This window comes from Sceloporus undulatus, unplaced genomic scaffold (genome assembly GCF_019175285.1).
Source record: "Sceloporus undulatus isolate JIND9_A2432 ecotype Alabama unplaced genomic scaffold, SceUnd_v1.1 scaffold_16, whole genome shotgun sequence".
Taxonomy (NCBI): Eukaryota; Metazoa; Chordata; class Lepidosauria; order Squamata; family Phrynosomatidae; genus Sceloporus; species Sceloporus undulatus.
The window spans coordinates 238,946-383,124 of record NW_024802938.1 but is presented as its reverse complement, the minus strand read 5'-3'; the positions used below and the strand labels follow the sequence as shown (position 1 = coordinate 383,124).

The following is a 144,179-nucleotide window of genomic DNA, read 5'->3' as shown; positions in this document are numbered from 1 at the left end:
ACCAAAGTAACAATTTTCTCTATTTGTGAACATCTGTGAGACGTTCAGAAACTGAAAGACCTTTTGATGCATCTCACAGATGTCTTCCCACATACAATATTGCCAGCTCTATTAAAACAAATTGCTTCTTTGCAATAGCCTGTTCTGTATTCAACAATTCATACAATTTATTAGCTGTGCTAAGGATAGTTGAGATCTCAGAAAGGAGTTTGAAAGTGTTCAACAGCAGAGTGACCATTGGCTCATAGAAAATGCTCATGTTAATGCAGAAGAAATAGATCAGCATAGTTGCTGTATTTCTAACAATAGATTCGTTTCACATGTAGTTCATACAAACAATGAGATTTTGTATTTCTAAAACAAATTTTTCTGTGTGATACACTGAATCTTCTGGATGCTTGTAGAAGTATTCATCCCCTTTGATTTTTCCACATTTTGTTATGTTACAATCTGGAATTCAAACTGATTTAACTGATATTGTTATCACATATACAATATATCCAGCTCTGTAAAGGTACAAAATATTTTTATTGTGGCACAAAAGTTAAATTATAAAAGCAAATTTGCACTTGTTAGTTGCAGAAGTCTTCAACCCCCAGAATCAATACTTGGTAGAAGCACCTTTGGCAGCAATTATAGCCATAAGTCTTCTTGTGTAAGTCTCTTATCAGATTTGCACATCTGGATCCTGCTGTTTTTGCCAGTTCTTGGCATAGTTGCTTCAACTCTATATGTCAGGTTGGATGGGGACCATTGCTCAACAGCCATGTTCAAGTCTTGCCACAGATTCACAAATGATTTGAGATCTAGGCTTTGACTGGGCCATTCTAAGACATTGATTATTTTGTTTTTAAATCACTCCAGCATTATTGTGGTTTTGTGTTTATGGCCACTGTCTTGCTGAACAATGTCTTGCCATAGTTTCAGATCTGAAACAGGTTTTCTCCTCCAATTGCCTTGTAAATTTGTCCCATTCATCTCGATTTGAATCCTGAACAGTTTCCTAGTCCCTGCCAAAGAAAAGCATCCCCACAACATAATAGTACTACGCCCATGCTTCAATATGGGGATGGTGTTCTCGGGGAGATGAACACTGTTGGCTTTGTGCCACACACTGTGCTTTCTGGCAATCCCTAAAAATTCAGTTTTGGATTTACCAGACTGTAAAACGTTTTCACACATTTGCTGTGTCTCCCACATGCCTTTTGTATACTCTGATATGGCTTTGTTTCAGCAATGGCTTTCTTCTGACCACTTTTCCATAAAGCCTAGCTTTGTAGAGCATCTGGGTGATAGTTGTCAAATGGACGGATTCTCTCATCTCATTGTGGATCTTTTAGATATATATACACGCACACACACACACACTAGGTATTTGGCCACCCTAGGTGAGAAATATTTTGGCACCCCCTGTCACCCTTCATAATTATTTTCACTCCTTGATTTCCGCTGTTTCGTTTGTTAAAGCTAAACATGACATAAAACCTAGGTTCCAATCTCTCGTCGTAGTATTGAGAATTAGTAAAAAATCCAATTAAAAACTGTACCATGGACACAGGAAGGTGCACATTTATGTTTTAGCCATTGTACAAAGAAACCGTCATATGGTAGCTTGCTTTTACGACACTTGCTGTAATGAATTTTCATTTTAATATTGTTTAATTATGCAAAAAATTATACAAAAAAAGTCGCTGCGCTGCCCCTAAATTTTGCTGCCCTAGGCGGCTGCCTAGTTCGCCTATATGGATGAGCCGGCCCTGTGTGTGTGTGTGTGTGTGTGTGTGTACACACACTCTTCCCCCCTCCGCCCCAGCAACCTCTGGGGTATTTGAGAAAGAGAAAACTTTAGGCATGGGAACTGAATACAGGTGGATTACATTCAATTGTTTGGTTTACAACTGAGCTTTTTTTTAATGTTTCACAGCACTGTATGTGAGTGTGAATCCTTAAGCAGTCAGTAGGTGCCAGTGCTTTTGTTTACTCAACTTTTGTGTCACAGTAAAAATATCCTTCAGTTTCTCAGGGTTGATTATCTTGTGCACATCAAGTGCTAACAAATCCAGTTAAATCCATTTCAGTCCCAAGTGTAACACAACAAAACATGGAAAAAGGGGGATGAGAGGTGACTATGTAAGGCACTGTATAACCAGTGACTATTTGCTCATGTTGAATACATTTCGCTCATGGATTCACTTCTTGGTCATGCAAGCAAACCTGAAGACATTTACACAGTTCCTTGAATCTGACACTATGTTCCCACATTTAACATTCATCACAATTCAGGCTGTTTCTTCCCTTGTTGTAGAGTCATTTTACAATCCAAAGTGAAAGGGAGGATGTTCCGGCTATAGGCTAACTGTAACCGATGGGCTCACTAATATAACCAGAATGTTTTTTTGGACAACAGTCCAAAAAATCTAAATGTTCCGGGCTATGCCATGTATCCTACCAGAGGGTTTCTCCAAAACTGATAAATGCCTCTTTCTGCAGTCATATCTCTTCTTCAGGGTGATTTTGATAGATACCTCTCACTTCAAAGCCGTTTTTTTAAAAAAATGCCCCAACTTTCCTCTCTCCCAGTTAAATACCAACAATGTGCCCTGTCCCTTGAATTTAGGGATGACTGTGGTAGTAGTTGATCTCTCTCTTTCTTTGGGTGGGAGAATCCTGAGGGTAGAAATCACAAATAGCACTTATGGACCAGATTTAAGTGCAAGCCAGAGATAGGAGTTGGGGTAAAAGTCATTTGCAGTGGTGGCCCAGTTAGAAAGACAGTATCATCTTCTACCCGCTCAGTCCTGGCTTCCAATTACCTTCCGGGCACAATACAAGGTGATTGTTATTACCTTTATAGCCTTACATGGCTTGGGCCCGAGTTACTTACGGGAACGCATCTCCCTATACAATCCGCCCCGCACTCTTAGAACAAATGGGAAGAAATTGTTAGAGGTACCAGCATCTAAATATGCTTCTACTTCCCAAAAAGCATTTAGTATAGCTGTCTCCCGACTTTGGAATGGACTCCCAGAGGAGATCCGCCTTGTTACATCCCTGGAAACTTTCAGGAAGGAGGTTAAGACAGAGCTTTTTCAACGTGCATACCCACCTGACCTTCTATGAATTACAGACTGTTTGTGTATGGAATGAGAGCATCTGACCCCAATCATTGCTGATTTTATGTTTTTAACTGTGGTTTTAACGTGTGGTGATAATATTGTAATGTTTTAATTGTATTTTTTAAACTCTGCTGTGATCCCACCTCGATCAAATTGGAGAGGCGGGAAGATATAAATAAACTCTATTATTATTATTATTATTATTATTATTATTGTGTTTTGTCATATCCCTGTAACTCTCAATCTGTTCTTCCCCTTCTTGTTTATAATCTTAGTGTTTCTGCATCGTGTGTATATGTGTGTGTGTTTAAATCCCGCAGACCTACCAAACAAAGAGAAATGTCTATAACAAAAGTGTCAGTTCATTGTCACATACAGCTCAGGTTTTTCCATCGTTGAAATGAGGCATTCATAGCTGTGTAGCAAGAGGCTTGTTTTGTGACAGTTCTACTATGTGTTGCTCCTTCCCTCTGTCATTTGAGGTGATGTTTCATGAGTTAAAATGTCACCTAAGAAATATTACAAAATCCATCAGGATACATTCTAAGCATTTAAAGATGCATAATACCTTACCTCAAGGTATTTTTGTCATATGCAAAGGGATTAATTCAATATTCAAATAGACTTTCTTCTTGTTTATCTCTAGGTCACAGAAGGTTTTTTTTAAAACCCTCTCTATTCCTGTATTATACAGTAAACAAAATATTTCTATAATGGATGACAAACATACTATTCTCTCCTCCCTCGCATCCTATGCCATTTGAGAGAGCTGAGAACAAAGTGTTTGGCAGAAGGAAAAGAGGAAAGCAAAGAAACACAGCCCTTGTGTTTAATGTGTGTTTGAAAACAACATGAAGTTCCTAAGTGAAATGTTGATGTCTGAGACTTGGAATTCTATATCTAATTTGAATTGCATGTAGGAATCTCTGTTTTCTTTGAGTATAATCCTCTCCACACTTAGCAGGAGGGAAGTGTCTCTGAGATTAAGTGGGATTTTGCCAAAAAAAAAAAAAAAAAACCACCAACAAAAACACAATCTGCAAATAGGGTTCTCAGATCTCAGGCCCTGGTCCTGGGACCTGGCTGCCCTTCCCCAGGTCTCTGAGTGAGGGGACCTTTGGACCTTAGAGATCTCAGAGTGAGAACACTGCCCTGAAAAGAATCATACCTAGATATATACAGTGGGCCCTTGGTATCTGCTGAAATTTGGTTCCAGGCCCTCCAAAATCTATGGATACTCAAGTCCCATTAAATACAGGGGCATAGTAAAATGATGTCCCCTTATATAAAATGGCAAAATCAAGGTTTGCTTTTTGGGAATGAATGAATGAATATGAATATGAGTGTGTGTGTGTGTGTGTATATATATATATATATTCATTCATATTCAAGCCATGAGTGGTTGAATCCATGTTTAAAGAATCCCCTTATGTACATGGTGATATACATTTGGCCCGCCTCGTAGGTGGGCTTGCCTTCTGCAACTTTGAGCTTATGTGGAAGGCAAGCCCCGGCAGAAGTAATGGGGTGTGCACCTGTGCTGCTTTCCCCGTGCCACATTGCAAACATGCACCCCATTATTTTCTATGGGACTTAAGCATACACTCTTTTCCCCATACGCGGGGGTGGGGGTGGTCCGGAACGGATCCGCCACATATGAGGAAGGTGGACTGTACATGTAGCATCACCATAAAGGGAGAAGCTACAACCAAGCCCTCATGAACCTACTTAAAACCACCTTCAGCTTGGCTGGTGGTGAGGCATGATGGAAATAGTAGTTCATCAGAACATGGAGGGTTGTAGGCTCCCCGCCCCTGCTGTAAATGGAGATGCATGCAGTTTTCACTTAAGAGCTTCTAAGTGTTGCTTCTAACTAGAGCTCAGAAAAGTTACTTTTAGGGGCTACAGCTTCCTAGCCAACATGGCCACTGACTGTTTTGGCTGGGAGCCTCAGATAGGTGCAGTCCATAAAAGCACTTTTCGTGAGCTCTGATTTTAGGGTGTTTGTAAAACAAACACACAAACACACAGTAGATAAGATCACATAAAATTATCAGGGAAAGAACATTTTAGATCAAATACCTCATAGAGAATCATGATGAACCAAAGCACACCATCCCTGTCCAGATCAATGGGATTTTGTTGTTGTTAAATGCCCTTGAGTCAACCCTAAATTATGGGAACCCTGTAGATGAGACATCTCCAAGGCCCCCTGTCTTCCTACAGATTCAGCCCCATGATCATCTTGATTGAGATCAGCCGGCTGACAAGTGGTCTTCCCCTCTTTCTACTACCCTCAATCTTTCCTAGCATTATTATATTTTCTAGTGATTTGTGCCTTCTTATGATGTGGCCAAAGTACAACAGCCTCAGTTTCATCATTTTAGCTTCCAAGGAAATTTCAGACTTGATCTGTTTAAGGACCCATTTGTTTATTTTTTTGGCTATCCATGGAATCATCAGCACTCTTCTCCAGCACCACATCTCAAATTAGTATTTTCTTCCTGTCTGCTTTCTTCGCTATCCAGTTCTCACATACATACATGGTGATGGGGAATACCATGGCTTGGGTGATTTTAACTATAGTGTTCAATTGTATGTCTTTGCTGCAAGATCTTGTCTAGTTCTTTCATAGCTGCTCTTCCCTTTCCTAATTTTCTCAGGATATCTTGACTGCATTCTCCATTCTTTGTGGATAGTAGCAGTTCAAGTGGGATATCATGTGTTCCTGATGATTTATTCTTCCCAGTTTCTCTTACTGCAGCTTCTACCTTGCTTTATAGGATTTGGGCTTCTCTTCATATGGTTCCTCATTTCATTTCAGCATCTCTTTTATATAGCTCTTCTGTGTATTGCTTCTAATGTCTTTTTGTGTCTTTTTGATCATATAGTATGTTCTTCTGATCATAGATCATCCCCACTCTTGGTATGAACTTCCCTTAGAGTTCCCAGAACTTGTGAATGAGATCTCTTGTTCATCCTTTTTGTTATTGTCTTCTATTTCTCTGCATTGATTATTATAGCAGTTCTCCTTATTCTTGTGTACTGGTTGTGGGACAGTTGTGTTCATAGTTCTGATTTTATTCCTCTCTCCCTTTACTTTTGCTTCTTGTCTTTCTTTTCCTTCTCTTTTTTTCTGACCATTGATTAGTGTTTTCCTGCAGTCTTCCTTGATTATGTCCCTGGCTTCTGGCCATAGTTCTTCTGGTTCCTGGTCAATTATGTTTAATAACACAAATGTATTTCTTACATTTTCTGTAAATTCTGTTGAGATATTATTGGATCATATTCTGGTATGATGACTCATTTTGTGTCATCATAGTTGGCAGGACTATTAGTGTATATATATATATATGTGTGTGTGTATATATACATCTTACTGAATTAAAAATCTATGCAGTTGTACTCACTACCAGAAATCAGTGCAAAATAGAGGAGAAGCATGATAAGTTGCTTTCAGGTTACATATCACAGTGGTAAGTTTCTGTATAGTCAGCCCTCCATATCCACAGATTTTTGATCCATGGATTCAAGCAACTGTGGCTTGAAAATATTCAAATAATATCTAAATTCCAATAAGCAAGCCTTGATTTTGCCACTTTATATAAGGGACAGCATTTTACTATGGAGTTTATCACACTGGGTCTAATTTTAGTATTAAAGAGACATTAAAGCAAAGTTAAGCCATCCTGCACATGAAGGGGAAATGACATGCAATTTCGCAAATGAGGATCACACACATTTGCATTCCGCGCATAATAACGTGAAAATAGGGGGAAAACCCAAAGTTGCATTTCATATTCAGCGATGTTTACAGTGGAGATAAAGTAGAAATAAAGGCCACTTGGACGTACTGCACATGTCCACAAATGGAGGGGGAGAAGTCACCTAGCCGGAAATCATGTTGCCTCAGAGCTTCTTCCTCCTTTGTGACAGCTAGGACGTGGGAGCTTTGGACTGCCCCTGAGGTCCAGTGCCTCTTGGGGCTTTTGAGAAGGAGCAGGCACCTAGAGATCATTATGGGGTCCTCCTCCCATCCCAACAAGGCAATCTATGCCAGGAATGTGAGTTGGCTGGAGACATATAAAGGTGCCTTTATCTATCTCCTTTATCTATCCACCTTTATACAAATACAGTGCGCCCACGTTATATGCGGGCGCCCTTTATGCGGACTTGAGCATACACGCTCAAGTGTCAGGGAGCGCGCGGGGCGCAAGGGGTGGCGCGACCCATTCAAATGAATGGGGCAAGTGCCCGTGGTGCCCCGCACGCTCCCGCGCCGCCGCACATGAGCCCCATTCAAATGAATGGGGCTTGAGCATAGGCGGAATTCACCCTACGCGGGGGGGGGGGGGGTCTGGAACAGAACAGATCCCCTGCGTAAGGCAAGGGCCCGCTGTACAAAGGTGCCTTTATCTATCTTCCTATTACACATGCACACACATGACAGATTGTGCGTGTGTGTGTATGTGTGTATACATAGACACACACACCCGCACACACGGAAAAATACTAAATGTATACATATAGCGCTGTTCCAGTAATTATATGGTTTCAGAAACCAAAATATGTTGCCACACATTCTGCCAGCCAGCATCAAGTCCCACTGAATGCTATCTCCCTGAGGAATGTGGAATGCTGTGCCTAACCTCCCTTTCAAAAAGCAAAATACAATAGGCCCTCCCCTTATGTGGGGAACTGTTTTGGATCCCTCTGCGTAGGGGGAAATCAGCGTATGCTAAAGCTCCATAGGAAGTAATGGGGCTTGCGTCTGTGGGACATGGCGGCACGCACCCCATTAGTTCTTCCAGGGCATGCGCCGGGCTCTTCCAGTGCGGCTTTCAGCGTATGCTGAAAGCTGCATATGGCGCTCCCACGTAAACCATGGGCGCACTGTAACCATATATCAAAACCGGATGCGATCTCAGGGTGGGGGAGGCAGCAGCTCTTTCTTCAAGGCACCACCACCAGCAATCCCACCCCATAGAACCATGGGAAAACTGGGAAAACCAGGAAAATGAGGGCTATCATGAAGATAATGTGAATTTGGCTATCATACCATCCCAATTTTGCAAATATAAAGAATTCAAAAATGCATTTTTGCTAAAGTTCCGAAGTTTAAAAAATATGGATTAACCCTACTTTATGTTTGGTTTAATTGCGGTCTTTGTACGATGTTGTCTGAAATTGTACCGCATAATTACGCATTTTTTCAGGATATTTTTGGGATAACCTCTTGATCTTTTTCGTGTGATAAACTCTGGTGTCATTGTATTTAACGGGACTTGAGCATCCACAAATTATGGTATCCATGGAGGTTCCTGGAACCAAACTCCAGCGGATACCAAGGGCTCACTACAATTCTGTTTCTTTTATAAAGGTTGATTACAAGGTGAGGCCAATGTGACATCTGAACATTTTTGTAAGCTGTAAGAGTGTATATTCACATTCTGAAACTCTCCAGATCTGTAAGGTGTTCAATAGCACTGTATTTTTCCCATTGATACCAATAAGAGTTAAGAATGCTCAGCACCTGTTCGGCATGAGCTCATCAGAGCAAAAATGTACCAGGCACCAGATGGTGGAGGCTTTGAAAGGCCAGGTTCACAAAGGCGGCAAGCTAGCGTTGATATTTAAATTTTAATTAACTTGTTTGTTTTTAGCAGTGCATAAAATGAAAGTGCATATTACATTCTACTAAAAGATGTGCCTTATACTAAAAGCATAGTGCTTTTTAAATTATGTTTTTACACTGTCGGAAAACTATCATCTAGGTAGTAGTCACAGGCAAAATGGGTAATATCTACAAATTTTAGGTGTAAGAAGAAAATTGCTGTGCTGAAGGTCTTTAACAAAACCATTCTCTTCCGATTTTAGGAGGTGAACTAAAGAAACATCCTTCATAAAGAGAAAGGAAGTAAAGAAGGGGTTGGAAACATAAATATATACAGATATAATTTTACTTTTTCTACTTTGGTCCAAGGTATTGGCATTCGAGAAGTTATATTAACCAATGGATGCCCTGGAGGTGAAACAAAGTGTATTGTTCGTGTAGAAGAGTGCAGAGGACCAGCAGATTGTGGATGTAAGTAATGATCTGATTATAACAAAGTGCTTTATAGTTAGCTTCGGTAGGTAAGCTACTAACAATTTATGACTATTTTCCAGATTGGCATGTGTTGATGCTGAGATATGTTAAAAGTGGCATGCTCCTATACTATTTAAGTTTATAGGTACTTTCAAGCAGTTTTAACTATTGGTACAGTAGCATGCAATTAATAATCCTTCCAATTTAAATGATAATTTCTACAGTCTTAGGCTGTTATTAGAATACTCCCTGTTATTATAAATAACAATAATATCAATTCAATAATAGTTGTTGTTTTGGGACAGCCACAAAATGACTGTTAAACCTGTCTTCTGCAGGGGGCAAGCCAATTTCTGAAAGCCTTGCTAGTGTGAAGATACCTTGTATTTTTGTACCTCCAGAAAATCGATTTCAGTATGTTTGGAAAATGTTGATTCCAGACCAGGTGAATCATTTTGTTCAATTTTGTGCAGTATTTTACACTAAATAATGTATTATATAAAAAGTAGACCTTAAAACTTGTGCTGACCCTAAGAAAAATTCTAAAAATCTATATTAGGTTGACAGAATGCACAAAGATATGTTCAAGATCTCAATATCTTCTGATCTGAACTCAGATAGCATATTTTTAAATTAATAGATCTTAAAAGTATATACACGTTTTGTGTCCCTTTGGTTGATCTAATAAAATTATTATCCTCATATGAATTTGTGATACTTATAATGAATCCACATAAATATCTAGTTTCCCACAATTTGTAGCTTTCTTAATCTCTTTGACTTTTTGCAAAAATTTGCAAAATTCCTAGAATTCATTCATCTCCCCAAAGAGCTTAGAGCCTAAATTAGAGAAGAAGCAGCTACCTGAAAAACAAAAATAATTGTGGGTATAGAAATAAAATAAAAAGGTGTAAGAATCAAATAAATCATTCTTTCTTCATTGATCTTACTTATAAAACACACACACACATTCACTTTCAGCTGTCTCCCAGTATAGCAGATGGTTCCACATCCAGCCCCATCTTTTACCAAACTTATTTCTCCCTGCTTTAGGCAAAAAGAACTCTCCTTCCTCCTTTCATCTTATTCTAGGTTTAGCTACTCCCAGCATATTTCTGAAGGTGAACATGGAAAGAGAAGGAATGACAAACTAAAAAAGTAGGAGTGATGGTGGGCAATACATTGAGAAGCAGAGTGCTTTGTTTCTTCACTACACCCAATGTTTTGTGGAATAAAAAATTCTTCTGGGTGAGTCACAGCAGAGAAGAAAATCCCCTGGGGGCTTAATTTTATATTCCAAAACATGATGGGTGTAATAAATAGTTTAGGCATTTTAAGAACTCTTTCTTTTTTGAGATAGGAGAGTGGTTTCCCTCTTGACCATCAAGTGTGCTCCATTATTAGTTGTTTTTTAAACTATAAAATAGTGACTATTTTCTCACTAATTCCTATGTCAACGTATCACTTCATTTCTACTTTTGCAAATTAACTTTAAAATAATAATTTTGTAAGTTTGCTTTCTTTTAAATTCACAGAAAGCATATTCTGAACAAGGGAATCATGAAGGTTTTATGGTTCACCCTGCAGTTACTGTTCCCTAATGCAAGAGTGAAGAAAGTGAAAGTTGCATGCATACCGGAGCCCCAGTTTGCAGCCCACCCCCCATGTGCCTCGATAACCCCCAAATCTTGATTTTTTTTTTAAACAGCACATCCTAACTTGCCCCAGGCTAAAAGAAAAAGGCCAAAAACTGACTGATATGTTGCCTGGAATTGAGGGGATGTCATGGTGTGATGGTGCTACCTTCAGATATGGGGCACACACCTATACTACAGGCCAGGATATAAAGGACAAATTAGACAGCTGGTAATTTCAAAAGATTCACAATTTAAAATATCAGGGACTCTTGAGGAAGAAAAGGATACTGAGAGAGAAAGAGCTCCTACCTACCAGAGTTATCACAAGATTTTGGTATACTTTCCTCATGAGATAATCCAATTTTGTCTTTTTTTGTCACCTCTGAATTGATAGCAATCACTCATTCTTCCTAATGATTCAGCTATTCTGGAGGTACACAGAGACACTCACCCTGTTGCATTCGAGTGTGATACCATAGAAAATGAAGAATTGATTGCATCAGTAAAATATACAGTGTATACCACAACTGGTAAGTTCATGGAAGTTCATAATTTTTAAATATATATTTTGTTTCTAAAATTAATCTTTATGGGAAAAACTACTATCTCTGAATTTGCCAACTATAGATGGAATAACAAATGAGAAAAATGGATTTCTGTTAAAATAATTGCAGCACTGCCACTTGATGGGGGATGCCGTGGCTTAGTGGTTAAGACTCCAATTTGATGATTGGAAGGTTAGCAGTTCGAGGCACATGTGCTGCATGATGGGGTGAGCTCCTGTCACTAGTCCCAGCTTCTGCCAACCTAGCAATTGGAAAGCATGCAAATGCAAGTAGATAAATAGGTACCACTTTGGTGGGAAGGTAACAGTGTTTGGTGCAGTCGTGCTGACCACATGACCACTAGAGCAGTCCTAGGACCATGCTGGCTCTTCGGCTTAGTAACAGAGATGAGCACTGCCCCCTGTAGTTGGTTATGACTAGACATTCATGTTAAGGAACTACCTTTACCTTTAACTAACCATGGGAGAAAACAGTTTTGAAAAACCATATTTTTATACTGGCAGCGCACAACCTGTTTAAAAATATCATTATTTTCTATTAATTTATTACTATACTGCATTTAATCTGCATTTCCTTTTTTCTGTATTTCCTCCCCTTACTGATTTCAAAAGACAGGAAGATCAGGCAGTTTAACAGAAGCAGCTGGTGACACCTTGTTCAGTTCTCCCCAGGCCCTTTGTAATGATCTCTTAGTGCTGCAGATGAAAAATTTTGCTGATGTACTATTTGCAGCTGTCATCTTGAATTTTGCCACTCAGAGTCAATATCAATTGCAAGGCTTCAAAGGAAGCCTGAAATCAACATGAAAAGAAAACATCTTTCCTCCTGCTTTCTCCTGTGACAATGCCCTTCTCTATTCTGCTACAGTTGAGAGTTACTTACATTTTGAGTTGAGTAGTAGTGGCTGTGGAAGAATTCTCTTGCGATTAAAACTATGTTAACATGGGGCGGAGGAGCTGTCTGTCATCTACAGGAAAGACCTGAATATAGAGATTAGAGATGGTCCTTGAGTAAGGCATGTCTTGAGAACCTATTCATAACTAGGGCGGTAGGATGAGAAAGAAGGCATGGCACCTGTCACTTCTAATAAGTATTTTAAAGAGGAAATTTTTGTAGGTTCCTTCTTTTATTTCATCTTCCTTTCAACTACAAAAGATGAAGGAGGCTCAGCTTCTTTTGTTTCTAATAATCTTTCTTAAAACTGAAATGTATAAACTGGAAAACAGCCTTGAGAGCAGTGAACAAGACCATTCTCTGTGATAACTCCACTTGGATTTTTGTGCACGTGCCTCACAATTTGTAATTAGGAATGTCTGCTGGTTCAGACACTCTGCACAGCACACAGATTCACAACTGGCCAATAGTGCTGATTCTGAACACCCTATCCCTAGTTTCCAAAGAAGGAAAACAGTTTGCAGAGGATTTCCTCCCCCCCTCCCCCTTAATGCTTCCTCTGTGTCACAGTAACAACAACTGAATGAGTTGACACAGTTGGAAAATTGACAGAATTGGAGAGGGTTGGGAAATATTTCTTCTTAAGTATATTTTTCCTTCCTGAGCCTGCAGATATTAATAGATATTTTCTCCAATGCCATTTGATTTCAGAGAGGATTGATGTGGATCTCGTTGTTTTCTAAGTTACCTTGCTGAGAAGGCATTAGGCATGGAATATCAATAGCTGTTCACTGAAAAGTTGCCATGAATACACAGGTTCATATTTATAGAAATTAGGGGTGAGAAATAAGGAAGACCTAGGCTACTTTGTACTGTTGCCCTGAGTACGCTCATGTTCTTAATTCTGAGTTAGTCACAGGAAACGGCAGAAAATATTTGGCTTGGTCAGCTTCAAAGTACGTTTAATCTATTCTTTATGGATAAAACAAAAAAAAAATCAGCCACCAGTCAAGTGAGCTGTGTCAGTTAGTTTCTTATGATCTTTGTATAGTTTTTCTTGCACTTCTCAGCTCTGTGCATTTACACTAATGTATCTCCTAGAGAAGTTGCATCATTGCAACCATTGTGTGTCTGTCTTATGGCACTTCTGCGGTGTTTCAGTTGGCATACTTTCCTTCTAAGAACTTGATTACCTGCCAAAACAACAAGCATTAAGGCTAAGTAGCTAAAAACTGATAATTATGGTCTATTTTTAGCCTTTACTTAATTGGCATCTAGTATGGTGTAGTGGTTTGAGCATTGGACTAGGACTCTGGAGACCAGGGTTCAAATCCTGTCTCAAGCATGTAAATCCACTGGGTGATCTCTCAGCCTCAGTGGAAGGCAGTGGCTAATCCCCTCTGAACAAATGTTGCCATGCCCATTATATGTTTGCCTTAGGGTCACCATAAATAGGAAATGACTTGAAGGCATACAACAACAATAATAATTGGTGATGAAATGGTCAAAGTAGCCTCTTCTTTAGGATCTATTTTGCTGTTAAACATTATTCCTACCATTAGTACCCCTAACATTATTTATTTTGGGGTTTTATATTCCGTCTTTTCCTCAACATGAGATACACAATGGGACTCAGTTCACACATGCAGACTGTAAGTAGAATCTCCTCTTGATAGTATGAAAGCAGCAAGTATTCAAGAGGTGACCAGCTTGCAATTAAAACTATGTGTGGATCTTAAAAAATGAATTGTAAGAGGAATAGAATAATATCATTCTCAGGTAGTGGTTATGATAAGATTTTGCACCTGGTGGGACCTTCCCTATATAAACTATGATATTGTTGTCTTCCTTGCAATGTGCAGTTTAGCTATTTTCATTTATCAATTTAGGCCAGCAGGGAGATGAGTGGATATAAATATCAAAGGCAGGGAAACAATCTACACAAACAATTTCCCTCATTTCCCCAGTGAATGAAACTGGTATCAGCTGAAAGCTAGCAGTATGGAACATTTTCCCCATTTTACAAAAGGATAACCATGTTATTTTGTGGCAACAAAAATAACAACAAAAACAAAAACCTTCATCCTATAATAAATTTCCTAGTCTTTAAGGTGACACAAGACTCTTTGTTCATTTTACCGAACTTTGCCACTAATTTATCTACTGTTGACCTCTTACATTTAACCACCAATTATGTTGGTGTTGGGAGGGTTCCAATAAAATTCTAGACTAGAGGGTGAATGTGAAAAAGTAGATTTCAGGCTTGTGGGACTAAATTTGTTTCTCACTGAACGCTGAAGAACCAGAAACTGAAGCCTGGTTCAAATGATACGTTTGTTGTTGTTAACAGCCTTCGAGTCGACTTTGGCTCATGGTGACCCTGTGAATGAGATATCTCCAAGCCTCCCTTCCTGGACTGCTCTGCTCAGGTTTTGCAGGTTCAGGGCCATGGCCTTCTTGATGGAGTCTATCCTTCTGGTATGCAGTCTTTCAATATGACAGGCTCACCTTAGGTCATCTTGACTTCCAGGGAGAACTCAGGCTTGATCTGTTCTAGGGCTCATTTGTTTGTCTTTTTGCTATACAGGGTATATTTCAAATGAGTTGATTTTCATTCTATTGGCTTACTTAACCATCATTGATTGATCCAAGGTGTGGGAAATCTTTATTTCAATTTCCTTCTCATCTAGGTTGAATTTATGTATATCCTCCATGGTCATTACTTTTGTTTTCTTAATGTTCAATAGTATGCCTGCCTTTTCACTTGCTTTTTTAACTTTCCTCAGCAGTCATTCCAAGTCTTTGTTGTTTTTTGCTAGTATTGCTGGCCCTCTGTTTGCACAGGGGATCCATTCCAGACCCCCCTGCGAAAACAGAGGCTCGCATGTATTCAAGCCATAGGCTTGAATAAGGTGTGCGCCTGTGTGTGTTGTCCAGGTGCGTGCGCACCATTAGAAATAACAGAGGTCACCCCTCCATGCATAATCGAAGTTGTGGATCTCAGATCCACGAGTTAGAAGGGGTGACTGTAGTATGGTGTTGTCTGCATACATAAATTATTGATGTCCCTTCCTTTAATCTTCATTCTCCCTTCCTCCAAGTATAAACATGCTCTATGTATGATATTTCCTGCATATGAATTGAACAAATAGGGTGATAGAATGCTGCCTTGACTGACTCCTCTTGCCATTTGGGAACCATTCTGTTTCTCTGTATTCTGTTCTAACTTTAGCCTCCTGTCCTGAGTACAGGTTATTCATCAGGATGATCAAATGTAGTGGTACCCTCATTTCTTTAAGAGCAGTCCATAGTTTTTTCACAGTCTATGCAGTCAACAGCTTTTCTGTAGTTTATAAAGTAAAAGCTGATTGTCTTCTGGTGTACTCTATTAGCCATCGTATGATTGCAATATGGTCCCTAGTGCCTCTTTCTTTTCTGAGCCCAGCTTGGACCTCTGGAATTTCTAAGTCCATATATGGTAGGAGTCTTTGCTGTAGAATTTTAAGCATGACTTTGCTTGCACAGAAAATTAATGCAATGCTTCCATAGTTACAGCAATCCTTTGTGATACATACTTTGAATTAAAACACTATGAATGAATAATCTGTTTTGAGTAGTGGAACTGAACAGAGGATAGACTGTTTCCACACACTCCAAACCAACAACAACAAAATAGAGCCTACACTTCTATTACCCATTCCATCCCAGATATTTTTATTTCACTATATTTTGGGGTTGGGGAAAGTCATTTTGTTATTTCTGTTGCTAAACAATTAGAAGTCAGAAGTCCTTGCTGATTTGCTGAGAATCAACTGGTGCTCTGCTGGTAGATGTTAAGCTACTTGCTGCTTGCCATTTTTCTCATTATTAACTCCTCCTTTTACTTACTATAAATCAAACCCTCACCCTTCACTTCAAGTTTTTATTGGGGCTTGACACACTACCCCAAAGGGGTGGCAGGACACCACTCCTTTCCTTATCAAATTGGGGCTGCAGCAACCTCACGCTGAGGCCCTTGAAAGAGCGGCATAGCCGTGACAGCACAACTACATGGTGCTCCTTCAGCACTGTATCATATGGATGTAGCACCGGAGGAGCATCATGACACAGCACACCATGTGGAGCGGTGTTCAGAGCCATGGCGCCCTAGGGGCGGAGTCAGGGCGTGTGTCATCTGGACGCGATGCCCCAACTCTGCCCCCATGCCGGCCTTTCAGGCCGTTCTGTACAGGGCCATTGTCTCCACAAAGAATAACTCATTGATAGCTGAATTCTCCTTAATACCTGAACTCTACCCATGCTCTTTCTGCAGCACCATCAGACTATTTCATTCTCCAACTTGTTTTAGTTCTTAACTGGCTTTTGACAAAACCAATGATATAACACAGTTTATTCATGTTTTCTGATACTACTTCTGCAGGGGAGGGAATGTATTTTAAGTGAAGAGGATGATTATTCTCTTGCCATGTGAAGAGAGAGCCAGACAAGATCTAGTGTGTGCTCCTTGTTCTGTCACCCATGTGAGCAAGTGTGTTGGCAACAACAGGGGAGAGGAGGTGGAGCAGCAGTTGGTCAATTTTCAGAAATGGTACCAGCACCCACATGAACATGATACAGTTGGCTGCGCTGAGGCAATTTTGATGCGTTGTTTTCATTAGTTCACCTCATTTCCTATGAAGGCAGAGGGAGTTGCATGCCCTGTAAAGTCCGTGTGACACATCAGCCACATTTGTCATTGTGTGAAAGCAGTATACAGAATGCCAGTAACACTGGTGGTGTCTTGCAGAACACAGAATATTCAACAGTGCTGCTTTTGCTTTCGCTGTGGAATTAAACTGTTACTCACCTTGTGTTCCCGAAAGGCAACAGTCTTAGGACATCTTACCTTTTTCCTGAGTCAAAAGAAGGCATGGGGACTTTTTGTCAGGCCCCAGGACTGTCTGCTCACCTTCTGTAGGAAAAGAAACCTCCCACAGAGTCAAAGTTTCTTCCTATTTAGGCTTTGTTTCTCTTCAAGGTTTTCTGTTGAAGATCCTCTTTTCTGTGGAGGGTGTGAAGAGGGTGTACAGCCTCATTGCCTTCTCCTGGTGCAAGAAAGGAGGAAACTGCTATGCAAAATTTGGTGTCCCTGCAAATAGGAGGAAGTACTCTTCCACTGTCACAGAGATATAAATTGGGAGCACAATTGGCTCCAGAACTCCTTTGCAAAAGTTAGTTATTGTTCCAGCTATTTAGCCAAACTGAGAAAGGAAAGGAAAGGAATGTCATGCAATATCTTGCTCTTCTCTTTGTCTTAAACAAATAGGTTATGTTACATGAATATCCTAAAGGCACCAGCTCCCATCTGATTTTGGAAGCTAAGCAGGGTCAGCTCTGGTTAGGACTTTGATGGGAGCCCACCAAGGGGTACCAGGTGCAGTAGACTATATTTCAGAGGAAGGAACCAGCAAAATCATCTCTGAATGTACCTTGCCTAAGAAAACTCTCAGAAATTCATGGTGTCATCATAAGTCAACCAGTGACTTGAAGGCACATACACAAACACCACTGTGTGTTGTACTCACAGATAAGGGCCAAGATTGTACATCAGCATGTAGCTCTGCACACACAGGTCTCTGTCCTCCAGGTGCCAGCAGCTGTCAAGCGCCAGGAGGGCCCATACTGCTGTAGCTTAGCTGTTGGAAAAAGAGGAGAGAAGTGATTCAGATGAAGTAGCTGGTCACAGCTTAATGTGTGTTGGGAGTGGGTAGGTACCTTTTCCTTCCTCTGGGATGGCAGAGCACCTGGATTTTCATGATCTGAATCATCTCCCCTCCCCTCCCCAACAGCAGTAGGGACCTGATAATGGAGGGGAGGCACTGGGAGGGTTTTGGATAGAGCACAAGAGCGAGTGAATAACACTATGCACTCCATTCAAAATGTGGCTTACCTACGCATAAGCTGCATTCATTGTTGTTTTTTGTTGTTAACTACCTTTGAGTCAAAGGCTTTGCTATAGTCTATAAAGCACCCACTGATTTTCTTTTGGAATTCTTTGGTGGTATTATCCATCGTATGTTCGCAATGTGGTCCTTAGTGCCTCTATCTTTCCTTAACGCCACTTGCACCTCTGGAATTTCTCTGATATATGATTGGAGTCTATGTTGCAGAATTTTGATCTTGCATGGAAATTTTACATACATGGAAAATTAATACTATGTGTCCTATAGTTACTACAATCTTTTGTGTCTCCTTTTCGGTGAATGGGGATGTATATTGATCGCTTCCAGTCTGTTGGCCATTGTTTTATTTTCTATATTTGTTGGCATATTTTAGTTCACTCTTGAGTTGATTCTGTCTGAGTGGATTGTGGAAATTGGAATATCATCAGTTCCTGGTGATTTATTCTTCTCAGTTTCTCTTATTGCATCTTCTGCCTTGCTTTATAGGGTTTGGGCTTCCTCTTCATATGGTTCCTCATTCCATGTGTCATTCATTTTATCATATCTTTTATATAGCTCTCCTGAATATAGCTGCACTTTCTTCTTTCTGCACTATATCTTCATTATATGGCTGCACTTGCGTACACATAAATAAATAACAGGAAGCTGGCCAAAATCTGTTAGATCGAAATACTGCTTTCTTTGAAATGCATTTTGTTTGTATATTCACCATGTTTTTATGAAAGTTTAAATTGTAAGTAATTATGGGAATATTACTTAGAAGCAAGGTAAAAATCCAGCCTCTTCCCAATTCGTATACAGTCGGCCCTCCATATCTATGGATTCTTTATCCAAGGAGTTAACCATCTATGACTTGAATATATTCCAAATAGTAATCCTTGATTTTGCTATTTTATATAAGAGATACTATTTTACTATGCCATTGTATATAATGGGAGTTCTGCATCCATGGATTTTGGTATCCACAGGGGGTCATGGAACCCAACCCCAGCAGATACCAAGGGCCCACAATGTCTGCTGTGATCAGAAAAGCTAGGCAACCTTATGACTGACCTGTTTGACACAAAAGCAGAATGAGCTGGCTGAAGGATGACTTGTACCATCTCTTCTTAGAGAGTGTGATGCATTTTCATGCTGTTCACAGAAGAAGGGACTTCTTCCTTCATATCTAGCCCAGAAATGCAGCAGGCTGCCTGTGGAATGGATCACTCTGCTCTTCCTCTCTTGGTCTGTTATACTTCCCCATTGGCTGTGGCAGAGGCAGCGATCCATTCCTTCTCAGTCAGTTTGGATTCTCTGGAGGAAACCCCTTCCTCCATGGCCATTGTGGAATTATGAACTTCATCACATGAGGCTTGAAAAATGGAATTAGAGCAGGGAAGTCTGTAGCCATACCTTATCAAACAGTGCAGTGTCTATCCAGCAGCTGGTCTGCAGTCCATCCGTTGCTGCAGTACTCCTTTTCAATCATGGGCAAAATCCATCGATACCTCCCACTCACTCTGCTTTTCCACTGTTGACATGTGATAAGTTCATTCTGAAGCAGTTCTGATATGCTGGCAGTCATGTGGTGCCAGTGGCCAAGATTATACTCCTCTCCTCCTTGCTATTCCCAGGCAGGTGGATTTTCTCCTTCCTCTGCCCAATTTCTTTTCTTTATTTATTTTTTGTTACTTAATGCAGTGGTACTCAGACTTTTTACCCTCGGCTCCTCCCTTTACATCTTCATACAGATGTCATGTCCCTGCCTTGAAACAGTATAAGAATAAAAATATTTTGTTTATTTAGTGTGCATATTTTCATTTGTACATTCATGTATATTCATATTATAATAATCTACATGGAAATAACATCATTCAAATTTGAACAGTTTTATGTAAACAATGCAATATTCAACTCAACTAATGTGTAAATTTACACATAAAAAAATTGGGAGGAGGAAGAAAAGGAAGAGAAGGTAAGGTTAGAGCCTCCAAGTTTCATGCCCCCAGGGGTCCTGCCCCACTCTTTCAGTACTACCAACTCAATAGACTGCCATCAATTGTACAATTGTGATAAAAAATAAAAATAAATACAGACTGAAAGGCATGCTGGCAAGGGCATAGGGCAGGGAGGTGGGGTTATGGAAATCAGTGTGGAGGAGACAGAAGCAGCACCATGGCAATTTGGAAGAGCTGTGTGAGAATGAATGTTCCCAAACCGGTATGTTTGCATTTCCAAGACTAACATGATTGTGACACTTTATGAGTCTGGTATGATAAAGTTCTATTTTCAAATCCACCAACCTCTGTAGTAAAGGTCAGACTTTTCTTTCTTTGTTTTCTCACTTGCCAAAGCGACTAGTAAAAAATGATGATGAGGATGATGATGATGATGTTGGCTAGTAATTTGTGTGGATTTAAAAGAAAGCAGCAGGAACAGTAACATGCAAAACAAAGTAACATGCACATAAAAAACTAGTGTGAGAAGAAGGCCAGGGCACAGTCCTTCTTTTAGTCTGATATGCTGCCTTTCCACAAGACCAGGGATTGTTGCATAAGAAAGCATTAGCTTTGCAATTCCATACCTGCAACCTGAAATGGTTAAAGTCCCAGGAAGACTTTACTATATGATATTTCTGAACATGTCTTACTCTTGTGCTTTTTTCCATAGTGAGGTGACTAAACAGTGACATGTATGTCCAATCAGTCGTGTTTTCTGAAATTCTTTCCCAGTATTTCTGGCATCTTTAGTGATGATTAATATAGCAATAGCAGCTTCATTTATATACCACTTCATACCATGCTCAGCAGTTTCTGAGTGGTTTACAACTGTAAGCTAATTGCCCCCATCAAGCTGGGTACTCATTTTAGCGACTTTGGAAGGATGAAAGGCTGAGTTGACCCTGAGCCCCTAGATGGGATTGAACTCATAATCTTGTGAGTTTGTGAGTGAGTGGCTGCAGTACTGGCATTTAACCACTATGCCCCAAGAAAAGGGGACCTTCAAAGTATTTTAGAAAGTAATCTAGTAATTCAATCTCTTGGTAAACTCATATTGATAAACTGTCATCATGTTATAGTATCACCAGCCTAAAATAACATCTTAAAAACTGCCTTAAATAAAGAGTGCCCAATCATGGGGAGGTGTGAAGTCTGAAAGCTTCCTTCATTATCTGTTTTGTGTGCCAAGTTGTTGACATGGATACAACATTTTCCAAGGATCACTTTTCTTCATGTTCACCCATACTACAGTCTCTCCTTAGTTTAGTCAAAATACCTTTAAATTCTACTCCTATTTAAGCTCTGTGTAGTATTCCAAACAATCCTCATGATGTTCAACATTTTGTTTACATAACCTACCTTAACCTTACACTCATTAAAATGCTTTTATATAACATTTTAAAGGGTTATTGCAGTTTACTAAGTCAATTTCTGACAGAAGTACTGCTGTAAGTGATTGTGCCTGTTTACTTGTTTAGCATCCCCATATGTCAGGTTTTTCTGCTGCTGCACCCTTAATCCTTCCTGCAGTCTTTTCCAATTGTAGTTACGGATCTGTACATAGTGTCCTCAGAACAGTTTTACTTAAGGTGACTGTGACTAACTGATCCTGTAACTGCTCTGTCTGTTAAAAGACACTCCTTTATGCAGCTCAGAATAGCTTCGTTGAGTATTATAGAAACCTAAACAACTTTAATCAAATTTTCTTATGACATTTCAAACTTTTTATTCAGAAACAAATACCGCACATACAACTACTTTTTGCATTTTTCACAGGTATTTGTTTGTTCTTTATTTGTTCTTTAAAGGCAGTGAAGAATTACCTTCTCTCTTTTTTTAAAAAAAAGTGTATTTTTTTCAATCTTCTTGATTATCTTATTTAATAGAACATTTCCATTTCAAAAAATAATAACAGTTTTTCTTCACTGTAGAACTGGAGACACGGCGGTCCAAAAAGCAAAGCACAGATATAGTATTGGTGTTCGTCCTCATCACTGGAGTCATTGTCTGTGTTGGCGTGATCTTTGCAATAATCTTCATAATTCTTAACTGGTATGTATCTGAGCCAAAAAGGTATTAGGTTTTGCTATTGGTTAACAACTGTCACATTTATCCCACCCTTCCAACATAGGGGAAGGAGTACCTGTAGTATGTTCAGGTATGAATATGAACACAAATATGCAGATATGCCTAAATATGCCTAAAGACACAACACCTTCTAACCTTGTATGTCAAGCAGGGTCAGGTCTGATTAATATTTGGATGGGAGACTGCCAAGGAGTACCAAGTGTTTAGGCTAAATTTCAAGGGAAGGAATTGGCACTTCTGAGTATTCCTTGCCTAAGAAAACCCTAAAAAAATCATGGGGTTATCATAAGTTTGATAGGCAACTTGATGGTAACACACACACACACACAAAATCTAGGTTGTATGTAAACTGTAGTCTGAAATCTGTGTGAGTTAGGCATGATTTGTATGATTTCTACAAAGTGGGAAATGCAAAATGTGCTGTTATTCAGAGATAAACCTTCATCTTATAAAATACTAGTGTTGCTATGTGCAATATAGAAATATTGGGAATTGAACCTGGGAATTTCTTCATTTAAAGTTTGTACTTATTATTGAACAGTAGGAGCCAGGGTGGCATAATGGTCTGAGCTCTGGACTGTGACTCTGGAGACCAGATGTTGATTCGCCACTTGGCCATGACATCCACTGGGTGACCTTGGGCAAGTCATATGCTCTCAGCCTAAGAGTGTTACTTAAATTACAGAAGGTCCCAACAGGGTGCCCACAGATTGTATTCAATGAGGAAATTGATTTAGTGAGAAGACTTTGGTATCATAAAACTGGACATCTCAGCCTTTCTATAGTGGTTCCAAACCCAGAGAACTCTAGACTTGGTTTTCCAGATTAATTTAGGCACGGTACAGACCTCCCAAAAAGGGAGGCCTGACGGCGCCTGTTTTTCCTCCGCAGGGAAGTCGCAGCTGCCAAACTGTGTGGCTTCCCTGCAGAAAAAAAGGAACCCGTGAAAAGCGAGCTCTTTTTACCCTGCGGTGGCAGTGTAATGAGTGCGGTAAGCTCTGCGTGGTGCCGTGCGGACACCTGCACAGCGTTTACAAAACATTGTTACGCCCTCATCACGTGTGATGGTTGCGTGTAGGCGCTCCGCCCCCAGGCAACCCTAGCACGTGATGAGGGCATCACAAAGGCCCTTATGTACCGGGCCTTAGTTTATTTAAAAAGGAGAATCCACTCTCACAAGCACACTCACAAGAACTAACGATAATAGTAGGTAATAGTGAGCTGCAGGGTGGCTAAGAAGTAATATTGTACCGATCCAAAGTGTAGCTCAGATTGCAGAGTTACCAGAATGAGGATGGTTCAGTAGCTGCCTGCAATAGGTGGAGTGGCTGGCTACTGAGACGTTCAGCTGAAACTGAACAGAGGTTCTGTCCAGCTTCAAACTAGACCAATTTGCTGTTATCTGGACACATGCATTTACATCAAGAAACATGTCCTGAGGGCACTGTTTCAGGAGTTGAAAGACTTAAGTGACTTGCCTAGGGCAGAATGGGGTGCAATATGCAAGAACATCCAGACAGTCAACATGAATGTTCTCTGACAAAAGAGTTTCATTCTCAGAAGGAAACTCCCTTTGTCTGTTGTATGCAGATAGTTCTCAAGTCCAGCTCACCACCATTACTCTCCTTAGTGAAGGATGTATCCTGATTTCGATTTGGGATGATGTCGGCTGAGTGCCTTGGGTTTCTCCCATGCTGAGCCATCTGGATGTCCTAATGTGGTATGGCTGGTTTCTTGCACTGGGAAGCTCCCTGGTGGCTAGCTCCTGGCAGTCTCCCTTTTTGATATTGATTTGATATCAGAGGTCAAATAGGGGTGATAGAGGGCTGAATCCTGGGGTAACAAGGGGAAGGGAAATCTCTGAACAAATCTTGCCAAGAAAACCCTATAGTACATTCACCTTAGGGTTGCCATAAGTCAGAAGTGACATGAAGACACATAACAACAACATTAACAATGCAGGTATACTGGAGCATTGAAGCAACTAGTTAAAATAACTAGTTGCCTGAAAGTAATTCCCTTTCTGAAATAACTAGGGCATAACTACAGTACATGAGAAGTTACAGAGAAATAACTTCACCTGTTTTGCAGTGTAACTGAAACTTTTAATTGGTTTCATGGGTGTGGTCATATTAAATGCTGGATGAGAAATATCCTATGGTTCAAGCCTTGGTTTGTGCCATGTTTGGTGTGGCTGCCTTCTGTTTTTTTTGTAGATGTTGAGATGATGACAACAGAAGATGGGAGGAGAGTCTGTTTCAGACCATAGGCAGGCAATTTATCGCATTGAGATATTTAATTTAAAAAGGAAAGAAATTGAACATTTTAGAGAGGTGGCAAAATAGTGTTACTTTAAAAAATTGTAGCAGTAGTAGCAGTAATTAACTGCTTTGGGGGATGTTACAACTATAACTTTAATTAGCTATGTTTAGAAAGTATTTTTCCAAGCTCAGATATACATGCATACACTGGCTAGTGTGGCCATGCTTCTTTGTCAGTGAGGAAATGGGATGGGGCTTCATATAATGCCAGATGGTTTCACATGAGATGAACAATCAAAATGGCAAAATAAAGAAGAGATAAATTTAGGGAGATATGGGAAAAGCATTGCAAAGCTATGAGCTTTAAAGGAGGACAAGGGAAATGATGAGGCATCAGTTTTAGGCCCAGAAAGCTGCATGGCAGAGCACACTCAAAATGAAAGGAGCTGAAGGCAAATTAGCTTTTTAGAAAGTACAAGAAATAGTATACTCAGTCAGTAGAGGAAACAGAATTAGGCAAACTGTTCTGATGTTAGCACAGTGGTCCCTTGCCTTATGCAGGGGATCCGTTCCAGACCCCACTGTGTAAGGCAAGTTCCGCCTATGCTCGAGTCCCATTGAGGATAATGGGGCGCAGGCACGCGCACCATTCATTGAATGGCATGGGGCTTTCAGCATAAGCTGGAAGCCGCATAAAAGGCACCCGCGTATGACACGGGCACACTGTACTCATAACCTGATGTTTGAAAAATGACCAAAAAGTGTTACTTTAAAATGAAAGCAATATATAGTCAGCCCTCCTTATATACGTATTTTTTATCCACGGATTCAAGCATCCACGGCTTGAAAATATTCAAAAACAGTATGAGTTCCTGATAGCAAACTTTGATTTTCTATTTTATATAAGGGACACCATTTTGCTCTGCCATTATATTTAATGGGACTCGAGCATCCACGGATTTTGTTATCCACAGGGGATCATGGAACCAAACCCCAGCGGATGACAAGGTCCCATTGTAGTTACTGTATTATGCTGCAGCCATGGGAAAACCCAGTCCTTAATGCTGAACCCCCCCTCCCCCGAATCTAACTTGAGTTCTCCAGGTGACCATGCACTCTGCCCCATGGTGCTTGATAGTTTCCAAGCTTTTGTACGGTCTTTCCCCCACTTTAAACAGTTGAAATGCATCTCCTAAGGCTCAGTTAGCAGCAGGAAGAGCTCAATTTGCTGGTATTTTGAGATACCACCCTTTTATTTTTGTCCCTGCCCACTACTGGAATGCTATCTTCATCTAGTTCTGGGACAGACTTCTCTCTCACACCTCATAGACACAATGCTGCCAGTCTGTATGGACCACACTAAACCAGATGAACCATTAGCAGATGCTGCATATGGCTCTGGGATGATGAATTTACACTGGGTTTTATGGGAGCTACTCCCTGTTATATGTGCACTCTCCACAGTGCTAGATCCAGCATGGTGTTGGGCCATTACTCTGGAGATCAGTTTTCAAATCCCCAGTCACACTCACTCAACCCCAGAAAACCCTGTGATCAGGTTGCCTTAAGGTTGCCATAAGTCGGAAATGTTTTGAAGGCACACAACAACAGCATCTACAGTGCAGGACTCTATTAGGTTCAGCACCATGGCTTTGCTCCTGTCAAATCCAGTATTGATTAACTGCCCACTGACAGTTGAGCCACTGACTGCTTCTGACATGGTGTGACACAGAAAAATGTACCTTCATACATGGGTATATCTGTTGTATAAAAATTGCTTGAGAATGGGATTGCAGCTCACTGTATACACATTGTCCCACTTTTAAATTCTGCTTTAAGATGAATCAAGATGATTCAATGGCTAGAGTAATTGGAGTCAACCCTTAAGTAAAGGCTTACATAAGAGTAAACCCTTAAATAAATCCCAGTGATTTGATGGGTTTGTGTGTGTTGTATACCTTCAACTCATTTCTAAATTATGGTGACTTTAAGGCAAACCTGTCATGGGGGTTTCTTGGCAAGATTTGTTCAGAGGTGGTTTGCCATTGCCTTCCTCTGAGGCTGAGAGCATGTGACTTGCTGAGCTGGGAACCGAACCCTAGTCTCTAAAGTCACAGTCCAACACTCAAACCACTCCTTGAAACAAGCCATTGATCTCCGAAGATGCCAGCCACAGCTGCTGGCAAAACGTCCGGAATAAACTCTTCTAGAACATGGCCCCATAGCCCAAAAAATCTACAAAAAACGAAGCCACTGATCTCATCCAAAATTGTTTTGACCCAGAAACAGACCTTCTCGGAGTTTTCTGGCTCTGAGAAGAAAAAATAATGAAACAGAACTAAAATGTATGTATATATGTGTGGAAGTGACACTATGTTCATATCTCTTTGAAAGTATTTTTTGTCTTAACCCCATTTAAAATTATCCAAATGTGCTTAAATTTGCTTCTTGGTTTGGTTGTCACTTGTTTTATAGGGCTGCTGTAAAACTCTTCTGGCAAACAAAAGTATGGAGAACCAGAGATGAACCAAGCTCAAGTTCAATGAGAACCTCATCAGGGCAGATCCCCACCACAGAAACATCTCAGATTTCACAACTAGAAAATTCACCACATGAACAGGGTTCCTACCATGAATGGAATGCACCACAAGGAGGAGGAGGAGGAGGAGCGGAAGGAGGAGACAAGGGAAATTATTAGAAGAGAAGCTATTTTTAGAGAGAAAGAGAGAGATTATATTAAAGTATGAACAGAATATTAGGAGAACCAGTTCTGAGAAGTGCTTTTTGCTGTCCTGATGAAACTTGCTTGGAAACATTGAGACAGTGTTGGGAAACTGCATCAGCCCGATTCTCACGATTGATTTCTGCTGTTAAGATGAATGTGGTTCAGCAGAGACTTCTGCCTCTTGGTGTTCTTCAAAACCAGAAGTAAGATGGTCAAATGAGGTGTTACCAGACTCGCACAATAAATTCATTGGCACATTCTAAATGCTTACGTTGGCACATCGTTCTGTGATATATTTCCTTTGTGTGAGATTTGATGTAGAGGTGCTGATAGAAGACATCCTAAGCAGTTCCATGTTGGTGCATTTTAAACAGTCCACAATCCAGGACAGGCCTTTGTATGCCAAATACTACAATCTTGTGCCCACTTACCCACTGGAAGTAAATCCCAATAAATGCAATGATAATTACTTAGTGCGTACATGTAATGAAATTTTATGCTTTGGCTCATTAAAATAAAATTGTGTATATAGGCTGGTTTTGTTTTTCACACATAAACCCTGTCACCATTTAAAAAGAACTTCCTTATGACTTTGCAAATGTCAGCATATAAATAAGTTAATGTTTTAGAGAAGAAACTTGTTCTTCACACAGTGCCCCTTGTTGATGGACTAGGTGGAGATGGGGGCACTATGTGAAGAACAAAAAAGTTTCTTCCTTCTCTAAAATGTTAACTTATTTATATGCTGACATTTGCAAAGTCATAAGGAAGTTCTTTTTAAATGGTGACAGGGTTTACTGTATATACTCATGTATAAGTCTAGAAAAATTGACCCAAAAAACCTGAGTCAGCTTATCCATGGGTCAATGTAAGTAATGTGCCTTAACTCTTATTTAAAAGAAGAAACCATCCCCTGGTGAAAATCAAGAGTATAATCTGTCCTGGAAGCACTGGCTCCCTCTACTCTCTCATCTATCCAGCCTTAAGACTGAGCACAAAGAGTTATGTCTGCTGGAATTTTGTAAATGCTTTGACATTGTTTTGCTTTGCTTCATCCTTTAGATCTTTAGACTTACCCTCGACTTATCCACGGGTCATATCAAAATCCATAATTTTGCCCCCAAAACTTACTCTCGACTTATACATGAGGTTGAGTTATAGTCGCGTATATACGGTATGTGTGGAAAGCAAAACCAGCCTATATACACAATTTCCTATAATTCCCTTTTCTGAAAGGACATTATGCTGCAGATCAGTTTGAGACTCACTTTGAATTTATGGCTTCAAAAATGGTTTAAATGTGCATAATAAATTAAATCCTGAGTAAAAAGAAAACATGGTGGTCAGAAAGAAGCTACTAAACTTTAGAGAGACTCAAGTGTATTTGGCACAAAACTACACTAAAAACTGGAAACTGCACTAAAAACTGGAAATTTTACAGCTTGTGACACATGTACAAACTGTAGATAGAATTACTTCTCAGTAACCAGAATGCTCATTAATCAATATTTTTGTTAAAGTAAAAGAAAGAACTGATCAGCATACTGATAGAAATAAACCTCAGTTTTCCTGAGTTTAGATATGGATGCAGAAGTCTTAATGAACTCATTATTTGTGTCTTTGGATTCCCCTCTCTTTTTAAAAGAGCTTATCATCAGTCTTCATAATCTAGTTTTGTTCTTTTTCTTTGAAAGAAAGAAAAACAAACACTAAATATTCTTGCACATAAAACTGTATATTGTTTTTAAAAATGGCAGTTGCATTCATAATCAATAAAAATAAAATGTTTGTGTCACTGAAATCAGCAAGGATTTTATTATCTCCTTTAGTTAGTGAATTACAACATCTTAAAATCTAAAGGGGAAATATGGATAGCGAAAGAACACAGAAAATTATGGTTGCCTGCCTGTCCACTTGTTAAATTAGCTTGTAAACATTTTTCTCTAATCCAGCCAAAGAGTCCTATTTCACTTGATGTTTAATGCCAATGCACTATTAATTGCACAAAGTAAAGCTCAAGGACAGTATATGCTATAAAAATTAAAGTGTCAAGAACACAAATATAAGTCCAGATATTAATTGGGTTGCACCTTTTGTATTTACACAGACTGGCAAAAATCCAGAAAGTCACAATAACATTTTTTTAAAAAGGAAAAACCAGACACTAAAGTGCTTAGTAACGAATACTGCCCCCCCCCCAAGAAGGCTTATATGCCAGCACCTCCAAAGACTTTTAACAGTATTGGAAGAATATAACTGGTCTTAAGTCATATTAAAGAACCTCAAACAATTCAGAAGCACACAATGCCCCTCAGGTTTTTCCTGGCAAATTATAAATCTGTGTATACAGAAGATTATAAACTACCTGACAGAAAAGCATATAGAAGGTGCATGAATATATATACCTAATTCAAGATAAAAGAATGATCCATCTCTACTGTAGGAAACAGTGTGGTATGAATTATAATAACGTTCCGGGGCATTTTGGGTTTGTTCGTTTTTTGTACTCTGGTTCCTCTCATAACTCCACGATGCTAGCTTTAAAGTTGTAGCCAAAGAGGACTTTGTTGCTCCACCCATTATATTTTTAATGAAGCTTTTAAAGTAAATTTGTGATTTGGCAACACAGAAATAAAGTGTTTTTAGAGTACAAAAAAATATTTTTTTTTTAAAAAAAGGGTGAGCAAAATTAGTGATGCTGGTTCACCTGTGGAAATGTACAGGTTGACTCTCCCTTATCCAAAATGCTTGGGAGCGGAAGTGTTTTGGATTTGGGATTTTTTCAGATTTTGGAATATTTTGTATATATGTAATGCATAATATATATATAAGTCTTGCAGATGGGACCCATGTCCAAGCATGAAATTCATTTGTGTTTCATATACACCTTATACTTGTAGCCTGAAGGTAATTTTATGCACAATACTTTTAATAATTTTGTGCATGAAACAATGCTTTTGTACATTAAACCATCAGAAAGCAAAGGGCTCACTATCTCAGCCATCCATGTAGAAAATTTTGAATTTTTCAGTACTTCAGATTTTAGAATTCCGGAGAAGGGAGATTCAACCTGCTATGCTTCCAGACTTCACCCACCTTATCTTGCCCAGCATTGCTACCCAAGAATTTGACTCAGATGGAAGATGTTGAAGATGGAAGATTAGCTCCATCTTGGTTTGGACTTTGACCAAGACACTTGTAATGGGCTGTCTTGCAGACCAACAACATCTGGAGGCCTACAGATAACCCATCACTGGCCTACCTAGTATGTGTGCCTGCCAGCTCCCAAATGCCATTACTGCTGCTCCTCTTGTTACAAAGATATTCTGCTTAGCTGTTTTGGGATTAACTTCAGAGGAGGCTGCTTTTCCAAACAGCCATATCATCCAGCTCAATCTACAAGGAAGAGGAACAATCAGTGATGGTTGTAGCTTCTGCTTGTTCTGCTTGCCATGCCTCTCTCCAGTGCTTGGTAAATGTTCTTTTGCTTTTGATCTAGAAGCAATAGTATCAAAATGAAAAGGCTAATTTGGGGAAACTTTCTCCTCTTCTTGGCAACCTGAAACTTTTGAAAATAGGACTAAGGTACAGTTTAGCTGACAGTAGACAGGACTCTCAGCAAAGTCACTGAGCTCAGCATCCAGTTCATCTACCTCTTAAGATCAGCCCTCATCTCACACCCTGTAATGGATGCTTTGGTAGACCACAGTTCTGACCAGCCAATTTTAAAAACTCACATCTTGTTGAAGGATTATTCTTTGCTTCATACTACATTTTGCTGGACCTACTTCTGATGAGGACATCCTTCATTTTAGTTCCTGGTGGCTTTCTCAGCTTGCTCTTGCCAGTGCTCTAGTCCTGCAAAAGTCAAGAGTCTGGGCTATATTAACAGTTTTCAGAAGGCTTCTTTCATGTGCCATATCAGGATTTTATCACACCAGCCTGCTGTCCCACTACATTCATGCTTGTTTAAGGATGGAAGTATATCAGTTTGGTATTATTACTTATCCCACTTTCCCCCATGATATCACTTTGGTGATCCATGCTCACATGATTTGTTTTCCACCCTGCTAAATGCTGCCTTCCAGAAGAAAGTTGGGGAATGAGTGATGGTGGCTGCCAACCACTTCCTGAAGCTGGCTGCTGTGTGAATGTGAACACAGTAGCTGGCTTTGGGAAGCTGTTGGTGGCTGTGAGAGGTGGGAGGGCAAGGGAAGAGGAGCAGAATCACACCCACTTGCACAATATGACTGCCTGAGGAGTGGAACTGCCATGAAAGGGACCTATTGCATGAAAACAGTAACGGAAAAGCAGTGAGACAAAGAGCCTATTGATGGATTTTGCCTGTCAATGAAAAGGTGTACATCAGTAACAAATGGAATGCAAGGCACAAGCAGGACAGACATGATGTTGTGTGGTAAGTACTGGAGAAAGACACTTTTATTCTGTTTAAATCCCACCTTTCTAGCCTCATGTGATAAAAGTCCTCAGACAGTAAACACAGTCCACGTTCCCTTAAAATGGAGTCTTCTATAATCTCAAACTCACACTCTTGCTTTTCACCTTCAGCTCTGTTCTAAAGTTACAAATTCCTGACATTTTAAATGGGTGCTGCCAAAATTAGCATCTCATAACAATTAGGGGTTTTGTTTTTGTGAGATGCCAGTTTACAAAACCTGATCTGGTCTCACTTGGTAGACTTTGCCTACTCTTTTTTTAAAAATCATCTCCATACTGCGATTACAGAGACTTCCCAAGAGACTAAGTGCATTCTGCTCTCATAAGGGCCTGAGGCTTCATACTGGAAATATGCAAAATCTGTTCTTAGTGCCAAGTGCTTTGTAACTTCAAATGGAGAAGCCAAATTGCATCTGTTTTATTGCTTTTGTTCACACTTGACTGAACGACCATGGGAGAGGTGCATTTTTATATATGAATACTTCATGTGATATCCAAAATGCAGACAACATGACTATAGCACTGTGACTCACTTTCTCCTAATGCTATTTAACCATATTTGTCTGGTGGAGAAGCCTGTGAAACATCAAAAACTAGCATCAGGTATTTTGTGTCTTTTGATAATAAAGGTAACACTACAGGATGGGTGGGGGGGAAGGGTTGTTGCTTTTGTTGTTGTTAGTTCACGGTAGTCACTGAAAGTATTTAGGACTTCTCCGGTGCTCAGGTATTACTTTTGTGAAGACATACTGTGTAAACAAAGGTTTTATTCATAGAGCAAATATTAAAATATATCCAAATCCATTTCAGGGATGAGAGAAACCATCATGTCCCTCCAGGCTGCACTCCCAGAACCCCTCACTTACCATTGGTTATGCTGCCGAAGGCTGATGGGCCACAAGTAGCCCAATCCTGGTCTATTTTACTGGCCAGTCTCAACTCCCCAGAGACTAGTTTAGAATCATAGAATCACAGAATCATAGGTGTTCATCACACAGAGATTTTTGGAGCTTTTTGCAGCTCAGTTCCAATGTGACTGCGGGTCCAACAATGCAAATTCACTCTAAAACGTGATGTGTTATCTCACGTGATTGCTTTCTATGGGGGGTTCTTAGGAAGTGCTTCCGCATTCAATCTGCACTGACTCCTCATTTTGGTGAATTCAGAAAAAAGCGAATTCACCAAAATCTGCTTCTAAGCTCACTTTGATTTCACTTCGAATTGGTCTGGTGTGGAAGATCACTCCGATGTCGCCTCCCTTGGCCCTCTGCATCCTGCTCCTTCATCCCCCTTCTCCTCCTTCACTCCATCTTGTCCTCTCTGCCACCCTGCCACTCATCCCATCATCCCCTGCCTGCTCCTGCTTCCCCATCTCGTCCTCTCTGCCACCCTGCCACCCATCCCATCATCCCCTGCCTGTTCCTGCATCCATCTCGTCCTCTCTGCCACCCTGCTACTCATCCCATCATCCCCTGCCTGCTCCTGCATCCCCATCTCGTCCTCTCTACCACCCTGCCACCCATCCCATCATCCCCTGCCTGCTCCTGCATCCATCTTGTCCTCTCTGCCACCCTGCCACCCATCCCATCATCCCCTGACTGCCCCTTCATCCCGATCCTGGCCCCAGTGACCACCTGTGACCTATCCCATCATCCCCAGCCTGCTCCTTCATCCTGATCCTGGCCTCAGTGACCCTCTGCGACCTATCCCATCATACCCAGCCTGCTCCTTCATCCTGATCCTGGCCCCAGTGACCGCCTGTGACCTACCCCATCATTCCCTGCCTGCTCCTTCATCCCAATCCTGACCCCAGTGACCCCCTGTGATCTATCCCATCATCCCCTGCCTGCTCCTTCATCTTGATTTTGGCCTCAGTGACCCTCTGCGACCTATCCCATCATCCCCAGCCTGCTCCTTCATCCTGATCCTGGCCCCAGTGACCGCCTGCGACCTATCCCATCATCCCCTGCCTGCTCCTTCATCTCAATCCTGCCCCAGTGACCCCCTGTGACCAATCCCATCATCCCCTGACTGCTCCTTCATCCCAACGCTTCACCATTTTAGTCGCCCTCCTTTGGACACGTTCCAGTTTCTCAACATCCTTTTTGAATTGTGGTGCTCAAAACTGGACACAGTATTCCAGGTGGGGGCTGACCAGAGCAGAATAGAGTGGCACTATTACTTCCCTTGATCTAGACCAGGGGTAGGCAACCTTTTTGAGCCGGGGGCCAGGTTGCTGTCCCTCAGACAACTGGGGGGCCGAAGCCAAAAAATAAATAATTAAATATTTTTTAAAAAATGTATTAAATAAATAAACCAGGACAAATGTAGGACAAAATTTTCAAATGGAGGACACTTTTAAAAAAATGGAGGACACGCAAAAAATTGCTGATTTTTAAATTTTTTAAAATTATAAATGCATGTTTCGGAGGCTTCTATAGACAATTGCCCCCCTTGCCTGCTGCTTGCCCCCCCTTGCCCGCCTTCTCCTGATAGGCCAAAGGCCCCATGCCCTCACGCGAGAGGCCAAAGGCTCCGGCGGCAATCGGCGGCAGGACCGGGCTGGGGCCGGTCCCAAGGCCTTGCCGGGCCACATCCGGCCCGCGGGCCGCAGGTTGCCTACCCTGATCTAGACACTATACTTTTATTGATGCAGCCTAAAATCACATTGGCCTTTTTAGCTGCCGCATCGCACTGTTGACTCATGTTCAATTTGTGGTCTACTTGGACTCCCAGATCCCTTTCACATGTAGTCTCGTTCAGCCAGGTGTCACCCATCCTATATCTGTTAATTTTATTTTTCCACCCTAAGTGCAGTACCTTACATTTCTCCGTGTTGAATTTCATTTTGTTAGCCTTGGCCCAGCTTTCTAGTCTATTAAGGTCATTTTGAATGTTGATCCTGTCCTCTGGAGTATTAGCTATTCCTCCTAATTTGGTGTCATCTGCAAATTTGATAAGTATGCTCCCAATTCTGTCATCCAAGTCATTCATAAAGATGTTGAATAGCACCGGGCCCAGGACAGAGCCCTGTGGGACCCCACTGGTCACTTCTCTCCAGGATGAAAGGGAGCCATTGTTGAGCACCCTTTGGGTTTGTCCGGTCAACCAATTACAAATCCATGTAACAGTTCCTTTGTCTAGCCCACATTTTACAAGCTTGTTTGCAAGAATGTTATGGGAAACCTTGTCAAAGGCCTTACTGAAATCAAGATATACTATATCCACAGCATTCCTTTCATCTACCAAACTGGTAATTTTATCAGAGAAAGAGATTAGATTTGTCTGGCATGACTTGTTTCTCTGAAACCCATGTTGACTTTTTGTGATTATGGCATTGCCTTCTAGATGTTCACAGACTCTCTGTTTAATGATCTTCCTTGATGTTTAATCTGCCGCTTCACAAATAAATCAAACTCCTGTATAAAGTTTTTCCAGTCACAATAAGCTTCCGGAATAAAGTTCAAAGGTCTAGGACTTTGTGCTATCAATTGCTCCATTTCAAAAAAGAATGATAAGTCTGGTAGCACTTAAAGATCAACATCTTGTAGAATGCAGAGATCAAATGTAGTAAGGCAATGCTTTCAAGGACACCTGGACATACTGAAATGATTGTAAATGTTAACCCACTGAAATAAATGGAACTTAAATTAGTCCTGATCAAATTTCCATTGATTTTTGTGGGTCAATAAAAATGTAGTATGTATGTATTTTTTAAATATGACCTATATAAGAATCTAGTTCATTGGAGGGCAGTGGGAAAGATACACAGTGGACTCAAATGGATACAACAAGAATGAACTGTGACCATTCAATAAATAGTAATTCACAACAGCAGTAGATGGTTACAACTCCATTGGATCAAGATTGTTGGGTATGGAGACTGGAGTTATTGAAGGAACCACAGTGTTGTATCTAATTTAGCAGCAATATCATGACCTGTCTCGTATGTGTTGCTAATATTTCAAATATTTTCACCATTTACTTCACCAGTCTACAAATTTTCCTTTTTAACTTGTTATAAATATACAATAATCTCATAGAGGTAAAGTTCAGTCCATTCTGGGCAGCAATCCATTACTGGAGTTAGGGTCCTACTCAAAGGGTTGCAGGACACTGTGTACTGCTCTCATCTGAGTAATACCCAGCTTCACACCTAGAATGGAAAGAAACAATGTGTTCAAATAAGATATCATTTTGTTTAGTCTCACAGACACACCAGGAGATGTCAATCAGCCACTACCAAAAACTATCTTAATCGATGTTTAGGCCAGCCCTATCAAGAAAGCTAGACAAATATAGTCTGGAATCCTGTTGGCGTCTGCATACCTAAGTTAACCTACAGAAATAGTTTTGGTGTGATGTGGAACAGCCACATTTGAGGTTGCAGAAGTGAAGTTCCCCAGACAGTGACACTGTGCATGGATACAAGTTGCAAATGGAGTCCTGTTGCAGCACTGATCCACTCCTTATCCCACTCCTATTATGAATGGTAAGATTATGGGATGAGATTATCTGTTCTGCCTGTGGTCTACTGCTACCAGATAGTGCGGGGAGGAAAACAATGGTGTGCATGCCCGTGGTGTGTGTGTGCCACACCACCAAATGCACGCGCCCCATTATTTCCTATAGGGCTCGAGCAGAGGCCGATTTTCCCTTATGTGGGGGGATCTGTTCAGCGTAAGGAGAGGGCGTAAGGATACTAGCATCATCCTTCTGAATATGAACTGTGCCCTCAGCCAGGATTTCTGCAATGTAGTGTGGGTCTTTTATCTTTCTCTGTTCTGGATGAGCTTTTAGTAATTCATAGCTCATCTGTATGTAATCTACTTTCTTTCTCAGGAAATTGAGGGTATATTAAAATATTTTAAAGATCATAATGTATGACCCAGTTTCACTTAATGTGCAATCTAACTGTGTAAATGATGGAAATAATTTCTTTTCTTTTGACAGTTTTATGCATTTGTAGCTCAAAAATGAAACTTTGATGATGAATCCCAAAGATTTTCCCTATATTTTATTACTTCATTTAGTCAAACACATTTAACAAAATACCAAGCAGTAAGTAGGGATTCTTCTTCCCACTCTAAGCTGCCCTGTGGTGCCTTGTGCCATAGATTTCTTACCATTGTAAAAAGGAAAAGTGCCATTTAAAAAATCATGTGCTCATTAAAATGAGTAAAAAATGATAACTGAAAACACATTTAGTCCTCTCATGATCAGTAGTGGTAGTTTCTTCAGAGTGTTTAAAATTCAAGAAGTAATAATCTGGTTTATAAATGAAAGGTTGGTTACAGCATTTTGCAACCGTACAATTAATTAGTTTGGGAATATCAGAAAGTCAGAATCGAGTTCTGCTTCCAACATACTTAAAAAACACACACCATAAGTTCATTAGGTGAGTTGTTAACTGTTAACTGGAGCTTTGAAAGCTTGCACAATGTATTTTGTGCTTTTTTAATTGGTCCAATAAAGGTATCGCTGTTTTGTGGATTTTGGATTTTGTTGTTTTTAACTGAGAACTCTGAGACAATCATTGCATTTCTTTTTGTATTGTACTGGGTTATATATGCATCTACTCAGAAAGAGTTCCATGTGACTTACTTCCAGGCAAATGTATATTGTAGAGGTGGATTTCATGTTGCCTCATGGATGCTGTTGGACTGAAACACTCATCAGCCCTAGGCAGCAGTGCAGCCAATGATAAGATATGCTGGGAGCTACAGTCAACAATATTGGGAGGGTAACATGATTCCCACTCGCAATACATAGGATTTTATCTTATGATTAAACAGTACAATTCCATGGATGCTTACTCGGATGTAATAATAAAACATGTAGAGTTAACACTGGCATTTAAAATATTGTACTACTATATTCAAATAGCTATAGGAGGATATTTCTGTGGTGTTTACTATAATTACTTCTGCAGAAGCTATCAGAAAGAAATGTGAATTCTACCACTGATTGTGTTCCTATTGCTCAGAGTTAAAGTTTTCTACCAAGAAGGAATGGTGTTTTATATGGGTGTACTTGGATGGGAGACCACCAATGAATACCAGGTGCCATAAGCTATATTTCAGAAAAAGGAACTAGTAAAACAAACTAGTATTCCTTGCCTAAGAAAACTCTATGAAATTCCTAGGCTCACCATAAGTTGACAGACAACTTAAAGGCACATATACACATGCTTTAAGGACAAATGCAATATTTAGACATAGCCATATTAGCCATCCAAACATGGATAACACACTTCAAGTTGGCTGCTTGCACCTTGTCATAATAACATAGGAAATGCCACACAAAGAAGACACGATAAAACTTTCACATGCCAATTGATAAGTATAGATTAGGGATGCAAATTTTGATATTCTTCATCCTTGTATGCAAGAATGGTTCCCATTTTTTCCTTCTCACTTCAGAAGGAAGCATAAATTTCTGCACAGTTCTTGAGAGTATTAGCATTCTGCAAAGCCTTTCAGGAGATTATTTCAGGCAGAAATGCACTTAGGTTTTTTGTGCAGAACTCATGTTTTCTATATGGGAAACGATATTTTCACCTCAAAACATATTTTCCTGTGCATAGTGTTTTGGGGGCAAAACTGCACATGTATTCATGCACAATCACAATGTCCTGGAAGACATTTCAAAGTGGAAAGAAACTCTGTCTCTTTCCATATTGTTTTCAGTGGGAATGCCTGAGTGTTGAGAAACCTATTCTTTCAGGAATCAAATGAGAACACATATTCTTTTGGTCCTCTGTATCAATACAGATTTGAAAGAAACTGATGTAATTTAAATAATAATGAAATACATCTTTTGTAGATGGGGAAATTTCTGAGCAGGGGACATGCAGACCCACTTTGTCTGTTCTCTTGGTGCCAGCTTTCTAAGGTCATTGTCAAGGTTACTGTTCCCACTGCCTGTATTTCTTTATCTTTAACCTGGACTTGGACAGGACAGCCCTTCAAACAGAGGACTGTCTACTTTATAGCAGGCCATGAGACCACTTCTTATGTTCTCTCTCTGTGTGTATTAAAGCTTCATACCTTTGGCATAAAAACCCACCCTTACTTATTAAGCATTGAACACTTAGGGCCCATTCCCACTGGGGGAATAACCTGCATCTATGTCAGGTCTGCCACAGGGAAAATCCCGATTCCAAAAGGCCCCTCGTCCCCATTATGGAAAGGAGCCCTGTTTGGAATTAAGGGTTTTTTGGCATACTTGTCGTTCCCATTGGGGAAGACAAGCAGAGTCACCCATTTCCTTCCCCCTTTCCCCCTTCCTACATTATGATGCAGCAATCCAAGGGTGGCAGAGGCTCCAGAGGGACCCCATGGGTCTCCCTCTCCACTGCCACCCTTGGATCACTGCCTCCTCCTCCTCCTTCCCTCCCTTCCTCCCCTGGACTCCCTGCCTACCTGGGTGCTGGTGTCTGTGGCTCAGCAGTGGTGGTGGTGGTGGCAGCCCTTCCCTCCGGTCCTCCTCCTCCTCCTCCTCCATGGTGCTCCCTGCTGCCTGGTCTCCTTTTCCTTCTCTGTCCTGGCAGACTTACATTAGAAGGAGGCGAGGGGTGGAAGGAGAGAGGTAGCAGGCTTGGAGGATGCCGGATGGGGGACGTGCGCATGTGTGTGCGTGCCTCCGTACTTCCGGCCTGCCTCCAGGCCCCCACAAAGTAGGGGAGAGGCTGGGCATGTGGAGGCATGCATACACGCACTCCCTCCATCTGCCATCCTCCGTCCTCCAGGCCTGCTGCTTCTCTCTTTCCATCCCTGGTGGCAGTGGAGAGGGAGACCCATGGGATCCCTTAGGAGCCTCTGCCACCCTTGGATCACTGGATCTTAATGTAGGAAGGGGGAGTGGGAGAAGGAAAGCCGGTGACAGAGAGATGGCAGGGGCCATTGTAGCTTCCCCTACCATTTCCCTGTCACCGTTGGCGGATGCAAATCCTCCAGGGGTTTCCACTAGGATGAATCGATTTATCTTACAATAAAACGATTCATCCCCAAAAACACCACTTTGGAAGTGGTGTCAGGAAATCTCGGGGTATTGGGGTTTGACCCCCGCTTTCCCTTTTGAAATCGATCTGATGAGGATCAGGATCGATTTCAAATGGGAACTAGGGTCATATACCTCGCATCCTGCTGCGATTTTTTTCATAGTGGGAATGGGCCCTTAGTAAAATTAACAACAAGCATAAGACCACATAAAGTGAAATTTGGAACATCTAGATTTAGGTGGCTTCACAGCAGTGATGAATATCAAAGGGTTTTTTGTGAGACCTCAAGGAAGGAAATAGATATCTTCCCCTCGGTCCCCAGAGAAAGAAGTAGAAATGACTAAATGATTTTCTCATAGTGACATATCAGAAAGCATGAAGTTAACAGTTGGTCAGTTTTCATTATTCCACCACTTCTTGCCTTTATTTCTAAAACAAGAAATTACAAGCATGCTCCTTTTTGCCACCTCTATCCTGTACTTTGGGCCACCAAAGCACCATTAAATTGTTCCAAATTCTCATTACCTTTTTTTCTTATTTCCAAGTTCTGGTTATTTTCTGCTTTCAGACTTCCATGTAGACATCTCAGCATCAGTCTCTCTCTTTGGATTTATACTGTTCAAAAACCAATTTCCCCTCAGTGTGAGAACCTGCAATTCCCACAAATACACTACTATCAATTTGTGATTGTTTTTAAGAGAACTTGGAAAGCTAGGGCAGAAGGAGCTCAAAGATTTTCACTCTTTTCTCCTATATCCTTTTCTCATCTTGATGTTTCTTGCCCCACAAATCATCCCATCAGTGTTTGCTCCTTTGTACCCTCTGTTGTTTGCTTTGAATCTTCTTTTGAGAGCTCATGTAGTAAAATTGCTTCAAGGAGTGAAAAAGATGAGCCAGGAAAGATTTAGTTCAAATGTTATTTCTGCTACAAACACACTAAGAACCATAAGACAATCTGCAACTTTTTGACATCAGAAGGAACAAAGAAGCTAGAAAAACAATGTGCAAGCTCATTATTTAAAAGAATCATCATTCTTCATTCTATTTAAGGCCTGAAGAAACAATCAGATTTTTACTTGGTATTAAAAAAACATAAAGAGCACTCAGTGAACCTACAGGAGGAAAGAATTCCTAAAGTTCACCAACTAGAAAAACTCCATTTTCCACCATGCCCTTGCCCAATATGGGCTGCTGATCTTACCATGGTCAGAAGCAAATGGCAGCCATGCAGTGTAGTAATAAGAATTCTGCTATTGTGTGGTTTTCCATGTTGATAACTGGCTACCTCAATTAGAACTTCAAATGTTATGTTGGCATCATCAAAATAAATTGCTTGGAAGATTACAAGATTATAAATTGCTTGTGGTGTCAGCAGCAGGTACATCTATATGAAAAGGCAACAATAGTTACAGTCCCATGCTGTATTTTGCACTAACTGTGGTGTTTGAACAGTCTCCTAAGGCTAGAATTATATCTGTGGCAGTAAACTGAATAAGATGTTACAGTATGTGGAAAGTGAAAGTGTCACAGCTGGCTGAAGGTTGCTTTGTGCCAGCAAAACCATTTGCACCTCGAAAGTTACACCTGCATCTGTTAATAGTAGCACTCTCCCATCCAGAGGAGAGTTTGGAAAATGTTACTTTTTGAATTACAGCTTCCAGAATCCCTAGAGAATGCAACCCACTGGGAGGGTGCAGATTTGTAACCCCAAAAGTACCTTTTCCAAACACTGGTTCATACTGTAGCCTTCCAGAGGAAGATCAACCTAGTTTATTTTTTATTTATTTGAGGTACAGTGGGATCACAGTATCTGCAGATTTGCCATCCATGGATCCAAGCATCCGTGCAAAACAAGCCCGCGTTGTTCCCAATGGTGGTGTGTGCATATGTTCATGTCCCATGATGGCACGTGCATGCAGCCATGCAGCCATTAAGTCCTATTGTCCCCAATGACAGCATGGCCACATGCATGTGCCATCATGGGACAATAAGAGCTGTCCCCAATGGCAGTGCAGCTATGTGCCTGCCATTGGGGACAACACAGGCTTGAGCATCTGCAGCTTTTGGTATCCACGATGTGTGTGTTTGTATGTGTCCAAAACAGATCTCCCCTTGATACCGATGGCCGACAGTATTTCTATTTTGCCTCCCAGCCCACAAGGGCTCCTGAGGTGAGGAACAAATATAAGCAATTAAAACAGTACAAAGATTAAATTTTTAATACACATTAAAGTGCTCTTTAAAAACTTCTTAAAAATACCCTACAACCTTCCTAAAATACAATTTTAAAATGATTAAAACCACAGTTTTAGATATTAAAGTCCACATGGAGCAGCAGCATCATTTAGAATAGATGGAGCCAAACTTCCTTTAGCATGGAATCCTATAATGGGTCCAAAACAGGCTGAACATTAACAGTTACCCATCCCTTCCCACCATCCTCTTGGATCTTTTCTTTCATTTTTTGTATTCTTCATCTCACTTAGAATGTACTTCTGTCTCATTCTTCAAACAAATGAGATGAAGGTCATCCCAATTGATTTAAAATGTGTGCTTATTATTGAAGACCAAATTCTATAACTATAACACTGCAGAAATAATGCAGTTTGACAACACTTTTATTGCCATGGCTCAATGTTCTGGAATCCTAGGATTTGTAGTTTTGTTGTGGCACCAGAGCTTTCTGACAGGGAGGATGAAATATTTCATAAAACAACAAATCCCAGAATTCTCTAGCATTAAGCCACAGCAGTTAATGTGGTGTCAAACTGCATTATTTCTGCAGTGCAGATGCAGTTTATGACTGTGAGGCACATGATTTCATTAAAATCAACATAATGTATCTATTTCTGGTCCTTCCTTACCATAAATATGAGAAAAAGTGTGGGTCAGGGAAATACAGACTTGAAGTATTCAGATTTGGACTATAATGTGCTGAGTCTTCCCCATCCTTGCAGTGTTGCTTATCTAACTGTTTTGATTTGGCCAGGACTGATAAAAACCCCTTTCAGCTGCTTTCAAAATGTCCCAGATTTTTCTCCTTCTCCCATTTCTCATCATTGCCCTCAGCTCACTTCAGTGGTTGCAAACTGAGTTCTAAGTGCAAAAGTGGCTTGCACTTAATTTTGTATTCTGCTACTGAGCTTGGCCATGTGCATGGATGACTAAAACACTCTTTAGCAGGTCATAAATAGTACCCCGCTTTTTATAATAAAACAATCAAAGCAGCTAATGTAGTTAAAACATCCTACATACAATACTTAATATAACAATATCCTCCCCTAAAAAAGGAATTAAATGCATTATAATTAAAATTAATTTAAAATAAGCTATTAATAACAACATAAATAATTAGCAGCATAAACAACGGGCAGAGTGGTAGTGTGATACATGATGTGAGGGAGTAATCAATGCTATGGCTCAGTGCTTTTATTCAGGAAAGGCCTCCCGGAAGAGATCCGTCTTGACTGCTTTTTTGAAGCTGTCTAAGCTAGTGATTTGACGGTTCTCGTCCGGCAGGCTGTTCCACAGTCTGGGAGTGGTTGCAGAAAAGGTCCTTTGGGAGGCTGCAGTTAGTCTGGTTTTATTGGCTGCAATAAATTCCTCCCAGAGGACCTGAGAGTGCAGGGTGGATTGTATGGACATAAGCAATCCCTTAAATAGGTTGGACCCAAGCCATGTAGGTGATGACCAACATTTTGTACTGCGCCTGGAAACCAATAGGCAGCCAGTGGAGTGATTTCAATACTGGTGTTATATGGTCACTCCTAGATTTACCAGTGATCAGCCTGGCTGCCATATTATGTAGTTCAACTGTAGCAATTGGCTCTGGTCTTCCAACATCTCACTGCCGTTCTCCATCCACTCCTTAAGAAGTTGCCTCACTCTGCATAATGGAAGGGCAGGGCTGTTTCTTCTGTGCTTCAGGATTCATTATCACAAAGGGCTTTCCTACAAGGACTTTAACAACCATGTTTTTACTGCAGAATATAATCCCAAGAAGCACTTCAGAAACATCTTTTTGTGGCTCTGAAACTCAATTTTTGTGCAAAGACTAGATCAGCCATCCTTCTATGCAGTGACTGAATGAGTCATAGGTTAATCCAGTGCCCTGTACAATATCAAATGTATAGATAATGCTAAATAAACATTAATCAGTAGAAGTAGCAGTAGCAGTAATTCTCAATTATTTGAAGAGTTTCTTATAAGAAATTGAATTTATATTTACTTTGCCTCCTGGGACATTGAGTGATTCCTAAATATAGAAAATCACACTTGTTACCTGAACCTGAACCAAAAAGAAGGCATGGATAGAATTAAAATAGTCTTTTATCAATGAAGCAGTTTATTCTCTTTACTATTTATATGCATGTAATTCAAAAGAGCAATTAAAATTCTAATACAATTTTCCTGTGAAGTAAAAATGTTTCATTGAAAACGGGGCTGAATGCAAGATTAGTTACTCCTAGCAAACAGAAAATAACCAGATTTTGTTTCCAACTATATTTGTATAAAAAGGCATCAGACAATATCAACCGTAAAACATTTGACACTCAGAAAGAAGGAAGGATAATAATTTTGTGTTGGTTGACCTGTAAATTTCCAGTTGTAAAAATCCCCCTAAAATGTCTTTTCCCCAGAGGAATAGGCTGTAAATTTGAGTTTATTGTTAACTGCATACTTAAAGCAGTTTAACACAACTTTAACTGCCATGGCTTCATCCTATGGAATCCTGGGGCTTGTAGTCTGGTGAGGTATTTAGAATTCTCTGCCACGGAGCTTTTGTGCGTTTCCCTGAACTCCAGCAGAGAAGGCTTCATCAAATTACAAATCCCAGGATTCAACTGAATAGAACCACCATAGTTAAAATCCTATCAAACCACTGTACCTTTTCAGTGAAGATACACTCCAGGGTTTCTTTGCTTAAAATAGTAGGGTTTTGTGTGTGTGTGTGTGTTTCTGCATTAATAACTTGCTTGGCTTTGTCCTTTTGCCCACACACTGTCGCTTATCGCTTGGGCAAATAAGCCGACTTACCTCTTCCAGCTTCAATTCTGGATCCAGGATGCCCCTGGATGTCATCATATCTAAATCGCTACCGATCTAGATGGGATGCCATCGCCTGGAAGCATCCCAGGTTGAAGCCCACTCAGCCAGCACTTTTTCAAAAATGGGGAGCTTCCAACTAAAAAAATTGGCTAGTTGAGTGAGACTTCGACCTGGGAGGCATCTGGATGGTGACATCCCAGCTAGATCAGTGGTGATTTAGCTATGATAACATCCAAGGGCATCCCAGATCCAGAACTGAAGCCAGAAGAGTAAGCAGCCTTATTTGCCCAAGCAATAAGCTTTAATGTCCCAGTTGTCATCTGTGAAATGGTGGAGAGTATGCACTTTCAACTTTCATATCAGAGGTTTATGTTTTGGGTGGATTCAGTGATTTATATTCAGTAATCCATTACTCTTGGAGCTTGCAGAAGTTGCAGTTTACCCTTTGTGGGTGATTTGTTTACACAGTTTATAATAGAGGGTTGCAGAAGTTTGATGGGTCACTGAGGACTGGCAAAAGGAAGGGAAAAAATGAGCCAGGCTCCATATACATGCTACATTTTGTCCTTCCCTGTGGTAAATGAAAAGGCTGTTTTGCAACTGTTTGGTGTTCTGCTCAAACAGCTCATTTGTGTTATTTCAAACCTGTTCTCTGATTGGATATAATAACAAAGAAATCGATTCTTTCCACCATTATCGCCATTGTCTCCCTTGTGAATTAAAGTACATATTGCAGGTGGGATGGAAAGCCTACCTGTTGGACTGTAGCACAGACCATTAGGGTGCAAAACGCCTACTATCCTGCAGGCAGAGTACTTAAATCTCCAGTAAAATCCAATGTGATTAGTCTATTTGGAGCCAAACAAAGTAAGGAGGCCTATTTGGAAGACAATCACTCTAGGACAGGGGTGGGAACTGATTTAAGGGACAACACCCCTCACACTGATTTTCCCATGGGCTAGATCCACATCCCTGATGCAGCTGGTTGGTTGAAATGGGAAAATTTTTAAGCCAATGCATTGATTGGGGAGCTGGCTTTGCTTCTAACTTGTCTTCCTTATTCATAGAAACAGGAAAGGAGAGAAGTTGAACACACTTAGCTTGTGCTTCAAAATCTGACTGAATCTAAAGTTTGAACTCTCGGAGCCAGCTGGCACTCTCAAATACCATTTGTGTCCATTTCACTCTTGCATTGCCCTTCCATACCACCAGCTTTTTCAGTTGGGTAGGTTTGGAATCACTGATTGGAGCTAACTCAGCAATTTAACACCAAGACTCCTCAGCAGTCCAGATTCAGATCTTCCATCAACTGGATTAAGTCCACAAGCTGGAAATTCCCCCACTCTTGACTGCCAACAGAAACTGTTACCCAGCAGAAAATATAGCAAAACATGGGAACCACTTCCAGTTCTTCCAGACTATACCTGCTCTCCCCACTGTCACCACCATATCCTCCAACATTTCACTAATGAAAAATGGGACACGTGTGGCCAAGCAACTTCAAAGTGTGGTCAAGATGGCAACAGTTGCTAATACTGAAGAACATACAAGCTAGGAGAGAGTGCAGCATTTGGCTTTTGCCTGAGCCTACTGGGTACAACAAGAGAGGAAGCTCCTCTCCCCATACTGAGTTAGTTGAGTGCAAAAATGACTTTTGCACTTTGAACTCAGTTTGCAGCAACAGAAGTGAGCTGAGCACAAAGCGGGAAAGTGGGAGAAGGAGACAGAAAGGGGGACATTTTGAAAGCAGCTGAAAAGATGGGATCACAGAGGTTTATCAAGGATATTGCAAGGAAAGGAAAGACTCAGGACATTATAGTCAAAATCTGAATACTTTAGGCCCGTATTTCCCTGAACTATACTTTCTCTCATATTTATGGTAAAGAAGCAAGGACCAGAAATATACCCCTGACTCATGTTAAACAAATATAATTCCTGTAGAGTAGTTCTATCACATTTTGTTGATGATTTTTATGGAAACTTGCAGTCCATTGTATCTTAGTAAAGCTTGAAATAAGCCTTTTGCTCTACCAACATTATATGGGAGTTCATGCTTTAATAGGAAGACAGCAGCCTCATGCAGTTCCAGAATTCTGTATAAATGCAGTGTCTGCAGGGTTGTTATGAAACAAGTTTAAAATTGGAAAGAGAAAATTCCCTTGTGATAATTCAGTGACACAACAGGCCTAGATTGCAGAAGCCATATGCTTAAAATTAGGAACCTAAGTGCCATGTTACACACCTAAATAAGTTCGGTGATTTCCAGAAGTGCTGAGTTGCCAGTAACTTCTCCAGGCTTCAGAGACGTTTGTCACTTAAACTCATATCATAGGCAGAAGGAGTTTTTCATCCCTGCTCATTTGTTTTTAACCTTGACCCCAATCTAGACTTCTTGTCAGGTTAACAGCTTTTAGCATTAAATATTTCCCTAATATAGAGGTAGACTCTTTTCCAAGTGTACCACAATTCCTCTTGGAATTTAATTAAAATATTAATGCTGATACATGCATGTGTAGATATCATAATCCTATCTTATTGCTTGTTGTTTCTAACCTTAATGTTTTTCCCCTCAGTGCCTCTTTTGAAGTATATTGTTCTGAGGACTTTATCACATGAGCCCTGTTCTCACCATGACCACATAAATAAATGAAAATGCATACACACCGGTTTTGTGAGCAGCCATTACACACATCTTCATAATTGTATGACTGGAGCTCCTGCCACCATCATATTCCCTTCTGTACTTCCCCTTAATCCTGCCTCTTGTTTTGTTTTGTTTTATTTTCTACTTTTTAAATTCAATTCCACAGTTCTGGTGATGCGATTTAAGTTTAAAAAGGAAGAAGAAGAGAAATAATTTTAAAAAGTGGATTGAGCTGCTTGGGAATAGCAAGGGGGAGTGTGGACAGGGGAGAGGAGGAAACTGTCACACAGAGTGATTGCCAGTTTTGCAGCTACCGTGGCAATGCTGTTTCACACTTGAGCTTTGGGACTGCTGCACAATCAGGAGCTATTGATGGGATTCTCCCATCAATAAAAAAGGATGCCCTAACCGCACAGCAGCAATGTGTTAGATGTGACGTCGTGTGAAAAGTATTGCCAAAGATGCTATTTATGACTATAATCACAATTTAAATGTCCTGTAATAATCTCCTGAATCTTATTGATTACTAGAAAACACATAATTTGGAAATGATTTGAAGATACACAGCAGCAGTGGAGTCAACACATAGGTCAATCCCACTAATGCAAGGGTACACAATTGTCCCCATGTTACCAGCAGAAGCTACTCTTGTTGTCTTTTGTCCTTGCTGCTACAGCTTCTTCCACTTCCACACTCTCCCTTCACTGCCTCTACATGGCCAGCTCATGACAGTAAAAAGAATCACTGGCTGACCTGCTTTCTTTCTCTAGATAGAATGGGATGTTAGTTAAGTAGCTGAAGTCACCACCTCTGCTGCTATTTGCCTCACACTCTGCCTCAAGAAAAATAGTAGATAGACAAAAGAGGCAAAGGCTCTGTCTGCCTGGGTCAAAGGGCCTCTTTACCCCCTGTTCTTGCATCATCTTGCTTGGAGAATAGATGTCTGGTGTGAGCAGTCCAAATAACGTTGTTCTGTGAACTAGGGTATCACAGCTTTACAACGGGATAAAAATAGATACATGTTGCTCTGTATCTTCTGGGAAGATCCAGAGCCCTCCATTCCCACACCACTGTGGCTGCTTGTACATATGGCCCACTGAATTGCCCACCACATCCGCCATGCTGTGGGTTGCTTGCTTCTGAGGTCAGAAAGAGGAACCTAGCCATGTGATCAATACTGAGCACCTTGTTCTGACCTCAGAAGCAAGTGACTGGTAACAGCAGCAAACATGCTGGGTGGCTCAGTGGGACATCCATGCAGTCAGCTGCTACAGCATGGAAATGAAGAGCAGGCAATTGGGCCGATCCAGGCAGCTATGGGGCCAGGATAAACTGGGCTGCCCTCTGGAGTGTCCTGGCCTGTGCAGACAGGACCCAAGCAGTCAAATAAGCATCACAGCTGCCCTTCATTCCTCATATTGACAAATAGGTCTGCAGACAAGAGCAGAGGAGAGAGAGCAGAGCTGACAAGAATGGTGAAGAAGAGCTGCTACCACTGACCAGGAACAGCTTCAGGGAATTCCAGCAGATGATGGACCCCTTAATGCAGTGATGGTGAACCTATGGCATGCGTGCCAGAGGTGGCACTCAGAGCCCTCTCTGTGGGCACATGTGCTGTCGCCACCCCAGCACAGAGTTTGCCAGAGTTTGTTACTGGAAAGCCAGAGGGACACCGCACTTTGCAATAAATAAGTGGGTTTGGGGTTGCAATTTGAGCACTCAGCCTCTAAAAGGTTCACCATCACTGCCCTAATGGATCGTGAGCCTCATTAAATGCTTGATACTTGATGCTTTTGTTGTTGGGCTTGCTAAGTGAAGTGAGTGTTGAGAGCCCAGATTCAAAACCTTGTATGGTCAGATAAATCTGAACAAAGCCTGAAGCAGTTATCCTTTTGGGCTGCAACTTCCAGAACCTCCAAGTACTGGAGCATTCTAGAAACTGTAGTATAAAAAAATATTTTTTTCTAAGGTGTGGTTTGGAGTGTTTCTCAGTATCAAAGAGTACATCCATACTGCAGAAATAAAACAGCTTGACACTACTTTAACTGCCATGACTCTATCCTACAGACTCTTGAGATTTGTAGTTTGGTGAGGCAACACAGCTGACAGAACAGGCTAAGTAACTTGCCAAACTACAAATCCCATGGTTCCACAGGATGGAGCCATGGCACTTAAAGTGGTGTCAAACTGCTTTATTTTTGCATTGTGGAAGATCAGTGAGACTCAATCATTCCTTGCTTTACCGACTGTGGTGAGAACTCTGGAAAAGATCAAAACAGTGATCTTCTCCATATCCGCAGCTAGGGTAAAAATTCTCACATTTTAGATCAATAACTTTAAAAATTAGTCTGTCTGAGTTTGAAAGACTTTAAATCACCCCTAAGCAAAACACATGAAAAGAGCATAAAGCTGACACGTTTCCCTTATGGAGGTCTAGCAACAGCTGCCATACACAATTGTTACTCTGTCAGAAGTCCAAATTCCACATTAGGACATGATCATGTGCATGTAACCCTCTTCCAAACATCATGGCATTTGGTATATTGCTCTGCATATGCAAAACCATGTACTCATGGAATAATTGCACCAATTAATTCTTCTATGAGAGAGGCATAATTACCCATCAATTGACAGGCAGAAGACTGAGATACACAATGTTAGGGAATTTCTTTGAAAACAACACAGCTGCCAGCTGTTAGAATCAAATTCTCACCATCCACTGGGCTCTCTGCTTCATGCTACTAAGTGTGTTTCTGTCTGTGTATGCATGCTTGCACACGAGCAATCAGCACCAGGCAGTTGACACTGTCTATGGCTCTTAGACATCCCTGATATATAGGACTGTTGCACAACAGTGGTTAAAAATAAATTGGATAAAAAATAATTGTCAGAGAAAACATGTCAAATGGCTCTAGCTGCCATGCAAGAGCTTCTTATATCTTAAGGGGCAGTATCTGGTCTCTAGTATCATGTTGTTACTTACTCTTTACTTTCTAAGACCCAGGCACTGTGTGTGTATGGGAAATAACTTCCAAATGTTGGTAGAAAAAAAGATTGAAGCTTTCAAGGAAGGAAGTCTAAATTTCTAAAATTCTAAAAGAAAAAGTTTCAGAATTCAGAATTCAGAGAGAACAAAGTGCCACTCTCCAGATGTTGCTGGACTTTACTCCCTTGTTCTAACATGACAGTCCCTTACTCATGTGCAGCCCCATTTATTGAGAGTTATTGTTTTGAAAGCATTTCTTTTCTAATAACCTATGTAAATAGTTATATTTCATTTGGATTTTAAGCAGTAGCGTGGTTGCTGCAACAAAGAAGTTGTTATTTGAATGAAGGAGCATCCTTGTTTTTTCTCATATGGGACAATGCTCAAACTATGCATTTCCTACTATATAATAGCAGGAAATATCTAATTTGTGTCACTCAGTGGAGATGTTACATTTACAAGCAGAAGCAAAAGCAATAACCAGTCGTTTGTGCCTGGCTAGTTCACAGATTTCAGATATTGAATGTTTTTGTGCCCCCTCCCCCTTTTCTGTTCATGGGAACATCCCATGTTAAAAGTGTTGCCAGTTCATATTAGTATTGCTGCTCTATTTTGGACTCAGTAGAGAAGCCCCAGGAATACAATCAACAGATATCAATATCAAGTGAGGGAAAGAGGATCATTAACACTAAAACAAAATGGTTCTAATGCTTAACTAGTATATTATTGCTAAAGCACTTTAGTACTTGGACTATAACTTGTGCATAACAATTTAACAAAAGCTATGGGAAAATTGGCGAAAATCAATTTTTAAGATGTTGAGTGAAGACTGGATGTGATCAATAGAAAGAAGAAGAGGAAGGAGGGGGGAAGGACAGAGGGAAGGAAACCTCATATACTTCAAGATGCAGGTAGAATCAGGACAAAAAGATTTGGGACCTCTCAGTACTTTGAAGCAGTCTGGCTGAGACATATCCTGAGTTAGACCTGTACATCAGATCTTGATAAAAGTGTTTCTGTGGATTATACCCTCTAGAATCTTCTAGTCAGCACACTAGTAGCAACTCTCGCTATTGAGTGTAAGCAAAAAAAACACAACAACAAAAACACCCAAAACAAACAAAAAAAGCAATTTATCCAAACTCTGATATATATGTATTGCATTGAATATGAATGTGAACGTGTAAACCTCCTCATTCATTCCTATAGAGCAGGCATTTCAAGCAAAAGAAAGCATTCTGTATGTCTTTAAATGAGCCCATCAATTTAAGGATCTTCAAATCACTACTTACAAGTTGAAGCTGATTTTACCTTCAGTAAATAGCAGTATCATTTAATTGGGATAAATGGTAATTTTCAGTAAATTCCCATATTATTAAAGCAAATGTATTTTATTTCAAATATTAATCCTGGCTACAACTAAAGCAAGTAATTTACTAAAACCTTTAATTAATGTTATTTAGAGTGGATTGGAAAGTGCAAAGGAGCTGTGGGACAATCATCTCCAGAAGTGAGAGTGGAAAACATATGACTGTATCTTGATCACTAAATATAAATGCTCTAATCTCATCACCATGGCCCATGTGTATTTGATGATAGTGTAGGCCCGAACAGACAGGCCAAAATAAATTGCTTCCGGTCACTTTAGAGCAGCCTTTCTCAAATAGTGGGGTGGGCCCCCCAGGGGGGGCGCGAGGCTCCGTAAAGGGGGGCACGAGGCTCTGTTATGCCGAGGTGTACTTATAACAATTTTATGACACAATGATACTATTTACAGTCCGCGGGGGCGCGAAATGTTTCTTCTTCCTAAGGGGGGCATGACAGAAAATAATTGAGAAGCACTGCTTTAGAGGTTGTTGTTTAAATGACACATGCATTTTAAGAAGCTGCACTGGACGGTGCCTTTGGCACCGCTTCTGGCCTCTTCGGATGTTTGCAGCATTTAAACCAGCCATACCTCTAAGTGACCTGACAGCTTATTTGGCCTGTCTGTTCAGGCCCTTAGTCTCCATCAATTCAGAAACAGACCATTGTCAACCTTTGGTATTTATGAATTATCCCACATGTTGCTCTGTCCAGTGCTGAGACTGGCTGCAGCTGCAGGTGGCAATTAAACATGACTTGGTCTTGGGTGTCATCTGCATGGACCAGATAAAATGGCCTTCCCCTTCTAGTCAGAGAAGGGATATATATATATATATATATTATATAATATGGTATTATACTTACATTGACCCATGGACAAGTTTATACCGTTTGTTGGTTGTTTTTTTTTTTTTAACTATAATTTCTCGACTTATATATGAGTATATCCAATCCATTGCCTTGGTCCCAGGCCTCAGAGGGAGAGAAGAACCACTGGACCTCATCCCCTTTCCTCCATCATTCCCTTCTCCTTTTGTTCCGTGTCTTTTAGTTGTAAGCCTGAGGGCAGGGAACTGTCTGATTAAAAATAATAATTGTAAGCCGCCCTGAGAGCCATTAGGGCTGAGGGCGGGATATAAATACCTAAATAAATAAATAAATATATCCAGCATTCTTTTCCCATTTTTCTTAAACCAAACAGCACATGTCCACTAGGACTGTACACCACTTGAAATTATTAAGCAGAAACCAGTGTGGAGTGCTCCAGGAAGCTTCACAGATAGTCATGCTACTAAAATAATAATAATAATAATAATAATAATAATAATAATAATAATAAATAACAACCAAAAAACAACAATAATAACAACAATAATAAACCAGGGAATCCTAGTAGCCTTAAGCCTTTTTCTGACCCTGGTTATGGGGAAAGAATTCAACTAAGGGTGACCAAGACTTACAGAAAAGATAGGTGGCATAAGGGGGAGGTGCACAAAGTTTGGGTGTAGCTAGATGAGTCTCTTACAGGCACCTTGGCTGTGGCTCTGTGTTATAGATAGAGGAAGTCTTAAGTAAAATGATGGCAATACAAGAAGGGAGAGGGGAGGCACTGCAGAGATCAGAGGCGGGGGAGGTGGTGGTGAACCTTTTAAGACCAAGTGCCCAAACTGCCATCCAAAACCCACTTATTTATTGCAAAGTGCCACGTCCCTCTGGATTTCTAATGACAAATCTAGTGAAGTCTGTGTTGGGACGATGGTGCGTGTGCCCACAGAGAGGCTCTGAGTACCATCTCTGGCATGTGTGCCATAGGTTCGCCATCACTGGGGGCAGGGTATGTGTGTGAACATGTGGTGTGAGTGTGCACATAAAAACTGCCTGCCTTCTCAAAAATGCACAGTAATAAAATTGTTTCCAGTTTTGGCAAAACAGTTCGTGAAGGATGTGGACAAGCTGGACAAGCTGGAGTGGGTCTAGAGGAGGGTGACCAAAATGGTGAAATGTCTGGAAGCCATGCCTATGAGGATCAGCTCAGAATGCGGGTTATTTAGTCAGGGGAAGGAAGGTAGAGTGGCATGATAGCCATGTTCCACAATTTGAATGGGTTTCATATTGAGGAGGGAGCAAGCTTTTTTTTTGCAGCTCCAGGGACTAGGACCAGGAGCAATGGATGCAAAACTACAGAAAAGAATGATCCACCCAAACATTAAGACCGCTTGACAGTGGAATTGCTACTTGGAGTGTGGTGGGACTCGTTCTTTGGAGTTTTTTAACCGAGGCCAGATTGCCATCTGTCAGGAGTGCTCTGATTGTGTGTTCCTGCATGGCAGAATTGGATTGGACTGGATGGTCTTGTGTGGTCTCTTCTAACTCTATGATGTTTATCACACTATGCTCTTAAAGAGGTACTATTCCAGTGTGACTCCTCTAGCAGCCTCCTGTTGCATGCTGGGATTGGCAGTTTTAAGGGCTGAACTTCTTCTGCCTGAGAATTCTAAACCCCTCCCTAAAACTGCCAATCCCAGCATGCAACAGGAGGCAGCTAGAGGAGTCACACTGGAATGTACCTCTTTAAGAGCTCGTCTGATAAACACCTATGATTCTACTACTACTACTACTATTATTATTTTTTATTATTATTATCCTGCCTTTCTCCCAATAATTGGACTCGAGGTGGCTAACATATATTTTAAAATATAAATTAAAATGAACAAAAAAGCATTGATAAAAGTATAAAATATAGCTTAAAATGATTTATAAATTAAACATTAAAATTTTTTTTAAAATTAAAAACTCTATGCAAACCTTAAAAACAGCACCCTACAGCATTCAAAGCCCAACTCTAGTTGTTTGTGAAGCCTGATGGCGCAAATATGTTTTGGCCTTGGATGGTAGAAGAGCAAGGACCGGCCATCCTGGCCTCTCTGGGAGGGATCTCCCATGTCTGGGAGCAGCCACTGAAGGCCCTCTCCCTCTCCACAAGGTCTTCACTTATTTGCATATAAAATGTCTGGCATGTCAGCCATTGCTCCCTCTTTTTCTTTCCTCTTTCTTCCTTCCAGCATCTTTATAATTACAGTATTCTTCTATTACCATTAAATTTAATAATAATTCAAGAGGGCCCACTGGGGTCTACTTCATTTTAGATTTTTTGGTAATAGACGCATGGCAGCCGGTGATGGATCTCTATTCTGTAAGATTTTAATTGCTAATGCAGTTTTATCACTGCAATCACAGAATTGCCCAACTATATTCAGACCTTTGAAAAGCTCAGTCTAAATTATGGTTTCTATCCAAATTTTTGTGGGATTCAGTAGCCAATATATTCTATGGCAAAACACTGAAAGGCATAAATATTAAGGACTCAGTCTCATTATTTTCAATGACTCCTGGTCCACATTGAACCAATTCTCCTCTCAACATTTTTGTGCGCTCATTTTCCATCCCAGATTTATGAAAATGAGGCCATGTGCACGGACAAATTGTTGTCTAAAGTATGTGAGCATGAGACCCCATCAAACTGATGTTTTTAGTTTGTGGGAAAAGATCTGACTATTATTTTATCACATTGACTTTATAGTGAATATTCAACATCGGGGTCCTCATCACAATGGATGGGATGGATGATGGACAACCATCTCCTTTCATCTCTTATTATTATTATTCTTATTATTTTATTATTATTATTATTATATTTATTTATTTAGCACGGTAATAATTACACAGGAAGCTGTTGTGACTTGAGCCTGTGTTGGGAACTACAATAAAATAAAAATCCACAAAATAGTGATATCTGTATATTGTACTGTTTTGTGGATTGTGTTGTATTTTGCTGCAGGCCAAACATGGCATCCCGAATATTACAATTAATGTTATGTTTCAGTAATGGACCAGATGCTTAATCCATACAGAAATGCTCTGATTAACTGAAAGGCAGATCAGGAAACAAGGAACATTCAACCTGTGGTGGATGGAAGCTTGCTCCTCTTGAAGACTCAGTTGTGGTGTACCCTTTGTTCATCCCTGAGCCTGGAAGTCGGTTTTTTTTTAGCAATGGTCATGAAAATGTTTACACAAGTGCACCAACTGTGCCCCTTTCTGGATGATTTCAGAGATGGCCATGGTCATACAACTTGATTCTGTTGGCTTCTATGTCAAAAATATTTGACATATTTGAAGTCCAAAATATTTGAAAGAGCCAATGGTTGTGAACCACTATCTTACCGAAGAGTTTTCTTTCAGTCCCAGAGGTTTATCCACAGAGATTTTTAGAGCTTTTGCCGGTCAGTTCCGACGTGACTGCCTTCCAACGATGCGAATTCATGTCCGAATGTGAATGTGTTATCAGCTTGCCATTCCTTTCTAGGGAGCTCCTTGCAGGTTGCTCTGCAGTGATTCCAAGGTGACTCCTCATTTTGGTAAAAACTGAAAAAAAAGTGACTTCACGAATTCACTTCCAAGCTCACTTGATTGCACTGCGAATTGTTGGTGTGGAAAAACCACCGATGTCACCCCCCTTGGCCCCTGCGTCCTGCTCCATCATTCCCCTCCTCCTCCTTCATGCCATCTCGCCCCCTCTGCCACCCTGCAACCCATCATCCATCATTCCCATCATCCCCCTGCTTCTCCCTCATCCCCAATCCTGGCCCTAGCGACCCCCAGCCAGCTATCCCATCATATCCCTGCCTTCTCCTGCATCCCAATCCTGGCCCCAGAGACCCCCAGCGAGCTAACCCATCATCCTCTGCCTTCTCCTGCATCCCAATCCTGGGCCCCAGGGACCCCCTGTGAGCTATCCATCCTCCTCTGCTTCTCCTGCATCCCCATCCTGGGCCCAGGGACCCCCAGCAAGCTATCCATCATCCCTGCCTTCTCCTGCATCCTAATCCCGGCCCCAATGACCCTGCCATCCATCCCATCATCTCCCAATTGCTCCTGCATCCCCATCTCACCTCTCTGGCAAACTGCCATCTATCCCCTCATCCCCTGACTGCTCTTCACCCGATGAAGGATGACAGCTTAAGGAGGGGGCATGGACGGAGAACAGCCTTCCAGGCCCAACTGGCTGTGCAAGGATGCCGTTTCGAATCGTGAACCCTCCGTTGGTAATACAATGTGTGCACTCCGCTTTTTGCTTGAAGCATCATGTGACTTGCTTGGAATAGAACTGACTCTGCTTCACCCTCGATTCAGAAGGGCAACGGAAAGGCAACCAGGTGTGGTAAAACATCACGTTTTAACCTCAATTCACATTGCTAGACAGGAGTGACTCTGGTTCTGGTGTGAAAAACCATCACACTTTGCATTGCTAGAACAGGAGTGACTGCGGATCTGAGCTGCAACCCCCCAACGTGTGATAAGGTCCTCAGCGACATCTCAGTGGGAATGGGAGAAATGATTTTCTCATTTGCTTCTCCCAGGAGCTGAACTCCTTGCTAAAGGAGAGTAGCTAGGCTCCATCCCTGTTGTTCTTTCCCAAAGAGGAAAACACTCTTTTATACCCAGAGGCCTTTCTCATCTAAGCTGAAGTGATGCTGGAAAGGGAGATGAGAGAGGTCTGAGTGGTGAGTTTGTGTTGCCTTCTTTTTATTGATGCATATTTAATAGTGTTTTTAACCTGCTCTTCAACTTTCCAGTTGTATTTGTTATAATTTGTTTTTATTCCAGTTAGCTCCCTTGTGTGCTATACTGTTGGAAGGAAGGTGGAATATTAAATAAGTTAATGAATCCTGACTCAGACATGTAAACCTACTGGTGACCTTGGGCAAGTCATACACTCCCAGCCTCAGAGAATGGCGATGACAAATCCACTCTGAAGAAACGTGCCAAGAAACTTAGGGTCGCCATAAGCTGGAAATAACTTGAAGATACACAACAAGTAAATAAATGTTGCTTCAAAAGAAATGTTTCAGGACATTTCTGTGAATGATCCATTAAAGCGCCACACTTTTTTGTGTTATCACATGCTTGTGAAAATGGGGGAAGTTTGTGAGCTGGCTGCTATAGAAATGGAGCTCTACATGTCAAGGGATGCTCTAGTGACTAGGCTTTCGGTGAAGGGAGCTGCCCTCTCAACAGTATGTCTAAAATTCCTGCCTGTCTCTCTCCAGTCACATGTTGTGTTTTAACCACTTGAGGCATGTGCACTGTGGATTTCATTACAGTTTAATTATCTTATAATAATACTTCATTTTATTGGATAATTGACCATATGTTTAACTTTAACAATGCAAGCAACCCTACTGGGGACATTAAGAATAATCTTTACAATTAAGACATTTCATTTTTTGCTCCTGTTCCCTACTCCCGGGTCCCTCCCAGTTTTTCTTTTGTGCACTTATACTGAATTTGAATATAGGCTTTTTATGGAGAAACAGGGCCCAAATACTCTCTCAGTGGAGAGCAAACCAGCACTAACACTTCCCTGTTCTTATCAGACACGCAGAATATATGTCCAAAAACAACTCCTGTTCTCTGTGCAACTGCACTCAGGCATTCAGTAATCACTTCATAATTGACCAGGATTCCAGTACCGTGGTGGCAAGGGGCTTTCGTGTCAGTGAAGTTGTGAATATGCTCCAGGTTTTAGTCTGAACTTTCCAAGGCACTGAAACCAAACCACAAAATACATTCACAGTTTGTTTACAGCCCAAACTAAAGCCAAAAAGTCGTCACCACCACACTGATATAGAAGCCAACTGCCCCTATTTCAATGTATCCTTTCTTTCCTATGTGATTTACAACTACAGCTAGTGGCAAAGTTTTATGTTATTCTTCATATAAGCTTATCTCACAGCGTTCTGGCAGCGTTCTGGGTACTAAATGAGAACAGAACGGAACATACTTTATCGCACGGCTGGGTTCCCTTCTATTCAGTGCTCATAGTGTCCCTCGCCCGTCCTAGAGTGAGAACGCTTCCATACCAGTCCAGGTGATGTTAGTGCAATAAGCTGACCCATTCTCAACCCGTCCTTATGTTCTGATTGGCTAGGACAATATCCTCCCCTCCCGTCCTAGAATGTCTACAATCTCTACTGTTCTTCTGGGTATGAAGCGAGGACGGTGCCAAAAGTAGTGTTAAAATTTGATTATATTTTTATTCATGTAATACTTTTTTTTCTGAGAAAAAGAATGATCATGATGTAAACAGCTCCGTAGCATGTTTTTGGATGGAGAATTTTTTTCCTTCTTGTATACTGAGCACCTAATAGACAAGAGAGAAGCCAGGGAAAGGGAGCAGTCCTCAGGGCAAGCAGGTTTGTGTGTGTGTGTGTGTGTGTGTGTGTGTGTAGCAGGCACAGATGCCTCTGACTGTGTGCGTTTCCCTGCAGCCTCCTGCATTTCAAATCTTCCAGATCGTAGCCCTTCTCTCCCTCCGACCTCAACGCCTTGGACCAACCCCCTCCAAAAGCAGGGCAGGCAAGGTTCCCCCAAAAAGCAGAGATGTCTCCTGGCCAGCTTTCTTCCTTCTCCTCCGCAGCCGCGACTCCTTCCCTTTGGCTCCATCTTGCCTTCCTCTCCCTGCCTGTCTCTCTTTATGGGTGGCTCCAGCAACCCAGGCGGGGTGTCAGATCCATGAAGTGATAAGATCGCAGAGTGATAACACCACCTACTTCCACAGTACTAAAATCTTCACTACAACAGTAGGCATGCACAAAATAAGGACTGCTTGGGAACGATCTTGGCAATAGTACCAATAAAACAGTACATGCAGTGTGATAAAATGTGTTCTCATACCATTACCATACCATTACCATTATGTTATAAATTATCGAATGCAGTAATACCCATTCCCATATTGTTTCTTCAAGGAACGTTTCCAGGACTCTATGGGAATGTTACAGGTACTGGTGCGATAAACTTAATACATTGTCTCGTTCTAGTTCTGCAATATGGCCATGAGGGCAGATGATTAGCTCTTGCAATTTCTTTATCTTCAGTAATAACATTATGTCCCAAGAGAAACATCCTACAAGCCACAAGCAAAAGGACTGAGCCTTAGAAAATTCAAATGTTTCTTTCTCTTCAGTGTGGAAGTTGATATTTTGCCAAGAGTTTTGTCTTCATTTTTCAAATTTTTATTGAATATATAATAAAATGCACATAAACAAGTTACATCAAATACATAACAGATAAAAAGTAATTACATACACACCTAAAAAAAACCTAACTAGTTTTATTAAACTAAACAGTAAACTGGTAACTACTCTGTGACACACACAAAGAATACCAAAAGCTGACTTCCCACTTTCTTATCAATGGCTTATTTGTATAATTAAATGCACTTCTTCAAAAACAAACAAACAAACAAACAATAACCTAAATAGATATATCCTTCTACTACTTTTCTAACAGAAAAATAAAACTAATTTTCAAACCCCGCAAATGTCATTGTCTCACCTTAGTCTTTGTTTTTCCACAAGCTCTGTAACCATGTTATGAAAGTCTGGATGGGTGCTCATCATCTCTGCAGGGTGCTGTATCACAATGATCAAGTGACTTTTTCATTTAATCATTTATAGAGCCCCCCCTTTTAGCCCTAAAATGGGCTGTCAGAAAAGTTACCAGACCAAATACTTTGCTGAAATCCAGACAGATCAGATCCCTTGAAGTTATATTTAGAAAAAAAAAAAAAAGTAAAGGGAAGAAAGGTTCCTTTTAGTTTGGTCTGCTTTAACTTTTGTGAACCACAGTGCCTGATGCTGAACTGATTTTATCCTCTCTTATCCCCCCTCCCCACCCCCCAGCCAACACTTAATTCATTCTTGTTGAGGCTAGTCTGAAACATTTTGGTGTCTGAAGTGAAGACAAGATGGAGTTCCCATGAATTCCATGTACAGAAGCCGGCTGGATTGGCAGTTGAATTGTACTTCAGTATTCTGATGGGACAATGACTTCTACCAAGGCAGGCCACATGGCACACACAGCTCTTTCCTCCAACAGAGGGAAAGGGCTCAGAGGCTCAGGAGAAACAGCCAGGGTTATGTTGCTGCTGCTGCTACCTCATACTGCACTAATCCAAAAAGTAGAGATCTCTAGCAGAGAATTCCAAGTATCTCATGAGGCTACAGATCCCAGGATTCCATAGCTTGGAGTCATGGAGGTTGAAATGGTATCAAAGTGCTACATTGGTGTAGATTTATCTCGGAGTCAGCTCAAGATATTCTGCTGCCTGAGGTGAAGTGCAAGGGGTCCTTTCACATGAAACAATTATAGTGTTATGATTCCACTTTAACTGCACCCTGTGGAATCCTGGGGCTCACAGTTTGGTGTGGCACTAGAGCAAGCTGGTTTAGAATTCTTTTTTTTAAATTAAACTTTAATACATATATCAATCTTACTTGACCAAGACAAATAGATAACAAGTTCTTTAAAAAAATACACAAATATACACACATATAAATTAAAAAAGATATACAATTTCTCATTCATTTCCTCTCATTCCTTTCTTTAGACATTTACTTCCTTTTCTGTACTTCTTGGGTATGATTAATAAGCTGGCTGAGAACTCTAAATATCCCTCCTTATATTAGAAATCCCAGGATTCCATAGGATGTTGCCATGGCAACTAAAGTGGAATCATAGAGCTATAACATATCCTCCAGCTGGCTTGGTTTGGCAGGGGCAGTCACAATTAATCCTCTGTCATCTGCTATTAAAAGCCCCAGTTTCTCCTCCTCCCACTTTCCCTCTTTGTCCTCAGCTCACTCCAGTTGCTGCAAAGTGAGTTCAAAATGCAAAAGTGTTTGCACTCAATTAATTCAGCAGAGGGAAAGAAGATGGGAGAGAAATCTTGCCCTTTCCAGGAGTATCAGGCAAAGGTACACTGCTGCAACCTTTTCTAGCTTGTGTGCTCTTTGTCATTAAAAACTTTTGCCCTCTTGACCACACTCTGATGTTGTGTGGCCTGTTGTGTCCTAATTTTAATGTGTGAAAAGTTGGGGTGTGTGCTATAATGGTGTTGTATGGAAGGACCACAAATATTGTTCCCTCTTCTTTCCATGTATGGAAGACAAGGGGATCATGCTTCATTTGAGGTGAATGGTTTCCTCCACTCTGGAGGCAGCATGCTAGTTGAGATGATACTGGATCGGTTGTGTGTGGCTTATGCAGCTTTGTACCCTGACAAAAAAGGAAAATGAGAGAAAGGAATAGCATCCTCCCAGCATCTTCAGCCTGAAGCAGTTGCCTCATTTTGCCCAGTGATAGGCCCAGCCTTGTTTGTAACTCAAACTTGCCAATCAGCACAATTTTCTTTCAGAGGCAACATTCCCCATACTGTGGGCTTCGATGGGATAAACACTGAACAGATTTGACAGAAGTAAATATATGGAAGGCAATGTCTACAGCCTCCCCCACAAACACATGCTGAGGAAAATCAGCCTACTTCTCAAACAGATCACCAGAAATGATGATTGAAATAAAATTGGGGGGGGTGCTCTGCTGTGCCTCTTCAGAGCCAAGAACCATCAACACGTGCCATTTACTTTTTCCTTTTGTAAGAGTGAATCTGTATCCTTTCCAAGTTGTATTTATGTACAAGATGTGTCTTTCATTGTAGCAACCTCAGAACTTTCAATGTGCCACATATCTACTCACCAAGTCAGGACAGCTATTCTCAGAATGGAATCATCATTTTTTCTCACCATATGGTGCCTTCCCCCCACTTCTCTCACCCCACGATGACTGCGCCGTGCCCGGTTAAGCATGCATCTAAAGGCTGATGAAATCTGAACTGAACTGAACTGAACTTGGGAATACATTGCACTGAAACAAATGGAGACTTACAGCTCAGTGGAAATTCTTGCAGTCAAGGAATAATATAAATAATTAAATGCCTTTCTTGGTCACAAGGCATTTGATAAAAGAGCTACTAAGGCATGTAACACTTGCAGCAGATTCATTTCTTGATTCCCCTAACCCAAAAGCCCTGGGCTTCTGTTAGGCTGGAAAGGCAAAGGTAGTCTGCCTATAGATGTAGGTAAGAGTTGTCTTCCAAGCTTGCTGTGATTCCAGGTCCTTCTTTCCATTTGCCCATTTGCACTATACAATTACAGTGCTATATTGCACTAACTGTCATGGCAAAATCATATGGAAATTTGGGCTTGTAGTTTGGTTTATCGCATGCTGTTTAAAGCGTTTTACCCATTCACATTTAATTTTGAAGCTGGATTTTATTGCATGCCCTGGAGGCTGGGCGAGTGCAACCTGACTGTTGCCTGGGTCCCAGTCACGCTTATCTGCCACCTTTTCAAAACCAGCTTGTGCCTTTTTTGACAAGATGCCGGATGCACACTGTTGGGACCTGGGCTGCAGCTGGGTTGCACTTGCCCAGCCCACTGAGCATGCAACAAAATCCGGATTCAAAATTAAATGTTAATTGGTTAAGTCGTTTTAAATGGCGTGCAATAAACTCCTATAACTCCCTGGCTGAGAATTCCAAAAGCCCCTCCCGAAGCTGCAAATCTTAAGATTCCATAGGATGGAACCGTGGAAGTTAGAGTGCAATCACAGCACTATAATTCTGTAGCATGAAAGGGCCCAAAGAGTCCTAACCTCTGAACACAACAAGACTAATCAAGTTTCTTTATTCAAAGATATAGCCGTGTTAGTCTGTAGAATCAGTATGGATCAAATACTATTCTGGACCCCCTGGATATGAAGAACTATAGGCCCTTATCCCATCTTCCATTTTTGAGCAAGGTGATTGAGAGGGCTGTCGTCCTTCAACTCCCAGTCATCTTGGATGAAACCGATTATCTAGACCCATTTCAAACCGGCTTCAGGACAGGATATGGGGTGGAGACTGCCATGGTTACTCTGGCTGACGATCTTCATCTAGACATTGACAGAGGAAGCGTGACCCTGTTGGTGCTTCTAGACCTCTCAGCGGCCTTCGATACAATAGATCATGACATCCTCTTGGAACGCCTGGGAGAGTTAGGAATCAGTGGCACTGCACTACAGTGGTTCTGGTCCTTCCTCTCAGTAGAGTCCAGAATGTGATGCTCAGGGACAGTCGCTCCTCGAAAACAGAGCTTAAATGTGGCGTCCCTCAAGGCCCCATACTGTCCCCGATGCTATTCAATATTTATATGAAGCCGCTGGGAGAAATCATTCGCAGACATGGGGCAGGGTGTTATCAGTATGACGCCCAAATATATTTCTCCATGTCCCGATCAGCAGCTATGACAACAGATGGCACTTCTCCCTTCAATCAGTGTCTTGAAGCGGTAATTGGCTGGATGAAGAAAAACAAACTCAGGCTGAATCCAGACAAAATGGAGGTACTTATAGCAGGGGCCCCCAAACCAGGTATAAGGTTGCAACCTCCAGTCCTAGATGGGGTCACACTCTCCACAAATTATTATTATTATTATTAACCTTTACAGTGGTACCCCGGGTTACGAAATTAATTCGTTCCGCCGCCGCTTTCGTAACCCGGAATACTTCGCAAGCCGAAAAACCCATTGCCGCTAATGGGGAAAAGCCGCGATTTTGTGTGAAATAGCGCCGAAAAGCACCAAAAATTTTTTCGTAACCCGAAAAAACCTTCGTAACCCGGAACAGTTTTTTTAATTGGATTTTTTTCGTAACCCGGAAATTTCGTAAGGCGGCGCATTCGTATCCCGGGGTACCACTGTATTTATAAAGCGCTGTAAATTTACACAGCGCTGAACATACAAACTTTTAGTAAGACAGTTCCCTGCCCTCAGGCTTACAATCTAAAAAGACATGACACAAAAGGAGAAGGAATGGTTGTGGGGAAGGGGATCAGGTCCAGCAGTTTTTCTCCACCTCAGAGGCCTGGACCAAGGCAGATGGACTGGAGGAAGGGCTTGGCTTCTTAATGGAAAGGACTGTGTTCGCAGTCTGGGGGTGCTCCTAGATCTGTCGCTTCACATGAGAAATCAGGTGAATGTGACAATCAGGAGCGCCTGTTATCAGCTTCGGCTGATATGCCAGCTGCGCTCTTTCCTGGAAGTAAAGGACCTAGAAACTGTTGTACATTCACTGGTAACTTCACAACTTGTTTTCTGTAATGCGCTCTACCTGGGGCTACCCTTGTGCATAGTCCGGAAACTTCAACTAGTGCAAAATATGGCAGCCAGGCTGGTCGCTGGAAAAACTAGGAGCGACCGAATAACACCTGTCCTAAAATCTCTTCACTGGCTGCCTATTAGTTTCCGGGCACAGTACAAGGGGTTGGTTATTACCTTTAAAGCCCTATATGGCTTGGGTCCAACCTATTTGAGGGATCACCTGCTCCCATATAATCCACCTCGCACCCTCAGGTCCTCTGGGAGGAATTTATTGCAACCTTTAAAAACCAGACTAACTGCTACCTCCAAGAGGGCCTTCTCTGCAATTGCTCCCAAATTATGGAGATCCATCAAATTGCCAGCTTAGACAGCTTAAAAAAAGCTGTCAAGACGGATCTCTTCTGGCAGGCCTTTCCTGAATAAACGTGCCCAGACACAGAATGACTGCCCCCTACATCATAGATTAGCCCACTGCTCTGTCCTTGTTATATATATAGTTTTAATTCTGTTTTAATAGATATTTTAATTGTAACATGTTTAATCCTGTTTTAAGGGGGGAATTTGGGACATAATGTTGTAAATGTGGATTTTAATGTGTTGTGAGCCACTTTGATTGTCTCGTCACAGAAAAGTGGGATACAAATAAAAGTTTTATTATTATTTATTATTTATTTACTGCTCTCAATCCTTTTATCAGGGTATCCTACTATATCCTCAAACTCTTATAATTATATAAGAGGGAGCAACTCATATTGGCAGTTAATATATATTGGTATATAGCAGGATAAGATAATCCCTTGATAAACATGTTTCCTTTTGACAGGCATAAAGCATATGAGGCTAAAGGCTAAACAATGCATATCAGGCATAAGGTTAAATCCAATTGTAGCTGAACCAGACTAAACCCATTAAAATCAATGGAATATATGTGAGTGGTGATTAATAACTCCCATTCATTTCATTGGGTCTCCTTCTCTCATTGGGATTAATATTGGATTTAACCAGCTGTAACGATCTGCCTGTGGCAAGAGAAAGGCACTCTGTATGACTGAGGTCCCTTGAAAACAAGCTGTATGGGAATACATGGAAAGTCCAATCTGTAACAGTTAATTAGATAGCTGAAATTGTTGCATGACAGGCATACTTTAGTAAGTCAATTCTGAGTATAAATCCACTCATTTTCTTTCAGAGACAGCAAAGAACTAAATCCTCAAGCCCCTGCACACTAGAGATTAAGCCCAATTTAACTCAATGGGATCTCCTTCTGAATAGACATTTATAGGATTATACTGTAATGGAGCAGTCTTATGAACGTCTACCAAGCAATCAAGCTGCTCTTAATATAGCTTGGACTTACTTGCAAGTAAGAGTAGAGAGAATAGTGGCTTCCTAGGACTATTAAGTCTGCAGATTCTATCATCATTTTTCTGTTAGGTATCTTGCAGAAGTGAGAAAAAGTATCCCTTGATAGCTGGTCCTAGAAGCTGCTAAATGGAACTGGTTCCATTTGGGGTAGCCCATCATTTTTGAGCTTGTGCAACAAAGAGAAGGGTCATCAAAAATGCCTAACAAAATAATACTGCTCATTGCGAAGCATTGCAGCCTTAGTTGTATAGTGACAAGCATTTTATATAAAGTGATTGCGCAATGAACATGCTAGTGTGAGGTTCATCTCTGGTTGTTGGGAAAGTTGCTAGGTATTGAGTTTGAAATGCATGTACTCGTGTGTGTGTGTGTGTGTGTGTGTGTGTGTGTGTGTTTAATAATACAGAGGCATTAAAATAGAATGTAGACTATGTGGTTGAGAAACAAAGTACCTAAAGGTTGGGGATAGGCCTGAAATTTAGAAGTTCAAATTCCAAAGTGAACCGAGTCCCTTAGAACTGGTTCAGGAATCTCCTGAGGCACAGCTGTCTTCTTTCTCAAGCTAATAGAACCTGGAACCCAATGAAGCTTCTTCCTGGCTTCAAACTTCTGAAAGTCCAGCAGTTTGATGTCAAAAATAATAGACATGCATCTGAGGAAATAGCCTCAAGTCTATGAAAGCTCATGCTACCAACCTCTTTCTTTCAGTTAGTTTAAAAGGTGTTACAAGATCTCTTTGCATGCCAAAAATAATGGCTTGATGGAACATAAAGCTCCACCAAGTGTACCTCAGTCTTCCCCCATAGCAGCTTACCTGTCAGCTGTTACCATGTTCCTCTCGCATGCATTTAGTCAGAGGAGGACCCAAAAAGCATCCAACTGTGTTTCTGTAGCCAGGGGTACAAAACAATAAGTAATCCTCCTGGACCTCTGAATAATTTCTGGGAGGTCCAGGAAGATGTTGGCATTGTTGTGCATCCCATAAACATAGCTGAACACATAGCCTGGCTGATCCCACTCTTCCTCAGCCACTGAATGGCTGTGGGGGTGTATGCTGACAAATGACAGGTAGGTTGTATGTGCAGGGGTCATTGCACAAAGGAGGTACTGGATACTCTCTTCCAGAATGGCCTGGAAAAGACTTATGCAAGTATAGCAGGAATTTACTTTCAAAGATGAAAGGGCAAAGACAGGTCTGATGCTGAACGTAAAAAACAAAACAAAAAAAGAACCAATGAAGAAATACACAAATTCAGTCTAGACAATGAGGAAATTGAAATAGTTAAAGAATTCCCATATCTAGGGTCAAACATTGATCAGAATGGAGACTGCAGTCAAGAAATAAGAAAAAGACTAGGAATGGGAAAGGCAGCTATGAAAGAACTGGAAAAGATACTGAAGAGCAAAGACATAACAATTGAAGCACTAAAGTCAGAATCATTCAGGCCACTGTTCTCAGTTACCATGTACTGATGTGAGAGCGGGATAGTGAGGAGAAGCCGACAGAAAGAAATTCAACTCATTGAAATGTGGTGCTGGAGAAGAATACTTAGGATACCATGGACAGACAAGAGCACAAACAAATGGGGTTCTTGATGGATCAGACCAGGGTCTCCTTGGAAGCAAAAGATGATCAAGTTGAGACTATTATACTTTGGCCACATAATGAGAAGGCATGGATCACTAGAAAAAAAACAATAATGCTAGGAAGATAGAGGGAGAAGAAGGAGAGAAACCACAAAACAAACCACATGGATAGACTCAATGGGGGGGTTGAGGGCAGGGGCTTGCAGGATCTGGGCAAGGCAGTGGATGATAGGGATTCTTGGAGATGTCTCATCGATAGGGGTCACCATGAGTCGGAACTGACTCAAAGGCAGCTAACAACAACAAACAACCATTGCATATGTCACCAAGAGAATATAGCTAATGTCTTTGGTGTGTGAAATAACTGAAGGTGGGATGACAGGGGACGGCACAGGGTGGCAGAAGTTGAGTGATGGACAGATCCATCTCCCAATCCTTTTGCATATTTTATGAAGGACTTCCTATTGCTGTGCTTTGGAGAAGGGCATGCTTATCATAGAGGGCTGTCTATGAAATTTGCAGATGACACCTATGTGGGGGGAGAAGGACATAGGATCAGAATAAAAATGACTTTGACAGATTAGAGGGTTGGGCCAAAACTAACAAAGTGAATTTCAACCAGAAGAAATGTAAGGTACCACAATTATGCCAATAAAATAAATTAAAAATGAAATTTACAGATTAGGATGGGTGACACCTGGCTTGACAAAATAAATGCAAAGGGGACCACAAGCTGCAGCAGCTAAAAAGCCATATTGATTCTAGGCTGCATCAATAGAAGTATAAGTATAGACTGAGGGAAGTAAGAGTATCACTCTGTTCTGCTTCTGAGAGCCAGCATGATGTAGTGGTTTGAGGCAGTTACAGACCACACTGAAATACGCACGGAGCGCATCACTAGGGTTAGGGAGGTGCGGTGCTTCCGCACCTCCTTAACCCTAATACGCGCTCTGCGCGTAAAAAATACAGAGGCTGTCCAGACGGCCGCCGCCATGAGGACGTCACGGCCACGCCGCTCTATACGGGGTGGCGTGGACGTGACGTCCCGCTCTGCGCCAGGGCGCCCTTAGCGCGAAACCAGGAAGGAGCTCTTTCGGAACTCCTTCTGGTTTGCGGGCGCCTTTGCTTCGCTGGGCGGCAGCCTCAAATGGCTGCACCCAGCGAAGCAAGGGAGAAAGGGCCAAGCGGCCCCTTTCCCCCTCTCCCGGCCGCCGCGGGGTGTCCTTGGGGCTTGAAGCCCCAAGGACACCCCTTTTCAGGCTGCGGGAAGCGGTGTTTTGCCGCTTCCCGCAGCCTGAAAAGCGGCAGATCGGGGCCTCAGCAGCTGCGTTCTGGCACTGAGGCCGCTGAACACAGGGCAGGAAAGGGGCGGGTACAGCCGCCCCAAATAGGCGGTCTGTAACACCGCCTGAGTGTTGGACTATGAACTGGAGATCAGGGTTCAATTGTCTGCTTGGCTTTGAAAACCCATTGAATGACCTTGGGCGAGTCACACACACTCAGCTCCAGAAAACCCTGTGGTAAGTTCACCTTAGCGTCAGCACAAGATGGAAATGACTTGAAGACACACAAGAACAACAATTCTGTTTTGGTCAGATCTCACCTGGAATACTGTGTCCAGTTCTGGGTAACAACATTCAAGAAGGATGTTGAGAAGCTGGTGTATGTCCGTTTTGGTAAAATCTCTGCAAATTGTGACCGTTGAGGCATGGTTTAGGGAGCTGGGTATGTTTGGCCTGGAGAAAAGAAGGTTAAAGGGTGATGAGATAGCCATGCTGAAACATCTGAAAGGATATCATATTGAGAAAGGAGCAAGCTTGTTTTCTGCTGACCAGGACATAAAACAATGCATTGAAACTACAGAAAAAGAGATTCTGCCTAAACATTAAGAAGAACTTCCTGATGGTAAGAGCAGTTTGGCAGTGGAATATGCTGCTCAGAGTGTAGTGGATTCTCCTTCTTTGGAAGTTTTTAAACAGAGGCTGGATGGCCTGTTGGGAGTGCTTGAATTGTATATTCCTTCATAGTTGGGGGTTGTGCTGGATGGTCCTTGTGCTCTTCCCACTCTTTTATTCTGTCATTCTAGTGGGATTTACTCCCAAGTAAGTGTGCTATGATTGCTTTCTTAAAGTTCTAGAGCACTGAGTAAGAATGCAGCACTCAGAAAAATTTATACAGGATTCATCATATGGGCAGGGTATAGCTTCTTCTTGTGTTTACATGCTCCATTGGGTACCAACATATGTTATATAGCCAGATGCAGCACTAAGATTGAACAGTTCTTTCAATTTGTTCAGTTTGTTCTATTTTACATTCTCAGTACATCATTTCTGTATCACTTCATAGTACATAAAATGCTTTGCAACATTTATATTGTTTGTCTTGATTCTGAACATTTTGGGAATTTCAATGCTGTATGGCTTTGTACTGAGAATATTTTGTTGGATGCTCAGCCTTTATAGCTTTTGGGCAGATGGAGTACTTCCTCTTGTTTCCCAGCTGAAGTTCCTAATTCCTCCTACTCTAAAAGGTATCAGTTTGTTTCATCAAGAATATGAAGGCAGGCCTTTAAGCCTCAAGGGTAAATTGCATCCAGGGCTGCAGAATCAAAACAGAAAGTGTATTTAGCTAATCCATGGGATCCTATTGGAGGTGACCTCTGGGATTCAACTGTCAGCAGAAGGCTCTTTTGGAACGAAGACATTTGCCAAGGAAAAGAATCAATAACAGGGAAGCAGATGGAGAGGGAGGAAGAAGAGGAGGAGGAGAGCTCTGAGAGAGTAAAAACAGAAAGAAACTAGTGGTCAGTTTAAGACTTGTTAAACTGCAAAATGAATTATGATGCATCTGTGTATCCCAGAGTACACTTTCTATCTCTAACCTCCTACCTCTTCATTCTCTAACTTCTATTTTGCTGTATTGGCATGTTCCCAGTTCAGGTAAATCCCTGATAATGTTAAAATTCCCATCTTAGTTATTTCCAGCAGGTTCACCCTGTCATTTCACTTTCCACAAGAAAGAGACAGTTTGAAGCAGAGGCCAGCTGATTTAGAGCCTAATAATAGAAATCAAACAACTATTATAAACCCCTCTAGACTTTCCATAAGATTGGACAGATTGAGTATTAGCAAGAACAGCACATTATTTTGAAAGCTGGGTTTGCCTTTCTTTCTGCAATATAATTTTATATATTTAAAATCAAGCATGGAGAAGACTAAGGATCCCAGTTTGCTTGGCTGTTAACAGAAGCTCTAGAAATCTCTTAATATATGGAAATGGATAAAGGCCTTACATCTGTGAAATACTGATATTTAGTATCTTCAGTTTCCACTTAGATGAACTCAACCTTGAAGACATAAGATTCTTTTATGAGATTAATACTGAAATGGCAGCTTACCTCTCTAGCACTAGGTGCAGTTGCTGACATGAGCAAAGGTAACTGTGGACAAATCTACTGATGATAGTTTCTCTCATTTCCTGGTCTTTCCAATTTTTTTGTCTGTTTGCTGCATCAGTTAGTGCTCTTTAATTATTACTTTTTTTACAAATATTAATAGGTTGAATCCAGAACTAAGATCATGTAACTCTTAAGAAGTAAGAGCATGCAAAAATGATAGCTCTCTGAAAAACAATACCCAGAGTATTGTGGCCTTGCTGTATGGGGTGGCCTGAGGATCAATGGAGAAGAGAAATCCCAGAAAATTTTCGGTAGGGAGCTTTCATGAGTGGAACCTCATGCCAGCAGAAAGTAGATCTTGGATCTAATCCCACATGTACGGCTATGCATGATTCTAAAACAAATAGTTGATAAAGATGTTGAATAGCACTGGGCCCAGGACAGAACCCTGTGGCAGCCCACTGGTCACTTCGCTCCAAGATGAAAGGGTGTTCAGCAATAGCTTACTCTTCATCTTTATCAACAACTTGGATGAAAGAATAGGGGGCATGTTTATCAAATTTGCGGATGACACCAAATTATGAGGAGTAGCTAATACCCAAGAGGAGAGGATCAGAATTTAAAATGACCTTAATAGATTAGAAAGCTGATCCCAAACTAACAAAATGAACTTCAGCAGGGAGGACTACAAGGTACTGCACTTTAGCAAGGAAAAAAAAATCAAATGCATGAATCTAGGATGGGGGACACCTGACTTAACAAGACGACATGTGAAAGGGATCTAGAAATCCTAGTAGACCACAAGTTGAACATACGTCAATAGTGTGCTGTGGCAGCTAAAAAGGCTAAAGCAATTCTACGCTGTATCAATAAAAGTACAGTCAGCCCTTCTTATACATGGATTTTTTATACACCGATTCAAGCATCTATGGTTTAAAAATGCTCAAATAAAATATAAATTTCAAATATCAAACTTTGATTTTCCATTTTTTATAAGGATCACCATTTTGCTATGTCATTATATTTAATGGGACTTGAGCATCCATGGATTTTGTTATCCACAGGGATCTTGGAACCAAACCCCAGCGTATAACAAGGGTCCACTGTATAGTGTCTAGATCAAGGGAAGTAATAGTGCCACTCTATTCTGCTTTGGTCAGGCCCCACCTGGAATACTGTGTCCAGTTCTGGGCACCACAATTCAAAAAGGATGTTGACAAATTGGAGCAGGTCCAGAGGAGGGCGACCAAAATGGTGAAGAGTCTGGAAACCATACCTTATGAGGACTGACTTAGGGAGCTGGGTATGTTTAGTCTAGAGAAGAGATGGTTAGAGGTGATATGACAGCCCTGTTTAAATATTTGAAGGGATGTCATATTGAGGATGGAGCAAACTTGGTTTCTCCTGCTCCAGAGAACAGGATGCAGAACAATGGATGCAAGCTACAGGAAAAAGAGATTCCATGTCAACATTAGGAGGAATCTCTTGACAGTAAGAGCTGTTCAACAGCTGTTTGAAAGTATTCCCTTGGAGAGTGGTTGAGTTTCTTTCTTTGGAGGTCTTTAAACAGAGGCTGGATGGCCTTGGGGATTCTTTGGTTTTTCATTCCTGCATGGTAGGGCTTGGACTGGATGGCCCTTGTGGTGTCTTCCAACTCTATGATTCTATGTATTTTAAATATGCAATTTTGTCTAACTTGGGTGTTTCTGCAAGCAGATTTCTCCCCAAAATATTTTTTTGATATTTTCATGTAGACATATTGTATACATATCTCCTTGTGTATGCAATTTGGCACATTTTTAAAATTCAGAACTGCACCACAAAAATGGAGAACTGTGAATATAATGATAACTGAACTTCAATTCACACATTGGTTCAGGAAATGAAAATTAGGGAAGGTTGCATTAAAAGGCTGCATTCTTACTATATATAAGGAATAATGTGGTCTCTAAGTTTCACTCTATTGGCCCCATTCTTGTACTCTTGTACAATAATCTTACTAATACAGAGTAAGCACAACATACAGTCTTGTCCATTCTTAAAAACCCCAGAGGCCCCTGGCTGCTGAATTTGGTAATCACATGGTAACTCCTACCACCATACAGGTTTTTCTCACTAAGGCCTGAAACAGACAGGCCCAATAAAGTGGGCTCTGGCTGCTCTGGTGTGATTCATGCCAGGGCCACAGCAACCATATGCACCCAGCCTCAATCCAGGCTGCTGCCATAGTTTTAAAGCAGGCTGGTAAAAGGCGTGGTATTTTACAGCTCCTTTTTGGCCCAGTTCCTTGTAAAATATGCAGCCTCATCATGGTTTCTGGCTGTGCTCCGGAGCATTCATCATCTAAATGCTATGCCCCAAACGCAGCCAGAAACTGGTTTATTTGACCCATTTGTTCTTTGTAAAACAAGGCCTAAAACAAGGTGTGCAAGGTGTGCAGGGCTTGTTTTAGGGTAGAATCACACTCCAGAAAGCATGATTCTATTATGAAACATGGCAAACCAATCCCTTTGTGCTTTCTTTTACTTGAGGAGTGGAGATGAGTTTGGGGAAGTGGAGCTTTCTCATTTCTAACTGACATGTTATTGAATGTTGATAACGGTGGTGTGCATGTGTAGCCCACAGTGTGATTTGGGGAGCAAAAATTGGTCCTAGACCTGCTTGAGTGCTGCAATCATTTACCTTCTTGTTTCCAGTGCAGTTTTTACCTCAAAGTGGGTCAATCATGCATCTGTCTTGTTGAATATCTGATTGTTGCCTTTAGCAAAGGAATATTCCTTAATACCACATGTTCCTTTAGTACTTACCCAGGTATCAGCTTTTTTCAGTGCCACAGTGCTATTTTGGGTGAAAGAAATGCTGGTCAGAGTGCCCTTTGCCTACAAGCAACATGATTAGGCAGAAGAAAGAGAGACTAGTTAACATCAATATGGTAAGAATGGCTGTTGTTACACATACTCCACATCTGTAATGCCTCTGTTCCCAGCAATATATCTAACAAGGAATGATCTCAGATACCTTCTTCAAAAGGACCTGCAATCCTAACAGGTACTGGCAGAAAGAAGATTCTATTCTGTCTATACTTGAGAAAAACAGGTCTAAGATTATAAACACAATAATGTAAACAAACCATTCTCTGATAATCGAAAACAGAACGTGGAGCTGGTTGGACAAACTCTCATACCGTGGGTCTTCTTCTGAAAACTGACATGTTAGCTCAAGTCCTCTTTGTGTACTATGCTGCTGTAACTACACTGGCCTAGAAAGTGCTGGCAGGAGGGAAAAAAACCAAGAGAAGAGCAGCCATGAAGGATAAAGAGCTGGTATATTTTTGTTTGTCTTTTCTTTTCAATCCTGCAAGACCCTGAAAAATGTCCAACAATGACGCAGTACTTTTGCAGGATTCAGACCATGGTGTACAACTTTAAAACTTAATGTAATGTGGTGAGCCCATTTCTTTAAACACATGTGGTTCCATCTCTGTGTGAAGCTGGGAGGGATAAGGTATGGTTCTAATGTTTATTCAGACAGTGTATATAATCTCATTAGTATGTGGGCTGAATGTGTGGTTCACATGAATTTTGAATGTATACAATTACGTTGGGGAGGGCTGCCAAACCCCCCACAAAACCTGGCATAATTGATCTCAGGTTTTTCCCTGAGTTTTCCTGAAAATTTTGCATTGGCAACTGTGTGAATAACTGATGCAAATAGACCCAGGATCAACTGGGATAAAACTGTGCATATCTTGAACATGTTTCAAATATAAAGTCGAAGGCTTTCATGGCTGGCATCCATATTTTTTGTGGGTTTTTCGGGCTATGTGTGGAACATGGCCACATAGCCTGAAAAACCCACAAAAAACTATGTTTCAAACACATCCACATAATCAATTCCATCTTTATTCACAGTGCTGACACGTGTGTGCAACAGATTTCAGAGATGCAATTCTGATAAAGAAAAGTGTAAACCACAACTCAGGAATGCATGAGTGAGATTATCTGTATAGTTGCATTGCAAAACAAGTGAATAACCCCCAAATATGAAAGGGGAAATAGAAGTAAGGCTGAATCCTCCTTACATATACTGCTTTTTCCTACATCTCCTCAAGTGGCATTTCTCCCAGCTGGGGTTATTGCTGATCTAGGAGATGAGCTGGGGGGGGGGGCCTCCTAGGATGGAGAATCTGGAAAGAGCAATGGGCATGAGAGAGCTCAGCACAGATGCAACACAATCACATACCCTTTTGATGAATCACTCATCTCCACAAATTCACTTTACACAGGATTGGGGCAGATCTGCAATTTAGGTCACCGTCTTGACAAGTTTGGCCATTAGATTTAGAAATTCAGATTCTGAATGTCTCAGAGAAATTTTGGATTTTCAGCAGTTAATTGTTTTGAGTTAAATGTGACACTCACAGTGGAAGAGATTACATAGCATGAGCTATAGAGAAGGTGGTTGCAATGGTTTTGTCACTGCCGCTGATGGTGATAGATTTGATTGGATTAAGATGTTTGTTCCTTCTGAATATTTCATTTGCAAAGCACATGTTTTCTGGAGTTAGACCAAGAATAATTTGCTGTGTACTTCCATTAAATGGATAATAGAAATTCATCAATGCTCTTCATTCCCCCCCTGTAGCTTTGAAATTACTGGTGTTTCCAAAGCCTCTGTTTTTCATTTTTTCAAAATTGTTTTGCCAGGCTGTAACAACATGATGCCTTTGTGAGCATTACTGTTTATCTATGAGGTTATGTGATAGTTTCTATGGTGGTGTTATTCTTCAGAAAGTAGTGCATACTTAATCCCTTCTGCCATTTGGTCCTTTCAAGAATTTGGGAATAAAGGAACATAAGTATATGGGAAGCTATAATCAGATTATTTGTTCATCTAGCCCTGTGTTACCTGTTCTGACTATCAGCAGCTTCTCAAAGTTGCAGTGGGCTTCTCCATCACTTGTAAACTAATCCTATTAATATAAGATGCTACGAGTTAAATTAAGGGTCTTCTTGATGTAAACCTTGATCTGTACCACTAAGCTGTATCACTGTGGTGTCAGTTTTTTGGTTGTGTCATTATATTGTTCCCTCACTTTATTGCACGTGAAGGTCCTAAGCCTCCAGCAAATGATGCTGTGGTGCCAAATTGCAGCATGAGCTGCTCTAGAAACCATCTATAATAGTGTTACAATCATACCTGTATTACCAATGGGAGGCAGGACCAATTTTTCTTTTTAATATTTGCTTTAACTATCATGTATATTTGCCCGTATATGAGTTACAAAGCACTCTCAGTACAGAATTACGTGTGTAGTACATATGCTAGAGAAATTATTTGGCTCGCTGTTTTCTTGCATAATATTTTACTTGTGACATTTCCTCCTGCATCTGCCATCACATGTTGTCGTCACTTGGAAGATATCAGTGCTGCAAGCTTATAAAATAGCATTCCCCATATGACTGACCAGACAATTTTAACACTTTGTTTTAATGTGGTATTTTAGAACATTGGTTTATTTCATGTCCAGTCCCACTTTATTTTTCCTTCTGGAGAATGGCCCTTGGGAATGTACCAATATGCAACTTGTCCAAAGATAATCATGTGAACAGAGACTAGATTTGTGGAAGAATTCAGATCATGGGAATAGCCAACTTCATGAATAAGTTGTTCTAATTAAATGTTTTCATGTGGTTCTGGATGCGTAACAGGCAGATCAAATTCTATGTCAGGGATGGACTTTGAGGGCTAAACCAGGCTCTTGTGAGCAGGCTCCTGGCAATACCAAGAAGCCGCTGTGGGAGGCTGCCAGTTTCTATAGAAGGAAAGGCAAGAACAAAGGCTGCTTAAATCTTCCGCCTCCTCTCCGTTTGCCTGCTCCCATTCCTCACAAAACCACTTGCCCCAATTCCTTGCTCCTTGCAAAAGACATATCCCTGCAAAAGACATGGGGAAGTATCTTTTCTGCTGCACCTGGAAAATTAAGGAAAAAAAGAACAGCAGGCAGGAAGAGGTTAAACACCTACTTTCCTCTGCCACACAGTCATCAGAAAAGGCACATGTCTCACATATCTGTGGGCTCGGAACCCTGTCTGTGCTTTAGTCTGATCTAGTTAAAGGTGGATCATTAGTCTGCCTAGTTTTATTTCAGCAGATTTGTCAGCAGATTTTAAAAGAATGTCATTGTTGATAACCCACACTGTGAAATATTAGGGTTCTCACCCAAAAATAAAGTGGAAACATATAACCTTTGTGGGAATAACCATACCTATGTTTCCTCCACTTTCTAGGGAAAGAAATACTGGTAGAGGGGCTCTTGGTATCCACTGGGGGTTGGTTCCAGGACCCCCCAGGAATAGCAAAATACATGAATGTGTAAGTCCCATTAAATACAATGGCCTAGTAAATTTGCCATAAAATGGCAAAATCAAGGTTTGCTTTGGGGAATTTATATTTTTTTTAATGTTTTCAATCCATGGATGCTTGAATCTGTGGATAAAAAATATGTGCATTATGGAGGGACAACTGTACTTTAATACAGAGGTAGGCTAAGGCGGTAGAAAGAGAGGAAGACTGCATGCTAGATGGTTAGACTCAGTCAGAGAGGCCAAGGGCCTGATCCTGCAGGACAAGAGCAGAGTGGCTGAAGACAGGGGGTCTTGGAGACATCTCATCCACAGGGTCTCTATGAGTAAGGGCAATTAACAACAACAACAAAGGCAGGCATCGGACTTCCAGAACTTTTTTCATTTTTTGCCAAGATCCATTTATACTGACAGTTGCTGCAAAGGGCACTTGCTTAGAATTAAATAATCCTTTACTGAGTAATTTTTGAGAGCTGGAAGTTAATAGAACGTAGTCTTTCTAGGCAACCCCCCTGTCTCCATTATCTCAAACTCTTCTCAGCTGTCTCATGGTGGGAGGAAGGAATCATTTTGTTACTGATATTTTTAAACAATGGTGAGTCAGAAATCTGTGCCAATCTACTACAAATTACCCAGAGATCTGCTGGAAGAGACATAGCTCATTTCTTGCCCACCCTTGCCCTAATATATGAATCCACAACTCGACAGTCAAAACTGTGATTTCCTTCAGACTTTTAAAGATGCTTAAGATATCCATGGGATAAGTTATTGGAATAAAGCAACAGGTTTACAGACAGTTATTTCAAATCTGCAACAGCAACAACACAAAGCAGTGGTGCATTTTGCAGGAGATTGCATAATTAAGCAAATTGCGCAGAACAGGGAACCAATATCAAGCTGCTTAGCAATTGAGTCCTGTAGGCTATGATGAGCAGTAATTATATAGCATGGAGACTAAATGGCTACATGCCTTTACTTTGAATGGGGAATATGATGAGCACTACTTAGACCAGATGGATGTACAATAGATAGCTGCTCTCTGTGTTTTCCAATTAGGATCCATGCACAATTATGTCAAGTCTATCTGACTTTAAAGCCAGATGAAGGAGCAAAATGAACATGAGGAGAAAAAAACCAGTTACTAACAGGACAATCCTTGGACTTGTGGACACTGCTTGTCTACTTCTGTGGATGTGTTTTGTCCATGCCATCTCAGTGTGAGGAAGAGAGAAATAATTACAGAAAGAATGATAGTTTTACACATTCCTAAAAATAATAAAAGGATAGATCAGGATTGGGTAGAGAGCCCAGCTTTGCATGACAATAGATGGTTTGGTATAAGTGATTTTGTTACCTTGTCCTCAAAATAAAATAAAGGGCCCAAACAGACAGACCAAGTGCTTTGGGTCACTTTGGAGGTATGCTATTTAAATGATGCGTGTGTCCTAAGAGGCCGGAAGCCGCGCCAAAGCTGCACTCTAGTCCTTAAGGACTCTTCACAAAGGTTTAAAACAAGCAGTTTTGGACAATCAGTAGAAACCGAATTTTATCATAATTTCAGATACAAATAAACAGGACACTTTTAATTTGAATAAATAACAGTTTAATTACACTGGAGAAATAAAATATGGTATGGTAGTAATACATTACAGAAGTACTATTCCGCTATAGGTAGTTTAATGGCAGAAGCTACTTTTAATGACAGTCTTACCAGTACTTGTGTACAAAGTAATATACAAGTTGCAAAGAGAAACATATTGCAGCAGTTGCAAGGATGTTAGTTACCAGCTCAAACAAACATCTAACAATACACTATACTTCAAAGAGAAAGTAATAATGTTAGATTTACAGACATTTAAAGAGATAGGTTTTCCACTTGGAAACAATGAAAACAAAAAGCTATGGAAATCCAACTTTGCTATTTTGTATTATCATAAGGAAAGACTTTTCTTTCTCTGTCATTGCATTCTCAGACCTAGAATCCTTTTTTCTGATGTTACAGCAACTTAACTGATTTTCTATTCTACAATTATAGACTTTGATTTTTGTTAGCCACAGCTTGTATAGGCCATTGCTTGTATAGCTGACATATTAAATGTTTTTTAAATTTTTATTTACATACATTCACCACAGGAAAGGTTTTTATTATACAAGAGGCATTTTGATCAGTGCAAGAAAAAAAAAACGCATAGTGATTGCACAGCATTGAGGAGGTAACATACAAATATACATTAACATGGTTGAGAATCTAACTTGCACATAATACTGTACAGATGGTCTCTGGAACAGATATACACATCACTTCAAGTTAATAAATACACAGAATTGTTAGCCACAGAGCTACTCATTTCATGAGAGTGGGTGGCTGACTATGAAGTGTATGGAGAAGCTGCTAGGCTATTACCAAGGGAACATGGACAATTGGAAAATAGCTTTATCTAAAGGAAGGTTTCTTGTTATAATCTAGATTTCTGAAATGAAGAAAATACACTTCTGTGTACTGTATATGGATGTGAGATTTGCCTTCGTGGGTCAGACTAATGCTTGAGACTAGACCTCAGTCTCCAACCGTGACCAGCTAGATGACATACTCACACGAAAAAGTCACAACAGGGCATCAGGGGAACAGGAGTTCCCTATACTTTGTCCCCAGTGCCTGATCAACCAAGGTGTACTATTTCAGGTATGCAGATAATTCACTGCAGAGTGGTTTGGTATAAGTGTAAGGGGGGAGAGAATGAGGGCACTGAGATCTGGTGAGGTATCCAGAAAGCAGTCAGTAATCTCACCCTACACACACATAATTATGCCCTTGGGCATCTGTTGAGGGCAGCCAAGATAAAGGGATTTTCATGGCACCATGCAGGTGAGTGGCCAGCAGTGTCCTGTGCAGCTATGCACCACTGTTGATTACTTTGTATTGGGCACTGCCAGCCATGTGCTAGCAGAGCACTTGCATAGTAGCCAATGAAACATGCTCTGCTCCTACCAAATCCCTGATCACACAGTTATGGGTGCCACTCCCTCTTCTTTGTCATTCTGTGATGTGTGGAGTGTGTGTGTTGTGGCAACCACTAAAATCTTGTCCACCACACTGGCTGTTGCTGCATTTGGGTATCCTAGCTCATCATGCCATTAAATGCAACCTCTATGCTCACAGATATTATATGGCCCTAAGTCTAACTAGGACAACACACATACTAATGCAATGATTCCTACATACACCAAGCACCCTACATTGGAATAGAGAATCCTGTTTGCATAGGAGCTCTGGGTATGCCCTGGAGGACACTGGTGTGGGGCAAACATCAGGCAAAGCTTCATTTTGGTCCTTAGCCCAGGAAGAAGCAGACACCAAGAAAATTATATTTTAAAGAAATAAAACGTGGACTACAACATGCCTCAAGAGCCCAGTTAACAGTGGTGTATAGCTTTTCAGAAAATTAAAAATAAATAAATAGGTGTGCCCCACCAGTCCAGAAATGAATATGGAAGTGTCTAAGTACACTTTTAGGCCCTATATTATATATTTAAAATATTGGTTGGAACTTGGAAGGAGGATAGCCTTGCACTAATTGCATTGATTGGGAGGGAGCAGAGTGGAGTTTGTACTGAATATACCTTCCTAAGCATTTTTACAGTCTTGAGAACAAGTACTCTAAAGCATGGCTTAAGTAAAGCTAAAAGTAGAGTATCTAACAGCAGTTATATTTAGCATTCACTTTGTAGGGACTTCATAGCTAGCTGAGTTGAGAAATGGTGTTAGGACAATATCCGCAGTAATAAGAGCTTTTTAAAAATTAAAAAAACTCCAAAAAACTCACATATGTAAATGAAATATACTGATGACATTATAATATTTCACAAGATGATGTTTCTTATTAGATCAATAAGCACCATATTTAGTGCCAAGACAGCCCCATTGTCCCATAGTTTATTTTAATTACATAAAAGTTAGATCTCGGATACATAAACAGAAACCCATACAAGTAAGCACTGAAGTCACAAGAAGACATTTTTAAAAATGGCTCTGGAAATACCGTTTCATTGTCCTTTGGGTTTTCTTTACTGTAAAATGGTTTCTGATTGAATGTATTTAATTGTTAAAGGAAGTGTTTTAAAATACAAAACCCATTGTGAGCATAGCAGCAATGTGCAGAGGAATAACAAAAGATTTTTTTTTGGGGGGGGGTTACCTTCTTCAGTGTTTGCACATAAGAAACTCAATGCAAATGACTTATATAAAGGACTCATCTTCCTCAAGTAAATGAGAAAGGTAGGACTGGTCAGGGACGGGCAAGGTAAGATAGGTCTCCCATTCCATGCAACAACCCAGTCTGCCATGTCTTTATATGTGAATGCTGAAGGGGACAGTGGATGTGTGACTCTGTTGTGTAAGGGTGTAGCTCTTGTGGGAACAAAATGGGAGCACTGTCACCAAATAAGGATTCTGGCACCACAATGAAATTTCCCCCCAAATTTCTAGAATTGCAGAGAGACATGAAACATCATTCACACCTAGAACACTTTGCATTCCCTTGGTAACTGTGCCTGCCCCTTTGCTTTGGGTGCCTTGAATGTACTGAAGTTTTTAAGTTACTGCAATGCTAGAAATTTAGAGACTGAAGGAACCTTCACTTTCAGGGCAGACTCCTTATTGGGGTGAATGTTCATACTCTGTATCCCCTCATAGCTACCCCATTGCTTATAGATAGCCTTTTGAACAGCTGTTGCACCCAGGGTAGTCTTGGATTAAGGCCAAACTGCTCAGCCTCTGGAGATAACTAGTTAAAAAAAAAGAGGGGGGCAACTCTTACTAAAAAGAACAGTGAAGATAAAACAAACTAGTTCAACTGTAAATTAGAGGCATGTTCAATAGGCATGTAGAAGAAGGTTGCCCACAAGTATGTGCTTATTTACTTCAGTGGAGAGCAGCTCCATCTATAATACAGCTGTCCTCATAGTTAAAGTAATGGTATATTCCTCTTGGAATTTTGCACAAATACTGGTGCACAGACAAACTAGAAATAATCCCCTCCCTCTGAACTGCCATGCCACATTCTCAAGCACAAGCAATAAACTAGTAATCTTCGGAAATTACTACACTACATTCTTATAGTGTCGCTTCCCACCTTTACTGCTCCAGCTGCCTCCTGTGGCAATCTGGGATTTGCAGTTGAGAGAGGAGCATTTACAATTCTTGGATAGTTCTTAGGCCTCACTGAACTACAAACTCCAGGATGCAACAGGAGGCAGCCAGAGCAGTAAAAGTGGAATAGTAGTACTGTTAAGAGCATAGGGCAGTAATCTCCTTTGACATACAAGTCTGACAATATGCTTACAAACAAACAGAAATGATTGACCATCTCATCTCTCTCTAGTTACTCCTGTTTCACAGGGCAGCTTAATTAGCAGTTTAGGCAATGTTCCCACCAGAACAAAGTTGTTAGATTCCTTAGGTGGCTTGGCTAGCTTGCATGGCTGAACTAAACAACTATTCTTACACTGGGTATGGGAACTACAAGGCTTTCCAGATTTAGGCTGCTGGAATTAAAAATCCCCCAGTTTAAGCCAGTGTAATTAAGAGTGAGGAATGCTAGGAGTTACAATCCAAAACACCTGGAGGGCCACATTATTTCCACTCCTGATTTGCACCCAATACAGTGGATGGAAATTATTTCTGATTTATATAGATCACACATGAATGACTCTAAATGGAGATGGCAGAGTCACTTCCCATGTTACGTTTAATGAAGATTTCATTTATTGAAATTAGCATGGGTAGTGACAAGGACCCAGTGTTTTACCCAGGACTAACAGCTCTCTGCCTTGCTGGAGCTCCTGTTTCCATAGAACTGACGGCATGAATCAGTCAAATAAACACGTAACAAAATTAAAACTCATCTCCTGGCCTGTGCTTTTGTCTCCCCAACAGACTAAAGATTACCCAGAATCACTGGCCCAGGGCCATTCAGTGGCTAGCATCCTACTAGTAATTTATGAACATGCAAGTCCCTTTTTGGATGAGGGGCAGAAAGCTATTCTCTTGTGCCCTTCCCCTCCATAAAAATTATCTCATGCTTGTCAACTGTCAAGCCCAGGAGGGCTGCTACTCCTGACCAGAAGGAAAGGAGGGTGCTTCAGACCATGAAAATCCAGCTGCCCTAAGCTCCTAGGGGAAGTAAAAGGCAGGTGCACTCTATTTGAGAGCGCACTCTCTTTTCTGTCCACCACCTGAGCTGGGACCTGCTACTTCTCCTTAGCTTGAATTGCCTCCCCTTTCCTTGCTTTTCCTGCAGTAAGTGAAAGCAGGACAGGGGCGCTCCCGGGGCTTGAGAGTTGCCAGGCACTGGGAACATGTGGAACTGCACATGCAGCAGTTTCACTATTAGCAATGTTTACAATGTTTACTATTACTTTACAATGTACTCCCAGACTTCCATCACTCACTGCTTCTAGCATCTGCCCTCACATACTGTAGCCTTTCTTATATTATTATGCCATGTGATCCTGTAGCATCTTTGAGACTGCTTGTATGAAAGAAGTTGTAGCATAAGCTTTTGTAGTCTTGGGCTGCATTTGTATTGCAGAAATAATTTGGTTTGACACCACTTTAACTCCCATGATTCAACTGTAGTTTGTAAACTACAATTCCCATGGCAATTAAAGTGGTGTCAAACCAGACTATTTCTGCAGTGCAGATTCAGCCTTTGCATCCTTCCTCAGATGCACGGAGTGAACTGATGCCCAGGAAGAACTTTTGTAGACTATATGAATAGCCATAGAAATGCAAAACTGGTGGGTATGGTTATGAGGTGACAAGTTCAGTTTAAACTATGGTCATTTCTTTCCAATCTTCCTTTGTAGTCTTTTTGTTCAGGGACCCCTGTCCTGAGGTCAGAGATGGAATGCCCCATGAAGACTGAAGTGTTATGCAACTGATTTTTGTGTATTCCCATTCCTAATATCTGATTTATGACCTGTCCTATGGTTTTCCTTATAGTCTGATTATAAAGGTCTTTCCTGGGCCCCAGTTCACATCATGCATCTGAGGGAGTGGACCAAGTCTACAAATGCTTATGCTTACAATATTTTTCACACAATTAGCCTTAAAGGTGCTACAAGATCCCTTTGCATGCTGATATTCCAGACTAACATGTCTATGTCTCTAATTTTTTTGGTCATATTATGTATATCATATTCAAACATATATGCTTTCCTTGTAAGCCAAACCCATCTGTAAATGGAAGTGTCTTCTGATAGTAACTTTTAGCTGTGAGGTACAAATGAGAGGGAGCTTCTTATCTATGGCCCGTTACAAATGGGCGTAAAGTATGCGCTGAGCACGTACTAGGGTTAGGAAGGGGTGTCCCTTACGGACGCTCCTAACCCTAGTATGCGCTTGGTGCGTAAAAAATGGTGGCACCCGTTCTACACAGGCACTGTCATCTTGACGTAGAGGACGCTTAGTGTCTGCACGTCGCGCAGCACTAATGATGTCGTGAGTGTGCCATTGGCGCCTTGCGGTGTCATTAGCGCACCGCAAAAAGAAGTGCCATTTTGGGGCTTCTTTTTTGCGGTGCCAAGGAGCGTAATGGTTTGGCCACTGGGCTCCTCGGCGCAGCAAATGACGGCACCGGCAGACCGCCCATTTTGGGTGGTCTGTAACGCACCAAAGCCATAAAAAAGAAGCTCTGCACTTGTCAAATCCCTGGGGGCCACAGGACTACTCTTCCATTTTTCAGCCTCAAAAGGCTCACTTCTAGAGAGACAGTGGCCTGTTACAGACTGCCAAAATAAAGCTGCTTCGGGTCTCTTTGGAGGTATGCTGTTTAAATGATGCATGCATCCAAAGAATCTGGAAGCTGCACCAAAGCTGCACTCCAGTGCTTAGGAATGGAGTGTGGCTTTGGTGCGACCTCCGGACTCTTAGGACCCATGCATCATTTAAATAGCATGCCTCCAAAGAGACCCGAAGCAGCTTTATTTTGGCAGTCTGTAACAGGCCTAAGTGCACAAGCTCTCCTAGTCAGCTTCCTCAGAGTCTAACAACATATGACCTTAAATGTGTCACCTGCACTGATGTCAGGATTTTAAAAATATTTTGGTACTAGCAGGGAGGCAAGACACTAGATCAGTGGTTCCCAACCTGTGGGTCAGGACCCCTTTAGGGGTCGAATGAGGGGGTCACCTAAGACCATTGGAAAACGCCTATTCAATTACAGTTATAAAGTAGCAATGAAAATAATTTCATGGGTTTGGGTCACCACAACATGAAGAACTGTATTAAAGGGTCACGGCATTAGGAAGGTTGGGAACCACTGCACTAGATCTTGGAAGCTAAGCAGGGTTAGGCCTTGTTAGTACTTGGAAGGGAGACCACAAAAGAACATCAGGTGCTGTAGGTTATATTCAAAGGAAGGCAATGGCAATCTATCTCTGTGCATTCCTTGTCAAGAAAACGCCATGAAATTCCTAAAGTCAACATAGGTCAACAGGTGTTGTGAAAGAATGTATACATATATACATAGAGGGAGCCTGATATATATCAGACTATACTGCAAGGAATGGGAGATTCAACTTTCTCCCTCCTTTTCTGTTCCTTCCCCTTCTCCCCACAAAACCAGGGAGTATACCGCTGCACACTGTGAACAGTGATAGATTTAATGGACAAAATCCAATGGTACACAGGTGGAAATCACATGGCCCTCTAAATAGTTTTGAGCTGCAACTCTCAGCATTTCTCACCAGGCTATGATTATTGGGAGTTGTGCTCTAGCAAGACCCGATTCCTATATCTGCAACCACTAGCCTCCAGCCACAGGAAACCCATTCATGCAATGGGGTTATATAAGTGCTGTCATAACCATTATTGCATTTAGCTCACTGACTCTCTTTACTCAGGAACCTTGGGTATCTGTGGGGGTTCCCATTCCATCTACAGTTATACTGTTTAGTTTACATTCTGTTGGACAATCAAAGTTAGCTTGGCTATTACTGGTTTGTAATTGTTTCCAATTCTATGTAGCTACTATCCACTGATCCATTCCAGAACTGCTCATGTACAGTGGTACTGTACATGAAGACTGGCGTTCACATGGCTGCTACACAGACAATTGATAGCCCTGGTTGCAGTGATTCTGCCCCCCCCCCCAAAATTACCCAAGCATTGATTCTGGTGCTGCACATTGCTTCCAAGGGTCAACCCAGCAACAAGAACTGCATAAATGAACCCAGGAAGCAGGGATCCAGAACGAACTTCTCATGCTGCACCTTTTTGTGCATGTAGTACCTCACTGATAAAAAGAGGTCACCGAGTGGAAGTTTTTCTTCGATCAGGGTGACCCGGTTTTCACAATGAAAGGCCTGCCTCCTTATAATATAAAAACAGATTAACATTTATATGTTTCTTTAAATGGGATAGTATTTCAGTTTTCATCTCCTGCATTCTTAATTTGTCAGAGATTGTGTACATTTGGAATGTTTCTCCTGCATGTTGTTTATTTCTGGTTTAATACTAACACTTGTGGATGCCTGTTTTAAGTTTCTGGTACAGTGGTACCTCGGGATACGAAATACCCAGGTTACGAAATTTCCGGGATACGAAAAAATCCCATAGGAAATAATTGTTCCGGGTTACGAATGTTTTTTCGGGTTACGAAAATTTTTTTGGTGCTTTTCGGCGCTATTTCACACGGAATCGCGGCTTTTCCCCATTAGCGCCTATGGCATTTCGGCTTACGAAGGCTTTTCGGGTTACGAAAGCGGCCGCGGAACGAATTAATTTCGTAACCCGAGGGAGCACTGTACTTGTTCACAGTGGCATTCTTCTTCCAATCATTTTGTAAAGCCTGGGATCTAAAGACACAGAAAACTAGTTAATCATTAAGTGACACAGTACTTTTGCCTTCTTAACAAGTCTGTCTGCTATAAATAATAATGTGTATTTTTATTGTTTATAAGATGTAGACTTGAGTTGACTGACTCAACAGACTCAAGTCACTTCAGTGACTTGACTTGAACTTGGCAATAAATAATGCTCTGACTTGACTCAACTTGCGACTTGTATATTTTTAGTGACTGTCTTGCTGGCATCATTCATTTTGAGCAGCAGACAAGACCTGTCCCCAGAGCATGGGGTGTGTTTCTTGGAGGGGAACAGCAAATGTGTTAGGCAATGAGCTTGAGGTGGAAGGATCTTTCTCAAGTTTTTGAAGCTCCTCTGATGTACTGTGGGTATGGGCTGCCAACAGACCTCAACCGCATCTCAAGCCCGCTGCTTAAGGTGCTTGCTGTTCCCCTCTGAGAAACACACTCCAGCTCAATTTTCTGTTAATATTTGGCTTCCAGACTTGAGACTTGATTTAAAAGTACTGTACAAGGACTTGAAACTCAACTTGACACTTGAAGGTAGAGGCTTGAGAGTTGACTTGAGACTTGGGAGTAAAAGACTTCAATACATCACTGTAAGACAGTGTTTTTTTGTATGGGTTTATAAATGTTGCGTACTGTATTTTCATTACTGATTGGTTGGAAGATCTCACTTTTAGAAACAGAACTTATGTGCAAAGAATGCAACAAGAGATAGATTGAAAATGTTTTGTCACAATTTTCTTATCTTAATATTGTTGTAACCCACACTTATTTAGTATATATACACACAACACATACAAATACACAGATATCACTTAATTATATATACACACGTTAAAAAGTCTAATACTAATACTTTATCCTCTTGTTTCCGAAGACTGATATTTGGCATCCCACATTTCAAATGTATTGAAACTTGAGACTCAGGAATGCAACACATTTCAAGTATACATCACAGTGATAACTTCATGTGTTTAATAGGACACATGTTGTCTTCAGAATTCCAGTGTTGTTCGAAAAACAGTTTCCAGTTACCAGTGCCCCAATGCCTTCCCTTTGGGGCTTTGCTGATATTCATACCATTTCCAACAACAACAACAAAAACCCCAGCTAGCTGACCTTTCCTCATCTGAACCAATTTATTTTTTTCTCTTGCAAAGTTAGTGTAAGTACTCCTGTTGCTGTTATTCCCATATTTACATGAATTTAAAAACTTAATAGGGATTTCAAATGTGAGCAGAAGAAATACAAAGCCTTTCCTTTGAAGTTCACTAAAAACCACTAAGAATGTAAAAATTTCAAAATACCTCATAGGACTTCTTCAAAATACAGGAAGTTCTTTCATGGTGCGAGGAGGGTTTTACATCATCACATACTTTACATTACTTCCACACAAGTCTACCTAATCACTTTGATTAGACAATATTATTAATGGACAGTAAAATATCATACATCTCACAAGACATGGTACAAAACTTCTACAATCCAGTACTGCCGCTTTTGGGGTGGGGTAGGGTATGAAAACCTACTTACAAACAATTAATGTATTTCACACCAGAAATAAAACTACAATTACACATTATTGTTTCTGATTTGAATTTGCAGTAATTTTCAGTATGTTTATAGATTTTTCCCCCTTCCTTGATCAATGGGATACTTTTATATATGATAACAGAATTTAGCCATTACTATTCAATTAATGTTTGATCAATGGAAAACCCATTTTTGAAAATATAGGTTGAATCCTTTTAAGAAAAAAAACCTGGAAGAAGAGCTACTACCCAAGGCTAAACCTCCAACAACTGAACACCACCATTGTTTGAAAGAACAGGGCAAAAAAGATACATATGAAAAAACGCACACTTCTGTAGTAATGGATTTCTCTTACTTTCTCTCGTTTTGTGCTCTCGTGATGCCGAGAGGTTTTTGTTTTACAGTGCCTCTGCAGTTGTGTCTGAGGAAACAGACATGGTCACTTTGGCAATCTTAACTGTGTTTTTAATACACCTTTCAGCAGCCTTGTGGACATTACCTGGATTGTTAGCATGTCTGTGCTGGCAGTCAGACTCCAAGCTGTTGTCAAGTGGCTGTGCTGTCCCTGCACATGGTGGAAACATGCTCCTGAAAGCATGTCTCAGGTCCTGGCTCCTGAGAGCATAGATAATGGGATTCACTGTGGAATTCAGTAGACACAGCATACTGCAGAAGGCAAAGATAGTCTTGACAAGCTTGTTCATCTTCCCAAAGACATCGTAGAGCATGATTGCAAGCAGAGGACCCCAGCAGATAATCAAAACCACAAGAATGAGGACTAAGGTTTTGGCTAACCTGATGTCCATACGTGTTTGGTCAGGCCTGGGAACCTGTTGCACTTTACCATCTTCTGAAGTATGAATGATCATGCTCTTTTGAGTGCCACGCTGAAGCATCCTAACAGCATGGCTATGAGCTTTCCAGAGTATGTACATATAAGCATAAACAATAAAAAGCAAGAGTACAGTGGTGACACCAATCCAGAACAACAGATAGTTCTCGTCAATTAGTGGAAATATGTCAGAACAAACAGAATTGAGCTTTTTGCAGTTCCAACCAAGCAGAGGGAGGACAGCTATGACAATAGCAATGGTCCACATTACACAGAATGCTACAACTGCCTTTGATCGGGTAACGATCCTTTTGTAAGATAATGGCCTATGTATAGATATGTACCTGTCTATTGCAGTGAGGAAAAGGCTGCCAACAGAGGCTGTGAATGAGGCTGTAACTCCACCTAATTTGAATAAGAAAACATTGGGACTGTCTTTTCGATGGAAAACATGGAAGTCAACAAAACTGTAAACAAAGATTACACTGCCAAGGAGGTCAGCTACTGCCAGGCTGCTGATGAAATGATAGGAAGGCCTACAGCGAAGGCTTCGGGACTGCAAGATGACAACCAAGACCAGAAGATTTTCCAGAACAGTGAAGGTGCCTAGGGTAAGGGAGAGTACTGCAATGGCCAGCTGCTGGCTAGGGTTCAGAATCATAAAGCACTCCATATCCATGAAGTTATCTCCACACTGTATATTCTCCTCATTCTCCTTGAATGTGGACAAGGTCTTGTTGTAAAAATCTGTAAGATTTATCTGATCTGCTGGGTGCACGCCCAAAACAGCATCTTCTCCTGCAGTCATTTTTGGTCGGAAATCACCTCGAAAAGAAGACAGAGGGAACTTCTGTGGGTAGTATCCTAACTTGGATGCCATGTCGCTTTTCAAATCTTCGTACTGTATATCGTTAGAACCCATGTAAAGAAGATCTGTTGTAATTGTTCTGAAGGTCGTATCTGCGAGGCCATCTAAGACTGACTTCATAACCCCAGATGTCAGTTATGTAGCCTTGCGGGGAAAGTAAGTGAAGCAATCCTGGTAGAGAGGGGAGAAGACCAAACTTAATTAAATATATGCAAAGTTGATATATAAAAAAAATATATGCAAAGTTGGAGAAGATATTTACCCATCTAGTTAGACTGTTTATTTATAGTACAATAATGCTCAATAATACCTTTGTCTTTCTACTTAGTGTTGAATCAGACTCCCATATTTACAACATTCATTCACCTGCAGAATGGCTAGAACATAATGCATGGCTATGGAATGAAAAGGCTGGGAAAGTAAGAGAAAAGTGTAGGAAAATATATTAATGGTAATTAATTTCCCCTAACTAGTTGTGCTGGATGCATTCTGTAAAAAATCCTCCTCTGATTCTATCTCATCTCATTCATTTTAAAATTTCATCAGACCAATGACTCCCTCAGTAGATTAAAACAACTGCAGGTCTTCAATTACAAACTTCACCATATTGAAAAATATAGAGCACCTGATGATGGCTGATCTGAAGGGGTACAGTTACACTGATTGTCCATCTCTATCATGTTGTATAGTGAGCTCTTTTTACGAGCTTAAAAATTTATACATAATTCAGTTAGAAGACCTTGTAAAAGATCATTTCATTGTATAACTCATGGGCTTTGTTGCTAATAATGAGCATGTGCCTCTGGATTCCACCCTAACATTATCACTTATATCTGAGATTATATTTTTTAAAATGCTGATATGTGAAGTGTGTGATTCATGTGTTTTCACTGAAATCTAAGCAACAAGGTTCCATTCTCTGACCAACTTGAGTCAATGTGTTCTTTTTGTTAAGAGAATCAATGATGTGGTCATAATATATATTTTTATTATTATACAAATTTACAAGCTCACTAAAGGCAAATCAGAATCCTTATACAAAATATAACAGTTCTGATTCATTAAGTCCTTTCAACATTATTGTATTAGGTATTCCAAATACCCAATCTCTTACTCTTATCCCTACATTCTTTCTTATCTTCCCCCAAACTACTTGCTTTGTTACTGCCATCTTTTCTTGCAAAATTCTGTTATTGGTAACTATTCTTTCTTAATTTTTCCCCCCTATATCTTTTTGGTTCAGCCAAGAAGTTAATCTGTCCATCTCTTTCATGTCATATAATTTCATAAACTAGTCATCTATTGTTGGTAATTCCTGTTTGTCCATACTTGGGGTATCAATACTCTAGCTACCAATGTGGACATTATTAATTGTGAAATATTAGCCCCACTTAAAACTTTCCCTGATAATATTTTTGGTTCACTTAATTTCTGAAGTGATCTTTAAATGTACAAATTTTTTGAAAGTTATGTAACAACTATCTTCATTTTTATTTAACCTCCAAAAACATAAGTTAAGTAAGTACAGGCTGAGTCTCTCTTATCTGGATTTCTGAAATACAGCAAGCCCTTTGTTTCTGCTGGGGTTTGGTTCCTGCCCCCCCCCCCCCCCCCCCCCCCCGTGGATACTAAAATCCATGGATGCTCAAGTCCCATTAAATACAATGGATAGTAAAATGGAAAAATCAAGGTTTGCTTATTGGGATTTATGTATTTTTAAAAATATTTTAAAGCCATGGATGCTTGAATTCATGGATAAAATATCCATGGGTATGGAGCACTGATTGTACTCCAGAACCTAAAACTCTCTTCATGGATCATTCACATAGGGGCATCTTTGTTTTCCGATGGTTCAATGTACACCAACTCTGTTTCATGCACAAAATTAACTATGTGTATAAGGGCTGCATGAAACAAATAAATTTTGTGTTTAGATTTGTATCCCAATTCCAACATACTTCATTACATATGTAAATTCATCTACAGGTATTCCAAAATTAAATAATAATAATAATAATAATAATAATAATAATAATAATAATAATAATAATAATAATGAAATCTGAAATCCAAAACACTTCTAGTCCCAAGCATTTCAGATAAGGGATACTCAACCTGTATGTTGCAGTTTCTCAACATCTGTACTCAATTACATTAAAAAATCCACTTGTGAGTGAGAAACTTGACATCATGCACAGTTGTACATTAAATCATCCCAGGTTTATATTCTGAACTTGAAACTTGGGTAAGCAACATTGGCAGGTCCCAGAGCTACAAAAAACTACTCCTTAGAAAACATTGCACCATCACTGAGTTGCAGCAGTATAGCAGCAAATTAGGCCACAATATAGTGCATTTCCAATATAAATCAAGGTACAGAACATATATGCAATTGGCCCTCCATATCTTCAAGGGTTCTGTTACAGACTTCCCCTCGCCGCACGGATACCAAATATTGCGGGACCTCAAGTCCCATTATTCTCTATGGATATGCAATGTGCACATGACAGCATTAGGATGGCCGTGTGCATCAGCACATTGAAGACAACGGGCCGGGGCCATCTGCAGATGTGCCAAACCCCGGATGCTAGGCTGTTGCTATAATGGGCCAAACGTTTAAACCACCTAGGACAGTGATTCCTAAAGTGGGTGGTACACTCCCCTGTGAATGGTGGAAAGATCCAGGGAAAAGGGGGCGGCAGGAGAGTCTTCAATCAAATTATTGCTGTTCAAGAAAGACAAAGGGAACTAGTGACTTTTAGGACTATGGTGAAGATGAGTTAGAGCACATGGAGGTGGGGAGAGACAGTGGCAACAAGGAGCTTTCCCATTTGGGACCTAGCTTAAGCTTTGTGAGCTTTGCCAGGACTTGACTGTCAGGCTGGTGCTGTGCTGCTGCCCCTGCTTTTTTTTGTTGTTGTTGGACAAGCCAAGAGAAGTAGCAGAAGAAATAATAACTGTTTGGGGTGGGAATGACTTGAAGCTGTGTGGGGAAGGCATGTCTCTGGGGAAGGAGTATCGGGGGCTGATTGCCTCTCTCAGATTGAGAGCACTCCTCACTGGGAAGCCTGTTAAGCAACCAAGAAGCCTCTTGCCCATGCTATTCTTTGCCGCAAGACTAGTACAGGTGAGAGGCTTCTTGGTCACTGCTCAGACAGTTGCTGAGCAGTGACTGAGAAGCTTCTAGTCCATGATGTTATGATTTTAATTGTACAGTTTTAACTTATGTTTATATATGTTTGCCGCCTTGGGTCCCATTTTGGGAGAAAGGCGGGATAAAAATAAAATAAAATAAAATAAAATAAAATAAATAAATAAATGCATGCCACCCTTGCAGCAAAGGCTAGTGTGAGCTAGAGGCTTCTCAGTAGCTACTAACTTTGCACCTGGTCACAGTGAGAGCAGCAACCTAGTAGTCAGACAACTGGCCTTCTTTTTACTGTAAGGCCAGCATGTTTTACTATAAGGCAAGCAAAATTTGCTTTCAGAAAACATCCATGGTGCTTGCACCTTGATTTAAAGGTGAACTTAACAAAAAAGGCAAATAACTTTTTAAATCAGGCAGGTTGTTGGCAACTGATTGGCTACCAAGGAGAAGGATATTGATTTTAGGAATGGGTGATGTACCATTTAACAGATTTATTATTATTTTTTACAAAATTGCTTTCAACTTGATTATATTTTAATTTGTAATTTGTTTATATATTAAGAAATTCATAATATGTATACTATAACTTAACACACAGTGCATTTTGGCTTGACAACAGTCAGTGGTATCATTAGGGTTGGGGTCACTTGGTGCAATAACTCATGGTGTCACCCTACTACTGATTTCCTCCCATACCACATTATACAGAATCCTTAGTAATGATTTTTGTACTGTTGCTCTTTAATGTTAATTATAATTATCATATATCACTGAATGTAATGGCATAAACAACTAGCAAAAATAAAATTATATCTTTAAATTATAGTATATGCACAGCCTAAATGTATTTACATGTACACTGTTTAATGTGGTTAAAGTGAAAATTTGGTAAGATGTAGTGCAGGGGTAGGCAACCTGCGGCCCGCGGGCCGGATGCGGCCCGGCAAGGCCTTGGGACCGGCCCCAGCCCGGTCTTGCCGCCGATTGTTGCCAGGGCCTTTGGGGGGCAATTGTCTATAGAAGCCTCAGAAACATGCATTTATACTAACATTTTTTTAAAAATCAGCAAATTTTTTCGCGTGTCCTCCATTTTTTAAAAAAAGTGTCTTCCATTTGAAAATTTTGTCCTACATTTGTCCTGGTTTATTTATATAGTTAATTTTTTAAAAAAATATTTAATTATTTATTTTTTGGCTTCGGCCCCCCAGTTGTCTGAGGGACAGCAACCCGGCCCCCGGCTCAAAAAGATTGCCTACCCCTGATGTAGTGTTTTTAAAGACAACTTTAAAAGAATATTTTGTAAAAATTAAATTTTAATTTTTAAAAAAACAGGGACCTCTTCTTTCTCTACCCAATTCAACCTACTCTCACCATTTCTTCAGCATTTTAAAGGAATGCAGGCAAACACCACAACTCATTTCTGCCAAAAGTCAGATGTTTGGGGAGCAGTGGTGTCACCTCCCCCTTAGGGTGACACCTGGTGCAGCTCGCACACCCCGCACCCCCTTAGTGATATTCCTTGACAATAGTACATCTAGGGGTCTTTGCATACCACAAGCTGAACATGGGCCAATACTGTGCTATGGCTAAAAAAGTCAATGTGATTCTAGAGTGCATCTTGAGGGAAGTTATAATAACATTTTATTCTGCTTTGGTCAGACCTCACCTGCATTACTGTGTCCAAAGGAGGGTAAAGAAAATGGTAAAAGGTCTGCAAACCATGCCCTTGAAGAACAGCTTAGGGAGCTGCATATGTTTAGGGTGGAGAAGAGGGGACATGATAGCCAAGTTTATGTATGTGAAGGGATGTCATAACTGAAGAAGGAGCAATCTTGTTTTCTGCTATTCCAAGAGACTAGGACTAGGAACAATGGATTCAAACTACAGGAAAAGGGATTCCACCTAAACCTTAGGAAGGACCTCCTAATGGTAGGAGCTATTGGACAGTGGAATAAGCTGTCTCAGAGAGTGATGGAGTCTAATTCTTTGGAAGTTTCTATATAGAGGCTGGATGGCCATCTATCAGGGGTGCTTTGATTATGCCTTCCTGCATGGCAGAGGGTTGGGCTGGAGCCATCCACGTGCTGGAAACTATTCCAATAGAGATTTGGAATCAAGAGAGCCAAGCAAATGGAAGACCAAGAGTGGATTCACCCCCTTCCCAAAGCAGGAGATCCACCAGCCACTCCTCTTTGTACCTGCTTTTTCCTCCCTTCAAATCTTGTAGTGATCTGCCCTGAGGCCCAGTTTTGGGGAAAAGATGGGATCAGAATAAAATAAAATAAAATAAAATAAAATAAAATAAAGAACAGCGATTTGTTTTGTGTCACTTGAACAAGCCCATGTATTACCCACTCCTTAATTATATAAATAGAGAACTCCAAGAGAAATAAACCACCTGCATCATTACCTCATATCCTTATCTGCGAACTCATCCAACCCTTCCTGATGAAGCTACCAAAGATGATAGTATTTAAAAGTACTGAATTTGGAAATAGTACAATTATGAAGAGTCAGTGTATACTGGTTTGAGGAAGACATTGGGATTTCAAGGTTTGATTCCATTCCTGGCCATGGAAACCCACTGGGTGATCTTGATTAAGTCACAGTTTCTCAGAGGAAAGTAAAGGCAACTCCTCTCTGAATAAATTCTGCCAAGAAAACACTGTGAAGCACCTTGGAGTTGCCATGAGTTGTCAATGACTTGAAGGCACACAACAACAATAATCATGAAGTGAAAACATAAATAAAGAAACTCATAATCACCTGGGATCCTCTTGCCATTAATTCACTTTAGTCTCTGAACATGTAAGCACATTCTGCTAATGGGCTTTGCGTCCCTTATATAGACATTTCAGTACTTCAGACTGGGTGCCTAATAATACTGCAGGGATTGACTGTTCTTAACTACTCAGTGAAGCAAAGAACCAATTTCCTTGTTTATTGTGTCCCCATATTTTCTTATCTTGAAGCACCACATGGAAGGCTGCTTCACCCACCTGTGAATTAAAAATTCAACTCTGAGAAGAATTTCTAAATTTTCCACATGCTACATGTAGAATCATAAATCATAGTGAGCTTCTGTCACTAATAAACCAATACCATGTCACTAATAAACCCATGTATATAGCATACACACACACACCTCTTGGACTCCTGACCATACAAGCCTAAAGTTTCCCTTTTCTATTTAACCAAAATATTCAGTGCAGCTACATCAATATTTAGAAATTACTGGATTATGCTGTTAAAAAAAGGGGGGAGGGGTACACAAGCTTTTTCTTCTAGTATTTTTGTCATGGAGTTGAGGTACAAAGCTGGCTACCCATGGATCACAGCTCAAGGATGATTATATGTAAGGACCGTACCAGAAATTCTCACATGGAAACATCTGGCATGAACTTGGAAATAAATTTGGCATGAAGGTACAAAAACTGAACCCACCTGAAATAGGAGTTTCAGTTTCTTCGCTTTCATAAATATTAAATGGAGTTGCCTTTTTTAAATAGAGGCTGGATGGCCATCTGTTGGGGATGCTGTGACTGTGTGTTCCTGCATGGCAGGGGGTTGGACTGGATGGCTCTTGTGATCTCTTCCAACTACAGTGGTACCCCGGGATACGAATTGATCGCGTTACGAAATTTCCGGGATACGAAAAAGTTAGATTGGAAAAAACTGTTCCGGGTTACGATATTTTTTTCGGGTTACGAAAAAAATATCGGCACGAAATTCAAATGCGAAGCGCGGCTAGCGGCTTTCCAGCCGCTAGCCGCGCTTCGGAAAAGCCTTTTCAGGTTGCAAAATGTATCGGGTTACGAACGCCGCGGCGGAACAAATTAATTTCGTAACCCGAGGTAGCACTGTATATGATTCTATTATTCTTCTGTTATTCTATTTCAGGTGACTTGTCACTGATACTCTAGTGGTCTTTTCTATCTTGTCCTTTCTTCAGCTTAATGTTAGCTCTGTACCTCTTTCTGGCAGTGAGCTTTTCTCATGGCAAATGCTTTAGGCATATGGTCATTTGGGGATATTCTGGGGCAGAAATAATGGCTGCCACTGGCACCTTTCTTATGGTGGTGGTGATGATGATGGACACTACTTTTCTCCAGGATGCTTTAGAAGTGTACCCAATATAGGAAATTTGAGATGAGGAAATAGTAGTCGTTCACCATCACCATTCGATGACCTTCTTCAGAGATTTCATATACTGTAGATATTAAACTGCAAAGAAAATATGACATCCTGAGGAACCCAGTAATATATGTGCTACATAACTCAATAGTTTCTTCCCAGCCCCACCTTTTGAAAGTGGCCATTTAGAAGGGTGCAGAACCAGTCAAGCACAGTGTACTCAGTTTCCAAAACTGACACTCTATTTAGAACACAGTGGTGGATAGTAAATTGCCAGTGAGCGATCCAATGGAAATAGAGTGATATTGCTCCATCCAGATTTCAGCAGTGATCCATCTGGATGATCCAGACTGATTTGATGTCAAACTCTCAGTCCCTGAAAGCCAGATGGAAAAGTATCTAAATATGTTTCACCCAACTGATGGTATCTAGTTGCCCAGTGGTGTCACCAGGTGGGTGCACGAAGTACAGATCACACCAGGAGAATCTCTGTTGGGCCCTCCTGCTGCTGCAAGGTATATATGCATTGCTACTGTGCCCATCCCTTCTTGTCTGTTGCCCTGGCTCTCTCTGTGAGGTGGAAACCAAGACATCATAGGAGGAGGGACAGCATGAGCCCCTTCCATCCCCTCCCATTGCCACCACACCTAACACCCTGGGTGGGAAGCAGGCAGATGGTTTGGCCAGCAAGTGAGGTCAGGATAGGCTCCCACTGCCTAGCAGCACTTTCCTGGTCTGGGGCAGCAGGGGAAGAAGTGGGAGAGGAGGGGTGAGTACATGTGTCTTGTGGTTTTGCCACTGCCCTGGCTATCTCCCTGAGGAGGGAACCAAGGTGATGGTGGCAGAGGAGCCAGCATGCCCCTCCTGGCTTCCCTTCTGCCCTGGCTCTCCCCCCAAGGAGGGAGTCGTGGTGGCAGCAGCAGAGGGGTGGGCGGGTGAACGCACAAGTGGGGGAGGCAAAGGAATCTGCCACCACCTGGCTGCCTTTTCCATGTCTTGCTCAGGATGAGGGACAGGCGAGCAAGGCCCCCCCCCCCCCCCAGGAGCCTCCCACACTGGGTGACACCACTGTGTTTGCCCATGTTCCTTTTAATGTATCTGCAACCAGCAGTGTCAAGGTCCACAAAGAACCCCCCAAAGAAGACCATCAAGCACCTTTCTCACTTGCTCTCTCCCATTTTTAACCTCATGAATCTTATCACTAATACCTCAAATGACCCTTTTCCATTTTCCAGACTTTTTTAATCTTCAAAATTTTAATGCCATTATCTTTTACCTCTCCTAGGCGTCATTCCCACTTACAAATAAATCACTTTGCGATTTGAATCGATGGATCGATTTGGCAGTGGGAGCAAGGTTCACACTACATTTGCCCTGATCACATTTTCTTGCGGTAAAATAAAATAAAATAATCCACTTGTGGTTCACATTGGCAAATGAATCGGTTCAATTTAAAGAGTTTTCAGCAGGATTTTCGTTTTCCTCTGCCCATCACTGCAATTGCATTTACATATTTCCATAAGAGGGTTGAAGGGAGGGTGAACACAAGTTGTTAATTTCCTCTTCCCCACCTGGCGACCCCTTATCACGTCATAGTAAATCGCTTCCGATCTGTATCTCGTACACACTGACATTGAATCAATTCTTGAAGTTGATTCTAAGCCACATCTGATTTACACTTGCACGGAATCGATTTATCTAAAAAGACGTGTCAAAAATCAGAATCAAAAACATGCGTGTTAAATGGGTCTAGCTCATGCCCCCCCCTCTGAATCACTTCAGCAATGTTTTTTGTACTGTTAGTCATAAATTATAATAGTGGTTTAGTAGTGACATAAACAACTAGCAAAATTAAAATTATACCTTTAAATTACATTATCATATGCATAGCCTGAATGTATTTATCTATGTACATGTAAATACATTTAGGCTGTTTTATGTGGTTAAAGTGAAAATTTGGTAAGATACGACGCTTTGAATTTTTAAAAAAAGAACACTTTTTTTTTTAAAAAATTAATTTTTTAGAAACCTGGGGCCTCTTTTTTCTCTTTCCACTGAACCTCGCTCTACTCACACCATCTCTTCAGCATTTTAAAGGGACTCAGGCAAATGCCACAGCCCATTTCTGTCAAAAGGCAGATGTTTGAGGAGCAGAGGTGTCACTATTCCCTTAGGGTGCCACCTGGTGCAGTCTGTACCCGCCACACTCTTGGTAGTGGTGCCCCTGGCAGAATATTAATAATTTCATCATGTAAGAAACTCTGGAAAGGCCAAGATGTTTATTTAAAAAGCAACTGTTTAAAAAATGAAGTAAATATATTTATTACTAATCTGGTAAGAATATATTTGCAGTAATATGAAAAGTATCATGATTTGTATCTAACCTGAAACTAGCTTTCATTTCTTTGACCTGAAATGGGAATGCTTCTTTGTATGTGCATAGAGAGATCTTGTAGCACCTTTGAGACTAACTGAAATAAAGTTGGCAGCATGAGCTTTTGTAGACTTCAGTCTATTTCCTCAGATGCATATTGTATGTGTGTACACATGCATGCATACATATATGTAAGTCTGTACTTGCACAGAATGAAAGATCTTTTATATCTATAAATACTTGAGCGGTTTTGTTGAAAAAATAAAAATCAGAAAAAATCAGTGTCAATAAGATCTGTTGTGAAACTGAACTAGACAGATTTTATATTTCATTAACTGATTTATATTTCATTAATGAGAACAGTTTTTTCAATAAATGTACTTGATCAAAAGTTAATATGTTTATACCATAATACAGTTTTCAGAACAAAGAAAAAATTATCTGGGCTCTACAAATATGCAGTAAGTCAGGGTGTAATGGTTGGGGTATCACTTTTCGTTTCTGAATAAAAGTGATAGCTGTAACTACATTCACATTTAAGTGAGTAAGGGGCAAAGCAGACCAGCATAAAGAGCCAGCTTCAAGGTGGCATGGGGCGGCCACAACGCTGCCCCCAAGCTGGCGTCACACCGCCCTGCTGACCACACATTGAGCGGTGTCATGGTGTTTCTGTGGCACGGTGTTTACCCCTGCATAAAGCTCTTTCTATCTACAGGGCTCTCTCCCCAACTCTCACTATTCCAAATGCAATCTTTCTCGAAACTATAGCATTCCAGGGAAACCTGCTGAGAAAACCTGCTCTAGACATTTTGGACTTCCATTCCCCAAAGGTTCAGCCAGCATTGCTAATGGTCAAACGAGAGTGAAAGTCTGGGAACAATTATTCTAGAATGTTCAGGTTAACAGATGCCAACATGTGTGCCCACCATGCCTTTGAGCATTTATAGTAAACTGGCCTTCCATATCCATGGAGTTTTATCCATGGATTCAATCATCCATGGCTTGAAAATATTTTTTTAAAAATACAAAAAAAAATCTCCCTCCTACTATAGAGTCCTTTCCTCTTTTCCCCAACTCTGTTGATTTTATCATTATAACGTTTTATATTGTAATTTATTTAATTTTGTTTTATAATTTGGGATGGGAGGTTGGGAGGGGGATAATAGGATTTGATATATTACACATTGTTTTTACATGTTGTAACCCACCTTGATTCCCCGTGAAAAAGCAAGCTATAAATAAATCATATTATTATTATTATTATTATTATTAAATTCTAATAAGCAAACCTTGATGTTGCCATTTTGTATAAGGTATACCATTTCATTACACCATTGTATTTAATAGGACTTGAGCATCCACGGATTTTGGTATCTGGGTTGGGTGGGTCCTGGTATTCTAGTGGATACCAAGGGCCCATTGTACAGGGACTTTGGATAGGGAGGAAGGAGATTTCTATGCTCCTGTCTTCCTGTGAAGGGATGCTTATGCTGCGATACTGGATCTGACCATCAAGGTAAGATGCACATTACCCATCTTCTGGTTAATTATTCTGAATTGGTTCTTCGTGGATTCAGCTGCCTTCGGCACGTTACAGACCGCCCAAAACGGGTGGTCTTATGCCGCTGCCTGTTGCTCCGCGAGGGAGCTGCAGCAGCCAAACCGCGCGGCTCCCTTGTGGAGCAAGAAGAAGCCCCAAAATGGTGCTTCTTCTTGCGCCCCAGGGTGCGACATGCAGACGCTATGCGTCCGGCACGTAAAAATGGTGGCGCCCATGTGCATAGGGTGCCGCCATTTTTACGCCCCTGTCACATGTTAGGGGTGAGGCCGGTGTGGACTCTAGGTCCTCAGCCAACCCCTAGCACGTGACGGGGGTACCACAAGGGCCCGTTTGTAACGAGCCTTTGGTTCACTTGGATAAGGCTAACTTTAGCAGACATTAATGAACACATGTCATACGAGTTGGTTATAAAACGTGGTGGTATGGAGAGTCTATTCTTAATGTTAAACTGAGCATATAGAAAAAAGGAAGAGAAACCAACACTCTCCATGCTTCAACATGTTTAAACATTCATTTGCCTCCCCACCCTCACAGCCGAATCCCAAAATTTGAAATGTCCTGGTCTGGAGAAAACCATCTCAAGGCAACAACAACTGCACAGCTACTGTTTATTTAAATTACAACCTGCCTTTCTCCCCATACACAACTCAAGGAGGTTCACACTAAAGGTTAAAACAAAATATTTATTTATGAAATTTATATGCCACATTTCTCCCAGCACAGGTTTTAAGGCAGCTTACAGTTAAAAACACAGTATAAGGTGGCTTTAAAAAAAACCCTACTAACACAAAAGTTAAAACACAATTAAATCAAAGTTTTAAACTTTGTTTAAAGTTTAAATTTAAAACAAAATTAAAAGTTTTTTTAAAAGTACAAGTTAAAAACAGTTTTAAAACACATTTAAAACACAATAAAACAGAAAAACAACTAGAAAAAACAGCCCCAATAAAAGCTCCATCCACCACAGCATACAGCCCAAAAGGTTTATATTTAATTTAAAAAACAATTAAATAAACTATTCTATTAAAAATGGGACTGCTTTAAATCTGTGTGAAAACATGAAAAACATAGCAACAAGGATAAAAGTACAGCACTGACACTAAAAGACCCTTCTGCAACAGAGTTAAGTAGCCTTGTCTAAATAAAAAGACCTTTGCCTGCTAGCAGACAGAAAGCAATGAGGAAGCCTATTGTGACATTGGCTTATCCAGACCAAGCTAGACTCCTGTAGAGAGGATTCCACAGATTGCGGATATTCATCCAGAAGGCCCTTACATTTCCTCACCAAGCATGTTTGTGATGATGGTGGGATCAAGAGTAAGCCCTCCCCAAGGATCTTCAAACTTAGAAAGGTTCATATGGAAAGAAACTGTTGCCTGGATGCAAGCCTATTTCATCTTTTTTTGTCCCTGCCTTGTTTTAAGAAGGGGGGAAATAGAAAAGTTACAAATAGAAGATGATGTCATTTAGCCCCTGGTAAAATCCTGGGGAAAAGGCAGAAAATTGTATGTTCAAAGCATCATCTGAATTTGGACATACTGGCTTGCCGTGGCCCCAATCCACCTTGAAGCCAGCCAAAAAAGGAGCAGAAAAAGCAAAAAAGGTGGCAAAAGGCAGTTTTTCCCACCCACCATGGCTGGAAGACAGCTTTCGTGTGACGTGTAAATGCCGCTCTGCTGGAGCACCCGGAAGCCAATCTATGTGTGGGCAGCCAGGTGGATTGAAGCTGGCTTCCAGGCGTCTGGGGGGGGGGGGGTGTCATCTGTACACCACGCCCCCAACCGGGCATTTTATGCCAATAATAATAATAATAATAATACTTTTTATTTATACCCCGCTCCTTAGTTACGAATTGCCTACCTAACTTAAATAAGCTCAGATCTGCAGAACCAGATAAACTGCATCCCAAAGTACTGAAGGAACTTGCTGAAGTACTCTCTGAACCCCTTGCCTTCATTTCTGAGAAACTGTGGAGAACAGGTGAGGTACTACTTGACTGGAAAAGCGCAATCATTGTCCCTCTTTTCAAAAAAAGGCAAAAACGAAGATCCAGGGAACTACCAACCACTCAGCCTAACTGTAATAAAAGGGAAAATATTACAACGGATTATATAGAAATTTGTCTGAAGTATCTTGATGACAATGGAGTGATCATTTGAAGCCAGCACAAATCTTGTCAAACTAAATGTGGAATAGATGGGAATACTGTAAGATGGATCCATAATTGTGCTCAAAGAGTTGTCATCAGTGGCTGGGCTTCAAACTGGAAGGAGGTCATAAATGGAGTCCCTAGGGTTCTGTCCTTGGGCCATTAATCTTCAACATTACTGTCAATGACTTATTTGATGGGGTGGAAGAAATCCTTATCAAGTTTGCAAATGACACAAAACTAGGAGGCATGGCTAACAGATTGGAAGACAGGAGCACAATTCAAAAGTATTTAGACAAACTAGAAAATTGGGGAGAAATTATGAGATTCAGTATACACAAATGCAAAATTCTACATTTAGGCCACAAAAACCAAATGCACAGATACAGGATGGGGGATACATGGCTCAGCAGTGCTACATGAGAAAAGGTCCTTGGAATTATTATTGGATCCTAAGTTGAAAATGAGTCAGCAGTGTGATGCTGTAGGAAAAAAAGGGAATGCTATTTTAACCAGCATTAATAGAAGCATAGTTTCCAAGTCGAGGAAAGTAATAGTCACCCTATATTCTGCACTGGCCAGGTCTTAACTGGAGTATAGTGCTCCATTCTGGATTCCTCATTTTAAGAAGGATATAGACAAGCTGGAGTGGGTTTAGAGAAGGGGTATGGAGGGATGTGGTAAGAGTTATTGGAGAACAAAACCTACGAGGAAAGGTTGAAGAAGTATGTTCAGCATGGTGAAGAGAAGACTGAGGAGTGATATGATTACACTGTTTAAATACCTCAAGCACTGTCAGAGGGCAAGAGCAGGACCAGGTCTAATGGTCTGAGGTTATAAGAGTACATTTCGATTAGAACTATCTTCTTGACAGTAAGAGCAATTTAGCAATGGAATCATTTGCCTAGTGAGGTGGTGTGTGTGTGTGTGTGTCTTCTTCTCTGGATGTCTTCAAAAAGAGCCTGGCCCATGAGGCACCTTCCAACTATGACTCTGTGACTTGCCCAAAGTCACCCAGTGGATTTCTGTGGCTGAATAGTGATTCGAACCCTATTCTCCAGAGTTGTAGTCCAATGTTCATTCCACTACACCATTTAAAACAGTAATTTAAAAGCAAAGAATAAAAGTTCATTTAAAGGCCATGTTTAGTTAGACTCTTGATCACTTTGTCATCATGTTCCCACTTCACGTAGCTGTTTAGGCCCTCAATGTTTAATCCCAGCCATATTGGCAATTCTCTCCCTTCACAGAACTTTCAATGCAAGCTTTCTTAGTGTGTTCCCAATGTAAACTTTAAAACTGTTAACTTAGGCTCTGTGCAGACTGGCCATTAAGGCTGGCCTGGGGGCAGAGTTGGGGTCCACATGATGCACACCCCAACTCTGCCCCCAGGGCGCCATGATGCCATGTGCTGCTTCTCATGGCATGTGGCATCATGGCGCTCCTTTGGTGCTGCATCCACATGATGAAGCACCAAAAGAGGACCTTCAAGCTGCGGTGGCACAGCTATTGTACCCTTTCCAGGGTGCAAAAAGGAGCTGCTTTTTGCAGCTCCTTTTTGCACCCTGTAAAGGCCGGATTGGGGCCACGGTGTGTGGTTGCCACAGCCCCGATCTGGCACATCTGAAGGCGGCTGCAGGCCGCCCCTTAAAAGCTGTCTGCACAGCCCCTTAGTTTTTGTTTATGGAAGGCATGCAAGAAATATTGTTTGTGTCAATTACCAAAAATAATGAGAGACTACATTTGGCAAATGGTTTGGAATGAAATCTCACCATGTCCCATTTTGACAGAAAATGTATTTTTATATCTGTGCATGATGACAGTTGATTTCATGATGTTCATGGTTTGTTTAAAATTAAGGTAGAAAAGAGTAAGTTCTGGCAGTATGGGGCATGAGATACCTACCTTAGTTTCAGCACTGGCTCAGCACTGGCAAATCCTGGTTGATGCTTTATCTTTTAAAATTAACTCAATAGCGGAATCTATACATATCTATTTAGAATTAAATTCTATTCAGTTCAATGAGGCTGATTCTATTGTAGGAGAGTAAAACATTACAGCCTTATTGTATCCAATATAGACATACCATGTATACTCGACTATAAATCGATCACATGTATAAATTGAGGGCTGGTTTGGGGGCCAAAGTTATGGATTTTGATATGACCCATGGATAAGTTGAGGATAAAATTTAGGGCCATGTAACAAAGGATGTAAAAGTTGAAGGAAAGGAAAACAATGCCAAAAAAGTTCCAAAATTCCAGGAAGCATAATTGTTTGTGCTCATATTAAAAGCTGGATTGATGAGAGAATAGAGGGAAGTCACTGTTTCCAGGACAGATTACTCTCTTGTTTTTCACCAGGGGATGGTTCCTACACACACACACACACACACACACACCAGTATATATGAGTTAAAGTACAATACTTACATTGACCCATGGATAAGTCAAGTCAGTTTTTTGGGATCAGTTTTTTTCAGTCACTTTTTTGACTAAAAATGCTAGACCTATACTGTACATGAGTATATAGAGTACATGATTCTCAAATATATTATTATGAGAACCAGGGGCATCACTATTGGGGTCTGGGGAGTATGGACCATACCAATTGACACTTTAAGGTGGGGTGACACCATTGTTGCCCAAACATCTGCCTTTGGGAAGAAACAGGCTGTGGCTTTTGCCTGCTTCTCTAAAAAAATGCTGAAAGATGGCATGAGTGAGATGAGGCTCAGTGAGGAGAAAAGAGAAGGATGTTTGTTTTTTTTAAAAAAATGAAAATAAAAATTTAAATTCTTTTAAAAGTGTCTTTAAAAACACCACATCTTATCAAAAATTCACTTTAACCACATGACACTATATACATTTAAGCAGTATGTATGTAATAAAATTTGTATCTAATAAAATTGAAATTAGCATCTTTTGTTTCCGGAGAAGCTGGACTGCTTATGAACATTCAGTGCCACCACACCAGCTCAGCCAACTGGTTTCATCACCATAAGCATAATATGAGATAAATCTGCCTGGAATCCCGATTGTGTAAACAGAAGAAGGAATGCAACGTTTATGAAACTCGCAACACAATCTCTTCCCACACTCAGATGTAAGTCCTTTCAGTGGGAGTTTCTTTCAAATTAAACCTAAGACAACTTCTGAAGTAGCAGGTTTAAAATATGTGACAATGAATTTGTAACTAATGCCACTTGCATCCACAAATGTTCAGAATTTGTTTTTATAAAGCATATAGGCAATTACTGTATAATTAATTTCCTGACAATTAACATACAACCAATTCTAAAGGGAAATGCACCCATTTATAACACAGAGAAATGCTACTAGACAATTCAGGTCACTGGGTAACCACCCCATGTGCACACACAATCCTCTTACTCGTTTATAATACAAGGGGAGTGTTTTACAAGATGTTTTCAATTAAACCTTTAAAAATTTATAAAAGTGACTGTTTACTTAATTGTTGTCTATGCTTATTTCTATAATAGAAGAGTTTACTGTTTAAAATATTCAGTAGCAGACAAGGTTAGGAATAAAAAAAATCAAATTTTAACGAAGTCAAAACAATTCAGCAGCAAAGCTGCAGTGAATATGATTTGCTGGTAAACTCAGGTTAAATAGAATTCCCCTATCTTTAAAGGACAAAAATCTACTAAATTAGTGTCCTTGTTTAAAAGAAATGTCTCCAGATTCTTTACTTCATTTTTAAAAGTTTCCATCCAGAGAGTTTTGCAAAATACTATTCTGTATGCATGTGCTGTGCCAGCACCATGGTTAATGGGATCATGACAAGCAATCCCACTCTGCATTTCAATGATCCTTCCCCAACACCATATTTTTGCATTCAGCTTTTTATAGTAATTTCCAAGTTATTGTATTTGCAGAGAGAAATTTCTTTTTAAGTATTAGGAGTTCATTAGTTTAGACTTTTGGGGATGCTACCAACATTAGTTCTGTTTGCTCCTGAGAATACCATAACTGCAAATCACTGTCACTATTGGAAAATGCACCAATTAAAACAGCAGTGAAAATTTTATTAAAACTGAATCAAAACAAATCATTCAAATTTGAGTGAAAGGCATTTCATTGGAGGTTTATTTATACAGATTAGGTAAGAACACCTTGAAATTATGATAAACGACAAAGGTATTTCAAGACTCATGATTGACTGGAATAGATAGCACACATCCTCGTCACCTTTAATATGATTTACCCCTTCCCAAACCAGTTTTTTGCTAGGTGCCAAGCTTCTGTTCGCATGTCCCAGTGCCATTATGTTATTTTCAAAATGGATGGCAATCAAAAGTGGAAAGACCCAACACTTGTCTTCTTTTAGAAACACATAAAGAAGGGAGAGAGAACATAGATAGCCTTTAAAAAGGTAGTGCAACCAAGTGAGCGGTAATGACTTTAGGGATCATGCTGCAGGCTCACTCCTCTGCATATCCTCTCCTGTCCCCATCTCCCTCAGACATGATTCCTTCTTGTCACCTACAGTTTATGATAGTCATAGCTTGCAATGATGTCTGAATTAGATAAGCTATAGTTAATGCTGATCACAATTTTCCCCCAAGTCATGACTTGGTATATCAATTCAACTGCAAAGTCAGGATTATCCATGCTGTTGTATTTCTGATTTCTATGAATGGTTGTGAAAGTTTGATAATGAAGAAACCTCATAAGAAGAGAAATCTACTCACTGAAATGTGGTGCTGGAAGAGAGTTCTATGGATCCCATGGACATGGACAGCCAAAAGGACCAATAAAGGGGTCCTAGAGCAAGTCAACCCTGAATTCTCCCTAGAAGACAAAATGATTAAATGAGACTACAGTGGTCCCTCCATATTCACTGGCATTACAGGTGAAGGACCCCTGTGAAAGTGGGAAAACCACAAATAAAAAAGCACTATTCTTTTTACCTAACAGAATACCTCTCTAGGAACCTCCAAGTCTTCTAGTGCAACTCTATGGTCAACATCTGCCAGAAGTTCATCATAGAATCATGCTGGAGAACCGACAAATGCCTAGAGAAGTGTTTTCTTTAAGAACTTCTAGATTCTTCAGCACAACTCTATGGTCAACTTCCAGCAGAGTTGCTCTGAAGAACCTAGAGATTCCTAGAGAGAACATATTAATCAAAACTGCAAATAAATCTGCAAAATTCAAAACTGCAAATGTGGAGGGCTAACTGTATTGCACCTTGGACATATCATGAGAAGACATGACACATTCAAAAAGATAATAATGTGGGCACGTCAGTAAGAAGTAATGAGGACAACCACATTACAGGGGGTCAGACTCAATCAAGGAAGCCATGGCCCTGAATTTGTGACACCTGAGCATGGCACTTGATGACCAGGGTTGGGAGTGGGGAGTCTCTCATTCATAGCATTGCCATAAACTGAAGTTTACTTGATGGAAATTAAGAACAACAACATGGTTGGAATTTGAATGTGAAATGATAAACACAATATGACTGAATCCAAACTACGGTGGATATAAAAGGGCTGGCAGAAGTGGTCTTTCCCAGCCCATGTTCCCCATCACAGCCCCTCTAGCTCCTGCACTACATGCTTCACAGAAAGTCCCAGCATGCTGGTGAAAGGAGAATCCCTCAAAACTGAGCAGAGAAAACTTCTGTCGGTAAAACTCTTCCACTGATGAGGGACAGATCCTGGATCTAATCCAGTTTGCCTGTTTCAAACACAGGCTGGTATCCTGTTGTTAGTCCCAACTGGAGAAGATCCATTCAATCAATTGGTGAATTACAAGTCAACATATAGGTAAATCCCATTGATTCCATGGGTCTAGTCTTGTCAGGACTAGGGATAGAAGGAAATTCACCAATTTGGAAGTTCCCAGCCCCTTAGGAAACCTATACAGGAAGAAATGAGATTAAGGGGGATGACAGGTTATATGTTGTCAATGCTATAATGGTGTTTTATGTATTTATATAAATAGTGGTTTTCTCTCATTTTTCTTTTTCTGTTTTCCCTTATCTGCTTCTTGTTTTCTCTTCATTTTGTTTTTGTTACGTCTATTGTGAATGTTTGTGTTACATTTTAAGGTTATGCAAATTAATAAATTATTTTAAACCAAAGTTCCTGAAACTTTGTGGAAGTTTTTGTTTGTTCATTTGTTTGTTACAATACATGATAAATTGCATAGTTTTGATCTGCACAGGAGTTTGAGAAACACAGGTCTAAGAATGGGATTTAGGACATTATGACAAAACTATGGTTGGTTATTATAAACCAAAGAAGAGAAGGGAAAGGGAGCCTATTGTACTGGTCTGGAGAGGTCAGCATAATATCTGGATTGGGTTTCTATGGCGGGTTACAGACCGCCATTAGGGACGTCCTGAGGACAACCCAGTTTGAAAAAGGGGCATCTCTTCCAGACGCCCCTAACCCTATCACGGACAGAGTCCGTGACAAATGGCGGTGGCCATTCCACACGGCCGCTGCCATATTGATGTAGCAGTTGCTGTGCGTCCACACGTCGCGCCCCGGATGTGACGCCACGAGTGCACGATGTTGCTTCCTGGTTAAATGCCTAATTATTATGGCTCACAGTAACCCTTTAATGCAATTTCCACGTTCCTTCCTTGGAGCGTCCGGGAGCCACACGGTTTGCCCGCTGCAGCTCCTGGATGCTGAAAGCAGAGGCGGAGCCATACCACCGCAATCCGGCGGTCTGTAATGCGCCTATGTTCTTCATGGAATAAACTGTTGCTTGTAAATACATATAATGACCTGAGTAGAGTTGTTAAAATGCTTTTGATGTTGCGCAGCACGTGAGGCAACACTCCAACGTTTAGCACCAGATTTTCCCCTTTCATGGCTGTAAACAGCAGCTTGTGAGCTGGAGAAACATTTCTCCCTTTCTCAATGAGCAAAGAGACTCTGGTGGGGTACAGACCGCCAGAAAGAGGTGGCCAGTGGCCGCCTCTCTTTTCTGTGTAACCGTGCTGCAGCATCCAAATTGCGCAATGCAGCTACGTAGAAACAAAAGGATCGCTAAAAAGCAGCTCCTTTTAGTGCCGCTGCAAACTGCCTACAGCAGTGCGAGAACATCACTGCCGCGCACACCCATCTGGAAGGTGCGCGGCAGTGACGTCACAGCTGTGTGTGCCATGTATACGGTGCCGCACAGCTGTGATGTCCTGGTGACGTCCTAGGGTTGTGGGGCGTCTGGAAACGGCACCCCTAGGCAACCCTAGCACGTCACCAGGACGTGCTAAAGGGTCCGTATGTACAGGGCTCAGTAAATTTCTCTCAGATGAGGCTTTTATTCTTAGAAGAAGTTTCACTGTGTACAACAATATATACATCCATACCATCCACCATCCACACTAGTCACAACCCTCTCTGAGGTACAATGCTCTTCACTACTCTAGAAAAAGCTCCGTGAGGCTACTAGGCCTTGCCTCTCCCTCTGCCTGAGTGGCTTCTCAGACTGGCGACACTCTACAGGACTTTACAGAACTTGTTGACTATCTTTTTGATGTTGCTTCCTGGTTAAATGCCTAATTATTATGGCTCACAGTAACCCTTTAATGCCTGGTTACTATTAAACCCCACATTGTACATTTTCCTTGTGACTCTATACCCCAACAAGAGTTGTGGTAAGGTGAGAACTCTTGTTTCATTTCCCTCACATTTCCAAGTTTGCAGAGAGTAATCCAAGTAGAATATGGAATAACAAAGTTAAATGGAGAAAGGAAAGCAATATCTGTTCAAGCTGTTCTATGCCTCTATACGAAATTCACTTGCTCTAAACAACTCAACTTCACAAATGAAGTACAGTAATAAATATTTAAAATTATGCAAGTTTTCAGTCTGTAAACTTGTATCATTACTACTCTCTATGAAAGCTGAATATTTAAGATTTGGGGATTCAGACAAAAATCTGTATGATTCCAGCAATAACCAGCCAAATGCTCAGAAGCATCTGAGAAAATCTTTTGATTAAGCCATGATGATGCCAGGCTAACAATCTCTTCTTTATATCCCAGACTGCATGGCCAGAGCGCAAGACAGAGGGAGAATTCTGAGACCCGGTGTCCAAAAAATGGTCATTTTTCCAAGCTCTATGTTCTTCATGGAGAACTTCTAGTGGACTTCTAGTGTTCCTAACATGGAAGCTGCATCATGGCTACAGTCACTTATAGATATGTCTTCAGCTGACATGAGTCACATTAAGAGCTGAATCCAATTGTTACTCCCAAATTGATACCCACTGAATCAATATAGACTTCACATAACTGATGACTTAAGTTCCCATTTATTTAATATGTGTACTCTAGTTGGCACTAACAATTGGATTTAGCTGTAGGTTAGGAACATTTTAGGCTCTGTGAAATCAATGAGACTTGCATTAGTCAAGATTAAAGAGGGAAATAAATAGCTGAGTTCTTAAAAGGATTTAGTCATAAATGAACTTTGCACTGGGGTGAATAATGAGAGACCCAACAGTTTGTAGAAGACACCAAATAAGTGAAGGTGAAGACAACTCAATAATTAGTCTGGATCCAACCCAATGAACTTATCTACTACTTTTTATAAAAATCCATCTAAAGTTAATTAATGTCATCTTCACATTCTTTGGTAATGAATCCCATAAACTAATCCTGGAGTAAAGGAATAAATATATCATTTTTCTGTCTTGAACCTACTATGACATAAGTTTATCATGAACCTTTGAATTCAAGTTTTATGTGACAAGAAGAAAAAGTTTAGAGAAAGCCTTTTGGCATTCTTAATATTTCTCTCTAGCTTCACTTATTTGTTGTTCTCCACAACAGTGGTTCCTTCACTGTTCACCCTAATGGAAATTCATTTATTACTACCAGTACATTTTTTAAAGAATTCTTCTATTTATTTCTCTCTTTTGTGAAAAGTATACATTACACATTATTATTCTCCTCTGCTTCCTGGTTTTCAAAGAGTTGCCTGAATATAATTAGCCCAGCTGTTGCTTTCAATTATATATTTTCATAGGAGTTTTTGGTAACTAAGTTAAATCATATAAACCACACAATTCCTATTATACTACTCTTTTCTCTGCCGCTCTCATTTCTCTGGTTACCTAAATATCACCAGCTGAGCTAGTGTCAGACAGGCATAAATATGTCCCTGGTACTATATGAACTTTTTGGCTTGGAATTTCAAACCATAATGATTCTATATATGATTACACACGCACACACACACACCCCTATGTTTCTTTTGAGATTTATAATTTATTTAACTAATTTGTCTTCCTACAAATATAAACTAATGCCATTTCTATCACTGACTCCATCTTGTTATGCTGGCTGGGAATAATGTAAGTTGTTGTACAGCATATCAGGGGGCATCAGGTTCATGGAAAGCTGCTCTACTTTATCATTTCTGAAGATCAGGCTCAACCCCTCCCATTGTGTTTCCAATAGCTCAGTACATCTGTCTTCTTCTTTAGAATTAGGCATTCTAATCCATCTTTATATTGAAATGTCTGTTATACGTGTTTCCCCCATATGATACTTGTCTTTTCCAATGTATTTATTGCAATTTCTACTTTATCTTATTTATTAAGATATCATTTCTACAGGATAAATAGTCTAGAACTGTATGTTCTTTTGCTTCCTGTCTGCTTTGCCTTGGAAATCAGATGAGCTCTACAATAACAGATGTTCTGCAACAGGAAAGTTCTTTCAGAAACCTTGGACACAATCCACTGCACTAGACAGGATCTCTATGAGTCTCAGTGGAATCCTTTCACTTCTGCTCCTCTCCCCTGCTGAACTATGCCAGGCACATGTTGTGCTGAGCATCTGCAACCTGGCAAGCCATTACCTGTCATAGATCTGTGGGCAACTCATATAAAGTGATCCAGCTCGTGTTCATTGCACAGGTTGGAAGTTCTTTCCTTACTCTATGGTCAACCTTAAATTATACATATGTACACCATACATTTTACTCTACTACATGGACCTGACCTAATTGGCTATCACACCTATGAGTCTTTACACTCCATTTACCAGCTAGCTCAGAAACTCTTCAGTTACTGCCATAGATGTTTTTTGTAAGCAATTCAAGAGTGATTGTGATTGCATTTAAATGACTAATCCAAAGTAACTGGGGCTAAATTCATGGCTAGTTCAAATGGAATTGTCACCTTAAGGTGGTGCCTGCCAAAGTACAAGTGGCAGTAGGTGGCTTCCACATTAGTGGGGACATAGGTCAGCTTTGGCTTTTAGTCCAAACTTTAATGGAGCTATTCAACTATATCCTAGGTGAAGTGAACCTAATTAATATTTTCAATGTGAAAATAGAGATTTATTGTTAACTGCCATCAAGCAGACTTCAACCTATAGCAACCCTATGAAAGAAAGACCTCCAGAAGTCCAGATCCCGTTATCATCAACAGCCCTGCTCAGATCTTGCAGACTCCGAGCTAGGGCCTCCTTGACTGAGTCTACCCTTCTTGGATGATGCAGCAGATAGCATGTTTATCAAATGTGTAGATGACAAAAAAATTAGGATGGATATCTAACACCCATAGGACTGGATCAGAATTCAAAATGACCTTAATAGATTAGAAACCTGAGCCAAAACTAAGAAAATGAATTTCAACAGGGAGAAATGTAAGGTACTGCACTTAGGGAGAAAAAATGAAATGCATAGATACAGGTTGGGGGACACCTGGCTTAACAAGACTACATGTGAAAGTGATCTACGAGTCCTAATAGGCTATAGGCTGAACATGGAATATTGTGTCCAGTTCTGGGCATCACCAATCAAAAAGGGTGTTGAGAAGCTGGAGCATGTCCACAAGAGGGCAATCAAACTTGTGAAGGGTATGGAAACTATGTGCTATGAGGAGAAACTTAAAGAGCTGGGTATGTTTATGAGGAGAGGTTAAGAAGTGATATGATAGCCTGTTTAAAAATTTGAAGGGGGTGTTCTATTGAGGGTGGAGCAAGCTTGTTTTCTACTGCTCCAGAGAATAGGACTCAACTGTCAGGAGTATGCTGATTATGTATTACTAGCGTGGCAGGGAATTGGACTGGATGGCCCTTGTGGTCTCTTCCAACTCTACGATTCTGTGATCTGTAATATGGTCTTCCCCTTTTCCTACAGGGGAAATTGAGATATTCTAAAACAAACAAGCTAACGGTCAAATGAACAGACAGTACCTTCTCTTTAGTCATAGGGCTCAATTCTTATAAGGGTCCCTATATGCCTCTTCAGGCTGATGCCTAAATGTTGGGATTTTATACTCTGAAGCCATGGTTTAATCAGCATGATTCATTTATTTCTTTATCTGAAGCAGGTTTCTATGCTGCCTTTAGGAGGGGACCTTTCCTCAGTGGTTTTCACAGAAAACTGGGACATCAAAAGAAATTAATAATAAATTGGTTAAATACTGCAAAGCATAAAACAAGATCTGAACAACATTCCAACCCAGCACAGCAAATCCACTAAAACAATTTAAAATGGAGGCAGTATCAATGTAAATAATTAAAAATCCAGCCCAGTAACTCTAATTGAAGAACAGAATGATTTGATATGTGCCTTGATTGACAATGCCTGTTTCAAGCACTGCCAAGCATGCTGCTTATTACTCTCCTCATTCACCAAGTGAATTTTTAACTTTCCCTTTCAACTCTCCCAGTTCAATTAATGGGATTTAAATGTGTTTGTGAGAGTATATTGTTGTTGTGTGCCTTCAAGTTGTTTCCAACTTATGGCTAAGTTTAACCTATCAAAGGATTTTCTTGGCAAGCTTTTTTTAAGAGGATGTTTCCTTTCTTTGGCCCATTCCGGACGGGCATACAGTACGTCCTCAGGATGTACTAGGGTTAGGAAGGGGTATCACTTCCTGACGCCCCTAACCCTAGTACATACTGGGTCCGTACAAAATGGCGGCACCCGTCCACACGGGCACTGCTATCTTGACGTCACGGACGCATACGTCCGGACATCACGTGGCGCTAATGACGTCGCGAGTGCTCCATTGGCGCCTTGCGGCGTCATTAGCGTGCCGTGAAAAGAAGCGCCATTTTGGGGCTTCTTTTTGCTCCGCGAGGGAGCTGCGCGGTTTGGCCACTGCGGCTCCCTCACGGAGCAACCGGCAGCGCTGGCAGACCGCCGATTTTAGGCAGTCTGTGATGCGCCTTTCTTTCTGAAGCTGAGAGAGTATGATTTGCCCAAGGTCACCCAGTGGGTTTCCATGGCTAAGTGGGGATTTGAACCCTGGTCTCCAGAGACACAGTTCGACACTCAAACCATTACACCATGCTGGCACACTAGATGTCTATACTAGAACAAAAATTGTGACATGGTAATAAGGAACAAGCTGGGTGTCAGGTGCCCTTTGAGGTCCCCTGCCACAAATATGAAATAAGGTTAAATATGATTAGAGATATTAGGATTGCAGGTCCCATATTATTATGGTTTCTGCAATGAGCCAGAGAGAGAGAGAGAGAGAGAGAGAGATCTGGGAATGTGGTGGAGAGTACATGCATTGAAGAAGGATATCATTGGACCTATGTTTTCATGAATGCTTCTATGTTACACTGCTGTTATACTTGTTATGGTTTATTTGTTATTAATGGATCAACGTTAGAATATAGAGTTTGATTAAAGGAATGGTCTGTATTAAGCTAATATATTTAGTTAACCTAGGATGGGGCAAGGTCCTGAGAAAGGGTGATTATTTGTGAGACAGCAGGTGCAATGCTATCACAGTGAGAAGAGGGAACTATTTATGGTTCTAGGCATCTGGAGTCTGGCCTGTCTTGAGAAGATGAGAACAGAGAAAGATGTCTATGTGAAAGAATGCAATGTTTGGGGAGTTATAGTACAAACAAAGTGATTGTGGAACTGTGATGAGAAAGTTGTTTGAGTGGGAAATTCTGGTGTAACTGATAATGGTTGTGGAGATGTGACTGTGGGGTGGAATCTGACAATTGAACTGTATAATACGGTATGTCACTCAGTGTGCCTCAGAGCTGACAATATTTCAAAGTCATAAGTTGCCTGTTATTCTATGGCTTCTTTACTTCAATAAACCGTTCTGAGAAATACTCCAGAGGTTGGTTATTGTTAAAAGAAGATCTTGCTTTACAGTGAATGAGACACTGGGTGATGGCGAAGAAAGAGTAATAGCATCAAGTTAATCAAGCCTCTCCTTTTAATGTGTGAAAAAGATGAGCCATGTTTTTTTTAAAAAATACTGGTAACTAGCTCAATTATACTCTTTAATAAATATATCTATTTTATCTAATCTTCATCAAAATACTTAAGACACAGCAGTGGGGGACTGGAGGCTTGTTTTTAAATACCAACTCCATCTTAAATACAAACTCAGAAAATCAGCTGGCTAATGTCCCCCAGAGAACCAGTGTGGCATAGTGGTTTGACCCTTAAGCCTATTACTCTAGCGACCAGGGTTCGAATCCCAGCTTGGCCATAAAACCTACTGAATGACCTTGGGCAAGTCACACTCTCTCAGCTTTAGAGGATGGAAATGGCAAACCCCCTTTGAAGCAACTTTCCAAGAAAAAAACCCATTACAGGGTCACCATAAGTCAGAAAGGACTTGAAGCACACAACAACAGCAACAAATAGACCCCCAAATTATTTGCACCCAAAATCTACAAAGCAATTACAAATTGCTTTGTGTAATTAGAGAATGCTAACCCTGCACACCTTGGGTCTCATACAGAACCCAGCTGAAGCTGATCACAGGAGTACAAATGATCACACACAGAGAACTAATGACAGAAAGATTGTTTAACAATGCCTTCAGGTTATGATACAATATCTGCTGTTTATGGTTACTGAAAAAAGACACTTTCAAAAATCCAGTACCAATCTCCTAGTGAAGTGTTAGTCTCAGTCTTCCAGTAAAGTGTCAACCTTTGGCTATTTTTGCTTTATTTCTTACTTAAAAGGAATGATTAAGAATTTCAAAGGTTTGATAATATAGTGGGCCCCTGTTATCCGTTGGTGTTTGGTTCCAGGACAACAACCCCCCCCCAATGGATACTAAAAATAGTGGAAGCTCAAATCCCATGAAATATAACAGCATAATAAAATGGTGTTGCTCATGTAAAAAAAAACAAACACCAAAGTTTGCTATTTGAAATTTATTCTTTTTAAAAATATTTTCAAGCCATGGATGCTTGAATCCATGGATAAAGAATCTGTGGATACAGAGGGCCAACTGTACAGTGTACCTGTAATATATCTAGTTCTAGTAACAAATAAGGATATAAATGAAGATGACCATGGTGGTGATGGTTATATATCCTACAAATGTACTAAAATCAAAAGTTTTAAAAGTTGTTTCCATGAGCAAGAACATTTTTATTAAAAATATTTTTCAGTAGCCCCAAAAAATAGATGTTCCTAAAAGCAATGAGACACACCTTTATGATGTGCTCTGTGTTCAGCATAAATACTCTACAGTGATCTATTTTCATTCTGGATTGATACATTTTAAAAGAATAAATAAGATGTGACATAGCTGGTTAATGGTGTATACTGCATATGTATATGTATCTTCATATAAATATATATGTATATCTGTCTTCTTAGAGAAAAAGTCCAGTTGTGTTCAGCAGGGCTTACTTCTACAGTGATTGCTGCCCAATCCAGTAAATTTCTACAGAAAAATTAAACTGGGTATATTCAGTTTTGGAATAAAATGGGATATTTCCCATTTTAACTTCCACAGATTTGCTCTGATCACAGCATTATCACCAGACAAGAGCTGGTTTAATAGTTTTAATGGACTGTTCAGAGCCATGCAATTTTAATATGCAACTAGTGGTGTTAATATGTTTTAGGAGGAATGTCAACACCAGTTATTGTTTTCTGTGATGTAGGAGTGTTCTAGTGTAGGATCAAGATGGTAGTGTGGAACACATAAAGAAGGAAACAACAGAATGTAAAAAAAATCCCCTAAATTAACATGTTGATGGCTGACTAAAGACAGTGCCTCGCTAGTCAGAGGAGTATATCACACAGAGCTTTTTGGTGCTGTTGTGGCTCAGTTCCAGTTCACTTCCGAAGTGATTGCACTTCCAATGATGCGGTTTCACATCGTAAAGTGACTGTTTTATTAGACGCCATTGATTTCTATGGGAGCTGCTTGCGAATTGCTTCAGCAGTGTTTCTGAAGTCACCCCTCCTTTTGGTAAAAATGGGGAAAAAGTGACTTCAGAGAATTCGCTTCCAAGCTGCCTTCGATTGCACTGCAATTTGGTCTGGTGTGGAAAAGTAGTCCGATGACACCCCTCTTGGCCCCTGCGTCCTGCTCCGTCATCCTCCTCCTCCTCCTTTATGCCATCTCCTCCTCTCTGCCAACCAGCCGATCCCATCATCCCCTGCGTCCCCTTAGACCCCTATCTGCTCCCCTCCTTCAGCCTCCCACCAATCCCATCATCCCCTGCCTTCTCCTAGACCCCGATCTGTTCCCCTCCTTCAGCCTGCCACCAATCCCATCATCCCCTGCCTTCTCCTAGACCCTGATCTGCTCCCCTCCTTCAGCCTCCCATCAATCCTATCATCCCCTGACTGCTCCTGCATCCCAATCCTGGCCCCAGGGACCCCCAGCGAGCTAACCCATCATCCCCTGACTGCTCCTGCATCCCAATCCTGGCCCCAGGGACCCCTCAGGGAGCTAACCCATCATCCCCTGACTGCTCCTGCATCCCGATCCTGGCCCCAGGGACCCCTAGAGACCTTTCCCATCATCCCCTGACTGCTCCTGCATCCCGATCCTGGCCCCAGGGACCCCCAGCGAGCTATCCCATCATCCCCTGACTGATCCTGCATCCCGATCCTGGCCCCAGCAAGCTATCCCATCATCCCCTGTCTTCTCCTAGACCCCGATGAAGGATGACAGCTAAGGAGGGGGCAGGGAAGGAGGACAGTGTCCAGAGCCCCACTGAGCATGTGCAAAGGTGCCAATTCGAATTGCTGAACCCTCAAAGTATGCTCTGGTGTGGTAATACAATGTGCACTCACTCCCCTTTGCTTGAGTCCGCATCACGTGACTTGCCTGGAGTCGAACTGACTTCGCTTGCCCCTCACTTAGGAAGGACAACAGAAAGGCAACCAGGTGTGGAAAAACATGATGTTTTAACCTCAATCCGCATTGCTAGAGAGGAGTGACTGTGGATCTGGTGTGAAAAAACATCATGCTTTGCATTGCTAGAACAAGAGTGACTGCGGATCTGAGCTGCAAGCCCCCCCCCCCATGTGTGATAAGGTCTAGAATTTAATCCAACAGTTGTAAGGTTATAACCAAGGGGATGGGACAAGAAAAATAAAAGATGCTTCAGCTGGCTTAAAGAAGGCCTCCAAAAAGAATTTTTAAAGGGCAACTGGAAAGAACACAGAGTATTTGTATCCTGTAAAAACACACAAGAGTATTTGAAGCTTTGGGAAGACATTTCATATTTGTTTATTTAAACTATATTCTATCTGAAGTGTATAAATGTGACACAGTATCTTACAAATATTAAAAGCCTCAACTATAGATCTTATAGTCAAACAAGAAGGGTACACAAAAGTTTGAGTGTTGGTCTAGGACTCCAGGACACCAGGGTTCAAATCCCCACACAGTCATGGAAACCCACTGAGTGATCTTGGACACATCATAGTCTCTCAGCTAAGAGGAAGGCAGTGAGAAACCAATCTTGCCAAGAAAACCCTGGGATACGTCACCATAAATCAGAGCCAACTTAGAAGGACATAACAACAACAACAACAACAACAACAACAACAACAACAACAAAGGAGCGGTGTTCTGAGTCAGGCCAAAAGTTAATCTAGTCCAGCTTTCTGTTCCTATAGTGGCAAATCAGATACCACACAGAAAATCATAAGCAAGGCATGAATATAACCCTCTCATATTCCACAGCAGCAACTGCTATTCAAATGCATTCTGTATCTGATACTAACTAGAGGTAATTTATAGCCATCATGACTAGTGCCACTGACAACGTTAAACTTCATTAATTCATTTATCCAGATTCAGGCAAGAATAGATGGGCTCTGGAAGGAACATCAAGGTGATCCAAAGGTCTAGACTAGAAGAGTCCTAGCAGAAAGTTGGTTTCTCTGCTAGGGCAATCCTAAAAGAAGAACACAGAAGCAGCCCAGGATCAAGCAGGCTCAATATAACAAAGGACAGATCATCAAAGGAGATTTCAAGTAGTGGGTACACAGTCTTGTTCAGCAGCTCTCCCTGCCTGAGAATGAGAGTCCTAAAAGGCTAAGTTCTCAGAATCCTACCAAGGGCTCAGCTGCAGGCTATGGCAGGCATTCAGACAAAAGAGCCTTGATCATGAGGAGTCCTTTACTGAGTAGTGAACACTCTTTGCATAACTGCCAGCCCAGCCCATATTTTTAGAAGCTAGCACTATCAATGGACAGGAGAAAGCTCAGTTGCATCCTCCTCCTCTGGAGCAGAGTGTCCACCACTGCGGGAGGGGACATCCATAAGCTTTTCTCTTGAGATCCCAAGGGTTTTTGGGACCAGCTTGTAGGTTCTTTGGCCCATTGGGTTCCTCTTTGCTGTGTGGCCCAAGGAATTACAGTTTGTTCCCTGAAAAAGATTCCTCAGAGGAGGGTGGGTAGAGGCTGTCCCTGATCTGCCCCAATCCTGGTATCAATCACTACCTCTTGTGGTGGTGGATTCCAAAATTCAGCTATGCATTAGGTGAAGTAGCTCTTCCTTTTACCTATCTCAAATTCCAAATAACGATGCAAATGATGCCTTTGCCCCAGCTTAACTGCTTACCAATTAAACAGTTAAAGGTTCATTGAGGCCACAATAAACCAGTGTGTTTTATTAATACATGCTATTTTCAAAATGTTCTTCTGTTAAACAATAATGATTGGAGCATGGATAAAAATTTCATTAGACAGCAGAAATGAGATGCTGAAGGCCTAAGGATATGTTGCAGATGAAGCGATGAATGGATTTATGAATCTGTGGATGTGAGAGGAAAGGAAAAGTCAGCATGAGGGATGATGTTAGAGTCATAGACAGAAATGCAAGACCAAGCTCATAATGGAAACAGAGAGGAAATGAAATTTGCTTTTAAGACCTATAATACTTCAGCTAATTTGGGTAACAATAGCCCTGGACGTTTCCTTTTTTCTACCAAAAAGAAACAATTAAAAACCCACTGAAGTTACAAGAAATAAATGTTTTTATTTTAAGCTTTTCCTTAAAAGTATTTTTGCAGAACAGTCAACACATGTCATGCAAGCTAATAGCAAAATTACAACAATTACCATAGATTTCCTAGTCATACTTATCATGGAGGTATTTTTTGGATGAAAAGTGTTTCCAGTATATTTTCAGTGCAAAAAGGTTGGCAGTATTAAACGACCAATCCAGATTGGTGTGATTAAAGATGTGCAGATGGAAGCCTCAGCAACAACACAAATAAGTAGCTGAATTGTTACTATTTTTTACAGGATACAAAAAGAAAGAAAGAACTGATCTGAAAGAGTATGACTACTGGTGAGGGTAACTAGTAGTACTGCGTTGGTTTAGTAATAATCCAGAAGGACATGACCTAAATGTGGAGGTAAAAGTTTACAGCAGCTGAACAGAGACGAATTAGGGCATAAAATGATAAAAAGTTACACAGACACAAAATAGTATCTGGTCCATTAAGAAGGGATGTAAGGCTGGTGGAAAAGTATGTCATGCTGCTATCACCTAACCCTTGTTCACCAACAAATGTTGTCAGAGATGTCATCTTCTCTACACTTCTCCAACTTCTAGGTCAACAAAAGATGGAACTTTAAGTGGCACCTCTTAGGTGTATGAATTTGGTTCAGCGTCAAGTGGCTAGTCGGCTTTTTAGGAGTACACATGGTGATGAATAAAACTGCCAATATTCTTTCCACTAGCCCCTAAGGAGAAAATGGCACAGCAAGTCAGAGTTCTTCATGTCAAAGTGTAAACAATCAGGCCAAAGCATAGTACAGAAAAACTGTTCTATGCATGTTTACTCAGAAGAAAGTCTTCTGTAGTTCAGTGGAAAACATTCCTAGGTAAGTTTGCACAGGATAGCAGTCTAAATGTTTCATAAATTGGCAGATATATTTCATGAGAAATATTTGTGTGAAATCCATGCACAAACATTCTTAAATGGGAGAATATAAAATTGGACATAAGGTGAAAGGACCCCACTGAGATCACAGTTAGATTAGCTCTCAGTGCACTGTGCACAATACTAAACAGGTATTCCCCATTAGCACACTGCGTTAAAAACAGACAGACGTAGCTAAAAATAGCAATTCTTTAACTAATTTCACATACTCATCAAGAGGAGAAAAACTTTGCAAGCTTTCCTAAAATGCAGGTGTGAAAATCTACTCCATCTGCACTAAAATAGATTTTGATAGTCTTTCTTAATCAGCATCTTCTACTCCAGTCTTTCTAGTGAACATGACTAATGCAGTAAACATGACTGCTGCAGAACTAAGGTTGCCTCTGTAGGCAACCTGTAAATCCTAAGCATCACATTTTTTACTCTCAAATGATGAGTGTTCACAATCAAGATGGGGAAGAAAGTATCTAATTTGTTTATAACCAACATGACAAGAGATCAAGTGCACATGAGAACAAGCTTCCTGATCATACCACAGTTGTGTAGGAGGGTACAACGTTTCTCTTCCTAACAGCATTTTATGATAGGCTGCACTGCTGAAGTTTCCAAAACAACCATAAAAGCATGTAAGTCCTCCACTGTGGCTGCTGCTACACTGCAGAATTAATGCAGCTTGACACTGCTTTAGCTGCCATGGCTCCATCCTACGGAATCCTGGGGTGTATCATTTGCTGTGGCACCAGACCTCTCAGACAGAGAAGGCTATATATCTTACAAAACTGCAAACCCCAGAATTCCATAGCAATGAGCCATGGCAATTAGTGCCAAACTGCATTAATTCTGCAGTGTAGATGCAGTCTGTAACTGGTTACCTTAGCAATATGGCAACAAGTGAAAAAAAAATCAAATGAGTCTGATCATGCTCTCTTTTATGAATACAGCACAATAAAGACTGTTTGAAAATGCATGAAGACAAAATGTAGCTCAGCCTTCAAATGGTACCCTTTGTCAATTTAAGCAAGCAAGCTTTATAAAAAGCTCTTCCAGATAAGTACAGTTTGGGATACATTTTTGTAACATCTTCCAGTAAGTAGATATTTTGGCTACAACATTTTTTTTAGAAATAAATGGTTCAGATCACTATTATCATCAACAATAACAACAACAACAACAACCTCTTCATTACAGTCCAGAGATTCAGCAAAAGATCACTATTATCAGTACTAACATCTCTGAATGAATGTTCTCAGAAACACAAATTATACCCACACAACTATAATCATATGCATACAGTTACAGATCCATAGCTCCTAGCAACATATCCACCCAGACTGGTCAACAGTATAGGAAAAGACAACTTACTTTCATATTGATAGCATAATGCGGTTTTAGGTCTATATTGGTACATTTGCAAAGCTGCGCTTGAGTACAAGGACTTGGTATGCAGTCCATTACAGAGAGGAAAACAACAACAGCATTGTTATCGTTAAAAGGGTCTATTTTTCTCTGGCATCTGTATCTATCTGTACAGTTGCTTGAACCTGGCCATAACTCATTGTTAGGGCAGCTGGTAACAAACATTTTAAATCCATTATCAGCTGTACAATATCCATTTTAGAAAAAAGAAGGAAGAGGGGGGAAAAATCAAGTTTTCCATTTGTGCATATGACAATGAAACTGACATGTGTGAGAACTGCACTACAACACCCCATTCTGAAAATGAACAATTTCTAAAACTAGCTATTAACAAAGAGAAGAAGAAAGGCCCACACCTAACGGGAAAAACTGAATTCCACAGATGCTCTGAAGTATGATTGATTTGCTGGAGAGAATTCATGAAATCAGTTTATCTGAAAAGAACATGAATTGCTTAGATTGGGAGGGAAAAAGACACCTATTTCTCATAAGAAATTAGTGAGATGTGTGGGAGTGAGTGGATGAAACAGACTTGTGCAGTCACAGAAGGAAAAAACAGACCCTCTAAAATGACAGGCAAAGCTAAAGAAGCATCTTTTACATCCAAGTGTTTTATCTGCTAGGTAAAGGTAAAGTAGCCCTCAAAGTTTCAGAAAGGAAGCAACGTTGGTATTTTCAATTTGATCCCAGTCTCCAGTCTTTCTTAAGTAAAGCTAGGTTTACAAAATGTTAAAAATCATACAGATGTTAGTTGGATAATTAGAAATTTGTATTCAAAAAGAGAAAAGTAAAGTATACAAGATATGGTATTAAGCCAAGCATTAACATTGCTAAGAAAGTCCTTTATCCACCTGACTCAAGACAATTATGTGAAGAACAACTACTAACAAGTTCCAAGGCAAGTTGCAGAACAATCCAACACAATTTTACTTGGAAGCTGATCATACTGATTCCAATGAATTTAGTCTCAAGTGTGTATTTAGGAATGCAATCTAATCTATAAAATCTTGGGACACCGCCCACCCCCAATATTATTTTCCCAGTGTATCTGAGAAAATGGTCTTCTACGTTTGGACAACCCCTTTTTTTTCCAGAACTCATTAGTTTTGAAATGAAATTATTTGTTCTAAAAATTCTGTTCAAGATCATTTTATTCACATTTTTTCTACATATCATTCTAATATATTCTGAAAAAATGACTCTATATGTGCCACTGCTCCAAACTCATTTCAGGTTAATGTAATTTAACATGTACATATTTGGCTTGAAACTAATTAGGCACTCATGCTCTTTCTCCTATAGTTAATTTACACTTGCTGCATAACATGAGCTGTCACCACACTAATGAGCTTTCCCCCATCTACAGTTTCTGTCATGTTTAAATTTTAAAGTAATATACTATTGTCAGCTAATTGTCACGGTGTTAGCCACCTTATGACTTAAATGTTATTAAAGAAAAAACATGCTATTCTGGTCATGTTCTTCAGGTCAAAAAACAATTGTGATAACACAAACAACACATGGAGGTGAATGGTTGGTGTTTTTTATTCTAAGGACAAAGAAGAACACAAAGAGTGAGAAAGAAAACACACCCTTGTACTTAAGCTTATGGGTTTTTTTTAAATGCACAATTATGTTTTAACATATTTAATAACCCTGAAAGAGGCGGTTTAAAATAAGGAGAGAATTAAACCATATTATAAGCTTTACTTTCCTTAAAGTAAAATTCATAGTTTTATTCAAGAAAAGGCAATAATGCTCATGCTCTAACATTATTGTATACTTTTGATTCAATCAGTTTTGGAAAAGTGGTGAAAGACAGCATTATTCCATCTGCAACTTGTTACATGCCTCGCCCAGGGAACGCTTCCCTAGTAGACTGGCTTGTGTATTTCTCAAGAAACCCTCCCAAAGAAGAGTTTGCTTGTCAAAATATCTGACACTTAGCACTACCATTTAATCACTCCATGGCTGCTGTATTTAAGGCTGGGGCTGAATCCTGAAATGTCTAGAGCACATGAAATGCTTAGGGTTTTGCTTTTCTGATACTTGACAGAACACCTCTCTGCCAAGGATAACCAAAAGACAAAAGAAAAGAAAAATGCATGGCAGCTTTTTTCTTTACTCTTCAATATCTTAGCTGTTGGAAGTGGGGGCGGGATGTGGGTGGAGAAGAGATAATACAGGAAAAATCAATAAGAATGTCTTCCATTATTAATCACCAAAGGGTTAGGATTAAAGATGAAACCCTCTATATCAGACAAAGTCCTAAGGGAACCTCGGAGGTTGACTGCTCTGAGAGGCTGTGTGTGGAGAAGAGTGGAGGCATATTAACCATAAAACGACTGGTCTTTAGCATGTGGAAAGTTGTCTTTTTTCAGATCTTAGGTTTCCCCCTCCTCATTAAAATCACATCCATTCAAAAGACTAATGACATTGAGAGAACATACATTTTGCATCCACTCAGTCTTGCCTTATTATTACACAGTCCCTCTCCCCGTATCTCTTCTGGATCATACTACTCATACTCCAAACACAAAGGTCAGGAAAGAGCAGCATATAGTTTACCATGCAGGTGAAAACCTGTTATTCATATACATGCCCCCCACAATTTTTGGTGGCTTCACTTTTTGTGGTGCAGTGTTCTGGCAGACAGAGTCCACTAATGGAGTGGGGCCATTACAAATAACAATGATTAAAAACTATCAAGCTTTATAGAAGCCATTTAAACACCACTTTGCCTCATGTAGCCTGAGGTCTCAGGTCAGTGTCCGGAAAGAGTACCCCCCCCCCATGTAATCACCAATTAATGCTTAGTTGTGAATTTGCATAACTCAATGGACATTATTTTCCCTCTTAACTTTTCTTGTTCATCAGGTGCTGTTGGCTTTTATTAGAAATTACTCTGGTTTTTACTTGCAGATCATTCTCTAAAACAGAGGCGTACATTGATTCCATAGAGTCAAGCCACAGTTGCAAAGCACAGACTGTGCATACATCTCATCTGTTCTTCTGTGCCTTCAAATTGTTTTTGACTTAGGGTGAGCCTATCATGGGGTTTTCTCAGCAAGGTTTGCCATTGCCCTCCTCTGAAGCCAAAAGAGTGTGGCTTGCCCAAAGTCACCCAGTGAGATTACACGGCTGAGCCGGGATACAAATCCTGGTCTCCAGAGTCTTAGTCCAGTGCTCAAACCACTACACCACACTGGCTCATACATCTCATACTGTACCTGAATTACTGTGAATGCTTCTCCATCCATATAACTATACAGATCATAGAGAGTGCATAGCAAACTACTGACCATGGCTAAACACAAGCAAACAATACACACACACACACACACACACAGACACAGTGAGCAGATATGGCAGATACATAAGCCACCTGAGCTCCTCCAAAGGAAAGATTTGTAATCCCTCTCTATATACATACACACAGAGATAAAATAGGAATTGCTCCTGCATTAATCGGCACCCAAATGCCATTATTTGGCACCAACTTCGATCGGGGTTGAGGGCACTTGTCTAGATACAAGGAGACCTCTCCAAACGGGGTTGGTGGCTCTCGGGGGCAGTTGGACTGACCTCTTCTGTGTCCGGAGACTGGAAAGGACAGAGGGACCGCGAAATGTAGGACTTTGGGGGGAAATGGAGGACACGGCCAAAAGAAAGGCTGCAAATGTCAACGCATGCTTCTGAGCCATGCTCAGAGTGGAAGACACTGTGGAATCCCTCCTGGTCAGAAAAGTCAAAGCTAAAAATACTCCTAGAAATGTAAAAGCGAACGCTTAGAGAGATTCTCAAAATGGAGGACGCTTTGGAATCCCCCCCCCCTGGCCAGAAAATCCAGGCTAAAAAGGCCCTCGTACAAAGATAAACCCAGGCCCCAAGTGGAGGACACTTAGGAATGCCTCCTAGAGAAGAAGGGTAAAATGTAGGGGTCTCCTGGAAAAAAGAGGACCTCTGGTCGTCCTGTCCGCTCCCTCCAAACCCCTCTCCCCAAAAACCCTCCACAGACATGTCCCCTTAAAGCCCCCCCACTGCCCCCGACCTGCCCAAGGGCCCCTGCAGGGCGCCAGGGCAATGCTCTCTCGCCCTCCTGCTGCCCCAAAGAGAGAGCCAGGCGGTGGGGAGTCCGGAGAGGCTTTGCTGTCCCTGGCCGGTCCTCCTTACCTTTGTTCCCCTTCACATGGCCCTCCTCCTGTCCGTCCGTCCCTTCCAGGCAGCAGCGGAGGAAGCGGAGCCAAAGGAGGGCTTTGCAAGGAGGGCGCCTGGCTCGTTGGGGCTTTGCGCTTTGCGCCTCTCTCTCTCTCTCTCTTTCTGTGGGTCTGAGGCGCCCGGCTCCTAGGCTTCAAGGCAAGGAGAGGTGGGACCCGGAGGAGGAGGAGGAGCCCCCGGAGCCAGGAGGAGGAGGAAGAGGAGGCAGGCTCAGGGGGGTTGGCCAGGCTCCCTAACCACCAAAGAGGACAACGGAGGACGCCTCCAGCCAAGTGGAGAGCAGGACCCAAAGAAGAAGAAGAAGAAGAGCAGTAACAGCAATAGCTCAAAAGGCTCCTAGAGACCTCAATGCATGCTCAGGAGGGAGGACTCTTTGGGATCCCTCCTGGAAAAGCCAAGAAGAAAAAAGCCCAAAGCCCTCAGAAGTAGAAATGCCTGCCGCTTCTTAGCCATGCCTCCTGGAAAAGCAAAGCCAATGCTAAAGTCCCTCAAGAGAGATAGAAAGGCTCTGGGCTCCTGCTGGGGATGGAGGGCAGGTCCTCCTGGGCACGGAGGCCCCGGGGGGGGCCCTCCCTTGGCTTCTCAGCCACTCCGCGGGAGCCAGCAGCAGCCTCCCTGGCCCTGTGCGCCTTCTCCTCGGGGAGGCTGAGCCCAGCGCCCTCCTGCTCTGCCTGGTGGGCTGCTTCTGGGGCGCCCGGCCCGAGGTCTCCCCTTCTTAAGCGCCCCCTCCTCCTCCTCCTCCTCCTGGCCCCCGTGAGGAAGACGCAGCGCTTGCCATCACCACGTGCCCCGGGGCCTTTGTCCTCCTGGCGCTGGCAGCACGGAAAGCGCGGCCGAAGAAGGGGACCAGCGCCAAAGGAAGGGAAAGCAGCGCCAGACTTTGCGCGCGCGGCAGATTAGGCCAAGACTGAGGTGGGGGTGGCTGGGGGGCAATTGGGGGGCTGTGCACGTGCCTTTGGGGGCAAACGTCTGGACAGGGCAAGGGGAACTGGGGCAGAGGGAGAAGGACGGAGCCACCTTGCCCTCTGGCACCTAGAATCGTAGAGTTGGAAGAGGCCCCAAGGGCCCTGATCCAGTCCAACCCCATTCTGCCATGCAGGAAATCTCAATCAAAGCAGCCCCACTGATAGATGGCCATCCAGCCTCTGTTTAAAGACTTCCAAGGAAGGAGACTCCACTAGACTCCGAAGGAGTGTCAAAACAACCCTAATGCTGAGGTGGAATCTCTTTTCCTGGAACTTGCATCCATTGTTCCGCATTCTAGTCTCTGGAGCAGCAGAAAACAAGCTTGCTTCCTCCTCAATATGACGTCCCTTGAAGTATTTAAACAGGGCTATCATATCACCTCTTAACCTTCTCTTCTCCAGGCTAAACATCCCCAGCTCCCTGAGTCTTTCCTCATAGGGCATGGTTTCCAGATCCTTCACCATTTTAGTCGCTCTCCTTTGGACACATGGCTCCAGTTAAAGAGACATCTTTACCTTCATATATCTATATCTTTGAAGATATAGCTGTGTTAGTCTGTAAAATCTGTATGCAGAGAGATCTTGTAACATCTTTGAATCATAGAATCATAGAGTTGGAGGACTCACCAAAAAAAAGAAGTTGGCAGCAGGAGCTTTCCTAACTTAAGTCTCCTTCCTCAGATGCATTTGGACCCCTTTGAAGAAATCTTGCCAAGAAAACCCCATTATAGATGCTATACATCACAATCCTGGTGGTATTTCCATAGATTGCAATGGAAGTATCCCTCACACTCCAGATATTTGACTATTGATCAGGCTAGATAGGGCTGCAGTCCAAGGTATGTGGAGGGCATCAGATTGCCCACACTGGTTCAGAAAGGTTTTATATATAAACACAACTGTTAGAAGTAGATCCATTTTTTACTTAAAGTAGGTTGATGACCCTGGGCAAGTCACACTCTCTCAGCCTCAGGGCAAGGCAATGGCAGACCTCCTCTGAAGAAATTCTGCCAAGAAAACCCCAGGATAGGTTCGCCTTAGGGTCTCCATAGGTCAGAAAGGACTTGAAGGCACACACCAACAACATGTGTGTGAATGAGAGAGAAAAAAGAGAGGCCAAGGGTGCTTCGGGGTCTTCGTTGTGTGTTTTCGCAGGCGTTGTGTGCCACACTTGGAAGGTACCAAGGCGCCTGGATGGGAATTGAGGGAGTTGGCTCCTCAAAGAGTTCGATCAGGGAAGGTTTAGGGAAAACGAAGCTCTGTACGTGGAACGATGGAGGACGAAGGGGACAGATGGGTCCAAAGAAAGCCTTTCCAAGAAACAGTGGGTGCCTTGGGAACAGGGTGACCAGATGTCATCACTGTAAAAGAGGACGAGCCACTGCAAAACGGAGGGCATTCAAGAACAACAGAAAACCTATTCTTGATTTGTTATCTTTCTAGTATCCCGCTCTGTCCCCAGAACTGGGACTCAGAAAAGGGAGGGCGTTCTCAAATCAAAGCCAAAAAGACTCCTGTCAATATAAATCCAGGCTTCTTAGTCATACTCAGAATGGAGGACGTTTTGACATATTCTTCCTGGGGAGAAGGCTGAAAGGAAGGACGTGTCCTGGAAAAGGAGGACGCCTGCTCCCCCTGCCTGCCAACCCAGGGGCCATCGGAACCGTCGCTACAATCACTTTTACAATTGCTGTCGTTGTCGCTTGCGACTTATGGCGACCCTGAGGCAAACCAAATCATGGGGGGTTTCTCGGCAAGATTTGTTCAGAGGAGGCTTGCTGTAGCCATCCCCTGAGGCTGAGAGAGTGTGATTGGCCCAAGGGGGGGTTTCCATGGCCGAGCCAGGACTCGAACCCCGGGAGTCCAATGGGCAAACCACTACCCCGGGCTGGCTTTAGGGTGAGAGAAAGAGTACTTTCCAGGGAAACAAGGGGTGAGATGGTTGTGTCCCTGGGAAGCTTCGCCTGTACAATCATTGATAATAGAATGTAATTAATAGAATATAGGGCGAAATAATCAGGGGGCGCCAGTCCCGTTTTTCCCTCTCTCTCTCTCTCTCTCTCTCTCTCTCTCTCTCTCTATATATATATATATATATATATATATATATATATATATATCTTCTCCAGTTGAAAGGCAGCCTACCCCTCCTCTGACCCCTTTCTTCTTTGCCAAGCTGATGCTCTTCCCTCCATTCATTTAGGTTTAAATTATTCATCCTCCTAATGATCACCGCCTCCATCGTCTGGGCGGTCTTTCTCGTCGGAGTCGGGAGAGAATACTGTCATAATAATCTCGTTTTATTCCGCAGTCTTCCTTCCCTCACATCTTCCTTTCTCCTTCCCCTTTGAGTGGAGTGACCCCGTTTCCTCAGAGTCCGCGCTTTTTGCAGCCCCTCAAAATGGGGGAGTGCCCCCCTACTATTGCTGTGGCACACCGCACTCCCCATATATTCCTCACTTCGCCCCATACAGACACACACATTTCTCCACTGCAAAGGAGGACAAGTTCACTGCAAAATGTAGGGCATTCAAGAGGGGGAAAATATGGGGGGGGCATTCCCAAATCAAAGCTAAAAACCCGCCTATCAGTATAAACTCCCTGCGTCCCACCCTCTAATCTTGCCTTCCCTCAGGTCAGCCCTCAGCTTCCTCAAGAGGCAGGAAAGGAGGTCTCCTGCCAGTTCTATACTACATTTTCTGGTGACTTGTCCTTCTTTACAGTTAGGACGTCTGGTCACCCTATTCCCAGGGCATGACCACCAATGGATAGTGGTATTTGAGGGAGGGAGCTGGGAGACACCCAGGGTGCAACTTTGTTGTTGTTGTTGTTGTGTGCCTTCAAGTCCTTTCCAACTTAGGGATCGAAGTCAAACCTATCATAGGGTTTTCTTGGCAAGATTTCTTCAGAGTGGATTTGCCATGGAGCCTTCCCTTGAGGCTGAGAGGATATCACTTGGCCAAGGTCAACCACTGGGTATCATGGCCCAGTCACCAAAAACCTGGTCTCCAGAGTCATAGTCCAACACTCAAACCATTGTGCCACAGGGAATAAAGAGCTACAAAGTCCAAGGTGGGCAAGCTGGCCACCCTCCACCTGAGAACTAGTTCCCAAAGGCATTCTCAGATGGGAGAGCAACCAACTTGCCCACCCTGGACTTCAGTCCTCAGAGAGTTCACGGGACCTCATTTCCCGCCTGGTGAGGAAGCCTGGTTTCCACAGAGAATTTGCCCTAGCAGTGGATAGAATGATATGCATCTACACAGCTGAAATAATCCTGTTTTGACACCACTTTAGCTGCCCTAGCTCCATCTTATGGAATCCTGGGATCTGTCCTTTTACAAGGTCTTGAGTGCTGGTGCCTCAAAAACTAAAAATCCTAAATCTCTGAAGAGGCCAGTCACAGATGCTGGTGAAACATCAAGAACAAACTTCTACAGCATGGCCACATAGCCTGAAAAACCCACAAAAAACTATAAAAATCCTAACATTCTGCAAAATGGAGCCCTGGCAGTGAAAGTGATGTCAAATTGCATTATTTCCACAAAGTAGATGTGTTCTATCATGAAAGTTTCCTGAAAGCCAGCATGGTGAAGTGGCTTGAAAGTTGGACTATGACTCTGGAGACAAGGGTTCAAATCCCCTCTGAGCCATGAAACCCACTGGGTGACCTTGAGCAAGCCACACTGTCTCAGCCTCAGAGGATGGCAGTGGAAAACCCCCTCTGAAGATATTTGCTAAGAAAATCCCATGATAGGTTTGACTTATGGTTGCTATAAGCCAGAAACAACTGAAAGGCACTCACCACCACCTTCCTGTTACCTCCCTCACCACTATCACTATCACCACCACCTCTCTCAATACTGATCAATAGTATAAATACAAATAGGCTGCTTTGGGGTTCCTGTATCTACTTCTGCCCCACTAGCCTATCCTGCTTGGTGTGGTCTGTTTTTTATTGATAGAATAGCCTGGGAGCACATGGTTAGCCCTATTTGCACACAACATGTTTTATAGTACTGGATTCAAAACACTTCACATATATCATCTTGATCATTCTTTACACTGCAATGCTTACAATAATCTTGTAAGTTAAATCAGTTGTACAATCAACCCTCCTTATCCATGGACTTTTCAAATCCATGGATTCAAGCATCCACAGTTTGAAAATACTTTTTTAAAAATATAACTTCCAAAAAGCAAACAGTGATTTTGCCATTTTACTAGGGCATTGTATTTAATGGGACTTGAGTATCCACATATTTTAGTATTCACAGGGCAGTGGTCATCTTAGAACCAAAACCCAGTGGATACCAAGGGCCCACTTTATGTATATTCTCTTATTGTTGGTGGGTTGGAGGTGGGGGCTTAAGGAATAGTGGTGAGCTTGCTGAATTTGTTCACTTTTTCCCATTCCCTCAAAAGCACTTCTAAATATATTTGGTTTCCCTGGCCTTTTCTTATGTTCTCATCCATTAACATGTAGTGCAGTCCTCTACATGTTTCCTTGAATGCAACTCCCACTGTGTCTGATAGGGCTTCTTCTTGGGTAAGTATATTAATTTCAAAGTCCTTTTTCTTGTTGTCTGTTCTTGCTTTCTTTATCCTTTTTCTTCTTCATTTGCCTATCCATTTTGCCTGTATTACTATTGTTAATTCTGCTTTATGCTGTGAAGGATCTTTTCCTTTAGGTGCCTAAGAAATAATGTATATTATTCCAGGAGACTCAAGGTTTAAATATGGGACCTTTAGATCCACAAACCCTTCTCTTTACTCTGCACTGGGGGGGGGGGGGTCCTCTGGGCCTCGGGAAGAGTGTATTCCGCCCAGGCGGCTGGATATTTCCACTGCCCACATGGCCATTTCTCACACTTGTGGCCATTTCTCCTGCCCACGTGGGCACTTTCTCAGCCTGTGCAGGCACTTTCCTCGCCTGTGTAGTGCTTCCTTTGCCCATGCAGCCATTTCTTCTACCCACTTGGTCACTTTCCCAGCCTGCACAGGTGCTTTCCCTGCCCATGTGGGTGCTTTCCCCTCGCCCCACAAGTCAAACCAGAAGTCCCACCCAGAAATCCAGCACCCAGTAGTCCTGCTCCCTGCACTGGGTGATATTCACTGGGGGATCCCCACTGGACTTGATCTTTATCTTGGTAGGAGATCATTGGGAACCCCATATGAGCTACCTGGTAGTTTTGAAAAGAAGAGAATTGAAATATTCAGTATGACTACAGTGGTACTTTTTCTCACATTTTCCATTCCCTAAGTGTGGTGATGCTGCACAGTGATTTCATGAATAATAATGCCAATTTAGGGTTGGATCCAGCATTAAGATGGTTGGAAAAAGTACAATAGATGGATGTTTTTAGGTAGTGGCTTCATAAGCAATTACAGAACATGCAACATCCAGAGTAATTAAGTCTTACCCAAAATGCAAGGGTCCTGAGAGGGCACCCTCAATCAATATATGAAGGGGGATTTAATTAGCTCAAATGATGGCTGCAAGAGGGCTTTGGATAACTAAAGCCAGGGTTAGACCTGTATATAACAGTTCTGAAAAACTGAACTTCCAGAATGCAACTTCCAAATGTAGTTTTATTTATAACAGCAAAAGGGGAAATCAACTTTCAAACAAAAACACACACTCATACACACATACAAGAACTAATGATATAACAGGTGTTAGAAGATAGTGATTTTCAGGACTGCAAAAAGGAATATTGTACCAGTTCCAGAAGTGAAGGCTCTGATCAGGGATTCTATAAAATGAAATGGCTCAGTGACTGCCTTTAGATCCAGCAATGCTGAGGAGTCAAGGGAGATACTGACAGGGTGTTTGACTGACCTCAGTCCAGACCGAATTGGAACTGCCTGACTGGGCACATATATAGGGCAATTTCTATCTCGGGGCAATTTAGGAACTTGAATGAATTTTCTAGGTGAGAGAATGGGCAAGGAAGTTGAGAATTGCCTGGGCATCCATGCAGATGTCTCTAGACAAAGGCATATCTCTCCTGGAGGGAGATACTCTTGAACTTCTGTTTTACTTGCGAGCACAGATATTGCACATAGCATTGTTTCCATCATTGAGGGGGTTATGCAGACTTCAATCATTCGCAGTTTCCTCTGGGCTTTGAGCTAAGCGCTCCACTGCTGAGTCTTCAGGATCTCTTTATATCATCAAAATGGCTTCCTCCACATGGGACACTCTCAGGACTATGAGCCTTTTGCCAGCCCCTTCAATATTAGTTTTGTATCAAATGGAGGGACCATGTATGAAGGGGTGATCTTTGAGATAACATAATCAAAATGGGTTGTTTAAACAAGGCGTGCATTTGTTTGTGCAAGAAGAATAAAAATACTCAATATAACACTTGCTGAAGAATGAAGTAGGTTTCTGCAAGCAATAAAATGTTTGCACTTACAGAATAACACCATTGAATACAGCCTATCAATGCTAAGTTGTGGATATATCAGCCAGGTGCTGCTGGGGTTGCCATTTGTTGATGATGTATACTGGAACTGTTTGCAGTTCTTGGAGATGACCTCAGGTTTATTGAATTACAGGTTACCTTCAGCCTCAGTCCATGATTCATCAGTGCAGATATGTGACTTTATCATGAATGAGGAACAGCAGGATCCTGTGGGGCAGCTCCTAGAGACATTTCTGATCCAGCTAGATAGAGGAAAGCCAAACCTGTACAACTTTACTCCTGGCCAGTGAATTCTCACAAATTCTACAAAAGTTGGTTGTAACACAGCTAAAATGGATCTCCCCTAATAAGTGCAAGCCTATATACAGTACTGTACTGTTATTTTCCTAACCCCATTTGCAGGCTGCAAAGTCTCCCAGGAGACCCTCCCTCTAAGCCCTCAGGCCCCCAATAAAAAATTTTGGAGTACTTTTTGGCAGAAAACCAAACTGCCACAAAAGAGGGGGGACTGGGTATTTTTCAGCCTAAAGCCAGGGCAAAAAGTGACATTGCAGGCATATCCAGGGGTATCATTAGGAAGGTGCAGAGGTGCAGACTGCACTGGGTGACATCTGAGAAGGGAGGTGTCACCCTGTGCACTGGTGGGAAAGGGGTGTCTTCCCAGTCAGGTGGCTCTGCAGATCTGACAGGAAAGCAATCTTCCTCCCTTTCCCACCTGGCCCTGCCAGACCCTGAAAGGTTGCAGGGTGTAACAACAGCCTACTCCCACCAGAAGCTGGTGGTGGAAGGGGTACCTTCTGGGTCTGGTGGCTTTGCTACCCAGCGAGAAAGCAAGTCTCCTCCCTTTGCCATCTAGTCAGGAGGCAGAGTTTTAAAAAATGATCCACACTGTGTGTCAAATATATTAGATACACTACTGGGCACATCCAGACTGATAGAAAAATCCCAGATTTTGTTCCTGTTCTTTCCAGTTTTATACTGGGTTCTGGAGGCTTAAATTCATTTAGATTACAATAAGCTGACCTACAAATCTCTGTTCATACCAAGAGCTCACCAAAAATTTTCTGGCGTAAACAAAACATGTATTGATCTCCAAAATAAAATCAGAAAGAACAGGCCCAAACCTGGGACTCTCTATTCTTTCTAATCAGTCTGAACTTCACTTTGAATCACACTAGAAGTGATGCTGTAACTTATGAGCAGTGGGGGTGGGGGTATGACAGGAAGGAAGAATGACACTAATCCCTTTCAAAGTTTCCTACCTCTGTTTAAATAGATGAGGAGTAATAGTCTCTGAATTCCAGTCAATGATTCTTGCTATATAGTATATAGATAACATGTTCATTACTCATAATCATAGCACTGAATGCAAGAAGAATTTGGCACTTAGAATCACAGAATTATAGGATCATAGAATGTGTTGGAAGAGACCACAAGGGCATCCAGTCCAACCCCCTGCCATACAAGAAGACACAATCAAAGCATACTCGACAGATGGCCATCCAGCCTCTGTTTGAAGACCACCAAAGAAGGAGACTCCACTACACTCTGAGGAATCATGTTCCACCATTGAACAGCCCTTACTGTCAGGAAGGGCTTCCTAATGTTGAAGTGGAATCTCTTTTCCTGTAGCTTCCATCCATTGTTATGTGTCTCATTCTCTGGAGCAGCAGAAAACAAGCTTGCTCCATCCTCAATGTGACACCCATTCAGATACCTAAAAAGGGCTATCGTATCACCTCTTAACCATCTCTCCTCCAGGCTAAATATACCTAGCTCCCTAAGTCTCTCTTCATAAGGCATGGTTTCCAGACCCTTTAGAATGTTGGTTGCCCTACTTTGGACATGCTCCACCTTGTCAACATTCTCTTTGAATTGTGGTGTCTAGAACTAGACACAGTATTCCAGATGAGGTCTGACCAAAGCAGAATAGAGTGGCACTATCAATTCCCTTGATCTAGACACTATACTTCTATTCATGCAGCCTAGCATCACATTGGCCTTTTTAGCTGCCACATCACATTGTTGACTCAGGTTCAACTTGTGGTCTCCTCGAACTCCTATATCCCTTTCACTTCTATATCCCTTGTTAAGCCAGGTGTTCCCCATCCTGTATCTATACATTTCATTTTTTCTGCCTAAGTGCAGTACCTTACATTTCTCTGTGTTGAAATTCATTTTGTGAGTTTTGGCCCAGATTTCCAATCTATTAAAGTCCTTTTGAATTTTGATCCACTCCTCTGGCGTATTAGCTGTTCCTCCTAATTTGGTGTCATCTGCAGATTTAATAAATTTGTCCTCTATTCTTTCATCCAAGTTGTTGAAAAAGATGTTGAATAGCACTGGAGCCAGGACAGAAGCCTGTAGCACCCCACAGGTCACTTCTCTCCAGGATGAAGAGGAGCTGTCGGTGAGCACCTTCTGGGTTCAGTTTCTAATTTCTAATCCACCAAACAGTTGTATTGTCTAGCCCATATTTTACTAGCTTGTTTGCAAGAATGTCATGGGGGATCTTGTCAAGGGCCTTATTGAAATCAAGATAATCTGTACCTACAGCATTCCTTTTATCTACAAAACTGGTAATTTTGGGGCTTGACAGACTGCCCCAAAAGGGCAGGCTGGAGCTGCCCGTTTTTGCTCCCAAGGGATGCTCCAGCAGCCAAACCATGCGGTGTCCTTCCGCACCAAAAAGAACCCAGAAAAACCGCATGGTGCATGCAGCCAATGCAATAAGTACACCATTGGCACACTGTCAGTGCATTGATGATGTGAGAGCGAAACTGCGGCATGCGAACACTGCACCTTGCTTGCGTCATCATGATGGTCCCCATGGGGACAGGAGGCTGCCATGATGGTGGTGTCCGTATGGACTAAGGTTTGGGAGTGTGCAGTCACTGCGTGCTCCCGAACCCTAGAATTGGCGCCAGGATGGCACATCTCACCTGTTTGCACCAGGCCTTTGTCAAAAAAAGAGCTCAGATTAGTCTGGCATGACTTGTTTCTCAGAAATCCATGTTGACTTTTTGTGATTATGGCATTCCCTTCTAAATGTCCACAGACTCTGTTTAATGATCTGCTCTAGAATCTTTCCTCATATTGATGTCAGACTAACTGGGTGATAATTGTTGGGATACTCTTTTTTCCCCTTTTTGAAGATGGAGACTCCTCCAGACTGCTAGGACTTCTCCTGTTCTCCAGGAGTTCTCAAAGATTATTTCCAGTTGCTCTGAGATTACATTGGCCAGGTTTTTTTTAATACCCTTGGATGTAGTTGTGAGAAGGCTGAGGCAAAAATAAATAAATGTTGAGGCACTTATTAAGGCAGTGAACTTATTAAGGCAGAGTCAGAACTGTGTATAAAAATGTTGCCATGTGGAAATAACTATGTTTACAAAAAGGAAAATATCCCAGTTGTACTTTTTGTCCTTTCACCATTAATATCTTTAAGATTGATCCAGAAATTCATAATCAGAAAACTAGCTGAATGGGAAACCTTCTAGAAAGGACTCTAACATACTCACTAAGGGGCTTTGCATGCGGAACACCGCCCCTTTCCCTGCTGGATCAGGGATACAGTAACCACATGCCACATCCCCAACCTGGCAGGTCCATGGTGCAAAAAGCCACAAAAAGCAGCTTCTTTTTGCATCACAGAAAGGGCGCCATAGCTGCTGGAGCCACAGCTTTTCGGCACTATTTTGGTGCTGAGATTGTACATGCTGTGCCAAGAAAGAGCCATGACACCTCCCACCATGTGATGGGGCACGTGGCATCATGCTGGCATGGGGGAAAAGTCAGGGCTCACGGTGTGCAGTTGTCACACCCTCACTGTGCCCCAATGTCAGTGTTTATCACTGGTCTGTTTAGGGCCTAAGTCAATGACATCCTAATTTTCTACATGCATTTCCTATCCACAAGCTTCTTGCTGATGATAATCTACTTATTAAAAGTGCAATGACAATAGATGCATATTTATTTAAAAAATGATTTTCCTACTTGGGGGAAGAAAAAGCTACCCAAGAAGAGGATTTGTGTGTCTTCAGGTTCTTCAGTCCTAGCGATGCAAACAATGGATCCTTATTTCACATAGCACTAGATCATAACTACAGTATTTCCATGGTTTTATGTTTCTTATTCTCCTAAAGGGACTAGTCATTTTTATTTGATTCTTGTTCTAAGCGGAAATTGCCTGCAAGGTTTGTTGTTCTTTTTAATTTCATTTAAAACCTGTAAGGCTCTGCTTGCCTCACCAAGGCCCACCTCTTCTTTTCCTGAAGTAAAACATGTTCGGTGAATATCAACAGACCAGAACCAGCTCACAGAGAGAGCTCAAGGGCATGCTTTCTATCAGTGGCTCATCCCTCCTCCATGTTCACAGCTTGTTAAAGAGCCACAACCTGAACTCACAGGACAGGTTTCAACAGCAGGATAATTACTCCCCCTCCCCCACTTCTAAACAGCAACACAACAACAAAAGGCTCTTTACTGCAGACATACACTCTTTCTTTCTTTCTTTCTTTCTTTCTTTCTTTCTTTCTTTCTTTCTTTCTTGTGATTATGGATTTGGTTTAGTGTAGAGCTGTGGGAGATCACTCTAAGGGATGTGGGATATTGCTGGATAAGGTTGTAAATATATTGAGAGAACAGAGGCCATCTTCTGCCAGTTAGCTGGATATAACAAGGGAGGAAGCCTTGTAGAAAAGATTGTATACTGTAATTGTGTGGTATGGGAGAGCTTAGTACAGTCTTTTCCTACCTGTGTGGTTTGTTGAAAGACTGTATGTGGAGAGGCAGCAAGGTTTCTTATTCCTTTGTTTCTTACACCATTCAGTCATATTGAATTATGGTATAATAGTATAATTCAATATGCTGAATACAATTCATTTTTGACATGATTCAGGTAGCAGAGAGGTGGCAGTATCATTTGCAAAACTGATCCCTCTGCACTGGGGTCACTTGTATCTCAGTACTTATGCACTGAAAAATAAATTTACATTTATGCTGACACATCCTTTATGCCTTATGGAAATTTTTTTACACCACACAGTCCTGTATCGGTATTCAGCATTTTTCCCCCAGTGTAATGCCAATATTCTGCAGTGACTACTTAGTTACATGTACATAACTAACGAATTTAACTAAGACTTACCTCTGCCACATTGAAGTCTCTTTTGAGATAAAGTTGGGTATTATCACATGCAAAATGCTGCTGATGCTGCCACCCAGCTGAATCCTGACCAACTTCTGGCTAGAAGCAGCGCTCAGCTGGCTGATTTGCAAAGCCAGCATCGGCAGCATTTTGTGTGTGATAATACCCAACTTTATCCCAAAAGAGACTTCAACGTGGCAGGGGTAAGTCATGTTTTTAAGCCATTCAATAAACTCCTTGATAAGGTCTCCTGGCCAAACCTGCTCCTCCCCAGACCTACCTTAATATTCAGCCACCGAACTGGCTGAAGGACGTCTGTTCAGCTGCCAATTGGGGTGTAAGGAAGATGGCATTTCTGGCCCCCTCTCACCAGCGACTGAGGCTCCAACAAGGAACTGAAACTGTGGTCCTGCTTCTGATTGTCACAGAAATGTCATCTTCTTGCATCACGATCAGCAGATGAGCAGATCTCCTTTGTATGATTTGGCTGCTAACTGTTAAGGTGGGCCAAGGGGACAAGATGCTATAACCACAGAAGAGGACAAGGCACTGCAAAAGGTAGGGCATTCAAGAAAAATATAGGACATTACCCCCAAAAAACTAAAAGCAAATAAAAATTTCTTCTTGGGTTCATTTTGAGCATGACTTAGGTCTGAAACACACTGCAGAAATAATTCAGTTTGAGACCATTTTAACTGCCCTGCCTCAGTGCAAGGGAATCCTGGGAATTGTAGTTTATTGTGGCACCAGGGTTCTCTGACAGAGAATGCTAAACGTCTCACAAAACTACAGTTCCCAGAATTCCCTAGCATTAAGCCAGAATAGTTAAAGTGTTCTCAAACTGGATTGTTTCTGCAGTGTGTTTTGGACCTAGGTTACAAATCCATAACTGCAATCCGTAATGCCAGTGTTTCCTCAAAAGTAAGCCACTGTTAGTTCAAGAGTGTCTATTCCTGAGTAAAGGCTCATAGTATCTAGTTGAGATGTTCCACCCATCTCACTATGTAATACAGACACCACTGACTTCTGTTTCCAAATAGGGAATGATCAGTGTGTACTCATCATCTACCACACAGAGTATATAGGTCAGATATACTCTTTAAAGTCCTGTTTCTCAAAACATTCACACTGCTGCTGTTGATCTAGTGGTAGCAGCTGTTAGAAATGTATATGCAGAGAGAGATACAGTAACTATTGTAGGCACAAAGAGATTTTTTTCAGTCTACTAAATAAAACTGTATTTTTCTTTGCCTCAGAGACCAAGGGTCAGCAAACTTAAGGTCTGTTGAATATAGGTAGAGCCTGGCCTCTGGAATTAAGGCCCATCTGGTGAAAATGGCTGAGAATACATCTCTTCATTAAACAATGAACTGTTAGCTTCAGTATCTGGGCTGACTACTGCAACTGTCATGGCAACAGACAGAAAGAGACAGTTTGTAAGGTAACATCCATTCTGGGTTGTCTACTTTTTCAGTCACCTGTGTCTCTGCTATTGATTTCTTTAAGCAATTTAGGCAATAATACCTTGCAGATCACATGTATGCACCACTTTTTGGGTTAGTGGGGGTTCCCCTTTATAGTGCATTGCCAAAGAAAACTCATTAGTACTTCTGGATTCAGCCAGCCACTTGAACTCAAATGAACAGAAGTTGAACAAAAGAAGCAGAATAATGCTTCTGTGAAACTTCCAGGGGGATTGCAATAAGAAAAGTTAGCCAGAAGTTGCATCCAATGGCACTCTCTTTAGGTGCTCAGAAGGTACTGTTCAGAACCTTATCTCAGAGGCCTGTTGGACCTGCTGAGAATGTGTAATTGGCTACAGTCCTAAGCATGAATAGATGTGACCTTCCTTTTGAATAAACATTTGAAATTGATAAAGGTGCTTTCACCTGGGAGAAGCAGGATTCTTTGTTCTTCTCAAAGTTTGCTTAGGTTCTAGAAACTGTCTTTCATTCCTGTGTGAATGCACTGTTGTCTTGGGACCTTATCACACTAGATGAATCCTGCTCAGAAACAGGATTTAAAAGTAGAAAAAAAACCCGCGAATGCAGGAAGTTTTCCAGATGACATTTCTTCCAAACAGCAATAACGTAAAAATAAAGCAAACGGAAAGTGGATAAAAAGACATCTTTTTTACTTTTGGGAAGTTCCCGAAAGTAAAAAGGTGTCATTTTTGTCCACTTTCCGTTTGCTTAATTTTCACATTATTGTTGTTTGGAAGAAATGCCATCTGAAAAACCTCCTGCATTTGTCTTTTTTTTTTTTTTTCTACTTTAAAAATCCTGTTTCTGAGTGGGATTTATCTAGTGTGATAAGGCTCTTAGAGTGCTTTGGTAACAGAAGTTGTCAAAGCAAGCCAATCCAAAATAGTTCTCTTCAGATAAAATTTTGCTCCCATCACTTGTGTCAGAGGCACACCCACAAAATGAAGCAGACACAAAAGTGACCCTAGCATCGAGGAGCTGCTGTGATGAATTATTTAATAGCACAAAAGAGCTGAACAATAGGAAACCATTTGCATTTTGTAAAGTGTTTTGAAATGCTTCTTTCTGTCTTTTATGTGAGTTTATTATTTTTTTTCTCAGAAGTGCTCCATTAATTACATGAGTATTTATGGAGCATGTCACAAATATCCAACCAGTGTTTCAAGTGATGTTTCCATGCCATTTCAGGCTTGGGGGTAGGGAGGGACATAGTTCAAGGTTGCAAATTCACACAAAGAACTACTATCACATCAGTCATATTTTCCTGCCTTCAGCAGAACAGCACAGCTAGGAGTGGATTCCAATTGGTGCCTGTATATCCAGTAAATATACCAA

General features: G+C 41.2%; 2 protein-coding genes and 1 long non-coding RNA gene across 3 annotated transcripts in view; 1 reads left to right on the top strand and 2 right to left on the bottom strand.

Annotated features, from left to right (window-relative positions):
• The window catches only part of LOC121917393 (sperm acrosome membrane-associated protein 1-like), a 29,013-nt gene extending 972 nt beyond the window's left edge, over window positions 1-28,041 (top strand). The window contains exons 3-7 of the mRNA XM_042443336.1: window positions 9,100-9,201; window positions 9,543-9,649; window positions 11,236-11,371; window positions 22,157-22,277; window positions 27,050-28,041. Of these exons, the coding sequence (XP_042299270.1) occupies window positions 9,100-9,201; window positions 9,543-9,649; window positions 11,236-11,371; window positions 22,157-22,277; window positions 27,050-27,272 (689 nt within the window). The 3' untranslated portion in view covers window positions 27,273-28,041. The remainder of the gene's footprint in view (window positions 1-9,099; window positions 9,202-9,542; window positions 9,650-11,235; window positions 11,372-22,156; window positions 22,278-27,049) is intronic.
• Window positions 28,042-88,892: 60,851 nt separating this feature from the next.
• LOC121917357 (cannabinoid receptor 1) lies at window positions 88,893-90,803 on the bottom strand. The gene has a single exon (XM_042443257.1). The coding sequence runs from the start codon at window positions 90,784-90,786 to the stop codon at window positions 89,365-89,367; it is 1,422 nt and encodes a 473-aa protein (XP_042299191.1). The 5' UTR covers window positions 90,787-90,803; the 3' UTR covers window positions 88,893-89,364.
• Window positions 90,804-90,815: 12 nt separating this feature from the next.
• Window positions 90,816-129,459, bottom strand: LOC121917358. Its single transcript, XR_006101011.1, has 3 exons — window positions 128,771-129,459; window positions 108,747-108,846; window positions 90,816-90,837 (listed from the first exon to the last, which is right to left on the bottom strand). It is a non-coding gene; the product is annotated as an uncharacterized LOC121917358 (long non-coding RNA).
• Between the last annotated feature and the right edge of the window lie 14,720 nt (window positions 129,460-144,179).

Bases quoted from the DNA above. Each gene is read 5' to 3' on its own strand.
- LOC121917357 (XM_042443257.1), bottom strand. From the start codon at position 90,786: ATGAAGTCAGTCTTAGATGGCCTCGCAGATACGACCTTCAGAACAATT.